This window comes from Diadema antillarum, unplaced genomic scaffold, assembly GCF_040938485.1.
Source record: "Diadema antillarum isolate AM-2024a unplaced genomic scaffold, OU_Dant_1.0 scf00000029, whole genome shotgun sequence".
Lineage (NCBI taxonomy): Eukaryota > Metazoa > Echinodermata > Echinoidea > Diadematoida > Diadematidae > Diadema > Diadema antillarum.
In genome coordinates, this window is record NW_027270918.1 from 4,341,110 (window position 1) to 4,471,616 (window position 130,507).

Below are 130,507 nucleotides of genomic sequence, written 5' to 3' on the forward strand. Positions count from 1 at the left end.
ATCGATTTATCGATAGGCAATTAGCGAGTTACTAGTATTTCTGTGAGGGAGAAAGGCTGCAAAAATAAAAACAGACAAATAAAGAAACAGACAAAAAGCCCAACAAACTCTAGTTTCCGAGCGCATAGTATACTCTACTAACCAATTAATTTGGAGAGTGTCGATTAACGGTTTCAACAAAAACACAGAAAACAAATAAAACAAAACAAAATAAAAACTCGAGTTTCGGGGAGCTTGGTAACCCGCTATATGGTACGTACAAACGCGGCTACTACACTCGTGGACCTTATACGTACAATTTCCTTCATAATACCCTATCAGTACAATGAAACAACCCGGATCGTTCGCATTCATGATCATGCATGTCTTGATATTGTGTTTACTATCTTTCCAGTATGTAGAATATCTACGCGCAATTAGCCGGAGCCACACGTATAACAACATAGCGGGATGACGACCCAGGATGACGATTGAACTCCAAATCTCGAGATTTTTCCCCCTCTTCACGCGTTTGCATGTACCGACAATATTTACGCAGCTGCCACACAGTAGTGTGATGTTGTCATTTACCCATTATTGTGATGCTCGCTTGAATGATGGAATATAAAATCTGGAGATGAGTAAAGTATTTTCGGTCAGCCGTTTACGCGGTCACCGGGAGCAAATCAGCGCACTATTTCAGAAATCAAGTGCAAGATTTGTTGGGGATACCGTCGCGATGCTGATCGCGCAAATTAGTGGGATTTTGTGTGCACATTTGCAAAAATCTCGAGATTACGATGGTCATGTAAATCTCGAGATTTGTATCCCGCTTTTTGGCATACGCGCGAACCCTAATAGTGGCTCTTGTGTTTATGGGGATATAGTTGTGTGCAAAACTTAGAACAATGTACAGTACACTGTATTTAAAAAAAAAAAAAAAAATTACGGCCTAATAGTACACCATGATATAGTCTACTGCCGATTCCACAGCAGAGTAGATTACCAAAGGAACTGTTCATACAGTTTGAACAACCACCGTGGATACTCGCTGTGATGCCATCAACGTCGTTCCCCAATGATCAACTCTTTAGACAGGTGGGCAGTGGTAGCAGCGGGCCAGATGGAATGACAGGCCTCGGGCTGGGCATGGTTTTCGCCAGGAACGTTCAGGCTGTGAAGGGGCTCAGCCGAACTTCGGAGAGGTGGAGGAAGAAACTTTTCAGGAGAAAGACAGATGGATAAAGCGACTTGTCTCTGGCGATACTTCGTGGCCGGGAATAGAAAATCGGCATGTCCGAACCTCTCCAATTTTTTTAGTGCTTTTGGTTTTGGTTTTGTTATTCTGTTGAACACATCTGCCTGTGTAATAAAGAACAAAACAGAAACATTTTCATATATAATTTTATCATTACCATGGTTCCATGAGTAGACATTTTCTTCAACTAATATACGATTCAATTGCACATCCTGTAGTTTATGTACCAGAGTAAAATGATATTCACACAATGCCTTCCATTCTGACTAATAAGAAATTCGCGGAATAAAAATAAGCGTCATATAGGCCGATATAGGCCTTACGTGTTTTCACATTCTACAAAAAAACACAAAACAAAATAAAACAAAAACACAAATACACATGCACACACACACACACACACCCAATGCGAAAAAGAACAGGTCACGTTTGTTGATATATTTATTAGAATAACATTACCTTTGTTGACTGGCTTCCAATGCGCATTCCTGTCTTTTCTCGATTTGCTCCTGAGATCTATAAAAAAATATTGATACAGTGGAATTAGAGATTCATTCTTTTTTCACGCGTAAACGTATATTGAAAGAGTAACGTCGGGTCATACAACGTATCTCATTGACTACCATGATTCATCGTAATATCCCGCGTTCCCTGTTAATGGAATCAATTGAGTTTTCACAAGTTAATTCCGAGACAAACTTGAGTTTTACTTATTCATTTATTTTTGGTGTCCTGTTCGGATCGCTTACAAAAACGTTCAATTCGAATTTTGATGACTCGAAAAAAGAAATGTATCGTGGCCTACCAATGAAAGGAAACATTTTTTTCGACACAGTTCTCCGATGGAACCGTCAAAATATAAACTGTTTAGAAGTTAGGTGGTCTGATTTCATTTTCAGAGGTCCCGAGAAACCACTAAAGTGCCACTTGAGATGTAGAGTATCCATAGCCTACTGAAAGTGTAAAAGGAAAAGACATTGGTTGCATTCATAACCGACAATCTATGAAAAATTATACACGCATTGTTCCCAGGATGAATCCCTTTTGAGAAAAAAAAAATACATCTGAAGATTTTTTTTTTCTCAGAAGGGATTCATCCGGGGAACATAATCATAGCATCCTAAAAAGTTTTAGAACCTGACATCAAGCTGTTCTCACTGACTGTGATAACAAATTATGAAATGGAAATGGAATTATGCAACCTGCAAATCATCTTATAGCTTGTCAAATTACAAAATCTATTTCATATTTCCATTTATCATAACTTTCATATTCATTCAGTACTTCAAAGAAAAGGGCACATCAAAGCAAACAGCAATTCATCATGATGGATCTATGTACAACATGTACGATCTACATAGATGGACAAAACTGACACAGTGAATGAACAACCTACAGTCTTCTACGGCATATACATGTAGAGTCTCAGTCAATTTAATAATAACAAACAGTAATTGAAGAGCTTTGAAAACAAAAGCAAACAAATCAAAATACAAATCAAAATACATATAAGACTTTAATTAAAAAAGTATATAGGATACTACGCAGAGAAAATTGAATGAAAATGATACGTAAACACACGCACATTATCATGATGCATCGGACCACTGAACCTCCGCCAAACGGCCAGCGTTAGTCGTTATGTTGCAGGTATTGTATACTTCATTTTTATGATTATGATATGACAGATTAATTACATCATAAGGATGAGCTATGTAATATGATGAAGAAACGGTTATTATAAATAGGGGCTACTCAAAGGTAGGGAAAAGAAAATGACACGACGAGGGTGCAATGCAATGCTGCCGCGCCATTGTGTTCCCCTGTTTCTGATACTACCTAGTAGTATACAGTGTAGATCATCCCCTTCCAAATCTCATGTAAACTATACTCGACAGAAATTATGATCACCCCTTCCCCCATTCTCTTCGGGCACATATTATTCACTTTTAGAATTAATAACGAATATTCCTTCATTTTTGACAAACGAATCTCCTTTTTGGAATAACGAGCCTTATTTCGTTTTCGGATCGATACACATAATCTTGAGAATACTATGGACGCTTCAGAATAAGGAAATTTATTTCATTTTCAGATCAACGAACACTCGGCACTAAGGGACCCTACTTCATTCTCGTTTGGCCGATTACCCCTTGCGAATTTCATTATTCAGAAATCTATTTTTCTGAACTTTTTACACGCATAAAACCTTGAAAATCAAGGTGAAAAAATAAAGTAATCAAGTCTTTTGTGGGTCATCCTACATACATCTTTTCTAGCAGGCACAGGATATTCTTCACGAGATAAACTTCAAGCTCTCACATCATGCACTTACGGATAAAGATGGGTCGGACTGACTAACTTCTACACTAAATACCTGTATACTCACTTTTTCACTCAGGACATCGCGAGCTGGGGTCGGTAGATCCAGGTGTCGCGTCGGTTCATTTCTACGGGATGAAGGCATCTTGTCCAGTTTCAATAATCGCGATCCCTTCGTTGTCCTCTACGCCTCATTTCGAAAGATTCTATATTCTTTTGCGAGATTTCTGGGTCGGAGACGTATGTACACCTCGTCTCGCAAAACCTAACTGTTTTAGTTGCTCTCGAGTCGGAATCCGTAGAGCTCTATACGCAGCATCACACCGAGGAAAAGAGACTATGTGCCCTCAAGTAAACAAACGGAACGACGCGACGGCTGATAGCGCAGTGCGATCACAGAACTCCACGCACACACGACGTGCATACAGGTCTGCAAATGTGCCATGAACCCCCATGATTACGCAATATTCCCTCGCCGCGCCGTCTCTCTCCCAAATTCACGGAGGTGAAAAGGTGAACCTCCCAGACCAAGCCGTGCGGTACACATCGCTCGCGTGTGCGGAAGATAACGGTTGAAAAAGCCCCAAGCCCAATGTAGTCAAATTCAAACGGTAGAGGGAGGTAAGGTCGTATCACGGGGGAAAGTGTGGGTCCCACACTTTTATCGGACGACGTATTTTTGCATTTCTCAGCCATTTCTAGACCAATTTTTGTCAAACAAACTTTGAATTCCCCATAAATTTCAATGCTCTTTCATATTTCATAAGTAGTTTCTCATTATCTTGCCAAAAAATTTCATCCCGACGTGCCATCATCAACCAAAACAGGACCTTCCCTTTAACTGAAATTGGAACCAAAAAAAAAAAAAATGCAAAATTTGATGGACATGGTTGTCAGTTTACGGTTGCCATGGCAACCAGCAATATCGGACATAGCTAAATTATATATCAAAATGGTTGTAATAAAATTTTAGGAAAAGTTACCTAATTTGATTGAAATTGGGTGAAGGGAGTAGGAGTGGCAAATGAAAATATGGTAGGGGGCACAATGTGCCCCCTTGGTCTTTATAGGGTTAAACACAGATCACCTTTCAAGAAAATTACTGAAACTCTGCAAGAAGAAGGAAGAATGATAACAAACTGAGACTGGATGTGGCAAAACGTTAGAGATGCACTAGTATCAGGGTCCAGGGGCCAAGGGGCGGGCAGCGGAACGTGTTTGAGTGCATGGGGGAGGGGTGGATCCCAGAGAGTCAAGGGGCCAACATGCCCCCCCCCCCCCCCCCCCCCCGCGGCTTCGGAAAGCCACTGGTTTGTTTCATTGTAATTTTCAGCATTTTTCCAGTTTATGTTTGAGCGGGTTTTTGTTTTGTTTGGTTATTGTTTGCGTTGTGTGTTATTTTTCTAAGAACTAAAAGGGGGCATCACAAACCAGGATAAAAGTGCGAGAAGTTCTGCGAGCGAACGTTCAGCACGCCGAGGGTGGTTTCGATAAGGAGGTTTTCGTCTCACACCACCTCGCTGGTTCCGGGGAGTTTACCCTTGTTGGTCCTTTGTAAAGTCCACCTGTACAGTCGAGTTCGAGTGGATCCCACTACGTACGCGCACATCGGAATACGTACTCGCAATATAATACATACAGCATGAGGGTACGAGCGTGCGGGCTGTTAACTGCTGCTGCATGCAGCCAGTCTTTCGCAGAGTTGAACCTGCTCCGATCCACATGATTATGCATGCATGCCTAGCGCCTAGCTGGTGTCTACCACTCACTGATGGGCGATGCGATCGCACACACATCACGTCTAATATAGCTCACAGACTGTTGAAGGAGCCAAAGTGGTTGTTTGGCAACAGCAGTTGCTCCATCTGGAAGTTCGGTAGCTTGCTAGCTTTTCATCGAGGCCTATATAGTTGTCAACTCGATACTGGAACAGCAGCGGATGCGATGCCATCCTCGCGAGCCTGACGGCAGTCGAGGTCTGTAGTCAATAGGATCGGGTCTACCCTTCAAAACAAGTACGGCAGTACCAGTGGAGTGCATGGTTGAGACAGCGGAGCCGGGGCATCAGCTAGTCACCAAGTGACCCACGTTAGGTCTTCTCTGACTTCGATTTTAGCTGTCATTTTACTTACAGATCTGCTAAGCGGTGGCTATCGACCAAAACAATAGTGTGTTGACCGTGAACCTCCCTTCTCTGGCCTGGTGTGCTGTCTCTCAAATGAATAATATTTGGCTCATTTGGGATAGGTTGGTTACTAACGTTTAATAGACAGAACTTTGAAGCCAGAGACTCCGTGAGTGGTAACGGGCCTTCGTTGAACGGACACTTGTATCATCAAGTCGGAACTTCTGCCAAATCGTCCGGAAGGCGGTATGCAGTGTAGTAATCACATCCACACTCCGCTCGTTCGGCTGGTGTCGCAATATTCCTTCTGTTTCTCACACAGCAACTGGCAGCCGTCCATGGCATTGATCTGGATATAAGCTGATGACATACAAGAGAAGTTCCGCAATAAATGATTGTTTCGTTGTGAACCTGCTTTGATGTGCATCAACTTTCTTTTTTTCTTTCTTTGTTTTTGAAGTGATACAATTTATCATTCAGTGATGGCCTTGACACATTTTCAACTGCTAGTGTCAGCGGTGCTTATGCTTTCGGTCTTCACCACAATCTCTGCCCTGTCTTGCGGCACCTGTATTCCTGAGAATTGCCCTGTTTTGTCTTGCCCTGGAGGGCTTGTAGATGATGTTTGCGGCTGCTGCAAGCAGTGCGCCAAGCAACCGGGACAATCTTGCGGTGGGAAATTCAACAAACATGGACAATGTGATAAGGGGTCCGTATGTGAACGGATTGTTGAATCTGGAGGATCCGTGCGTTCAGATGTTCCTGGAATATGCAGTGGTTTGTATTTAATTTCATCCTGTTTGGATTTCATGTAAAAAATTATATCTTTTGATGTCATGTTTCGTCAGATGTGGTCGCAGTTAGTTGCAATTCAAGACGACACTACAACCATGTTTGTAAAGGCCTAACTGTTAGTGTTAGAACTGTTTCTACTCTAGCATCTACTAGTCTAGCTAATTAATTAAAAAACTACTGAACTAGTGAATTTGGGAGTTTCATATTATCTTTTACCAGCATAAATATATATTGCTGCCGTGGAAACCAAATTTGCCAGATCCACTAAAGTAAAAGAATGTGACACTTCAATGATCAAAATTTTTCTTTTTTTAATTTTTACTTCCCCAAATGTACATACATGTACCCTGAAATGATCCCAGGTTCATACTTCCACTTCCAGTTCTTGACTGAGTCAGAATTGTATAAATCCATGTTAGCGTACTTTAAAACTGTACACTTGTTTTGCATGTTTCCATAGGTTGGAACTTACATTGTACTAACTTAGTTCATAAAGAGTGAATGCAGTGAAAGTGGTATTGCTGTATTTTGAATTTTGTTTTCTTTGTTTTCTTATGTTTGAGGGGGAGCAGTATTGCAGCTTTCATGTCCAATGAATAAAAACATTTATACATGTAGATAACACAAGGTTTTATCTGTCAGTCAAAGTGATTACTGAGAATTAGATTCCTGTTCATTGGTTTGTTTCTGATAATCCTCTTTAAACAGAGAAGTTTTGCTATCATGAAGTGGAACTTTCAGGAAGCCGAAATCTCATAATGACCCCATATCATTATGATTACTATAGAGAGACTTTAGCATCTTTTAATGTTGCTATATTAGTGACATCCATGATGTACTATGTACAATGTACAAGTTTACATACTATTACTATGATGTCAAACTTGGCTTCCTTAGAAAAAGAAAAAAAAAGTGAAAATATTGATCGAGGAAAGAGTGTACAAGGCCTTTGTAAGACCAGCTCTAGAAGGTGCCTAGCTCTGTGGAGTATGCCTACCATGTTTGGAATCCTGCTACTCAGAAAAACATCAATAAGCTACATGTATATTGTGTAGAGTCTGTACAGAGACAAGCTACTAGCTTTGTGCTGTTCAGGTATCATATCACATCAAGTGTAAGCTAGATGATCAAGACCCTTGACTGGCAGTCCCTGGAGCACTGCAGGGAGATCTCACATCTCTTCATGCTCTTTAGGATCAACAATGACCTTGCCCACTGCCCAATACTGGTAATCAAATCAAAACTTCTCCCACTACCCCCTCACCAATGCTCTCATAGGAAACAGTTACAGGTTGTCACCTGCAGAACACAATACAGGGGGGGGGGGGGGGTCATCTTTCATACCAGGGAGGGGTCTTCCCACCTCCCTGTTCATACTGAGGACCATAAAGGGTTGGAACAGCCTTCCAGAGGAAGTAGCAAGTAGTGGCTGCTTCAAACCTTGACACATTTCAATGTCAAGGGTCAGCAAATAACCAACCATCATTGGACATTTTTTGTTAGAAAAAAAAAAGTACAGTACTAGTATAAAATAGCAGTTCGGTTTGTCAATGCAGGACAGGTCAAGCTTGGTCTATATCCCTAGTGCCATGATAACCTACATTATTGATTGTGGGCATCTTTAGCAAGACAAGACAAAGTCGTGTCATCAATTTTCAGATCTACAATTGAAAAGATACATGGTGTACCACTGTGTCAGGAGATGATTGCACAGGTTAATTCATTGTCTAATAAAACTAATGAAGCTAAAAAAAAAAACTGTAGCTGTGAGATTTTCAGGGGATAATGGAATATAGAAAGAGGAGAAGGAAAGATATTGACTACCTTTGTGACCTTTTGCTGGTATTGAGGGAAAACATATTCTGTTTGAGCAATCTTGGTACTACACTATACTAGGAAATATATTTTTCTGTTTTAGCAGAAGCTCCCTATTGAATGCCACTCTGTGGGCATGAAGATGAAGTCTTTTGTTGTTTTTGCAAAATTGTTTTACCATTTGCCATTTATGGAAAATATTAGAAGAATGCTGAAACAGCAGTCAGGCTTCTACAGTTAGGTCTATCCTCCTGTTTGTGCGATCATATCTTCCTACTTACTTCAATGATAATTAATGTGCATGTACACGTAGATGAGGGAACAGAAAGGGCAAGGAGGTAGTGTCCTCACAGGGGTACATATTCATGAAATTTACCGAGAATGATGAGAGACGTACTGCTGCTCTATCGAGTGATGATCAAGCCTGATTTTGAAGGATGTATGCTCAGGGCCGCAACTACAATGTACTTCCGCAGTTTCTGTCAGAAAGGTACTAGAATGAAAGTATTCAATATTAATTAAAACAACTCAGAAAAGAACAGTTGCACAAATGATATGATGTGTCAAATTCAGGTAGGGAAGGTGTTTTTTCTGTTAAATTTCCTCTCATCCCTGTATTTCCAGTTAGAAATTTAAGCGGCAGTCATTGTGAAGATTTTTATTGCAATGTCTTCAAAGTCAGATAGTTTTTCTAGATACAATGAGAATAAAGCTGTATCTTGAATGCTTATTCATTTAAGTCACAAGTATTGAATAATGGAAAATGTGCACATAGACTAATATTTATAGTCAGGAAACATACATGTGGTAACTTGCAGTTCAAAAGATGAGATATAACATGTGGCAGTGAATCAAAAAGAAAGGAAGAGATAGCAATATGCAACGTTCCTATTCAATTACAAAGATACAAAAACCTACATGTAGGCATACACTGTATAGACCACACTTCAAGATAAAGAGTTAGTGATGTGTGCAGCTGGCCATCAGATGCATTGATTTGCAAATACTGGCCTTTCTACCATAGATTTGTTACTGGAAATATTAGCTGCTCTTTATTTGAAATTCTAAAAGCCGGGGACATTAGCAGTTAGGGCTCCGTCACAAAGCGCAGAGTCACACTTGCAAGTGTGTGATTGAATGGACTTTTGCAGACCCCAGCAGCACTCCACAGAATGGGCTGGATGATTGTAGGGGGCAAAGGGCAGGTAGCATGCTGCTGGTGTGTAAATGCTCTGGGTGTTTAGCTCTGAATCAGAGCAGGACTAATGGAGCAGGGCTATCCAGTCCTCCCCATGCCAGGAGGGCATGGTATGCAGGTACATGCAAAGGGGGAAACAATTCAAAGCCTGTGGGTACAACTGTATGCCATGTGGGCAGAGTAAATGCAGTGTGCATGGACAGTTCTGTGCTGTTTGTTAGACTGGCATGATTTATAGGAGGGAGCAGGCAATGCTACTCATCACAAAAAAATGTCTTATATTCTTATATTTTCAACTACAAATTTTTGTGAACAGGCCACCCAGTTGATTTGTGTGTAATTGATTCAGAATAACGCTAATGTACGTTTAACATTCTTGTCATTTTCAGAGGAAATAATCAATTTGATGACTGATTTGTGAATGGTATTGAGCAGTAAGTGTCTAATCACACTAATTAATCATACAGCTGTACCACATCCGTAACTCTCAATGACTGTCAAGCAATTTGTTCCGATGTTCATGGTTAGAAGAGGTCATTGTGATGTCTTTGTAAGAAAGCTTATTTTGTGATGCACTAGTATCCCTAAAATGCATTCTTATGTCAGTATTGTAACTTTTGTCATATACTATGGTGTGTTGATGCATACAAAGGCAACACAACTTCCTCAATGCTGATTTGTACATAGCTGTCTGTAAAAAATATGATGAGTGCAAAATTTGAGTTTTGTCAGGAAAACTGCTTGTGTTCGCAAAGAATATGCAGTGAAGCTATTTACAATGTATAAGTAGCTAAGATACAATCACACCTTTACACACAACATGTTTTTTTTTATGTGTGTATTTTATTAAAGCTTGACATACAAAATTGTACAGATACTCAAATGCTCAACAACATTTCATTTGGAACTTTTCAGATTGTCAACTGAATATAGAAGTCTGTTTGATAATAGCCTGTAGTGTAATTATGCTCAGCAGATAAATGAATTGTTTATACTCAGAAGTATAAAGTGCCCAAAGAAAAAAAAAGTTATAGAGGATGTGCATAAAACACTTGCCCAACCAGCACTGTATTAGCCATGATTTTTGATTGTGTATCATCTGATGACTAATTACTAGTATTACATCAATTGTGAACAGAAACACCATGCATATCATCTTCAAACTAGGACATTGCTGACTTTTTTGCTTACCAACACTTGTGAATTTGTCTCTTAAGTTCTGTTTCACACACAAAAAAATATTCACAAATTGGTTGGGTGCATTTAATTTTTGTTAAAGGCATCACTTTTCCTTCATTCCTTTTGTTTGATACATTTTGATGAAGTTAGATGGTTTTTAGACCTGAAAAAAAAAAGTCAACTAAAACTGCTATGACATTGAAGCATGCAATTTGCTTCAACAAATCATAAGTACTGTCAAAAATACATGTAGATGGTAATGGGCTTGCATAAACGAAACTTTTATGAACTACAGTGTACCCAGTTTTGTGGAAGTACAGGTGTACAGTGTACAATGTATGTGCAATAGACACACTGTATTGATGTAAATATCTGTTGCATCTATATAATCTTTCTTTTTCTTCCAATGGTACTGTATCATGAGGTGCATATTTGTTTATGGCGCACCAGTGTAGAAACAAATGAACAGTATTTACACTCTCTTCATGCAGTGCATATTAAAAAACAAACAAAAACGTATTGAATGAACATGAGTGAAATTGTCTTTCTGGTAGACATCTTTGTTTAGCATTTGTAAACATTTCTGTTTACTATGTACAGTATTGATTTCTTCTTTGCATGCACCAGGGCTTTGGGGCAAACTGTAATGTGTTTTTGAGACCTCCTCACCGCATGTAATGCAGTATGCTCAAAACATTTGATAGAATGTGAAACACACGCATGAAGAAATGCATGGCTTCAAAGACAACATGATTGCACATCATGAAGCCTGTTGTGCTCAGTTGACTTGGTGGAATCTAAAAAAACAAGTGTATACATGTGTGTGTGTGTGTATGTACTGTACCATGTATGCACACTTTCCTACTTACTAGTATTGTAGGGATGAACAATGTTTCTCCAACTGAAGCCACATGCATGTTCATTTGGCCTCGGTGATTATTTGCATGATGGGATTAGAATACTGGATCCCTTGGAACAGGTATGCACGATGTGCCTATACTCCACAGCAGGGCAAAGCAGTGTATCTGAATCCATTTCCTTTGCACGCTAATGAGATTCTTCCATGGTTATCCTACGTACGTACATCAAATGTGAGGGTTTTTGCTTGTATCGTATTGTAGGATCCTAAAATACAAGCACCTTGACTGCGCATACAATTTTTCCAAGTTCTTGTAATCTTAAGAATATGTTTTGTGTTGCGTTTTTTTTCTCCAACTGACAATCGAGCCAAGGAAAAAAAAAAAGCAAAAGCAAAGTCCCATCATGGAGCTACAGTACATGTAGCTCCATGGTCCCATCTATACTATTTTTTACGACACACACAATGTATTTTAGCATTGAGTTTCTTTAGTTTACAATGCACAACTGTACATGCATCATCTTTATTTAGTATTTGAATACGCATCACAAGTAAGCCTACCTGGTAAATAAGAAAGTCATTTGTGTCTGTACTTGTGAGCATACATTATCTAGTTGTCATGGATGAACCTACACTGTAGCCCCCAAACAAGGAATATTTTCTGGTTACAGTAAATGTATGTACATTTGTAAACTGCAGCCATGGGATGCTTGTTGATGCTGCTCTCATGGGGGAGTGAAACAAGGAAAGTAGTAATAGGAGTGCTGATATTGATTTCTGTGCGGCCCATAATTAGAGGAGTGTACTCAAGGAGTGTGACAGAGCATCTTGCTACAACAACACCTTGATTCAGAGAGAGATTTTCCAGACAGTTCAGCTAATCGATAAGATTGAGTAGGCCTTCTCTTGTTTGATTGTCCTGTCATTGAATGGATGACGGGTAAAGAAGATATGTGACACTTGAAGGTAAAGAGAGACAGGACGGGGTGGAGTGGGGGAGATTATTTCTAGCTGTTTGGTGAATCCTCAGCTGTTTTTAAATGTTATTACGTATGATATATGATTTCAAAACTCAAGAATTTAAAACCATTCTACTTGTTGACACTATACATGTATGCAATGGGATATGCTGTTAAGATATGATTTTCTTCATTAGCAAGTCTCTGATCTTAACAAGTGTGTGTGCATACATGCCACTAATTTGCTTGGGAATGACAAGTACACTGCAGCACTCTTCTGTTCCCACCTGTAGAATGTCCAGGAAATTCTTGGTTGTAGTTTGTGATCTCTGTCGATGTGACTTGTCTAATCTTAGCACATGATGCCAAATAGTGACGAGTGACAATATTCCTTGTGTTTCCCTTACAGTGTTTCAAAGCTTTAAAAATGGTATCTTTACTCAGCTCAGAGATGCATTCCAATCTGTGAATCAGATATGATTTCCGATTGACATGCAAATGAGTATGAAGTGTTATTTCACAGCACAATTGCAAATTGTAACTGCATCTGTTGTGGAAAAGGGGCTTCTGGTGGAAGAAATGTACCGGTATTCCTTTTGAAGTTCCTTTCTGTTTAATTGTCATGTAACAATAACTGTTCTCAAACTCCAACCTGATAAGTTAACTGTTTTTTTTCCCTCTTTTTCTTTAATCAGAATATGCCTTTTCGGTCATTCAAGGACCCTAATCCCTATGTAGCCTACTTCAATCCTGCTCACCTTCAAACACCTGTAACTTTTAATGGTATGGCCTTAGAGGGGGATAGGCCTGAAATTGATTTCTTTACATTTCTCAATCTAATTATTATTCAAACAAAAAGCAGAGTTAGCTTACGATCCCTTCCTTCTGAGAAGCCAAGAAAGACCAGAAAATTGCTCTCGGATGCATGGGTAAAGTGTTAAACTACTTTGCATTTAGATTTAAGTTGGTTGTGTTTCGGTGTTAGATAGGGGGGAAAAAAATCAATAGAGATTTTGTAGCATGTTTTAAGGCTGTTAATACTGTAGTTAAATTACGCCATAGCCACAGGGACATGTTCCAACTTCAGTGCAGTGTCCTTGGAAATGTGAAATACATATTGTGTGTTTCCATGTCATAAATTTGATGAACTGCTAAAAATAAAAAATAAATGCTATGCGAGAATGAGTCAAATATGTGTCGGGCAAAAATCAGGCTGAAATCTGTCCACAGATTCATATCTTTTGATCACAGCTTGTTTACTTTTGTTAAAGGCTGATCCCCAGACACAAGGGATTTTGTGCTTTGTGACTCTGATGGGCACTTCTTGCACATATCAAGGTTTTCCATGCAACATGCCACATTTTCAAATTGTGGACCACCTCTCGTGATGACCATTAAATGAATGTTGCCGTGGTAAGGTTAAATGGGAGCTGAAAGGACACATAGGATATAGATGTAACATGCAAACATACAATGTAGCTGTAAGTTCAAGCAACAGCATTAGCTTCAGAGGCAGTGGACATTTTCTGTGCTGGACTGAGTCCATATTGTAATCTTCACTAGGACTCTCATTAGGTGATCCGAGTATCCTCTCGGATCACCTTCTGTATCTGTACGGATTCTTTGTTCTTCTTCTTCTTCTTCTTTCTTTATTTCTGGACAAAAGTTGTGTATCTACGTACTCAGAAAGTACCCAGAGTATCAACTTCAAACTCATACCATATATGTATCATGTCCCAAAGACGACAAATCTATTGTATCATTGTGATTGGTCTATCGTGACGTCACTATGACGTCATTATATGAAAACACATTTTCATTCATATCTCATTAATGGAATAGAATTTTGCAATGAAATTTACGTCACATACATTTCAAATTATGCGCATTCTACTCATATTCTCAAAATTGATATTTTCTCTTAAAACGTGCGCGTACGCGCGCGTTGAAATATTTGTATGCTCAAATCGAGCTCAAATTTTTTTTGCACACGTTTCAGACCATTTGGAGCATTTTTTGAAAAATTGAAAAAATTGGACGCACGCGTACGCGCGCGCACATATTCGCACACACAGCTCATATGCAATGGAAATTTCCCGTTTTGTTAAATTTATCAGATGCCTAAAATGTCAAGGAATATTTCTACCAAGTTTCAAGTCAATCCAACTCAATATGACGTCATACGGGCCCGTCAAAGTTGAAATTCCGCGCGCGCGTCAATGGCGATATACAGTGCAACGATGCCAAAAAAACGCCAATTTTAAATCCGATTTTACTCGTCAGGATGGACGGTAACCTTCCATTTTCTTTACATATTCTGAAAGTTGATGAGTTGGATATGTTATTTCATGGGTTGGCGATGCTGGCAAAATGATTAAAAGATATCAAATTTCTTAATAAAGTAAAAAAAGTAAATTTTCAAAATGACGTCATCAAATTTCAAGTTCACTCGAGCGTATCTCACTTATCCTTTTCCAATTTACACCCAGATTTCAGTATGTTGTAGCTTATTAAATGATCTTTCATTAATATAACTACAACATTTTGATTGGAGGACGGCATCACCTCGTAAAAATGGATTGAAAGTAATATTGTCAAATTTGACCAGTTTACGTGTTATCTCTATGGGAGAGCAGTTTTTCTGGCAGTGAAAATTGACATGACTCTCTTTTTCGAGCACTAGCTCACTTATGCTTCGGTAAATTTCTCCCAGATTTTAGTATGTTGTAGCTGAGACTTTGGGCTATCGTAAGTGTGCCCTCCATTTTTTCATACGATGTCGGCATCAATTCGAAAAACTTGGTTGAAAATGGCACGAGGCTTCGATGCAGCGTCATTTTGCTTAATACACAGGGCCTATGGAGAATGAAATAGGTCATTGCGTAGCGCATCCGACTCGTAACCCTAAGGTCCCTGGTTCGAGGCTCACTCCTGCCAATATTTTTTTTTAAATTTTTTTAAACACTTTTTTTCTTCTTTTTCTTTAGTTAATCTTAATCTCCCTTTCCTTACTTTATCTTTTTCTGATTTTTTTATGCTTCTCCTTCAAATTTCTATAAAATAACATAATTTTTTCTTTATTTTTCTTCTTTCTACTAGTTTCTGTGCAATAGATGAACAACAACAATGGCTATCAATCCCATATTTTGCACATGCCTAGTACATGTCACGTACATTATTTCATAAAATAACAACTACTTGATCGGACAACATCTTGGGTATGTAAATTAGGGTCAAAGGTCATAAATGTTTCATCTTGTATCTTGGCGAATTCCTGTCCTATCTTTCCCATACTTTGCACACGTATAGACGATGTCGCAAGAATCATTTCACAAAATAACCACTTTTTCCTCAGATGCCATCTTGGGAGTGTAAAGGTGGGTCAAAGGTCATATGTATTTGTTGTTGTATCTTCGTTATCTAGTGTATACGGAATTTGGTACCAAAGATGGCAGATATGACTCCCTTTTCTAAACGAGAATTCAAACATCACACGGCCAACGTTTTTAGCAACAGACGAAACCTGTATGGTCATGCCTATTGCGATCAGGACTCGAATCATTGATGAAAAAAAAAAATCGGATCACCTTAATTTGTCAGTAATGACAAATTACAATCTCTAGTTTTGTTTTGTTTTGACTTTGTCTTTTCTCTAAACTGAAGATTTTGAGGATGACACCAGCTCCAGCTTCACCGAAACCTGTGAAATCAAGTCCTTCTCGGGCTGCAACATCGTGGCGGAGGAGTGTGGCTGCAGCTCGGAGGCGAGAGCTTGCGTCAACCCGTTCCAGTTTGCAGACCTTGCAGAGTGTCGGGCGGCCGTGAGCACCGTCAAGGGATTGCTGGCAGGTAAGCATTGTCGTTGTGGCGATGTGAAAGAGAGAGCGGCCCGCCCATCCTTGGTACCTGTGAAGCGTCGCTTTGTGCCACTGTTTAGAGAGAGGGAGAGGATGTGCGCACTTCTGCTCGTGTGAACGTTGAAGTCAGGACTTTGTGCCCCTAAACTGGCACAAAGTAGCCACAATTTGACAGATTTCAGCTTGTAAAAGTTCTTTTACACCAAGTTGTAGCTATATGCCGGATGCAAAAGAACCACACAGTTGTATTTTTGTGTTGATATCATGTGCTATAAAAGATATGCTATATACATACTGAAAGTTGGGTAGAAGACATGATAGAATTATAAGGCAATTGGACGATGGCTGAAATGCAAGCTTAAGGGAATTGTGCAAATGAGGAGGGAAAAGAGAGAGTGAAAGTAATGCAAAGATGAGAGAAGAAAGTATACCGAATGGGGCTAAGTGTGAATGGAGTCTGAAGTGAGTGTGATCGAGATGTTGGAGGAGGGAATCTTGATGGCCAAAACAAGTAGATGCCTATACGGTAATCATAGCAGGTTTTAGACTACTTCCATCAAGATCGCGTCAAGCAGTTATGTGCATGTACACACATCATTTTCACAGTCTGTGTATCAGCTGTTATTTCAACCTGTCAGTGAGCATTATCAGACTTTTTATGTCATGCTTTAGACTGGCTTGGCTGTATCTAATTTTGATGTAAGACAAAATGGAAATGCTAAGTTGAAAAGCTAACAAAAAAGAAAATGGTGTACTTGTTTACATTCCCACGTATCCCCTTTATCCAACCACAAAGCAAAAATAGATACATTCTATACTCTGATTGACCTCTCTTTTTTTTTTGGGGGGGGGGGGGGTCGAATTATAGTATATCAACATTCATATCCTTGACAATGGCCAAACGGTTCATTAATGCTGCATCCTCATTTATTTTCAGGTTGTTCGTATGAATGATGGAATACATTGACGCATTGTTTATGATTACAAAGTTGAGCAAACACAACCACAACGTTCTCGGCGTAGTCAAAGAATGCCCGTTCCACCCTTGTCACTGCGCGGGTTGGATGTAAACAGGACATGTTACAGGCACAGGGGTACGCAGTGGTGTCAGGCTTGCACCAGTTAACATTCCAAGCAGCTTTGTCCAGGGACACGACTCTTTGTTTGAGTGGCACCCGAAACGAGACGACTCTATATGTCCCATCCTGTTTTGATGGACAGTTAGATCAAACTTTCTCTTTTGTACACATCTTCTGCTTTTCTCCTCTCTCTTTTTTTCCTCCCCCCCCCCCCCTTATTTTTTACTTGTCAACAACAGAAAAGAAAGCAAGCCTACGGTACTTGCCAAAGTACTGATTGTGTGCAGTATGCACAGTGAAGTGCACAGTGCGTCTACAAGAAAGGATACCGGTGCATGGTTTCGAGGCCTATAAGTAATTTATCCTTCCCTGGTGATGTTTTGGAAAGTTTTGTAGAGCGTGGGGGCATTGAAAGAAAGGGACTTAAATCAAAGAAAGCAGAATGCCTGAATGACTGTAGTAACTGCTTTGTGCAGTGCAGATGTCTCTCTCATCTATTGAATAAAGTATGTGAACTATTTGACACAATTTGAGCAGAATTAGTAGGCCTACACAAGGAACTCTGTACTGTAACTGGTAGCAGTGAGGATTGGTCCTTGACTCTAATGCCCTTGCATTAGGCAGCTGTTGCTTAGAATGGCATGAAACTGGTAGTGCTGCAAAAGCTCTCTGAATTTAAGTGAAATATACAATGTTAGTGCCTTGATTATGCTCTTTGCTGTTATCTGTTTCTGAAGAAATTAATCTGAATAGTTGCATTTACGTAAAAATCTATGTTAGAAATGCAATTTTTGGTGTCAGAGCGTCTCCATTCAAAAGTTGATTACTTTCTTATATGCATTTTTGTGTGTGTTTACAATTCATGTGTGAAGGTTCTCTTCATCTTTGTAGGACCACCATCCGAAAATGCTATGGATATTGTGATAAACATGTTACTGAATGGACTGATATGGTTAAGTGAAAAGATTTTCATGATGAAAGACAAAGATGATAAGTGCTACTTGAGGATTGTCATCAAGAAAAGGGTGTAGCAAACGTGAGGGTATAAATATCCTATTCAGATAGGAAAACCATGCTTTTGAAAGATTTTGGGATTACTTTGCGACAAATGATTGATTTTTTAAAGCATCCACAAATTTTGGACACAATTTGCAGCAGATTGGGTGCATTTAAATCTACTAACACAAATTGAGGTACCAAACGTCGAGAAATAACAGATCTATGCAATTCTCAAGACTTTCACTGTCAAATGCCTGCACACTCTCACACAGACTACATGTCTGCTTTCATGCGATTTTGAATGAAAGCAAAACTTTCAAACAAGACAGGAAACGTGTCTTGTATGCAGAAGAACAGAAGCCTCTCATTACTTCTGCCAAGTAAAAAGTTTCTAGGTCATCTCTGTTCCCCCGTTATACTACTGGGGCTCTTCCAGGGGATAATAATAAAGCTGTTCAAAGTACCACAGGGAGCCCTGGGGAAGATATCAATATACAACCACAAATGATAGTGCTATCAGTGATTTTCCTCCTCAGGGAATTCCCTCCATAGGGACAGGCATGAACCTCAGAGGATGTATTTCTATAATATCGATAGACAGGAAATTGTGGAACAAATTTAGGTCATTATTTCATGTCATTACCAATAACCTTTAAATCAGATTGACACAAATGGAGGAGGAGCCTTTTGTTTCTGCATGAACAAACAAAAGTTACAAGCGGCAGTGCTTGCATGAAATTGTGGTCTCTAGTCAAATAAAGCAATAGAGAATGCCAGAATTGAACTCAATGAGACTGTCAATAACAGTTGTATCAAGTTATTGTTTATGGCTGCTCTTTTATAACACCCCCCCCCCCCAAAAAAAAAAAAAAAAAAAAGAACGAGGGTGGAACAAATATCAAATCCCATTTTGAGGTAAGATTCCGGCACCATATGCCGTGTGGTTGTGTTTCTAGCCCCGGCGTATTCTCTCTCCCTGTCATTCCATGTCGCCGGTGGTATCCATTATCATAGGCACATCTGCATTTTATTTTCAGAAAGGGAGGAGCAGGGCAACAATAAACTGATAAAATTGCAGGCAGAGTGGCGACCCGACCCGTTCAGGAAGGGAGAAAAAAAATGAAAAAGAAGAATTATGAAAAAAAAAAATCATGCATGAAATACATTTGATTCCGATGAACTCTGAAGTCCTGGCACTGAAGGGAAATCTCTGAGGGATCTGCCTTCATCCTTTTTTTTTCCCCCTTCGTCTCCGTGAGGGTTGAAGCAACCAGGCGTTGTCAGTCATGTTCAGATTTATAGATAATTACTACGCTGAGTGAGGTATTGATCGTGGCCACTTTTGTGACAGGCCAAGCGACATGATTCATCTCTGTGTTGCCTGTAGTAGCAGCAAAAGCTCGAGTTACTCCAGTTTTTCTCTTTTTGTCAATGATTGCACTGAAGTCTCCCTTTCAGTGTTTGATGTCGATGTAGTGAAATGATGTGGACTTATTTGGAAAGTAATCCAGGTTGTGTTTCGTCTGATTTCGTAAGCAGGCTTGCTGGGAGAGGATGGTGAATGGAACTGCTGCTACTTTTTTTTTTCTTGCCCTGTGTTGTATAGGCTTGGATCTGTCGTAACAACTGCAAATAGCAGCTGAAGGTGCAGAAATGAAGGGGGGAGGGGGCAGGATAACACTTCAACCCTCATTGTCAGCCCTGAGATCTATGTACGAGACAAAACTTATCATGAGACAGTTGTCTTCATGTACATGTGTGTCATGGTGACACATTCAATTTGATTAGCCCCGAGTGCTTGTTATGGTGTTCATAAACGAATGATGCACTCATCCATCATACGAACACACCCATTGTGAGGCAGGGCTTGAAGTTGCGCATTTTTAAAAAGTGAACATGATGCATCACCCCAAGCAATAATTTGAGTTTCTGTTTGATGATAATGACTATTCTAGAGATGAATGAATTTCTTTCATGTGCAGATATTTGATGACATTTCAAGCACAAATGTAAGCCTATTTGTTTAATATTATAAATGATACCATCATCACTTAGCTACGACATGTCCTTCAAGTTAGTCATTAGATGTCATCTTTCTGGACATAACAACAATGAAATGATCGTAACTTTCTGCATTATTGTCATATTATTGCCAATTTTTAAAATCTTGTGCTTCTCCAAGGAATGCTATCTCTCTCAGGCAAAACTTGTGCATGTGCTGATGTATCATTTGTCACATTAATCAGAATGAGATATTTCATTATTTAAGGCCAGATAGGTGTTGCTTCAGTTGGAGGAAGCACACAAGCTATTTCAGAAGCATACCAAATCTGATGAAGCAGTATGCATTTCAAAGCTCAAGTTAGTTTGGGTTCAAATTCGCAGTTGAATCCATCTTGCGGAATATAGTGAATTTGGCTCGGATCCAAGATTTCTTGAGACAGCCCCTGCTGTTCCCACCTTACCCTTAGGACACTCTTCAGGGGGGGGGGGGGGGGTAGGAAGTGGAGACTATTTTGAACAACTTACACAACAGTATGAGATTTGTGTGTTTACTTTCATGGAGTCAATGAAGAATAAGATTAAAAAGGGTATAAATGTGGATTATGAGAAATTGAAACTGTTCTGGTTTTTAGAATGTTGCAATTTTTTGTAGCACTTGGTCGCAGGCCGTGAGTTAGAACTGTTGATGGCCATCCAAAACAGCTTGCTAAATCGATTTTGAAATTTTGTGTCCTTTCTTTAAAAAAAAAAAGTGTAAACATCTAATCATATTCAGACATATTTTGATGTCTTTGTAATTGTTGATTATGAGTTCACAGCATCTCACAGCATCATCACCCAGTGAACACCCAGCTCACATATGTTTACCTCTCAGTCCTCCCATAAAGTTCTTCTTTTGACTACTAAACTGTTTTGCCCTCAAGTTACTTTCTCATCCAACTTGGTGAACAACAGGTAAAAAACAAAATTGTAGCTAAACTGGTTTAAATATATCATGCTTCATATCTTTGTGGTGTGCCCTTCCATGACATTGTACATGGTACAGAGGATTCATATCCAGGACTTCGCAGAAAACGTACTTGATTCTGCTGCATGCCTACCTGTACTTGAACAAAGGCTAATGTGTGGAGAGCACTGCATTTTCCAAGTATATAGATGCACTCAAGCAAAGTTTAGAGTCAAGGGTAGTGCAACTGTGCAGCTAGGTTGCAAATTGAAAATTTACAGAATGGATTAATGCAGAGCTGTACTAACCTCTTTCCTAAATATCAGCCAGTGAAGACGGGGCTAATCGTTGCATGATCCCCAGGTCCATATTTACACCAAACTCGACTTAGCCCAATTTTCTTACATTGCCTTCAACATCAAGGACAGTGCATGCAACCTTAGACGTGGTTCCTCGAAAAGTCAGAGCTTTCCTTGCTAGCTATTATCATGGAAAATACCTTAAACTCCAGCTGCTTTTTCCCCCTAAAGATCTAGGTTATTTCTTGTTATAATGCTCCCCTCCCCTGCTGCCTTTTTGCTCCATTCATCTTCAGTCAGTATGGCAGTTAATTGAGGATTAGGTGAAACTCTGATCCTACAGTTAGTTGATGCCAGCCAAAAAAGGGTTATGAGAGCATGCCTGAGAGGATTTACACTTAGTCTTTGAACTTGGGATATTCCCCCCCCCCCCAATTCTAGCTCAGAGAAATCTCTGTTAAAGGGCCTGAGTAGGACCTCCCAGGAGACACCAATCCCTCACCCCCCCTCTCACCCCCCTCTCTCACCCCCCTCTCTCACCCCCCTCTCTCACCCCCCTCTCTCCCCCCCTCTCTCACCCCCCTCTCTCCCAGGACTTTGACCAGTGGTAAGCCCTTAATGACGTTGCCCAATTACATGGGTAATTTAATTGACACTGTCCATATAACACCCAGGTGCAAAAGGGGAGGGTATTCCAGTATCCCATCAGTTATTTCCTTTCTCCGGCTATCGCACAAGGGCAACCAAGTGCAACATTCCAAAACAGAGAAAGTTCATTCTTTGGTAGGATGCTACTATTGTCCTCAAGTATAAGGGGGGCAATGAGGTATGAAAAGGAAGGAGATTATGGGTTGGAGGAAATTGTTTTTAGGAATTCTGTGTGTTTGTGTGTGGGTGTGTGTGTGACAGGTTGTTAACCCCTAGCTAGTAAAGAGATGCGGTTGGGGGTAAGGGAAGACAAGGCAAGGCAATCGTTTGTCTGCAATAGTGGTACCCATCACAAGAGGTCTGCATCATGTAACTTCTGAACACTGTAGATGCCATATATTTAGCAAGTCTAAATTTTTGTGATTCGGGACTTCCTGACGATTTCATGAGTGGTTAGATTCGCGATCGTGGAGTACTGTACTGAACGGAGAAATGTATACATGTGCGACACATTCATATCAGGATCAGAGTCATTATTTTTGTGTGTCTTTAATTTTACGAATAGCACATGAATCGCGAAATCCTGAAAATCAAAATCTCGCGAAATATTTGGTATTAACAGTAGTATTTGGTAATGTCACTTGAACAGGAAAGTAAGAATCTAGACACACTTAACTTCACATTCATCTAACTATATCAGTAATGACCCATGAGAACACCAAGCCATCCCCAAGCTGGAATTCAGAGTAAAGTAAACTTTCTAGCAACAAACTATGCTCCTGGTGGTCTTTTGTGCCTAATTTAACTTCCAAATATATCAGAATAGCAGGTAGGCAGAACATCAATTAAAAGCCCCACACTTTCATTGTTTTGTGCTTGAGTTGTCCCCACCCACTCCTTTTGTAGATTCTTTGTGGCGCAAACAACAGATCACAGGGTCACTTTGAAAGCGTCTGAAGTATTTGATTTGTCACCATTCCTGTCGACCAATTACAAAGCACTTAGCACGATGTCACGATGCACTTCATGGCAAACAGCCAAGAGAAGATATAAAACCTCGACAAACAACAGCTATTTCTCCATCACTCTCCCCCTCCCTTTCTTCATCTCGTGATAAGCACTGTCATCACCGCCCTGCCGTTGGATTCCAAAGACTCTCCAGGAGAGTAGAGTGGATTTAAATCAGCCCCTTCAGTATCAAAGTCTAAACTCGTCTCGCATAGTATGTCAATCAATCCCAGCGACAGTGACTGCAAAATGTCATCAACTTTAAGATCATCACTCTATCTCCATATTTTTCTTTTCAAATTCAAATTTGTATCATTCACTAGACATCTCTGTCAGGTATAGATAAAAGATGACTTGTTTAGCACAGGCTTGCACTGTTCAGTAGATGCAGTACAGCATCAGCCTCATCCTGTAGAGATGCTGTAAAAACTCATAAAGTGCTAGTATAGCATGGACGGATATCAGTGAGGTAGACAGATTTCACTGCAAGGGCATCAGTCTCTTTGAAAACTCCAAATAAGAAAGTCGAGCCAGTGCAGTTGCTATGTGGGCAGACTTACATAAATGCACCTTAACCCCTGCTGTGCCAGCCACCTGGCTCCTGGGTACTTGCCAGGGGTCGTGTCAGGTCACACCTCATTCCAGCTCAAACTTGGAAAACAAAACACATTGTTCTGTTATGTGCGTAGTCTCATGTTCAGACGTTGTAATCCAACTTTCACTTTCTGGAGAATTTACCATAATGTCTTCTAAGCATCAAACAAGAATGGCACATAAAGGTAAACGGATTTGCTCTTTTATGCGAGCTCATGCGGAAGATGGCATTGTGCAGTAAAGTGCCAATTTTATGGCCAAACCATTAGCAGGTATAGAAAAGATAGCGTAGATTCAAAATATCAGCATGTTTTTCCTTTTCGAGATTAGTATGATACAGTGCTCTGGAGGCCCTAATTTGTTCGGTAGATATGCTGTAATGATGTTAATTTGAATGTGGAGGTATGCTTTACTCCATGAGATGAGACGAGCCACACATGCAACTAAAACTGACCCTTTATGGTAACTCTACTCGAATATGGAAAAATTCACACATTTGGAAGTTTCAGTAGCACTGAAAGGAGTTCATGCACATATTGTACCTAGATGCTTTATCCTGGGTTCAGATTTGATTCTGACTGAAGTGTTGTGAATGCTAATGTGGCTAAGTCTGGCACATTTGGAACATGCAAGGCCATCAGCAGAGAAGTGATTGGGTTTAGAGTGTATTTAGGGCCAGGTTACTGTGACGTTGACAGATTTTGCAAGTGATGTTAATGTTTCATCTGCTCAAAAGTGCATCTAGGTCAACAGCAACAAAGAAGTTGTGATTTACCAGGTATATCATATTTAATGGTGAAGATACCCCCCTCTCCAATTCTGATGGCGTGTATGTGGACCAATTTGTTCCCACTGGTGATCACCCATGTTTGACTGAACTGCTGTGGTGTCTGAATCTAATCCTACGACAAAGTTCTTGGGTATGCGAGCGAGGTAGACCAACCAATCAGGCAGCATCGAACCACAACCACTAGAAGGGGGGGGGGGGGGGGGTTCTTTCTTGGTTTGCATCTGTGGTCCTATCAAACCTCTTAATCAAGATTGAGATGATCTGAATAATTGGGATCATCCATTGCAGCTTGCCATCACACCCACCTGACACCTGCTTCTCTTTAAGAACATTCAATCATCTACTATAGTAATCCTATTTTTGTAATAGCTACTCTATCCATTCTTGCTTCTGTTTTGTTTTTATGGTGGTGGTGGTTTCATCATCAGAGTTGTAATGGAATGTATAGGTTTTTACTTTAATGACACACTAGAGTAATTGCATTTTTCATCACTCTTTTTTTTTGGGGGGGGGGGGGGAGGGGGAGGGCGTTGGGTGGAAAATCCTAATTATCATCGACTTTTGATTAAAATCCTGTTAGAGAAAGCTACACTTGTAGCACCATTAACAACCCCCCCCCCCCAAAAAAAAAAAAAAAAAAAAAAAAAAAAGCCAATACAACACAACACAACAGTGCACAGTATAGAACATCATAGAAAATACAAAGGGTTGATTTTTTCCCCATGGTGGAACATAAACCAAGTAAACAATGTTACTCTTTGTGTACCATTATTTTCAGCATTATTTATCAGATAATATGTATCTTTTTTAAAATATATCCATGCTTCATGTGTGCTGGATAGGGAAACATCTATAGTGAGCGCAAGGAAGGATTTTTTTTTTTTTTTTCAGTATTGGGGTAATGTGTGATGATATTAGAATACCATAAAAAATTTCCATCACCCCCAGAAAAAACAAAAACAAACGTAACCATACCAAAATGTTTTTCTATAGTGTATGGAAATTTTTGTTGAATTCAGTGAGCTTGCTTGAGAATGGTACAAAATGTCACATTTGTGTCTTGTGTACACTGAGAAGATTAAAGCTTTTCTCTGCTCTGCTCATATTGATAAACTGAAGCTACCCTGACTTGATTTGTATTATGGCAGTAATTTATATACAAAATGTATGAAAGGAATGGAATGTTAAGCATAATTCCGGGGTTATCAACATTATTTCAAAGAAAGAAAATAAGATTTAACAGGAATGCCAGGCATAATTGAGAAGATTAACATTGTTTTGCTGGCTTAATACTTACGAGGCATGTTTCACTCTTGTGTGTGTTTGTTTGTGTATATAGTCTGTTTTTGTGCTGTGAGTTGTTTTCTGGGAGGGATTAATTTACTTACCCCAGCAAGATTGCCATGACAAAAAGGGGATTATCACATCAAGAGCTAAAAGGGGAAAGTTGATGCGTCATCCCGGAGAAGCCCCCTTTCTCTGCTCATCGATGAGTGTAAGACATAGGCTGCATCTCACACCCTGTTAGATGTCACTGCACTAAATATTGAATATGATTTATATTTAGACGCTAATATTTGTATGTCTTCGTGGAAACACACCCAGGATGTACTGCTGTTAAATGAGTTTGCTTTGCTGTGGACGATTTCTTGAAATAATGACAAGAGTATTCCAGAAAATATGATAAGTGTGAGTTTGCGTGCATTTGTGTGTGTTCTGTGCCAGGAAAACATGTGGCTTTGAGGAGTGTTATTTCCAATTCCAAACACAAATTCTGATTGTTATCTATCGTGAATGAGTTAGTGTGTCTAAATTTAAACTATATTATAGGTAGAGCTCAGGTGTTTTTTCTCTGAGGAGATGCATGCAGTTCTTCTGTTTTGTGTATTTGCATGAAAAGGAAAATCAGGAATGTGTAGATGATGTAGGTGTCAGATTATTTTAGCTGTTGTCATGACATCACATCGATATAACAGGAGTTTGCAGTGTAATACTAGCTAAGCTCATTATCTGTGAAGATGGTAGACTGATTCTACACTGGACTGCGGCCTCCCCTTTTATTTACCTGGTATTTGTTTTTATTTTCTTGCGACCTACTAACCATTCAGGCCTCCTAAGCACTGTCAAAAGTCATCTCAAGGCATGATCGGTTTGGCCTTCTGTTTTCTGTGCAGGGATTAAAAGCGGGAAAGACGGCGTAAATCCGCCACTGAATGGCAGCAACTTTTGCTCACTGTTCCTGGCAAGGCAACTTTCATTCATTCACATTCTCAACAAACAAGCTGGTAATGCTTGCTTGCACTGCGCAGGACACATCACAATGTTCAACTTCTCGTCAGTGTTAGGCTATCTGTAAACAATCACATTCTTTACCTCTCAAACTCTCAACAAAGTGTTTTTCTTTTTTTAGGTGGGGAAGAGGACTACAAAAGCATAACACTTTATTTGGTAAAGATATAAGATAGGTGAAATATGTGGTTCAATCTGTGTTGTGCAGTGTTCTTATCAAAGTGTTTTGACAACTGCAGAAGAGACAATATCTATGAAAGAAATAGGAATATCAGCAGCAACCCCATTTTTAATCTTAGTTTACAGTGTTCACTGTTTACATTTTTCCTCCACGTCTGCTCGCGGCAAGAATTAATTTGTTAGACCATGATGGATGGGAAAGGACTTCGGTGTGTCAATGAGCGCATGAAGTCACGAGATTACTGCGTGTGATAAGAAATTCAGCTGCACTTGCTTTGTGTTAGTGTGGGTGCATATGGGCAACTCCTCCTTGACAGTACAGGTGTTACGATTGTGCTCTGATTGATGATAAAGGTTGCCCTGTTGGCAGGTAAACGTAAAGAGCCAAAGGGAAGCGATCATCAACAGGACGTCTTGTTTACTTCTTGTTAACTGGATCAGCTTACAAAAATATATATTATAAATCAACAAAAACATTTGTGTTTTGCAGCTTTATTGTGGTCACTGCATTATTAACTGAAAAGTTGATTTGTGAAAATATGGTTTTTTTTTTCATAAAGAGCTTGGGCACTGTTAAAAACTTAATAATTACTTAAAACAGTTATACCTGGCTTTTCCCCTAGCCTTCTTCAAATTATGTTTTCTATTTGTGCATGATTAACACATTAATGGTAGATGACTGTTTTGTCAATGTTAGAATAGTTTGGTGCAAAGCCATTGAATCATGCCCTTTTCAGGCTTTACTGCTGTAAATATAAATTGTTACAAATGTCGCTTTACTATCACTGAGGAATCTTTGAAATGGATACATCAAAGTGATGCTGATAGACAAAAAAAAAAAATCCCTGTCAAAGAGTTTGGTGTAAATAGAAATGCTGTTTGCACCCTTCATGGAAACATGTTGAGATGATTACCGATTACACTCAGTGAGGTCATGCTTCACATGTTCTGAGCATCCTCATGTCCGGTGCCTTTAAAAGAAACAAAAGGGGGAGGGGGAGAGGTGTCTGGTTCGGGACCATACAGTACCCAACTTGAGCGGAATGCAGGAAGTGACATGCAGTCGGGCATGGGTTGTCAAGCCAGGGTTTCCTGTCAGTTTGAGTGAGGTGGGACTCCAGCTCGTCCCCAAAGACCCGCTTCCTCAGGGTTTGTGAGCTGGAGGAATGTCGTCTGGCTGAGAAACGAGACTTGGGGGCCATGTCACCCAGAGCTTGTTTTCACTGTGTGGAATCGGGTCCATCCAGTCATGCATGACTCTCCTCTCTACTTCCCCATGCTTTTTCTTCTCTTTTCTGCTTTCATTCATTTCACCATGATACCCTACAGACAGGAACTTGGGGCTGGTGCAAAAGTGAAACGATTCTTGTGATATCAATCAGCAACATATCATTTCTCAGTGCCTGGTTGATTGCATGTAAGGCAACCATGTAGGATGAAGAATGGATTGAGGCTGCCATGTTGCACCAAAGAAATGATCCGTTACACATATTAAGTACTAATCAGGTCAGGTGCACTGAAACATTTGAAAGCAAGGGAAAATAGAAATGTATGCTGGTATTCCGGCTGCAGAATGATCTTTGTGGTAGTATATTTTGCTGATCCATTAACTTTGCCCGAGCACTGGACATGGATTTCTAGAAAACTGTGTGGCATGTTCCTCATAGAGAATATAGTATCTCAGAGATGTAGTAGGCGTATTTGTAGACAGAAAGATCCGTCTGTCCGGAGGACTCTTTTATATTTTGCCATTAACGCTGTCCCCCGTAGACAGACGGAAGGTTGCAGTACCCATTGCTGTGTGGATGTTCTTAACCACTGTCTCTATGGAAAATTGGGTGAGGTACCTCACCCTTCTCGATTGCGTCTAATTCACGGCCCTAGGTCGGCAAATTTAAGCTTGTATGGTGAATTTATTTCTTTATGAATACGTTACACTCACCAGATTAATGAATAATCCAACATTTTAGGAGAATTTTCAACGTAAAACACAGCCTGTCGCGTCGTCACATTCAAACTGCAGAAACATACACTATGAATCTATTAGCCAATCACATGCGAGGTAGTTTCTACGTGTTTGTTTTACTAAAACACGTACCTCGCATGTGATTGGCTTAGCAATTGTTACAGATTCAAAATGGCGACTTACTGCTCGCGAACGGCGATGTTGCGATATCGATAAAATTTCTGCATTATAACCGAGGTTATGTGAGTATTTCGATTGCACAATGTGAGAAATTTATCCCAAATATTGCTGCATAATGTGTCATGTCATGTCATACTTGTTTGAATGTAAAAAAGCTGTCTGAAATTTGGTTTATCGTAACGTTTGATCTGTGCGCGACTGCTCCACACAGGAGCCGCAATCATTGACTTCGGTCTGTATACGGAGGGGATCCGTGAAGCCAGACGCAGTCTCCGCGGAACATTCCCCGACGGACAGATACAGACCGATCTTTCGGTCAAGCGTATTTGTTGCAAGTGACTGAGATACTACATCACTATTATCTAGCTCATACTGAGCCAGCCAAAAGTAGCAAGGAGGGTTGGGATTCCCTCACCCATTGAAGACAGACTGATTTTGCTATATAACACTCATTTCCCGTAGACACATGTCCGAGTATACTCAGGACTAGACTTCAACAGTTCAACGGGTTAAAAGTGGGAAACACATTGTGCTGTTGAAGGTCTGTCATAATCCTGTTTAGGGCAACTTGGAGCAAATGAAAATCCCAATTGAGGATAGTGCAGTACGAAAGGAAATTGTGGACAGTTTGATTCCCTGATGCTAAACTAGGAGACAGCTCATTGCAAGTGTTATCAAGAACTTTACAGTGTATGTTCAGTTGTCATATTCCATCTGCCATGAATTGGTATTTGAATAGAGATGAGGGATACAATAGATTGATTAGGCTTACTTTTAAGTGCATTGTAAGTAAGGTAACAGTGCATTGTCATGTTGGACATTTGAGGAAGCAGCACAAATACAGTGGGATTTCTGAAACCCAGACACATCAGCTTAAGAGAAAATCGCTTTGGATTGCAGGGCACATGTAATTTTGTTAAAAGTGAAAGCACTCACTTGCACAGTCACAAGCATTTCAGATTGAGAAACAGCCAGTGGAATTTGTCCCCTGACTCTTATGTACATTTTCACTCGCTGGCAAAACAGTGATTTCATTGCACCACAACTGGACTTCTTCCATCTACTGCCCAACCCGGCACTCACACTCTACCCTCTCCCTCCAAAATGTTGGAATAAACGAGGAGAAGTTCTTTGTTGAGCAAGAATTGCAGAATAAATGAAGAGCCTTTGGAGAAACAAATCTTGCATTATTCAGCAATGTCAACAGAGCTTTGTAGGCCCTGCCAGGTCCCATTGCAAGTGGACCTCTATCCCACGCCCGTCTTGATGTGATTCAACCACTGGCCATAGAACCCAAATGAAAACATGTGGCATGTGGGTATTTGCCAAGTCAACATTGCTCTATATGGGAAAAGGGGGGGGGGGGGGGAGGAGGGAATGGAATACCTAGCATTAAATCCAGGTATAGGCTATGGTAGTTGCTCTTGGTATGCGAGACGAAAAACAGGTGAGTATCTCTTACCCTCGACACTGGTCCTAAATGTCTGGCCTACCTCACTTCAAAAGGCTTTGTAGGTACAGGCCCTATTGTTTGTGGCCGATTCCGGGTATTGAAACAGGGTCCCCGAAGTAAATACTTAGAATAGGATTAGGCCTGAATCCACATTTGCAGCAGTGTAAAGTTAAAAGCGGCATGCATTCTTGTAGCACTGTGAGAAGAAGATATAAGGAGTTTTGAGGTAAGGGGATGTGGAATAATTTTCGCCCCTGTTGTGTTAGTGTTGGTGCAGACTGAGTGGGTAAATAGGGCTCATATTAGGATTCATTGATTTACTGCACAAAACAACTTTGCAACTGGCATAATACTCAATGATGCATTTTACGTTTCTGTCACAGCCATGTTAGTCTCAGGTGAAGGAACAAACTTCTCCCACAATCAAGCATGTAAGCCTACCCATGAAATTGCATGAGTTTAGGTCTTGTGATCAGCACATTGAGTTGATCGAGGCACACATCCAAACTTGAATGTGATAATTTCAAAAGATGGTTCAGATCAGCATACAAATCTTTGGTTGACAATGAGCCATTACAAATAGTATTACTCTAATTCACAGAGCATGGAATTGTCTTGAGCTTGTCAGGCTGCGTGGCGGACATTCTAGGGTGTTTAGCGTTGGACATCTGTCCTTCTTTTAAACAAAGTGATTACTAAGTGGCCAGAATAGGTTTGGACATATCTATCTTTCTATCAAGCTATCTATTTACCTCTCTGTATTTTGCTGTTAATGATGGACAGTTCACACCAGGGAGGTGGGACATCTCCCTGTTCATACCACCGTGTGAATGAGCTAATACTTTGGGACTGGTAAGACAATTTTGCATGTGATGAACCTTTCAAGCAGACTGTATATCCCGTGAGGTTTCTGGCCACTCGCGAGTAATCTAGTCTCCCTTCCTAACAGAAAGGATGAACTTGAGAAGTTCTCAAAGACTCCTTGAGGGGAGCCTATCTTATAGAGGATCCCCTTCACTGTGACAATTGTTTAGCTGAGTGGGCAGAGAAGAGATACAATTTGGAATTTTATGGTGTGAATTCCTTGTAAAAGCTTTAGGATCGAGATGAGCAATAAAAGGGGTGTGTGGGAGGGCAGTTTAGACAGTAAGACCAACAAAAGAAGTGTTTAAGACCAGTGTTGGTCCATTCATGTGTACACTTACTGTCTTGCATAGGAGTTCATTATAATATTTCTTTGAACGAAGGCTCCCTTGTTATCTCAGGAAAGATGTATTGAGAGCACATTAATCATTGATTTTCCTTCAGAGAAGCATAAAAATGAAAAAAGAAGCAGAAAACATTTGGACACAAATAAGTTTAAGGACTATGAAATTTTTGACAAGCCGTGATCTTGCTGATACTGGTGGCAGGTGTAATTTTCAGTTTCAGTGTGTTAAGATGTGCGTTTGGCAGAAGGACGTTGGCAAAGGTTTTTCATTGTATGCAAAGTAGGCCTAAGAATGTGCATGCTAGTTCTCATGGGACATTGGTGTTCTTTTGATTGAGGAGGTATAATGTGTTCTTGCTTGAACATTGTTACAAGACATTGTAGGAATATCATCATGACTGAAAAAAAAGAAGAAAAATTCAGCTATAAAGATTTGTTCATGTTGTGAGTATCCTGATATTAAAAAAGTGCCCGGGTTCAGACTTTGTGATCAATCGTAACATTTGCTATATTTGCTTTGCCATTGTGTTTTTCATTGTCGATAGTTTTGATATTGTGAATCATATTACCATCCCAACATTCAACATCTTTGGAGTTAGTCAAAAGGGAAATCGGTACAGTGCCGGGACTGTAATTTAACTTGTTTGCTCACATTTGCTTGAGCAAACGCTCCCAAAACTGCTCTTGGCCCAGATGCCCCAACTCCGTCGCGAATGTGTGTGCGCATCTAGGTGCAATATGGAAAAGAGAAATTGGGTTAGAGCAAACTTGCAGGCCGCCCGAACATGTAAGGCGAGATCTGCGCTTGTTTGCGAGTGGTCCCTAGGCTGAGGTCGGTCAGTCGTGTACTTTCATTTGCACCTGCCACAGAATGTATGAGCAGTCCACATTCTCTCCTCTCTCTTCCAGAACTGTCTTTTATGTTGAAGTCATAGCTGTATCCAGTGTGAAAGTATTTCTTTTCATGTGAAAACTATTAAGTTTAGTGTATCAGCCAGATTTGGGGTTAGGGTTGAGGGGGAAGGGTATCATGCAAGGTATGTGAGGTATTATGTGAAAGTGACAGATTTTAGGGGAGGTGGTTTTTCCTTTGTCCAGACTGACAAAAGTGAAAGTAGAGTAAATGACAGTTGTGAATGTTTGTGTGCAAAAAGGGAGAGAGAAAGGGGGGGGGGGAATGGGAGGGAAGAATGAACTAAAAGAAATAATGATGTTGCCTTGGAATGGAATAAGGTTAACCACCTCCTCGACCAAGAAAATCTGGCCATGCTGGGGATACCTGCTATCGAAGTCAATGTGTTTTCCAGTGTGTAATTTCACATCTGTAGGTTGTTGCTTTTGGAGCAGTGTATTTGCACAGGCCTTCGTTTTTTCATGCTGAATGAAGTCCAAACTCTGTCCTCTTCTGTGAAGAGCTTGTTTTTGTCCCCAGAGTGTTTATTTTGACAAGTATTTATGATCAATTGGAACTTCTGATAAAAGGAGGGTGACTGACTCCTGGGCAGTGTTGATAGGCTGAATGATGATGCTCCCTTACCCCCACTGGGTGCCACAATTTGCTGAAAGTTATGTGGGAAATGTGGCGATTGTTTATATTTCATATAGTGAAGTGGGCACTGTATGGCAATAATTTGAGCACGTGTTGAACAGAACACATCTTTTATAGTGCAAGATTGTCACTCTTAGGCATATAGACACCTTGCTCCCAGGATGCACAACACAGCAAAATATTTTAGCCCTTTATAAGCGGCACATAACTCCAGATCTGAGAGACAAAGGAGTGGAGAATACTGTAAAACACCTGCAAAGATTTCTTTGTGACAAAACTTTTTTTCAAAATGGGACATTGCAAATGATTCCTAACATGTTCAATAGCTTATTATGAGATTTCCAGACCTAACTTGTATAATGTGAATGAGCAGGCAGATATAACAAATACTGATGTAAGGTGGTTAACTTAGCCAAGTTCACAAGCTAAAAGTTGAATGTAGTCTACTCCTCGTATGAAGTGTAGTAGATGGAGTCTTGAAACCCATTGATGATCTGTATCCGTGGAAACCTGACGGGAATTTCACATCTTTTTCCATCAAATGGTATTAGTAGATTGCCCATGAGTTAGGCCTATATAAAAACTCCAGGCTGAGTCATGTTTCCTATAGATTTGTTGTCACTGCCTACAATCATTGCAATGCAGGACTTCAACTTAATTGACTGGAGACCAGTTCAGTTGCTTCAAGCATTGAGTGCATTACAATTCCCGGTCCCTTTTACCATGACCATGCAGCCACTTTGCCTTTAGTTTTAAATACCATGACACACAGATGAGAATAAATGACAGGAGGGACTTAAATAGGCCTACATTGTAAGTGGTTTTGTGATCATGTTAGAGTGAAAATAATTCTCACATCTAAAAATTGCATGAAACTGACCTTGATGTGGCCGCTATACTTCAGAAAGTTAAAAGGGGGAAAGAAAGTAGATTGTAAACCCTGTGAAATTTTCCACTACTTTTTGTTAAGTCCAGCTTTATGTCTGAGTAGATTAGTGACAGAATAATTACATGCTTTAGAATGATGTTAATTAAGCGCAATCAAAACGTTGGCCCAGAAGAGGTGTGGGTATAATAGTTCTTTATGCAACTGCCGTACTGTATTCCATAAAAAGAGGAATATTGGAAGTTTGCACAACTCTTTAACAGTTCGTTCTCACACGGTCTAAATGAGCTCAGTGTCCTTGGCACTGTACTGGCTTTATCTCTTGTGTGACCTTTAGTCACCCATGAACAATGCTGTGAAATTATTTGATTTAAAAAAAAATGACCATGAATCAATGTAAGCTGTCACAGAGGCATTTGATATTGGTGTAGATATTAAGGAGTTTTCATTACAACTTCATGTTTTTCTTTAGCAAAATCTTAAATTTAGGGATTGAAAGAGAGATGAGAGGGAGGAAAGCATTTGGAAGGAGGAGAATAAAAGTGATTTATGCGGCTGTCAGAGATGTGCTAGCAAGCACCAGCAAAGAGAGGTAAAGCCTCCTGTACATTTTATACCCCAGGAAGTAATGATGTTTACACACGCATAAAATGTCAATGAGAACAAATTCCAAAACAAATTTAAAGATGCCAATCGCAGTTCTGACCTTGCAGTAGGAAACACTGGGAATTGTCCTCGTTTTCTTTTTCTTTTTTTTAAGTCTGAGGAATATAAGGTTGTCTTGGGGATGTTGGCAGCAGTAGATGATGGAGGGGTTCCCACCAGCAGGTAACTAGACTTCTTGGTGTTGGTTTCAACACATCTTCACCCTCCCCATCCTCCTGTGCCACCCTCATAGTACCCCCCCCCCCCAATCTCTTTCTGTTCCCTTAGCCACCCTTTTACCATCCCACCCCATGCCCCTGCTGTATTTGTGCAGTGTGGTTCAAGTTTCAAAGACTGAACTGCGCCTGAACCCTGCGCCACCCTCATTCACAAGTTAGTCACCGACGATTAGTGCAGAAGAAAGAATAGAGGGAGGAGATGGGGAAGTTAAAAGAATTTTGGAAGGTTTGTAAATCTCCTACTTCAGTCCATCATTTTTGCCTTGTTTTGTGATGCCTATTGATGTTGTGAAGCCATTGTCGGCCAGAAATGACAATAAATTGGCATTCTGAAAAATGGCTTCGCTTCCTTCACCCAGCATCCACTGTTCACGGGCATTTTGCTAATCCTCGATTTCATACTGCATCTGCACAGATATTGGAGGTCAGAAGTTCAATTTCCCTTTCTTTCCGTCTTTCGTTTTCTTTTTCTTTTCTAAAGAGCAATGTCGCTTGTCACATTTGACCAAATTTAGCACTAGAACGCCCCTCTGATCCCCCTGTTTGTCAGCATGTTTGTTGTTGTGAAAACTCATCCATACGACAATGCATGGAATTTTGCCTGTGACATCAAACGTCTTGTTCTATTTTCTTACTTAGCAACCTCTGCTTTCCGAGGCCACATTTCCTGTGCCTTCGAGAAATTTGCATATCATGAGGATTATTTTGTCTTGTGTATATATGCCCTACTTGGTTATTTTCTGTGGATGTTCTTACTGGCTGTCACATCATAGTTGCTGTCCTTGCCAACTCTCCTAAGACAAAACTCAAACAGAATTTTAACTCTAAACTCTCTTTAACTTTAAACTGTAATCATTTGGACTCATCTAAAAGCTTCATTGCACAAAGCCTCTTTTTTTCTCTCTTTTTTTTATAAAGGAATAAAAGGAAACAACTAAATTTAATATTGTATAGTCTGAATTTTTTTACAAGGGAATATGTAGAAAGCAGCAGATGTTCAGTATAGTCATCCATAAGATATGTAGTGCATCAACGATCTTCTGGTTACTGCAAGACACATATTAGTTTAATATGTTCCAGTATTAGCACATCAAGTCACTAGTCAACGTGAGAGACAAGACATATTGAATGTCAAATATGTTCCCATTGTTGAAGGTGAATACTGAACGACTGTCAATAGCAGTGTTGACAGCGCTGGTTAGTAGGCCTAATTTGTGAATCTGTCCAGTAAACATGTGATTCCCCATACAGTGAGCATTTATTTAGGCCTATAGCCTACAGACATGATCTTCTTGCTGTTATTTCACAGGTAGGTCATGTCTCCCAGAATTAAAGTTCACGTTGTCTCGGTTATTTCATTGCAATTCATGTACAACTCTATGCAGTTGTTCAGTACAGGGGCACACAAAATTATACTGTAAAACGAGGAATGTGTGCACTTTAATTTCGGGAATTTCGCAAGAGCCAAGATTCGCAAAATTAAAATACACGCGAAAGTTCTTGTTAATACTACATATGTATATGCACTGAATGTTAGAGGCAACTCGCGAAAATTTCATGCCACAAAAAAGGCCGTTGGCTCCAATTCGCGAAGATTTCATGCCGCGAAAATATCATGTTTTACAGTAACTTGGCAAATTATGATGTTCATTCTTACCACTGCGCAAAATACTGGCAACAGATTAAACTTTTCCTTTAAGAACGGTATTGAAAGTGAGGAGAAGGGGGATGGTATGACAAGCATACAAATGTGCAGATATCCCCTAGCTTTGCACACCTTGAAATTATTGTCTGGGTTGTGGGAAGAAATTAAACAAAATGAGGCTGTATTCCAATGTTCAAATAGACCAAACAGAAGCACTATCTGGTAGGATGCTAACTAATATTACCTCCTCTCTGTAAATCAGTGTGACAATGGGATACGGGTACGTTTATGAGTGAGGCATGGATTTCTTTGTGAAGGCTTGGGTTTTATTGCTCTGTGGCACCAAAAATACCTGAAAGATGCTTGCATGACAGGTGGTATAGGAACAATTGTCAAATGATGCTGAGAACTCTTCTTCAACAATGCGAAGATTTTTCCTGACCTTGCTCGCGAATACAGCCTTCAAAGCAATTGAGCCTGAAATCTTATTTCTTTTCATGAGCTTATGCGATCTAACTTTGACTAAATGATAGCATTGTCCTTTTTATGGCCATTAGTGAATACAACTTGATTATACGAGGACGAGAATGCTCATGTACAATTATTTTCATTTATGTAGATTCCTTTATATGTCTTCTACAACTTACAGATTCTGGCTTAATGTCTGGGAGTGAACCAGGCCGGTCGTTACCTCGACAGAGCCCCATTGTTGGGATCACATGCCCTATAATCGCCCCGGAGCTGTCCAAATTTGTTCAGGAAGATGGAACGTTTCCTCTATCACTTCCCTTTAGCCATTGATTGATCTGTCATGGATGGCAACATGCCAGTCTCCTCCTAAACCTTGTCAACAGTGCTGCATAGCAACGTTTTCAATATTTTGTTCCACCATTTTTCCGTCTGTTCATTCTTCTTCTCTTGTGCTCTGTCTTAAAGGGTTCGTATAGTTTTGGTTGAGACCTAATTTCAGGTTTCTAGCATTTTTGGTGAGTTAATGAGAAACCTCTTATGAAATATGAAAGAGCATGTAATTCCATGAGGAATTCAACGTTTATTCAATGAAAATTGGTTTTGAAATGGCTGATATATCCACAACAGAGCGATTCTAATAAAGTGTGGGACCCACCTTTTAGTACGATCGCTTTGTTTTACTTTGTTTTTGGATGTTTCAGTCATTCCAAATCCGATTTTCATCAAATAAACTTTGAATTCCTCTTAAAATGGTATGCTCTCTACTATTTCATAAGTGTTTTCTTGGTATCTTGCAAAAAGTTAAAGGCCCAATTCTCACCTCCACCAATACTGTACCATCCCTTTAACAGTGTCCCTTGATCTCTCTTAATTCTTCCCATATTACTGGTCTTTATGATGAAAGGATTTAGAATAGACTGTTTTCATAATGGATTCAAATTCATGGATGTCTCATTCCCGGGAAAATAGAGATGAGCTTTTCCATTATCCTACTCTTCTTGACTGAAATTCAATTGTTGGAATCCATGTTGAATATATTGTCTTTTGCTATGTTGGACAAGACTCGGACAAGCTTTCAGGTTGTCAAGAACAACCTTTGTTTAAAAGGTGTGCATAATATTTGAGTATGTTTCAAAAACCACCTACTTGTGATATCCAATCCAAGGATTTCACTTTAAATTTCTCATTTGAGAACCAAAAAGGACATCAATGTCAATACATTTCTAGTCTTCCTTTGACATGTCTGCTATTCAATTTCCCAGAGTAATGTCTTTCATTGACTTGTCTTCTTTTATTACCAGGGAGCTCTGGGTGATAGACCCTCATGTAGAATGGTAATGCCTTTTAATATGATGATAAATATGCTTCCAAGGGTTGCCAAGGTTTCCACACTCTTATGTTGATTCATCCAGAAATCAGTGCCCAATACACAGGAGTATATTGAGTTTGTGCCTTGAGACTAGTTAGTGCCATGTTGTTGGTTTGGAAGGTGACAGAAGGAAAAATTCCCTTGGGCGGCAACGGAAGAAAGTGTGAAACTGCTTGTTGAGCAGGATGTGTGGGTGGAGGGGTCCTACGGTTCAAGTGGACCGGTAATTATTTTTACCCCAGACGCGATAATTCCAACATATTTTCCGTGTGTTGAGTAAACACACCCTGAAGTGATGTTCAAAGACGACACACCTATTTGGATTCCAAAAAAGGTGTTTATCACAGGCTGGCGGGATGTCACGGTAGTTGTGGACGAACAACACAAGAGAATCGTGTCACTATTTTGAGACAAGTTTGACAGTGGATTATCAGGTTGCTGGCATGTGCCATTTATATCAGCCAGTGCTATACCTCAGTCGGTGTACCTTGGACCTTGATGAAGTGTTGTTTTCTGCCACAGAGTCTGTGCATTGTAGTTAAAGGCTGGAAAGAAGTTAGGTTTGATAGGATGGTATTTTTAGATAACGTATAATGCTTCTCAAGAATGGTTTAGTCACTGTAATGCTGGAAGCTGTGTTTCTGTTTCTTCACAGGCCTCCAAAAACAATGAAAAGGAGCAAAGATTTCTTTGCAAACTTTACCTTATGTGGCAAACTAATCATTGAAAAAGTGGCATGGTTGTGTCTTCGCATTTGTGCATTAGCGTGCTCGTGCTGCAACTGGAGACATAAGTGTGCCATTATTTAAGAATGTGAACAGGGTGTATTGGTTTCTTGTGCCCCGTAGTATACTCCCCAAATGAACTGCACTGTCGGGCGAAAGGGGTCATGTCCCAGAGTTAGACTGCTGTAATGGATCCTACCGAAGCCCGGTCACATGCCCGGAGTTGGCATAGCTGGCGTGCTTCGTCCTGATGAGGTGCCGACTTGACATGCTCCTCTGTATTGTACCTTTGATTTAAAAAACAAAACAAAAACAAAAACAGATTCTGGCAGAGGTATAGAATCTTTTTGGCTGTAATAATAAAACTCAAAAAATATTTCATACATCACCCAACATCACCACCCTGTGAGACGGTTGTGCCAAATAATGAGGCGTCACATTCTAAGGAATGGTAGGCAGGTAATGTTTCACTGTATGACATGGTTTGAAGACTTCCTGAAGAGTGCTCCAAAGAATAGGCCTACTATGAAGAATATTCTGAAGAATGCAAGATGGTACCATTAACTCTGAAGTAGTTGTCAATATCAGAGGACACAATGAATGTAGCAGGCTGTGGAAATTTGCAGATACTGTGGTAAAGTTTAACTAAGTGAATTTTCCGAAAAAGTATGGAGTGAATTTTCCCTGTGTATTTGATCACTATCTGAAGTCCCATGGTGAATATTACTTGATGACAAATGTTGTACACCATGCCCAGTGAAAATATATTTAAGTTTTATAAGCCTCCAAAATTGAGCAGATACATGGGACACAAAGTTTATGAACAGCTTCCATACTTGCTGCAGCATTTGTGAGTGTAAAATGCAGAATTGATTCAAAGTACAATGAATGAATATGAGAAATGCAATCACAAAACGGGAATTGAAACTGCCAGGTGTACTGATTTCTGTCTTGATTCTTCCTCTCTCAGATATTGACAGGAATGAACTGTCAGCTGGCATGATAACTCATTCTCTGAGTGGATGCATTCCCATAATTATTTCCAGCAACATAAATCAAGTTGGACAAACACAATAGTTGCATCTGTAAAAGCGTGGTGCAGTTTATTCTATTTTTTCCTTTCTTTCTTTTCAAAGAAATCTCTGCCCTCTCAGTCCAAATCTAATCAGGCGAAATAGCTCTAGGGAGTCGTCAAACTTTAAACTCCTCATTTTCTACTTAATCAACTTCCAGCTACCAATACAGCAGGGTTTGTTTTATTTGTATTGTTGTATTTGCCATACTGGGATCTGCTGTGTTGCCCTTCAGGCAATAGTTGCATTTAGGCTCCAGTGGGTAACCTTGAAATTGTCAAACAAAATCATAGCATAAAGTAATCAGAATTGTTTTCAGGGCTTCGAAGAATGAAGGAGCAGGGTCCTTTTCAGATGTTAGCAAGATAGGGGAATGGAAGTGAAATATCCTTGAGCAAAATTTAATAGATAAACCCTCTCCCCCCTTTTTTTAGAATAGAGAACAATCTGCAAAAGCTCTTAGTCTGACTGATAAGTCTGCAAATCATTTAAATTTTGTGGTGGATATAAGGCAACCAACTGTGTCATCTTTATAAGTTTAGCAAATAACAAGTGCAGGTACTTTGTATGCTGTGTGCATGGGGGAGGGGAAATGTCTGCACCCATCATATTTTTAAGTTGACAGTAGATCGGAGCACTTTTGTATTGGGAGGAGAGCTTGCAATAATGCCAAAAATACAGTAATAAAGAAAAAAAAATCATTAAAATGCTTTGCTGGTAATTTACATTTTTGTCGAGATGTTCATTTCTAAAAGATTCATTTCATACTCAATGTAGCATTGCATTCAATTATTGGTGAATGAGAGGAGGGTGACAAAACGTGTGTGATTAGGAGATGCTAGATTTTATATTCACAGCTATTATTGTCAATTTTGTATGGCATGCCCGTGGGCAGTACCCCTTTGGATGGACTGAGTGCTTGGGGAAAATGGAGATATTGAGGGAGTGGGGGTAGCTTGCGATGGCTATGTTGTGCTCTCAAGTACTTTCAGAAGGGTCAAACTTTCAAAGTGGTTCTCTCCTCTCTTGGGAGTGTCTGCAGCACATAGTGACATGTGATACTGCAGAACAATCTTATTTTTGAGCCCGCCTGCCTTGAAAATCCCCTCCCTGTCACACCCCCTCCCCCTCCCCTTTCCCCTTCTTCACTGCAAGCAATGTCTGGTGCAAGTCCCTGGGAGATCCTGTCTGTGTTTTGTCTAGGGGAGCGGATGAGATTGCCTTAGACCCTCTTGTTCAGGATCTAATCACTTTGTGGAGGCAGCGAAAGATAGGGGGGAAAATAGAGGTAATGAGGTGTGGTTCAACTATATGCATTGTGTTGTTTGTTGCACTATTTTCCAAGCTCCTTTGGTGGTATTAATAATAATGCCAGATTGGATAAAAAGGCTACAGTAGAGAGGGGGTTGAATATTCTACACCGGGTCTGCACATTGTTGCCAGTCCCTTGAAAACACTTACCAGCATTGTCTACCTCTTGTTATTACTCGGAGTAGAGCAGATCAACCCCGCTGAAATGCATCAAGGATCTTAAGGAATTCTCCTCAATTAGGCATTTTGTCATCTCGGCGACCCCTATGTGGGTGTAGGTGTTGAGCAATTCCGACAGATTTGCAGGGCTTCAAAAGCTCCCGCTGTAATACAGTAGCATCAATTCACAGTCATTTGGTAATCCCACACAATCGGATTTGTACAGAGTTTGATAAGTGGCGACATTCCCAATGCACTCTCAAAGAAAAGAATTAACCATTCTTAAACAGTTATTTTCTTACCCCAGGCAAGTATTTAGGCTAAATTGTTGCCTCTATTAAAAAAAAAAAAAAATACAAAGACAAATAGGGTCTTCAGTTTGATGTCAGAAAAATACTTGTTTACTGGTCGAAGCCAAACCCAGTGAATCTTTGGGGTAGGGTAGGCTTGTAAATTGAATGAGGACTTGTATAAAACTGCTTTACAGTATGTGATTTTGGCAATAACATAAAGTGTCTTTTTGCCATCATTACTCTGAATCTTCCCGTGCCGTGAAGAAGCCGTTTGCTTGATTCATTGAAAGCAGAGGGCACATTCATGGCATTTCATGGAAGCTGACATTGAATATCAGGCCCACTGAATGTTGTAACTAATATTGATGGCTCCGAAAATGAAACATCGATGCATGTTTCAGATTACTCGCGTTATGCATAACGTGGTAGCCTATCGTCCCTCGTCGCTGAAGAATCTGCCAATCAAATGACTTTACATCTGTCACCACTGGCACAGCCTTCTGAAAGCTAGCGTTTTCCACCCACAACCTTTCCTCTATGTAAAGCCCAAAATAGCTGCAGCTCGGGCGATTTTTTTTTTAAAAAGCTGTCCCAGACTAAATCTAGCCGTGGAGTGGCCAAGGTCACTCGCGGCTCTTGACAGGTTAGAGACGAAGCCATGCAATGTGACAATTCAATTTCTGTCAGTCTAGTTTGTCTCCTCGAAAAGTGACGTTCGCATAGGACGGTGATGAAGACATTAGAGTTAGCAGTCGTTCCGGGCTGGTGCAACTGTTAACTGCTGCGTTGATTTACAAGTTCAGCAGTCCGTTGTCGTTAGGGTAAATCGCCAGATACAGAATTGTCAGACCCTGCGTGATCACATCACCATCTGGGAAGACAATTACTTGATTTGTTTTTATTATGCATCTCATTGGCTGTTATTTACAAACTTGAAACCTGTGAAGATCTGCGGAAGCGCTTAATAGCTAGCTTTTTTCACACAGACCCTTTGTCAGCATCCAAGCTGATGATGTATGAGATACGATCTCTATGTAGTTTTCATCCCACTTACACATTTCTTGTTTGGCCTAACCTGCAATTGTTGAGTGTCTTACATGTTGGCATCAGATATCTGAGCATATTGCACTGTTTAAGGCTAGTAGTCTCTTTCTAAACAACACGACAGCAATATTGTGAAGTCTCTTTGAGCAGGCTAATCATGAAGTAGATTGTTATGACCCAGAGGCCTCCGTACCTCTTGTCAAGAGTTGTGATGATGATTTTGATTGAGAAAGCTTGCCCTGTCCATACTGCTAATTTGGGCAATTGAACCAAACAGGTGCGCCCACATGGCAAATGCACTTTCCAGCAGTGAATGGAAGGGAATGTACTGGTTTCCACTCATCGTGCAATGTTCTTCGCATGGAATGTTCAAAGCGATAGGTGACTACGTGTCAAAAGGGACTTCACTCCTAATTTAACAGCCACTTTGATTGAATGCCTCATGCAGAATCTGAGCAAAATTGGATGACAGAGAAAAAGTTCTAACCAGAGGCATGTTAGTATGTCACAGCATTCTGTAGGCCTTTCAAAATATCCATCTTGGTCACAACACTTTTTTCATTCATATTGAGCACAAAGTGACTCATTGGGGCGAATTCACGAAGGTGGTACAAATGAAACCATGGTTTAAACCATGGACAAAAACCATGGAGCGCCAAGCGTCACGCGGAATATTTCGTTACGAAATTGGTCATTTCATTGACAAAATTACCGTTTCATTAACGAAATTATCATTTCATGGACGAAATGTTCATTTAGTTACAAAATGTTGTCATTTAGTTACAAAATGTTGTCATTTTGTTACAAAATAATCATTTCATCGACAAAATGACTGATTTTGTAACGAAATATTCCATGCGACACTTGGCACTCCATGGTTTTTGTCCATGGTTTAAACCATGGTTTCATTTGTACCACCTTCGTGAATTCGGGCCTGAATGTTTAATTCTCAATTTTTTGTAATATTGCAATTACATGACCTCAGCAGCTGGTAGAAAAGGATGGCCTAGAGACCATGTTCACATTTTTGGAATATCCTCAATTGTTGCGTGTGTTTGTTTCACTGATTGTTGTATTCAATTCTCTTCAGATCTGCATCAACCAACTGTTCAACAGGTGTCCAAGGCCCATTGTGTATCACATTAATTGATTACAATTGTCACTTAAATGTCAGTGATATGGTTTGTATTGATTGGCAGTGTACAGCAGCTGTACTGTTCAAGACCATATTTAATGAATTATTGTTGCCTTTGTAGAATTATGTTATTGTATGATTGTCTTTTTTATGACTTACTGTCACCAAATACCAAATTCTACACTGTAGACATCTATCATATGGCATGGTCACAATAGGATGATGTTATCTGAGTGAAGACTGAGGGTTTGAGTGGACAATTTCTTTTTCTTTTCTTTTTTTATGGGGGGGGGGGGGAGTAGAAATACTGCACATCGCTCTGTTGCACCTTGCAGTGCACCAAATGACAAGGAGACTTCATCAATATCGAACATGGCAAGAGGCCGCATTCAAACTAAGCATTCACTAGGTGCATTGACACAATGTGTAACTATGTGTAGTTTCACCACCCGGTATATTGCTTTCACATAGTTTGTGCAGCAAACAACAAACTTCACGAGAAGTTGCCAGGGAAACTTTCCGCGAAACTTCCTGCGTGCACGTGGGAAGTTTCTCACTTCTTGTGAAACTACATGTAAATTTGTGCAGTGTGACTGCGCGTAGCTGAAACTTCAAAATGTTTGTGATGCCATAATACATCCATTCATGTTGATTACACACAGTGTGCATTCTTTTGTACGCTGTTGCATGTTTGCATTTTTTTTTCCTGCGAGAGACAGAAAGTACAGGTAGTTTCCTGTCACCGAAACTAGGCGTAGTTTTGTCTATTGTGTAACCCTTGCTCAAACTTCTGGAAGTTATCAGGAAGCAATGTTTGTGTAGTTTTGCGTAGTGTGACCGCGCCTTATGAAAGGACCAAAAGGGCTGCTTGTGAACGTCTTAAGTAGTTTATTTTGTGCTTATCGAGGGGTCTTCATCTATATTAGAGAAGACTACAACCATGTTTGTCATATCACAATCCTCAAATAGTTAATCCAGTCATGGTCTGGAGGGGATTTTTCCACCAGGCCGAGTTCAATTCTGGGTGCACATTTGTCATTTGGAAAGTTTGATATCTATTTAAAAGCATTTTTGGGGAAGCGGAGCTTTGCTTGACTTCATACTCAACTCATGTGCCAAACCGCTTGTGTCTGTGTATATGCTCTGTGCGTGGGTATGGAGAGCTGCTTTGTTTTGTTAACAAGTCGGGAATTTGTTACATAGCTGTTTATATGAGATATCAGTTTCAATTTGTAGTCATTAAGGAGCATCTGAACTATCTGTAACTCTAAGCAAACATGATTAAAAAGTGTTTCATAAGCATGATGACAAATGCGATATACTCTTACCATCTGAAAATGGGTCAGGTCATATGCCTTTCCAGCTGTTCATATTAAAAAGATGTCTACACAAGATTTCTTAGATCATGTGTTCTATGCGAAAGGTTCCTTTTGTAACCTTATCAAAGCGTCCTTTAACCCGTTGAGGACGAGTCCCGAGTATACTCCGGCAAGCGTTTATGGGAAATGCGTGTTATAACAAAATCAAACCGTCCTCAATGGGTTAATCAATACAGAAACTTTTGAACAATAGCTTGAACAAAAGCAGTTCATCTTTCTCATGGATGATAAATGTGGAATGGGAGAAATGTAACAGATTCTAATCTATTCATTTTCACAGCCGTCTGCCACTTTGATTGAACTGCCACGTTTGTTTCCCTTGTTGTGATTGTTCACGCCCGAATGTGCAAGAATGTGCTTGATTTGTTGTTTCCACTCAGCCCAACAGAGTGACATCAATGGACTCAAATTTCATGCATATTTTCCGCACACTGGTTGCCTTCCAGTGACTGGCTCAGAAAGCTTAGCCAAGTCTCCCTCGTCTGTGCCTTTGCCTGACATACCAACTTACTTTCTGTGAAGAATATGGCCAAAAGGATTAAGTTGGCTTGAGCAAAAACAGTATGTCAAGCAATGAAAATCATGCTCAAATGCACTCTCAGTCATTTCAGAAACGTAAAGGAAGGAAAGAAAACCTTTGTGCTACCATCCTTACAGACTTCTTATGAAAACCACCCACCTTTTTCCCTCTTTGTATTTATCGGTACTGCCTGGCTTGCGATGGAAAATATGAGGCTCAATTGTTTCTGCCCTTTCAAACTTCGCCTCTACCCTGGGAATGCACTCCAGCAAATTGAAAAATGATTCAATATGATGATGCTTGGCCCAGCTGTTGCTATTGTCGTGTTGGTTATTTCCTTGACTTTCCATGAATATGCTTTATCTCTACTTCACTCCATATGCTGCAATGTGCTTTTCTCTCTTGTTCATGTTCATTGTTGAAACTGTTAGGTCCGGACAGCATAGCTGGATTTTTTTCTCTCTCTTTTTGTCTGGAGGTATTTCATTCTATCTGATTCTTGTTATCAAATTACCGTGCTAATGCAAAGAGCCTGTTTGAGATTTGTGCCAAAAGGTTGCGTGCTCAAGAGAGTTGTGACGGAAGAATGGAAGGCAAAGTTAGTGATTGGATTGTCATAGGCCAGGGTTTTGTGTTCTCTGTAATCATATTTCCCCAGCTTTGCTTAATAGAGGTTATCACATTTGACACGTGTGTATGGGCAGTAATGCAAAAATGTGTCAATCATGTTAAAATGCAGAGGTGGTATGTTGCAATGTTTCTTTTGTGTAAACTACCCACCCCACCCTCATTCCCTTGTCATCAGTCCCAACCCCATCAATTCCACCACTACCCAAGTCTTGTCAATCATATGGAAGAGTTTTAGAAAATTGATTCTGTGCGTGTGTGTGTGTGGGCATTTCATAGATGATGGTTAGATTTGCTGCTCATTGAAAAGCCAGATTATGGTGTTCGACTTTCTGTCGCATCGTTTCCATGAAGCGTTACATCTGTACATTTCAGTCTGCGGTGAACTTGTTTCTAAATCCAGTGACAGACTGCTTGATGATATTTCAGGGTGTCTGACAGCTGTTTAGGTTATTCATGTCATGATGGCATCATCTTGATTTCTTTGGGGGTTATTTGTTTTATTTGTATGTTTTTTTAGTTGTTGCTTTTTGTGTTATGTAGCTGAGGAACTAAATTTGAAGAAAAAAAAAACCTCTATGCAGGAGAAAAAAATTAATCTGCCAGGGCCTGTAATGTCGAACTCAACATTGCCTAAATTCACATCCAGAGAGTAGACAGATATCACATCCTGAGCTGTGCTCTGGATTTCTTCTGCTCACCTGTCAACTTTAATTACAGTTATGTACATTAGCTATGTGGAGAGCAATAACATGTGTTTGATGAAAGTGCTAGAAAAATCTCTTGCCTCAACCAGCTCTGACGTCTAAGTTTAAGTGAGTTTCTGAAAATGAACTTTGCAAGAAACTCAAGTTGTGTGGAAGAAAGTTAAAACTCATGAAAACCTACTCCATTGATTCGCAAGTGCACAGAATAAGAAAGTAGTGTTTCTTAATTCTTTCAAAAGATTTTAGACAAATAGTAATTAGTATATGTGTGTGTATGTGTGTGTTTGTGTATGTGTGTGTGTGTGTGTTTTATTGAGCAAGTGCCGTTTTCATATCGCAGTTTTCAGACGACAGTGGAAGGTTTCCGTCAACATTGCTGACAAAGTCACGATTGATTGATTAAAGATAAATTGATTTCCCTATAACACGCATTTCCCATTTACCCCGCCAGAGAATACTGGGGACTAGAAGTCTTCAATGGGTTAACAGTCTTTTTCATTTGCTTTGCACTTGACACACTGTGATACCCAACCTTCTTCTTGTCATAAAATTGTCTGCCAAAGGAAATTCTGTCTTTCTCGCCCCCACCAACATGCGTTTCCGAGGGGACTTGCGGTCATCAGGCTGCCAACGCTCACATGGTGTCATAGGAAGGGCAGTGGGAGGATCAGCCTCCCAGTCCTTGTCCTCCAGCAACCTTATGCCAGCGGATCATCAACATTTGGTTAACCCCTGCCACACCTGTCATAGCAATGGCGGGGTATTCTTACACTCCAGTCGGCCCCAAACCCAGGCGTCCAGAAAGTCGTTGAGACCCATGATGAGACTTTCATGTGTGTACGATGTTAGGGGGTGTCAGCTTCTTCTTCCTCTGCTTCCGTTTTCAAGCTGTGCCTACATGGCAGTATCTGTGTGTATCATGTCCCTGCTCCTTTGTTCACTCTGTAGATGTTTTATTTTTTTATCAGAGATGAAGAGATAATTTGACGTGGCACAGCCCTTTACATAATCATTTGCAATATTATAGAATAACTTGTGAATCGTAAAGCAATACACAAGTCTTCTGGACGTCTGCTCATTTGCTGCCTCTCTTCTTTTTGATTCTTCTTTTTTTAAACATCCATGTCCTGTCCTCTGTTCTTTCTTGCAAGAGAGATTCACTGGGAAAGACATTTTAAAAAAAATGCAGTTTTTGTCTTCTCTGACTCTGATAGCCGGCATCATCATCCTTCCCTCCCCCCCCCCCCTTTTCTCCCTCTTTACCTGTCCCTTCCATCAACATCATCATCTTGCCAGAAAGATTCACAGGGAGATGATGGTTTCATCTGTCGCTGTGTTGGCATGCGGGAGACGGGTGTCTGTCACCTCCGCCATCAGCTCCTCTCAGGCTCAGTACCGGTATCAGTGATGGATGGCATCGATAGATGAGGAAAGATTTCCCAAACATCTGCAGTATCCAGCAGACGGCAGTGGAAGGAGGATGGGGGGGGGGGGGGGGGGGGGGGGAGAGAAAAAAAAAAAAGATTGTGGTGTGTGGATTAAAGTGGAAGGGAGGATCAGGGATGGTGGAGGTTGGGAGAGGGGGCGGATATGAGCAGAGCACCAATGGAGAACTCTCAATGTCACGGCCATGATCATATAATCTTCCGTGTTAGGAATGCAGGGGGTAACCGTGCCGTGGCCATCAGCCAGTGAAGCTGGTGGGATGTGGCTTTTGTTGGAGTTAACCAACACTGACAGCGGGAGAAGGATTGAGGCATTCTAACGGTATTGACAAACGGAGATTGCTCCTACAGAGGATAATTGGACGCCACTGATGATGGCATCTGCACACCAGCATCAGACGGACCAACTTAAAGGAGACACACCTTTCAAACATGGTGCATTAGGAGTAAATGACAAGGTTACTGTAAAGCCATAGCCCTTGTTTGCAAAATGCTAGCTCTTTCATGGCCAGGTGACCTGAATAAACTGTGAGCATTCACAGAAATTCTAAGAGAGAAATTTAGAAAGTAACCAGCCAGCATTGCAGGACACCTAGGCAGTTTCAGTTGACAGTTAGCACATTTTTATGGCAACCATTGCAACAAGTGGTAGATTAATTGAGAGAATCCTCAAGAGTTGTAAGACACACCCATCTATCTATTGATACATTCATACGAGTTATTGCTGATGTTGTGTTTTATCTCTGGTTGCCTAGCTACTGAATGTTTTCATCAGCAGCACTTGAAGAGACCAACTCTCAAGTGCATTCATGCTCCACCCACCCATTGTCTGCATCCTTGACATGCAGTCCAAAGGTTTTGGCATCTCTGAAGGAAGACACATCTAGTGAGACATAAGTGTCTGAAAGCCTGTCACTTACGACTCTTTGCATGGATAGATAGATGGATGGATAGAAAGATAGGTAGCTGAAAGAGATGATAGAACCAATAGATGTGTAGAGGATTAGATGGATAGATTAATGTGATGGGAGTCATTTTATGGAATCATCAATAGATGGATGTATTTTTGAATGGAAGAATGGATGGCTAGATAGATAAATGACTTGATGAATGGATGGAAGGATCAATTGATCTCTTAATGGAAAGCTGATTTGATGGACAGATAGGCTGTATTATGGAGTTATCTAGAGATGGATGTATTTCTGGTTGGATGAACAGATGGTTAGATAGTGTGAATGGATGGAGAGATAAATTGATCATGTAATGGATAGAAAGTAGGATGGTTCATGGGAGATTGGTTAGGAGGAGACTATCTGACTGACTGGATTCATGAGGTGATAGTTGGAGGATGGCTCAGGGAGGGAAGGAGGTGGAAAAGAATGTTATTGTTACCAGCCTTTCCTGAGACCCATCCTCACATCTTCTTGTTTTCATCAGACAGAAGAAAAAAACAGATATCTTGCCCTATTTCGCTGTGAGATGATAAAATCTCGGTGTAGTCTTCACAAGTGTATAAAGTGATGGATGTTGGAGAAAATCTAGTACAAATCATATTTTTCTTCTTTTCTTTATGGTCAAAAGAAATAACTGCAATGTCTTCATGCTGGGATGCATCTGTCTGTCAGTATGAATGAGACTTGCCCCACCTGCATCTACATGAAACTATGTGATGTCAGTCAAGGTTTGATAAGACAAAAACTCTCTACAAAAAATATATTCAATCAGATTTTTACCCCAACTTCACTTCAGTTGACATTAAAAAAAAATAAGACACAATAGAACATGTCAATGATATAGGCTTCCAGTTACAAAAAGAAAAGTAAAGAGAAGTAAGGAAAATCTGACGTTCAATCTGATGACTGTTTACAATAGGCTAGAAACTAGACGATCAAAGAAATTCCATCGCTGTGGAGAACAGGGCCACCCAGCTCTCGACCAAGCCTCGCTAATCCCTCCAATTTTGACAGTATCACTCCCTGCTAATTATCTTGTGCTCAGAACTGGGCTGTGAGCAAATAGCTGGCAAAGCCAGGCTTGTCTGGGTTAGGAACCGCTGACCCACCCCGACAGAGTAATAGATGAGAAATCAACACTAAATCAACACCATGTTAGTGATATTAACATTCCTCTGTTTCTCTTGGAGCTGCTGTTCCGTCTGCAGCAATATTGCTCAAATTTTTGGTTAATTGATGGGAGATGTAGCTGTGTGGATTCCTGATGGGAGAGGGCAACTTGCCTCATAGGGGGGATAAGTAGTGACCCATGTTTGTTGGATTACAGAACAATTTTTTTTTTCAATGTCTTCTTGACTGCATCCAGCATGGCAGCCTGCAATCTACAAGTTCAATGACCTCAGGGCATGTCAGGCAGAGATTGACCACATTCAAGAAGAAAAAAAAAAACAGGGGTGAAAGGCTTTAAAGTCCACTTAATGACTTCCAGTGGTGGTGCATAACAAGTCCATCAAGGGGCAGGTCACTTTGACCTTTGTTGGTAGCCAGGCACCTCCGGGCGTGGAGTCGCATGTGGGTGTTATTACCCTCCCCTACATGCTGTAACTAAGCCGAAAATTGGTACGCGGTAATTTGGGGCTAGCAGTTAAATTCAAGGCTTGAGTGCATTTTGCAGCAGGATCGCACTGGACTGTGATCCGAGTTTTCATCACGTTAACAGGTTTCTGCCCCAGTAAAAATCATCGGAGCTGCCCCCAACCAGAGGAAATCTATTATCAAAAGAAACATATTCGGCCATGCCCCTAGTACGTCCCCTCTGCCTAACTTGCGCATGCAAAATCAATATTGGCAGCAGGATTCGTCCAACTAAGTTTGTTTCAGTCTGGGTCAAACCACACATTTCTACCTTGAACTTGATAACTGACTGGTTGGCAGGGGGTATTGACAGCTAACGTGTAACTTGCAACACCTAAAACCTTTCACTGGTATGTCAGGAATTTGGGCCTCTTGTAATTGACTACCTTCTCTGGCTCTCACACTTGCTTGCTAGGCCCGCTGGAGAAAGGGGGTGGGGGTGGGGGATTGGAATGGGGTTGAGGGGGGAAGAAGTAATCTTTTGATACATGGGAAGTTGGAAGAGGAAATGGAGGGAGGGGAAGGGGGAGGGGAAGAACAGGGTCAGTGAGACATGAGGAGGGGATGCAATACACCCCTACCAGGATGGCCTAATTGATTCTATACATAGTCTTTCTTTTTTTAGCAAGTACATACACACTTGCCTCTCATGTTTCAAATACATATCTCTTGCTCAGTGGCACATGTAATCATACTGAGATATCAAATGTGACATACATTGTAGTCTGTGGTTGAAGTCATGCAGGGGAAATGTAATCAATGCTGCCACAGGTATTATTAGGGGAAAGAAAGAATGACATTCCATTACCATTGCATTGTAAAGTTTACTATGAGTGATAGATGATATCATGTAGTCGTCACTTTAGCAGCCACTGATCCTGAAATGCTCATACCTGTGTGATGAGAATGTTCTTCTCTAGCTCTGTAAGTGATCCTGCGGATGTTACCGCAGACTACTCGCTAATGAGTTCTTTTCTTTGATATTAGATCACTGCTAGTGTTGTTATTGTGACCTCTGGGGAAAAGTAAATGTGAAAATTTGCACTCAAAAAATTCATATTTGCCTCTGCAGGGTTTTACCTAGAGAAATTTGTTTGCCACTGACATAGTCCAGAAAACAGAAAACATATGAGAGCAAACATTCTATAATATAGTAATAATATCAAGGAAAGTCAAGTGATTGGCATGCTTTGTACTTTCATCAGGGAGGTAGGTCTCTTCCCACCTCCCTGCTTTCATGGTACTTGGTGAAGAATGAAGAATTCATATCAACTCATTTAACTCCCAGAATTTTGACTAGTCTGTCATCTATTTCCTCATCATTACTCCTCTAGCCAGCCAGCTTGTGTTTTAAAATCACCAGGAATGAATGAATGTTTTTGGCAAGGTTATATTTAAGTACATGAAGCCAAGGTACTACTAGTGATGGGAACAGTGAGATGACTCAGTCAGTGGTGGGTTTTGCAATGAAAGGGGCAGTATGTATTGAGCATTCAATTCACTGCAGTGGGATTGGTCAATTATTGCAGAGGTGTTTGCTTGCCAGCTCAGCGGATGACCCATGAATGCATGTGAGTGGGACTAATACATTTTATTAGTGAATAAACATCATGACGTGGTGATCTGGGACTAGGTAGTGGCTTATCATAAGAGCCAGGAGGAGAAGCTTCAAGTTTAAGAGAATAGTCAACCCAAAATGCATCTGAAAATACTCATCCCCCCCAAAAAAAAAAAAAAAAAAAATAATAATAATAAAATAAAATGATAAATGAAACGAGAATGTGAGGGATAATAGAGAGAAGTTGCATAATGAAAGAGGCCAGACTGTCAAATGGTATATTAAGCATTCTGCATACATTATGTGTATGTTAGTCTCAATCACTAGAAGTTTAATTGATCATATGGTCGTAAAATAGCAAATATAGACAGAATCTGCTGACCATGTCAAACATCAATTTTAGTGCGAGTCAGATGATCATTTTGAAGAGAATACCTAACGCCTTACTTTCCTTGATTATTTCTGTGAGAGATGAAAGCAGCTTTCTTGATCTCATTTTTATTTTGCACCTGTTTTATTTAGGACTTATGTGATATGATGAATGAATGGTTGTCATTATAGGGCTTTTTACACTTGTAAATTTTTGCTTAGTCCCGTACCAACAGTGGGGCTAAGGGGGGGCCTTAGCCCCACTGTTGGTACGGGACTATCCTTAGCCCACTTTCTGTTTACACTCGTTTTTGCCAAAGTGGGCTAGCCCAACCGATAGTCCGTACTATCTGGCCCTGCAAAATAGCAGGGTTAGCACCGCAATTGCGGTGCCAACCAAGTGAGTGTAAACAGAACGAAAAAATAATCCTGGGCTAAGCGACGGAGACGAAGTCCGACCCTCACTGACCAATCAGAAACGAGGTAATCAAGTGCTGCCGGTGCATGTGTGTACGTGTACAGTACACAGCGTAATCATTAATATTCATGTGGTTTGGTAAGTCCGGGGCTAAGAAATACGAGTGTAAAAAGGTCAGTTTTCTCCTTAGCCCCGGACAAGAGATAGTACGGGACTAATTGGCGAGTGTAAAAAGCTCAAAAAATTGGTACGGGACTAACGATAGTCCTGGGTCAGAGAAAGTGCGGGGTTAAGAAACACAAGTGTAAAAAGGGCTTATGATTACTGCAAATTGAGTTGTGTGCGGACTATAAAGAAGACAATTATAGGAAAACAGAGAGGAACTAACTCAATAACACCCCCAGTTTCCCCGCGTTGGAAAACTCAAGGTAAGAATTATGAAAGCATCAACCACATGTGTGCAGCTGTGAAGGTCCAGTCCGGTGCTAGGTGATAATTCATTTGTTTTCGCTGTATTTTGCCTTTTATTTTGATCATTTTGTGCAGTGATTTAGGGAATTCTGATGAAAGAAAGTTGTAAGGTTAGGGGGAAATAATGTGATATTTCCTGTGTACATGACTAGAGAAAATGTAATAAACAACATTGATGGCCCTTATGTTGTTATATGGTTGTGAATAACCTAGTCTATACTCACAAGACACATTTTTACTGCAGTAGAGGGTGCAGAAACCTTTATCTGTCAGTGATTGGTGTCAGGCTGAGCCTCATAATCAACCAAGTTGGTATAAGGTAATAATAGGCACGGTCAGACTGGCAAAAGATCTCAAAGTTTTGCCAGTGTGACCGCAAACTTCCCGCAAAACTTCTCGATATATTTGCGGGCAGTACCTTTGAAGCGCAAGGCCATTGTCATGTACAGATGTGCATTGTTACGTTTTATAAAATGGGTTCAAGAATGTAGCCAATAGGAAGCGCTGAAATGAGACACACCTCCTTCCTTTACTTCAGTACAACTGCACTGCCTGTAATCCTATGGTAGATTGCCGATCGTCTGTGCGCGCGGCGGCTCCTTTGATGAATTGCATGCATACGCGTACGCGCTGTCAATCCTGTAAACAACTTCTAGTTCGGGCTGCCGGCCGGCCGGCCTGTCTTCCCTTGTGCATAACATATGTGGCGTACGTACGTATACTGTACTATACGTACACTTTGTACAGTACAGTAGACCAAGCGTTATGGGACCGGACGCGTACATGGAGTCACTTTGAAGAGCAAATCCAACGATTTAGCAGGTTAATTCTCACGCCGTTTTCAGAGTATGTTGTCTAGTAGGCCTATATGAGGAGTCTATATCAAGTCTTTAAGGTAAAGGGTGCATATTCTATGTAAAATAAGTAAGTTTTCATGCGGGTGTCCGGAAACCCAACCCCCCATTATACTTATACACACTGTACTGTATGTGCGGGACTTCCGCGAGTGCGACGTGCGTAAAAGTTTGGGACGAACATCTTCGGACGTCTTGACCCACAAAGGTACGTGAAAAACGCTGAAAAATGATGTTAGTTTTCGAATTTTCGACCCATTTTATAAAACAAATGATGCACAGGATTATTTCGTGGCGTTAGTGTAGGCGTAGCTCACTCTCGGGTATTTACAATGTAGTGCAACATGCACTCGGCTTCGCCTCGTGCATGTTTCACAATTGTAAATACCCTCGAGTGCACTACGCCTACACTAACGCACTCTATCCTGTGCATCATTTGTATAACAATCACTAGCCATCGGACGGCGCACTCTTGCTTGCGCGCGTACCAATGGCCCAAACTTCGTGATCTTAAACTTCTCGATCATTTGCCATTCTGACCACGCCTATCGTAAAGTATTTGGAAATGTGTTCATTATGTGTTATGTCAGTATTCTTTATTGAGTCCCCACACAGTGTAAAAAAAATTGTGTCCATAAGCTTGCAGTGTCAATTTAAGTTTTGTAAGAGGGCCTGTGACAACAGACTAGGTATGCAGTGCAAGGAGGATTGTTTTGATAGGGCGGCTGCTCCCAGAGGTGGCTGGGTGTCAGCCCCCAGGACTGGACAGGGCTGGACAGATGACCACAAACAGTGTCAGGAATGTGTACAAATAGTCTCTCCGCCTGAATGGGCATCAGATCGCCCCTGAAGGAAGGAGATAAGACCTCTCTCTGGTCCTCCTCCTCCTCTCTCCCCATCTTTCTCTTGGGGGAGAAAACTTGCTTGGAGGTGCAGCAAAAGCTGGAGTCCTGATGTGACCTTACCTGACCTCAGGCTGGGCCGGCTGAGGTCACGACCTCAGTGGGGTCACCATTGGCCACTCCAGCTTGCAGGCAGGCAAGCAAAGGACTTGTCTCTTCAGGATGCTGTGTCTTGCTGAAGAGAAACATAATGGGTTGATGCCCCCCTGTCAACTCCTCCCACCCCACTGCAGAACATGTGGTGCTGGCTGATTTCGCAACTGGAATCTTCCCCACTTGTTGTGCCTTGTGTCGTGAGAGAGAGGAAATTTATTTTATCACAAGCTGGCACCTTGCACGTTTCCAGCCTCTAATGTGCACTTGTTCCCTCGTAAATCAGAAACTCACACGCAATGGCCATTTTCCATGTAGGCCTTGACATATGCCAACACAGGGACCTACAAATTCTCTTGCTCTAGCAAGTAAAAACTTATTATTGAGTAAGTGATTCAAATAAAGGCCAATTGTCTGTTTAAAGAGAGTATGGAGCCCTTGCCTGAAGTCCATTAAGGCAGGTCGCTGAAGTATTTTGTGTAACACCTTATAATACATTCATACAGCGATTATTTCAAGGTCATTTTCTTTCCTGTATTCCTTATGTGTAATCATTTTTACTGCATGTTAATTATGCTGCATTTATTTTAAACTTCTTGTAACCAAATGCTGATACTGAATCTACTGCAAATTATTGCAGTGAGTTAGTGCCTATGTCAGGAAGTGTCCCAACATAATTTTGAACAAGATTTGGGAAAGCAAATCCGTAGAAAAGGATTTGTAGCCCTACTACTTTGTAGCTCTCAGTTTTTGCATGTATCCATTAGGTCCTATATACCAATCTGTATACAAGTTGTAGTGTTATGCAAGCTAGCACAGATCCTAGTCTGAGGCTACCCTGTATATGGGAAAACCTCACAAATAGCGAGATGACTGCTGTCTCTGCATCTGGGTTTTAAAGACTGCTTTTCAGAACCATAAGTAAACCACCTACAAAATAAGATGGAAAAGAAAAAAGTCAGGTGTGAAAAGAGCTGTGGCATAAATCGCATGTTGAGTCGCCTTGTCCTGATTCGCTGTTATGAATACGACCTGTATTCACAGATAGAGCAGTTAGGGAGATCTTTGTCGGGTGTTTCCTCAATTTGTCGCCTGACGCTGTTTACTCTTCTTCGTAACACCCATCCAATTTTGGAATGACCTTGTATTGTACAGCTTCTCAGATACAAGAGAGAAAGAGAGAGAGAGAAAGAAAGGTGAGATAATATTCCTTCTTACTGCAGGATGGGGAAAAAATAAAATGTCCTGAAGAAAGATTGGTAGCTAATGATTGGAGTTGCCCACCCCTCAAACAGCGCTCCTGGCAAGGGGCTGTCTGTGAGCCAGATGAAATAATATGGGAGGCGACAGGTAAATTTTGACTGGTCAACAAGATAGTGACAGTTTGATGGTCAAAGCAAATTCCTTTCCCTTAACCCAGTGCCTCCCCGGGCAGGTCAAGTCTAGGTTTTCTCTCTCTAGCCACTAGTGACCACTGACCTCTAGTAAATCAGATTTGAAGACATAGCGCTTGACAGGGACGTGTTGATGTCTGCCTGCATAATACTTTGACTTTGGTGCCCAGTGTGGTTGATCTATCCTCTACTTTCAATCGTGGGAATTCCAGTTGTTATTGCCAGTTTAAAGGGATAGTATATTTTGGGCTGAGATGGGATTCAGATTTTGACTTTTGATAGATAATTAGAAACCACTTATGAACTATCAAAGAGCATACAATTCCAAGAAAATTTAAAGTTTAGCTGCTGAAAATCAGTTTTGAAATGGCTGAGATATCCAAAAACAAAGCAAATTCAAAGTGGTCCTAATAAAAGGTGGGTCCCACCTTTTATTAGGACCTCTTAATTTTTGGATATCTCAGCCATTTCAGAATACTATTGAGGCTATGAATTTTTTGGTACAACATGGATACAAAGAAGAAAAACTAGAGATTGTAATTTGTCATCACTGACAAATTAAGGTGATCCGATCTTTTTTTTAATCAATGATTCAAGTCCTGATCGCAATAGGCATGACCATGCAGGTTTCATCTGTGGTCAGAGACATTGGCCGTGTGATGTTTGGATTCTCATTTAGAAAAGGGAGTCATATCTGCTATCTTTGGTACCAAATCTGTATACACTATAACGAAGATACAACAACAAGTACATATGACCTTTGACCCCACTTTGCACAACCTAGATGGCATCTGAGCAAAAAGTGGTTATTTTGTGAAATGATTCTTGTAACATGATCTTTGCGTGTGCAAAATATGGGAAAGATAAGACATGTATTCACCAAGATACAGGATGAAACATTTGTGACCTTTGACCCTAATTTACATACCCAAGATGTTGTCCGATCAAGTAGTTGTTATTTTATGAAATAATGTACGTGACATGAACTAAACATGTGCAAAATATGGGAGTGATAGGTGCTGTTTTTCTTGAGTTATTGCAAAGAAAGTTGCAGAAACATAGAAATATCTCAATACATCGAAGATAAGCTTTAATTTCAACCAAGTTTTTTAACATGATTCCGACATTGTATGAAGAAAGGAAGGCACACATTCGATAGCGCACAGTCTCAGCTACAACATATTAAAATCGAGGAGAAATTCACCGAAGGGTAAGTGAGCTAGTGCTCGATAAAGACAATCATGTCAATTTTCACATTTAAAAAAATTCCCTCCCATAGAGATACCACGTCATAACGAAGATAAAGAAAGAAGTACATATGACCTTTGACACAACTTTGCATAGACAAGATGACATCTGAGCAAGAAGTAGTTAATTTGTGAAATGATCCTTGTAACATGGTCTTTACGTGTGCAAAATATGGGAAAGGTAGGATATGTATTCACCAAGATACAGGATGAAACATTTATGACCTTTGACCCTAATTTACATACCCAAGATGGCGTCTGATCAAGTAGTTGTTATTTTATGAAATAATGTTCGTGACATGAACTAAACATGTGCAAAATATGGTGGTGATAGGGTATGTTTTTCTTGAGTTATTGCATATAAAGTTGCAAAAAGAAAGAAATATTTCAATACATCGAAGATAAACTTTAATTTCAACCAAGTTTTTTGACGTAATCCCGACATCGTATGAAAAAACGAAGGGCACACTTACGATAGCCCAAAGTCTCCGCTACAACATATCAAAATCTTGTAGAAATTCACCGAAGCATAAGTGAGCTAGTGCTCGATAAAGATAGTAATGTCAATTTTCATTTCCAGAAAAACTGCACTGCCATAGAGATTACACGTAAACTGGTCAAATTTGACAAGGTTACTTTCAATCCATTTTTACGAGGTGATGCCGTCATTAAATCAAAATTATGTTTTTATATTTATGAAAGAACATTTCATAAGCTTCAACATATTGAAATTTGGGTGAAAAATGGCAAAGGATAAGTGAGATACGCTCGAGTAAACTTGGAATTTGATGACGTCATTTTGAAAATTTACTTTTTTGACTTTATTAAGAAATTTGATATCTTTTAATCATTTTGTCAGCATAGCCAACCCATGAAATAACATGTACAACTCATCAGCTTTCAGAATATGTCAAGAAAATGGGGGGTCACCGTCCATCCTGACGAGTAAAATCCGATTTAAAATTGGCGGTTGTTTGGCATAGTTGCACTGTGTATCCCCATTGACGCACGCGCGGAATTTTGAGTTTGACGGGCCCGTATGACGTCATATTGAGTCGGATCGACTTGAAACTTGGTAGAAATATTCCTTGACATTTTGGACATCCCATCCGTGTAAAAAAACTGAAAATTTCTATTGCATACTAGCTGTGCCTGCGAATATGTGCGCGCGCGTACGCGTCCGTCCAATTTTTTCAATTTTTCAAAAAATGCTCCAAATGATCTGAAACGTGTGCAAAAAAATTTTGAGCTCGATTTGAGCATACAAATATTTCAACGCGCGCGTACGCGCGCGTTTTAAGATAAATATGAATTTTTGAGAAAATGAGTAGAACCCGCTTGACTTGAAATATATGTGACGTAATTTACATTAAAAAAATCCATTCCATTTATGAGATATGCATGAAAATGTGTTTTCATATAATGACGTCATAGTGACGTCACGGTCGACTGATCACTATGATTTTACTTGCGCTGTCGTCTTTGCGACATGATACATATATGGTATAAGTTTGACATTGATAGGCAATGCACTTTCTGAGCTAACTCTTGCACAACTTTTGCGGAGAAATAAAGAAACTAGAGATTGTAATTTGTCATCACTGACAAATTAAGGTGATCCGATTTTTTTTTTAATCAATGATTCGAGTCCTGATCGTAATAGGCATGACAATACAAGTTTCATCTGTGTTTAGAGACATTGGCCGTGTGAGGTTTGGATTCTCATTTAGAAAAGGGAGTCATATCTGCCATCTTTGGTACCAATTCTGTATACACTGAATAACGAAGATACAGCAACGAATACATATGACCTTTGACCCACCTTTACACTCCCAAGATGGCATCTGAGGAAAAAGTGGTTATTTTGTGAAATGATTCTTGCGACATCGTCTATATATTCGTGTGCAAAATATGGCAAAGATAGGACAGGTATTCACCAAGATGCAAAATGCAAAGTCTTAGGTACAACATAAAATCTGGGAGAAATTCACTGAAGGGTAAGTGAGAGCTAGTGCTCGATAAAGAAAAGCATGTCGATTTTCACATTAAAAAAAAATCCCTCCCATAGAGATAACACGTCATAACGAAAATACAGAAAGAAGTACATATGACCTTTGACCTCACTTTGCACACCCAAGATGGCGTCTGAGCAAAAAGTGGTTATTTTGTGAAATGATCCTTGTTACATGGTCTTTGTGTGTGCAAAATATGGGAAAGATAGGACATGTATTCACCAAGATACAGGATGAAACATTTATGACCTTTGACCCTAATTTACATACCCAAGATGGTGTCTGATCAAGTAGTTGTTATTTTATGAAATAATGTACGTGACATGAACTAAACATGTGCAAAATATGGGATTGATAGCCATTGTTGTTGTTCATCTATTGCACAGAAAGTAGTAGAAAGAAAGAAAAATAAAGAAAAAAATATGTTATTTTATAGAAATTTGAAGGAGAAGCATAAAAAAATCAGAAAAAGATAAAGTTAGGAAGGGAGATTAAGACTAACTAAAGAAAAAGAAGAAAAAAAGTGTTTAAAAAAATGAAAAAAAAATATTGGCAGGGGTGAGCCTCGAACCAGGGACCTTAGGATTACGAGTCGGATGCGCTATGCAATGACCTATTTCGTGCTCCATAGGCCCTGTGTATTAAGCAAAATGACGCTGCATCGAAGCCACGTGCCATTTTCAACCAAGTTTTTCGACGTGATGCCGACGTCGTATGAAAAAATGAAGGGCACGCTTACGATAGCCCAAAGTCTCAGCTACAACATACTAAAATCTGGGAAAAATTCACCGAAGCAAAAGTGAGCTAGTGCTCGAAAAAGAGAGTCATGTCAATTTTCACTGCCAGAAAAACTGCTCTCCCATAGAGATAACACGTAAACTGGTCAAATTCTACAAGGATACATTCAATCCATTTTTACGAGGCGATGACGTCATCCAATCAAAATGTTGTTTTTACATTAATGAAAGAACATTTCATAAGCTACAACATACTGAAATATGGGAGAAAATTGGCAGAGGATAAGTGAGATATGCTCGAGTAAACTTGTAATTTGATGACGTCATTTTGAAAATTTACTTTTTTTACTTTATTAAGAAATTTGATATCTTTTAATCATTTTGTCAGCATTGCCTACCCATGAAATGACATGTACAACTCATCAGCTTTCAATATATGTAAAGAAAATGGGGGGTCACCGTCCATCCTGACGAGTAAAATCGGATTTAAAATTGGCAGTTTTTTGGCATAGTTGCACTGTATATCGCCATTGACGCGCGCGCGGAATTTCAACTTTGACGGCCCCGTATGACGTCATATTGAGTCGGATTGACTTGAAACGTGGTATAAATATTTCTTGACATTTCAGACATGCGATCAAAGTGAAAAAACTGGAAATTTCAATTGCATATGAGCTGTGCGTGCGTATATGCGCGCGCGCGTACGCGTCCGTCCGATTTTTTCAATTTTTCAAAAAATGCTCCAAATGGTCTGAAACGTGTGCAAAAAAATTTTGAGCTCGATTGGAGCATACAAATATTTCAACGCGCGCGTACGCGCACGTTTTAAGAGAAAATATGAATTTTGAGAACATGAGTAGAATGCGCATAACTTTAAATATATGTGACGTAAATTTCATTGAAAAATTCTATTTCATTAATGAGATATGATTGAGAATGTGTTTTCATATAATGACGTCATAGTGACGTCACGGTCGACTGATCACAATGATACATTAGATTTGCCGTCTTTGGGACATGATGCATACATGATATAATTTTGAAATTGACAGGCAGCGGACTTTCTGAGCTAACCTCTGCACAACTTTTGAGGAGAAATAAAGAAGAAGAAGAAAAACTAGAGATTGTAATTTGTCATCACTGACAAATTAAGGTGATCCGATTTTTTTTTATCAATGATTCGAGTCCTGATCGCAATATTCATGACCATACAAGTTTCATCTGTGTTTAGAGACATTGGCCGTGTGATGTTTGCATTCTCATTTAGAAAAGGGAGTCATATCTGCCATCTTTGGTACCAAATTCTGTATACACTGAATAACGAAGATACAGCAATGAATACATATGACCTTTGACCCACCTTTGCACTCCCAAGATTGCATCTGATGAAATAGTGGTTATTTTGTGAAATGATTCTCGCGACATCGTCTATACGTGTGAAAAATATGGGAAAGATAGGACAGGTATTCACTAAGATACAAGATGAAACATTTATGACCTTTGACCCTAATTTACATACCCAAGATGTTGTCCGATCTAGTAGTTGTTATTTTATGAAATAATGTACGAGACATGAACTAAACATGTGCAAAATATGGGGGTGATAGGGCGTGTTTTTCTTGAGTTATTGCAAAGAAAGTTGCAGAAAGAAAGAAATATCTCAATACATAGAAGATAAGCTTTAATTTCAACCAATTTTTTATCGTAATCCCGACATCGTATGAAAAAACGAGGGAAATGAAACGATAGCGCAAAGTCTAAGCTACAATATATTAAAATCTGGGAGAAATTCACCGAAGGGTAAGTGAGCTAGTGCTCGATAAAGACAATCATGTCAATTTTCACATTAAAGAAAATTCCCTCCCATAGAGATAACACGTCATCACGAAGATACAAAAAGAAGAACATATGACCTTTGACCTCAATTTGCACAGACAAGATGGCATCTGAGTAAAAAGTGATTATTTTGTGAAATGATTCTTGTAACATGGTCTTTGCGTGTGCAAAATATGGGAAAGATAAGACATGTATTCACTAAGATACAGGGTGAAACACCTATGACCTTTGACCCTAATTTACATACCCAAGATGGTGTCCGATCAAGTAGTTGTTATTTTATGAAATAATTCCCGTGACATGAACTAAACATGTGCAAAATATGGAAGTGATAGAGGCCGTTCTTCTTGAGTTATTGCAAAGAAAGTTGCAGAAAGAAAGAAATATCTCAATACATCGAAGATAAGCCTGAATTTCAACCCAATTTTTTGACGTGATTTTGACATCGTATGAAAAAACAAAGGGCACACTCACGGTAGCGTAAAGTCTCAGCTACAACATATTAAAATCTGGGAGAAATTTACCGAAGCTTAAGTGAGCTAGTGCTCGATAAAGATAGTCATGTCAATTTTCATTTCCAGAAAAACTGCACTCCCATAGAGATAACACGTAAACTGGTCAAATTTGACAAGATTACTTTTAATCCATTTTTACGAGATGATACCGTAATCCAATCAGAATATTGTGATTTTATGTTTGAAAGAACATTAAATAAGCTACATCATACTGAAATCTGGGTGAAAATTGACAAAGGACTAGTGAGATACGCTCGAATGAACTTGAAATTTGATGACGTCATTTTGAAAATTTACTTTTTTTACTTTATTAAGAAATTTGATATCTTTTCATCATTTTGTCAGCATTGCCAACCCATGAAATGACATGTACAACTCATCAGCTTTCAAAATATGTATAGAAAATGGGGGGTCACCGTCCATCCTGACGAGTAAAATCGGATTTAAAATTGGCAGTTTTTTGGCATAGTTGTACTGTATATCGCCATTGACGCGCGCGCGGAATTTCAACTTTGACGGGCCCGTATGACGTCATATTGAGTTGGATTGACTTGAAACTTGGTAGAAATATTCCTTGACATTTCAGGCAGCCAATACGTGTGAAAAAACGGGAAATTTCTATTGCATATGAGCTGTGCGTGCGTATATGAACGCGCGCGTACGCGTCCGTCCAATTTTTTCATTTTTTCAAAAAATGCTTCAAATGGTCTGAAACGTGTGCAAAAAAAATTTGAGCTCGATTTGAGCATACAAATATTTCAACGCGCGCGTACGCGCACGTTTTAAGATATGGATGAATTTTGAGAATATGAGTAGAATGCGCTTGACCTGAAATATATGTGACGTAAATTTTATTGAAAAACTCCATTCCATTAATGAGATATGACTGAAAATGTGTTTTCATATAATGACGTCATAGTGACGTCAAGGTCGCCTGATCACTTTGATTTTAGTTCGATTAACGTCTTTGCGACACGATACATATATGGTATAAGTTTGATATTGATAGGCAATGCACTTTCTGAGCTAACCTCTGCACAAATTTTGTCCAGAAACACACAAAGAAAGATTCCGTACAGATACAGAAGGTGATCCGAGAGGATACTCGGATCACCTAACAAAGAATCCGTACAGATACAGAAGGTGATCCGAGAGGATACTCGGATCACCTAATAAAGAAAGAAGAATAAAGAATCAGTACAGATACAGAAGGTGATCCGAGAGGATACTCGGATCACCTAATAAAGAATATGCCTTTGTCATAGATATTTAGTAGTCTGACATATCAAAGTCATAGCGTAAAGCTACCGCATCCAGAGAAAAAGAATTTAAAAACAGAGCAGAGAACACGAAGGTGAGCACTTACATTGGGATTTCATTGCAGCTACAGCTATCATGCCAGATAAATCAAGTTGTTAGACCTTGTCTGAAGAAACGGGGTACCAGCAGGAGGAGTGTGGAAAAGGAAGAGGGTTATTAATCTGCTTGAATTGGCAGGGTTTGACAGGGATGTAAGTTTGCTCTGGTCTCTAGAGACATACAACAGACTCAACAAGAGGAGAAGGAGGAGGGGGAAGAGGAGGAGAAGGAGTAGCCTTTTCCCAAGGCCCTTACATCATTGTTAGTGCTGACAGTAATGAGCACAGAGCTATGGAGCTAATGCCAAGCTCATCTGTGCGAGGGCCTTTTGAGATCTGTGATTGCAATATTCCTGACCAGGGGAAAGCCTAACCCATGCACCACTTTGACTTATGTGTCCTTATTGCAAAATTCTCAATCATGGAAGTCAGATTTATGAAGGAACACACTAGGTAAACAAAGTTTGAGTCTTTATATACTGTAAAACCAGAAATGTTCACATGCATGAAACTTTGGCAACTTTGAGGAGCCAAGATTCGTTATGATAAAATGCATGCATAAATTCTTGTTTATACAAAGTGCATTGAATGACAGTGGCAATTCACAGAAAGTTCATGCTACAAAAAAGATTGTCGGAGCCTATTCACAAATGGTTTTGGTTTTACAGTAATACAGACATTGTGATGCGTGAAGCAGTCTGAGTAGGATTGTAGTTTTCGATGTGAGGTAGAGTAAGATTCTAGATCTTTATTAGGGATGATTTAAATGCATAATTTAACTAGAGAGGGGCCGTCAAAGGCGGCAGACCCACGCCTAAGTACAAAGTCGGGGTAAACATAATGTGCATTCGGTCATCTACCAGAATTCGGCCACTTAATTGCCAGTGTGCTTTATCACCAGCCAGTGAGTTCTACCAAAGATCGTACACTGAAGTGTACGATCTTTGGTTCTACAGTCACATCACACGCAAATCACATCATTACACATACGGTATTAACACTCATTCACGTACAGGAAAGTCCTTAAGTCTCCTCCAAAAATCCATCGAAAATCCCAAATTCCACCGTCAAAAGTGCAGAAACGGAACTTTTCCAAGCGCGCGCGAATTAAGTCCAGTTTTAAGAGTATTGTCTACGCGACGGGTCGCGGAAAAAGCGCTAAAAATCGAGAAATACGCCGTTTTCTTGCGGGATATTTTGATTATAGCAAGCCGAGAGTGTGATGATATCAAAGGTCGTATGAGTGTACGATCTTTGATGGTATCCACAAAAGCAAAAAAGAAAAACAAAATTTACGTACCCACTAGGCAATTACCCCTATGATTAGTGTCTACGGGAATTATTCAATGCAAGGGTTGAATGCAAATGTCTACTGCACCAGTATTCGGCCACCAACGAGCGCCGCAACGTCCCCGGTGCAATTTTGCACCAACAGTGTAGAGCGCGATGCATTTTCAGCGGCCTTGCACACGCATTGACATTGAGCACGCATATCGTGCAGTGTGACTGCGACCGAGCAAAATGCTCCTCCAACGAAAAAAACAATCAATGTTAATTTGAAAAATCATCAAATATCAAAGGTCGTATGAGTGTACGATCTTTGATGGTATCCACAAAAGCAAAAAAGAAAAACAAAATTTACGTACCCCCTAGGCAATTACCCCTATGATTAGTGTCTACGGGAATTATTCAATGCAAGGGTTGAATGCAAATGTCTACTGCACCAGTATTCGGCCACCAACGAGCGCCGCAACGTCCCCGGTGCAATTTTGCACCAACAGTGTAGAGCGCGATGCATTTTCAGCGGCCTTGCACACGCATTGACATTGAGCACGCATATCGTGCAGTGTGACTGCGACCGAGCAAAATGCTCCTCCAACGAAAAAAACAATCAATGTTAATTTGAAAAATCATCAAAATACGGGCCAGTTTGTGATGACGGAGAACGAACTTTCATAAATCTAGAAGGACATAGTCCCTCAAATAGGCCTAAACGTAAATTTCGGAATTCTTACGAACATTTGAGCAGCGAAGCCGGATCGTTGGGGAGTTTATGTGTTCGTATGGTAGCGGAAAATCGCAAAGTGAGAAACGGGAAATTTTCGGAATGGTCACTATACCATGGGGTCAAAACTTCAAGGTCACACAGAATTTGCAAGGGTCAACCGATTATCACCAAAATCTAATCGATTCTTTCCTGTCATTATCCAAACATTCCCTGAACATTTCGTGCAAATCCGTTTACCCGTTCTCTTGTTATCTTGTACACAAACAAACAAACAAACAAACAAACAAACAAAAAACAAACAAACAAACAAACAAACAAACAAACTAGAGAGGGGCCGTCAAAGGCGGCAGACCCACGCCTAAGTACAAAGTCGGGGTAAACATAATGTGCATTCGGTCATCTACCAGAATTCGGCCACTTAATTGCCAGTGTGCTTTATCACCAGCCAGTGAGTTCTACCAAAGATCGTACACTGAAGTGTACGATCTTTGGTTCTACAGTCACATCACACGCAAATCACATCATTACACATACGGTATTAACACTCATTCACGTACAGGAAAGTCCTTAAGTCTCCTCCAAAAATCCATCGAAAATCCCAAATTCCACCGTCAAAAGTGCAGAATCGGAACTTTTCCAAGCGCGCGCGAATTAAGTCCAGTTTTAAGAGTATTGTCTACACGACGGGTCGCGGAAAAAGCGCTAAAAATCGAGAAATACGCCGTTTTCTTACGGGATATTTTGATTATAGCAAGCCGAGAGTGTGATGATATCAAAGGTCGTATGAGTGTACGATCTTTGATGGTATCCACAAAAGCAAAAAAGAAAAACAAAATTTACGTACCCCCTAGGCAATTACCCCTATGATTAGTGTCTACGGGAATTATTCAATGCAAGGGTTGAATGCAAATGTCTACTGCACCAGTATTCGGCCACCAACGAGCGCCGCAACGTCCCCGGTGCAATTTTGCACCAACAGTGTAGAGCGCGATGCATTTTCAGCGGCCTTGCACACGCATTGACATTGAGCACGCATATCGTGCAGTGTGACTGCGACCGAGCAAAATGCTCCTCTAACGAAAAAAACAATCAATGTTAATTTGAAAAATCATCAAATATCAAAGGTCGTATGAGTGTACGATCTTTGATGGTATCCACAAAAGCAAAAAAGAAAAATAAAATTTACGTACCCCCTAGGCAATTACCCCTATGAAATAGTGTCTACGGGAATTATTCAATGCAAGGGTTGAATGCAAATGTCTACTGCACCAGTATTCGGCCACCAACGAGCGCCGCAACGTCCCCGGTGCAATTTTGCACCAACAGTGTAGAGCGCGATGCATTTTCAGCGGCCTTGCACACGCATTGACATTGAGCACGCATATCGTGCAGTGTGACTGCGACCGAGCAAAATGCTCCTCCAACGAAAAAAACAATCAATGTTAATTTGAAAAATCATCAAATATCAAAGGTCGTATGAGTGTACGATCTTTGATGGTATCCACAAAAGCAAAAAAGAAAAACAAAATTTACGTACCCCCTAGGCAATTACCCCTATGATTAGTGTCTACGGGAATTATTCAATGCAAGGGTTGAATGCAAATGTCTACTGCACCAGTATTCGGCTACCAACGAGCGCCGCAACGTCCCCGGTGCAATTTTGCACCAACAGTGTAGAGCGCGATGCATTTTCAGCGGCCTTGCACACGCATTGACATTGAGCACGCATATCGTGCAGTGTGACTGCGACCGAGCAAAATGCTCCTCTAACGAAAAAAACAATCAATGTTAATTTGAAAAATCATCAAAATACGGGCCAGTTTGTGATGACGGAGAACGAACTTTCATAAATCTAGAAGGACATAGTCCCTCAAATAGGCCTAAACGTAAATTTCGGAATTCTTACGAACATTTGAGCAGCGAAGTCGGATCGTTGGGGAGTTTATGTGTTCGTATGGTAGCGGAAAATCGCAAAGTGAGAAACGGGAAATTTTCGGAATGGTCACTATACCATGGGGTCAAAACTTCAAGGTCACACAGAATTTGCAAGGGTCAACCAATTATCACCAAAATCTAATCGATTCTTTCCTGTCATTATCCAAACATTCCCTGAACATTTCGTGCAAATCCGTTTACCCGTTCTCTTGTTATTTTGTACACAAACAAACAAACAAACAAACAAACAAACAAACATACAAACAAACAAACAAACAAACAAACAAACAAACAAAAACAAACAAACAAACAAACAAACAAACAAACAAACATACGGAACCCTTTACATAACCCCCTGCCGATTTTCATCGGCGTGGGTAACAAACAAACAAACATACGGAACCCTTTACATAACCCCCTGCCGATTTTCATCGGCGTGGGTAAAAAATTGTACTTTTCTAAGAATGTGATATGAACATGCTTACAATATCTATAAAGAAAGGCACAGACTGCACAAAGCATGCCCTGAAAGAATGATTGTGTATATGTAGAATTGTAGAGCAAGATGAATTGCGTGTTTGCTGAAATAAGAAAATGGGGAGAAGCATAATGGATGTGAAGTCTGGGGGGAAAAGCTAACTTGCAAGAAGGCAACATCAACAATGGCCTGAAAGGCAGAGAAAATGTTTGCCATGAATTATACATCAGTGCCAGTCTTGCCCACAAGGGGAGCTATTTGAGCGGATTGCTGTCAATTGTGCAACATTACAAATCGCCGCTGATCATGTAATTGAGTTGTGGCCGAACAAAGGGCCGCTCAATCGGCCACTTACACCTCGTGATTGCTCAGTTATCAGGGCCCTCTGTCGCCCCCTTTTCGGGAAGCAGAGTAAGTGGCTAGCAACCAGAGGGGCCGTTAGTCATGAGAAAATGGGCCGCATTATTCGACGTGTTATCATTTGTCACCCAAACTATGGTGGTCTTATTTTTGTCCTTTTACAAATCCCCAACGCTCTCTTTTTCTCCCCATCTTTCTTTTAAAGGTCCAGCCTAATCTAGATGGAGCTCTTTTCTGTCGAAGTCTGAAAGGCAAAAATAATAATGGTTGCCACAATTGTCCACCAACACCGTTAAATATCTGAGTTGTTCCCCTGTTCTCATGGTTGGGGTAGGTAGGGACAAGAATAGACTCTTAGTAAAAGGAAGGGTCTGAGAAACTCTTTGTATTCTACAGAACGGGGAAATAGTCACAGATGCCAGCTCACATTTTGATACTTCTTGTTGATCAGCTCATTGAAGAATGTCCACATTTGAATTGATCTCATCCTGTAGGATTGCTAATATGGATTATGGTTACCTATAATGACTAACAAATACGGAGTTTAAAACTCTACCAATTGATGTAAATGCTTCCTTTATTTGTTACTTTTATTTCATCTAAAGAGTAACAATTGTCACAGACCTCATTTCTGGCCCAAAATTACCCACTTAACAATGGACTTTAGGACAACATTAACTTGTCAGCCCCGTATAGCAATGTTCACAGCCATATGAACACTTTTTTATTGTGAGTGGTCATGAGGTTACCAGTCCAGTGCTATGTTTGTATTCATTCTATGCCATAACAAGGCTAAGACCATGTGGCTTTGATGAGATACAGTAGCAGTATAGAGTTCTGCATCCTACCAGATCATAGTCTGAATGACTTACTATGTGTGTTTAGGAATGTAAGGACTTGTTCTGGTTTGTAGCTGAGCAGCAAATTGTTACAGAACCTGGTATGGAGATGAAAACTCTTGTCATCGTGTCATCACTGTCGGACCATAAGCTCAACCTCAAGCCATTCCCCTTGTCCACAGTGCGTGTTATTTGCTTGTATAGTACCTGGCCTGGCTTTAGATGCTGTTGACTTGAAACACAGTGTGAAAATCTCCTAAGTCTTCCCAAAAGGCATGTACTGGAGGGATAGGTTCATTCCTTGTCGTGAAGTCATTGATGGCGAGCGCAGTTTGTTTTCGTCCTGCAGTTGGGACGTAATTGTCTTGCAGAAAATTTCGCCCCGCCGCTGAAAAGTCTGAAAGGTGAAATAATATTTTGGTTTCGAAAGCGTTCTGTTTTGAGGACTCCATGAGAATTTAGATACAACCAGAGCTAGTATATTGTGTCAGCCTGGCCAATTATGGTGAGGTGCAGTTTAAGGGGGGTTGGTGATACACAGATCACGTGTTTTGCAGTGGTTGTTGAATCTAATGCTTTCTCTGAACAGGGAATATATTATAGAGCCAAGCTAGCAGATTCGATGATTGCTTTGTTTCGAGCAAAATCCAGATATTTGATCAGCATCGTGGTTGATTGTGTATTTACCAGCCAGCAAACTCGGCAAATAGAAATCTGGCTCATCAGTGCTGAATGGAGTGTGAAATTGGGCCCTGTATCGCACAAAGACTTCCCATTAATTGCATGTTGAAAAATAATTGCAATTGCTGTCGGCCACTCAGAATAGTGTGTTTAGATAACTTTCTCACCTGAATCAATTCCAAGTTGTTACTTATTTGTATTTGTACATTAGTAAACTGTTGGGACGTATCTTTTTCAGGTTTATAGAAAATGGAAATACCGGTACATTTTACAAAGTAGGGAGACCATCTATCTTTTCATCATCAATTGAAGTTTGCCAACATTCATATCATGATAATTTTTTAGCATTGAGTGTATCATTTTTGTTCAACTCTGTTTGTATGGTAGTCATGTTTAACCTCAGTTTTTGTCTTTGGTACATGTAGATGCGTGATTACACACTTTGGGTCTGTGTAGATGCATAGCTGCCCAGTTGGCCATTGTAGGCAGCCCCACTAAACATACCATGCTGCTAACATTTGATTACAAATTATCTATTTTATCAGACCAGACGATACTCCAGTCCACATCTCAGTAGGAGGCAAATTATACAGAAGCCACCCTCTATCTCCTCTCTCTTCCCATCTCTCTTTCTCTTTCTCTCTCTCTCTCCAACACACACCACATTTGGCACTTCTTCAAGATTCCTTGGTTCCCTCGTGTTGATATCCTGACTGTTAAGATTGTGCTTCCAAGTTCCACAGGCTCCCGGGCAGTTTCAAAGTTCAAGTATACCGCTGGTCAGCCCTCTATTCGCCATTATACAAATGACCTCAAGCAAAGCAAGTAATTCTCTGTAGAGGAATGTTCCTGAAATGCTGATTAATACCCATTTGGAATACTCACCTGTGAAGAAAGATAATGCAGTGAACCTGAATCTAGATTCAGGATGTAGTCCGTTCGCAGTAAGACTCATTCCAAAGGTAAAAATGCACTTTTGTCATTTTTAGTCAAATTGTATGTCCGCAAGTTGTTATGATTATATCACAGGATATTACCCAAAGAGAGAGCTTTGAAAAACAGAATACTTGCATCAAACTTTTGAGTGACATAACAAGGGCATGATTTGTAGGCTTTATGAAGCAAGGAATCCTGGAACATTCTACACAAGACTTAGCACATCCATTCTTATCCTACAAGTTCAGAAACCCTCGTTACATAGCAAAATATATGTAATTCCGGAAGAGTATGAGTTATAATTTATGAGGTATAATTTGTTTACCTGGTATTGTAATAAGGCATGATAGACCAAAACCACAATGATTTTTTTTTTCCTGTAGCAATGTGAAGCTAACTAGCATCAAACTGGAGTGGGAGGCCTCTAACGTGAAGAAACTTTATTATGAAACTCTCAAGAAACTATTTACAATTTCTCTGCCAAAGCATTTGTTGCCTCCAATGCCAAGTGTACCACACTCCTAGTTATTGTTGTATCTTCAGCTGTATTGAGTTCACCAGGAGTTTGCACAGCAGTTATCTTCGTCTCTTCTAATCTTCAAATTGGCACCAGACTGGGTTACTTATCGCGTCATCGAAGATGCCGGCACGCAAATCTTATCTCCTCGGTGACTTATGCAGGCATCCAAAAGTCTAGGGCAACAACTATTTTCTTCTTTTTCCTGATATTGCTGGAATGTCTTTATGTTCAAAACAGTTGGGGAGAGCCAGCACTTGCTTTAATGCAGGTGACCTTAAGAAACTGAGAAACTGATGTAAGAGCTGTCTTGATAAATTGTCATGGCCAGGAATTCAAAGACATTAGGCAAACAGTTCATTTGGCAGTAATCTTATACCACTTTATCACACCACCAATGTTATCTGTGGGCTTCCAAGTAAGGTTGTATTTCTAAACAATCAGATAGTGGTACGATATGGATGCGTATTTATTTCATTCACGTTTGTTTGAGTTTGAACAAGTACAATATTGACATTTCATGGAATATTTCCGTGTTTGTTAGAATGACTTAAATCTGACAACAGGGGTGTCACTTGACAGAGACTTAGAGTTAAAAAAAAAAGAGGGGAAAAAGATGAGCTGTGTGCAAACAGGAGTGTACATTCAGTTGGTTATCATGGTGCCCAAAAATTTGCCCTTTAAAGAATTATACAAAGTAGCTTTTTCATTAATGTGGAACAGCTGCTGACAGTGTTTCAAAGATGAAGAAGTTGGCGCATTTGTGTTTCCACTTGGAAATAGTTCACATTGTATTGTCATGTGAAACTATAGTGTCAATGTTATTCAGAAGGTTCTGCTGTACTCAAGATACCAGCGATGGTACTAGGTGATAAACATTTGCACCCACGACAGCATCGATTGTCTTTTTATACCCCCGCCAAACGAAGTTTGAAGGGGGTATATAGGAATCAGCGGACGGTCGGTCGGGCGGTCGGGCAGTCGGGCGGTCGGTCGGGCGGTCGGGCCGTTGCAAATCTTGCGTCGGCAACTACTTCCTCAGTTTTCGACCGATTCCCATAAAACTTGGCACAGATGTGTGCCTTGGGTTGTAGATGTGCAAGACGTATTTTTTGACAGTACCCAAAAGTATGTTGCCATGGTAACGGCATATTATGGGCAAAAATGGGTACAAATCTTGCGTCGCGAACTACTTCCTCAGTTTTCAACCGATTCCCATAAAACTTGGCACAGATGTGTGCCTTGGGTTGTAGATGTGCAAGACGTATTTTTTGACAGTACCCAAAAGTACGTTGCCATGGTAACGGCATATTATGGGCAAAAATGGGTACAAATCTTGCGTCGCGAACTCCTCCCACAGTTTTTGATCAATTTTTATGAAATTAGGTACAGATGTTCATCTGAATATGTTAATGTGCAAGACACATATTTCCGCAGTGGCAAAAAGTGCGTTGCCATGGTAACGGTATGTTATTGGTAAAATATAGGGCAAAATGCTTCATGGCAAAACTGCTTCATCAGTGTTCTTCCAATTCTCATGGAATTCATATTGAATGTTTGTCTTAGGATATAGGTCAGCATGACTTATATCTTGACAGTGACAAAAAGTATGTTGCCATGGTAACAGCTCACATATTATGAGCCAAAATGATGGAAAATTTTGTGTTGGTACAGATGTGTGCCTTTGGTTGTAGATGTGCAAGACGCATTTTTCGACAGTACCCGAAAGTACGTTGCCATGGTAACGGCATATTAATGGCAGAAGATCAAGGAAAGATCTTGCGGATTTAACTACTTCCTCAGTTTTTTGACCAAAGCTTATCAAATGTTGTTTTGACCAAAGCTTATGAAATGTTGTTTGGTGGGGGTATAACCACAGCGACATTTCTAGTTGGTATGGCTTTAGACGGAATAGGTACATGCATTGATTATCTCTTCTGTCCCCTTATTCCGAATGTGCCCTATTTTCTTCCAGTGGTTTCCAATACAGTAGTGTACACTGCCTTTAAGTTCTGCCCTCTCCACTAGATCTCATTTAGACAGTCCTTCTCACCAATCAATGCACCTGCTGCATCATATCTTACCTGTTATCCCATCACAGAATACTTAAGTCCTCCTGGACTGTGTTTGAGAGAAGGAAGCTCTGAGACCAGTACCAAGACCAAGACACAGATCTTAAAGGGATAGTACAGTATTGGTGGAGATGAGAATTGGGCTTTTAACTTTTTGTGAGATACCAAGAAAACACTTATGATATAGTACAGAGCATACCATTTTAAGAGGAATTCAAAGTTTATTTGATGAAAATCGGGTTTGGAATGAATGAAACATCCAAAAACAAAGTAAAACAAAGCGATCGTAATAAAGTATGGGTCCCACACTTTATTAGAATCGCTCTTTTTTGGATATCTCAGCTATTTCAAAACGAATTTTCATCAAATAAACGTTTAATTCCTCATAGAATTACATGCTCTTTCATATTTCATATGAGGTTTCTCATTATTTCACAAAAAAATGTTAGAAACCTGAAATTAGGTCTCAACCAAAACTGTACGATCCCTTTAATACCCCTTTCAGACTGGGCAATCTTTATTAAAGCTGCACCCATTGAAATTTTCTTTTTCTGAAATCTGTCTCCATGATAGGCTCTTGTGAAATACCAATGAAACAGTAGTGTAGTTATTGGCTGAAGATTTCATCCTCGCTCCCTTTATATTCCGTCAGCATTTTATCCAGATAATTCAACATTTAGGAGACTCTAATCTGAAATGCTTTCACCTTTGAAACACAAACAAATGGTTAAGAGCTTACATTGGGCACCCTGATACTGGAGTGTCGCTTTCCCACAAAGGCTCTTGCAATCAAAATTCACTTTTCTTGCACTTCAGCCATTTTCAGCATGTTTTATGGCTGTGTAATACATGAAGTAGGTGTGAAATGGTGTCAGTCTCTGATATAGCTGTAAGAGAATTCCAGCCGAGTTCAACAGGAAACTGATGGGTAAAGTTCGTCTGAAAGGGGCCTTTGTCTGGAAAGGGATCACTAAAGGAAATATAGCTAGATGCTGCTTCTGGGCACGACAAGCTATCACTACATCAGCAAGTTTTGGCATCAGATGAACACGATAGTATCATCTCACTCCAACTAGATAAGGGTAAAAGAAATACAGGAACATTTTTTTTTCCTTTTTCTTTTGAAAGGGTGAAAGAGTATGTCCCTTACTTTGTTACTGATCTTTCAAGATGATTATCACTTCTATTGATTCAGTTCCTCAATAAATCATCTTTTCATATCATATCACAGCCAGTAGGGAGCCAGTTGTGTGCATTCCTGATGCTGAAGATGATACCATGTGCACATCTGTGTTTTGTTTGCGTGAAAAGCAAATTTAATCTATGTACTTCAGAGTTGAAGATGCCCAGATAATGAATATCACATTTGTCTGGAAAGGTGTCTCCAAACATAACCAGCTAAGTGTTTTTAATCATAAAGTAATCTCCAGGCGACCCAACCCTTCATACACAAATCTAGCAGACTTTCAATGTGATAAAACATGTGCATGCGCTGTTCAAAGGTTAGCATACAGACGCCATATTGGCTGAGCACCAAAGTATCTAGGGTCATAACCCGTAACAGAAAATCTCAGAGCCACATGAAAATCAAACATTTAGGTGGGTTGTAATCTCATCAAGAAAATGCTGATGATTCTCATCAACAAGATCATCCCAATCCTTCGCCTGGAGCTATAGAATTAGTAATCGTCAGATGGGAGGTAATGGTGCAATAAAAGCTCGTGTGACATTAACCCTTTACATCATTCGCACAGGTGAATGATCATGCATGCCCTTTAGTGCTAAGTTCATGTAATCTAGCTCACATCAGAGTGCTGCATGCTCTAGCAATTAGAACAGGATTGCTTCTATTAAAGCTTATTTCATTGTTCAGATTATATTTCATGTATGAATGAGTCCTTTGTTTAAAGCACTCTTCCCCTTTCTCTCCTGGGGACATTTACAATAGAAAAAAATACATGCTGGTAGAATGTACATTAATATCTTGTGTTTGAGAATAAATTTTGCATGAGCGGAGTAGTACTCTGCTACTTCCATTACTGGGCAGCGTATAAGGGTTAATCGATGAGTGTTCCTGAAGCAGACATTGGCAATGTATGTTTATCAGCCAGCTATCTGTAGATAAGGACATTACATGCTCTTCACTTTTTTCCCCCTTCTGTGCATTTCATGGTCCATGAGTGGGTTTGAGGTGTGTTTGCAAAAGAGGCATCAAAGCATTCAACCACTGTCCCATACAATGAGCTATTGTGTGAATGTGGGTGGTTTCAGGCTTAAACTTCTGTTGTGTGCATACATGCGCATAAATACCGTGCTTTGTGTGAAGTAACAGCACTTGCATCTACGTTTTGGCGACAGTTTTTCTACTTTCTGATGTATGCATGGTTGGTAATTTCATTTTAACTCATGTGCAGAGATGTTCTATCCATTTGAAATCTACATTATCATCAATGCCAGTCTTCTTCGTGTATCTGTGCATTTCTGTCAGTACCTTTTGAGATAAAACAGGAATTATTAAGCAAGAAGTTACCTTACTTTGGAGATATTTTAAATGTGGAACTTAGCAACCAATTATACCTTGTTCAGAATTCTGCAGTCTGATTTTAGAACAGTGTAATACCACAACTGATGAAGATGACTAGAAACGAATAATATTTATACTCCGCAGGTATTTTTATCAGTTAATAGTCATCACGTAAACAGATGCAAATGGACAGACACATGGATATGTGAGTAAATAAGCAAAATTGTGAAAAGAAAACAACACATTTGGGCATCATTCAAAATGTTGAAAACTCTGAATTATTAATTATGTTTTCTCAACCCCCATTTATGCAACTGACGCACAGATCATGATTGATAATGATAGTTTGTGCAATGCAATTTGATAGACCTCGCTTACTTTGTGAGAGAACAGTCACATTTATCAAAGGGATAGAGTGCTAAAAAAAAAATGATTTATTTTCTACAGATATCACAGTCAAAGACATTTTGAAAATGGGTAATATATTTTTTGTCTACAGCACACACATAGGCCAATTAAGGTTGGTCATCAAATTTATAGCCATGCTTGTATACATGTGTACCTGTCAAAAGAAAAATGTTGGTCATTAATCACAGTGGCTGAAATTTGCTGACTTGTACCTGAAAGCATTTTCTTACATACATTTTAGTATATTACTAGCGTAGCAAAATTCTGTTGTGTGCTGTTAGTATAACTAGCTTGGCAAAATTTCATTGTGTACTTAACCCCTTTTAGTTTGAGTGTCTGCATGCCTCTATAAACTTCAAATGACTCCCAGAGAATTTTTTTTATGAGCCATGAATTAACAGTTTGAATTATGATTACAAAAATATTTGGTCCTCCCCAGGCCGTCAGTCTGTCTGTGCAGTCGACAGTAAATATTGGCGTTGCGATAAGCAGTCCATTTGAGGAGCAATGTCATGTGTAGGCACACAGGCCCACCTCAGACCAGAGATGTATGCCCTCAACTGCCTCCTTTGACCTCTGACCTGAGGAATACTCATTCATAGACTCCAAGGGGGAAAATTGGGGGGGGGGGAGGGTTAGGTGGGCAAAGAAGAAATTGCGCGAGGAGCACATTTTGCTGAACCAACAAGTCTTTGCGCATAGCCATAATCATTGATAGCCTCGTAAAGCACATGAATTGTGGATATAAAGTACCGGAGTTAAACGTGCATTATGTGTGACAATTGTTTACTAATTTGTAATAAATTGCTCTCTTCAGCTAGGGGGATTTCTCTTGTGTTGACTTTGTTTTCTGGCACGTTTGCACAGTCTGTGATGAATGTTTGCTCTGGCAGATCGAAATGCTACGTCTGCCTCACAGGGGCAGTGGCCCCTAGGAGCTGCCAATGAATTTGCACTAGATATAGCGAGTGCTGTGTGGCTTCCAGAGCTAGGCTGGTGTCAGAATGCAAGGTGGTCCAAGCCTCCAACATTTCTTGATCTTTACATACCATCTGTCATGTGGGACTGAACTGAACTGTGTAAGAAATGCACTGGCAGGCAAATTCAAAATGTTCTTAAAAGACCTCATAAATGAGGCACTACTTGAAATATCGGTGACCCCCCCCCCCCCCCCCTCGGTTTCAAATGGTAAAGAAGTTAAGAAGTGTGCATTTTTCAGATTTCAAGTGAGCCAAAGTTATCAAGTATAGAAACAAGGTAATGTGATATTTGTGAGCATTTTAGAATAAAGCATTCAACAGAAAAACATCTATGGAGTTGTGGTATGTATGATGCATGGCCATTGGTGTATATCATGGCATCTTTCTGTTTTAACTGTCATTACTGCAAAGGGGGGGGGGGGGAGATTGAAAGATAGGAAGGATTAGCTGCTAGAGATATAATATTGTGGTATGGAGTGGATGGATGAGCAGGGAAAACTAGCGGTTCCAATCCTTTGCTCAGATGGCCCAAGAATCCATATCGATGATAGATAACCTACCAGATGTGGCATGCCGAATTCATGTTTGGTGACAGATGGCTGCCAGCGTGCCATCATCCAGCAGAGCATCCTCCTGAAAAAACTGATGGAGGGCTGGCCCTCCAGATGATGCCCCTCGCACGTGTTATGACGTGATGCCGTCACCGTGCTTGGATGGTATCGTGGCGCAGCGCCAGGCTATCAACATCGAGTCTAGCTGGCATAAGCCATTAACAGCTATTTAGATACCCGATGAGTTGCAAGAATGTCCACTAGTGATAATACTGATTGACAACAATAACTTCTTGAAGAGGGGGGGGGGGGGGGAGGAGTGGGATGGGGGTAAGGGAAGGAGTGAGATAATACACCAGTGATGGAGCCTTGTCCAAGAGTATTCCTTTATCTCCAGTGGGGGTTTCCTTTATCTGTTTATAAATGTCAGTAGTCACCTCTTCAACAAATCATGAATAGGCTTATCATGGCATTGAGTGACAGGGAATGGCTCAAGAGGTTTGACAAGGCTTGGAGTTCCACTGAAAAACCTTTGAAATAAACTTCTCTTTGTATTCTGCATTGAACGATAAACTGTCGGATTAGGAGGTGTGTTTTTCTGAAAGTGCTTTGTAATATATGCCTGTCTTTATCTGTTGACCAAGTATGAATAGAATTATTCATGCAGCAGTCATTTAGTACTATTCAGTGCCATGTGTAAGAGGGAAGAGGGTATCTCAATTGATTGGTAAAGATTTTTAAGTGGTGAAAATGTACACTTGTAAATTTTGTTTTCCTATAAAGTGTGTTCAATTAGGCTGCCTTTACTTCAAGCATTGTGCATCATTTGAATTTGAGGAAGTCCTAGCCTCAGGGGTTAAGATGGTATATTGCTCCTTAAGTTGCATAATAACGACATGTGTCATATGTCATAGGAGGAAAACAATTTGCAGCTCAATAATAATGAATGGATCAACAGTGCTTTTTTGTATGAATAAACTCAGCCACAACGTCATGAATTTCATAAAGCTGATGAGTTTGAAGTTACATGCACAGTAAACATTACAGCAAGATTGGTTTGCAAAGGATGTCAGTTTTCCTTTGAGATGAAGGTCAGAGGTGTGCTTACCATGATGCTCAGTGTCATTTTCCTACCTAGAAGTGCTTTTTCTACAGTTTATTGGCTAAAATTAGCCTTGAATGAAGTCCTTGAAATATAAAGCAGTTAGGGTATCATCTCACATAATAGCAGCACTGACAATTGACTTCACTGGGCAAAGTGTCATTTATTCTAGCAATGAGCAATGAGAAAACTTTCTGGTGTTTGACAAAGAGTAGGAAAAAAAAAGTGATGATAAAAGGTAGTATTCCTTATTGCTTTTAAAGCCCTCCCCCCCCCCCCCCCCGCCACAATGTCTACTTTCAAGGAACAATGAAGGGCATCCTTCTGTCAAAAGAGTCGTTTGGAGTCTTTAAGGTAAAGGCTCTTTCATTAAATCACATGTAAAGAATGCTGGTCTCAAGAAAGGTAGTATGTATCACTGCATCACACTTATCATACAGAGGAGATCAAGAACTTATATTAATATCTGTTCATTGCAGCTGAAAACACATAAAAAAAGGTATGGCTCACGTGGTTGACAAAACACACAATATAATGCTTGGTCACTGATTGAAGTTAAAAGTACTTAACCTTTAGTTTTGTCTTTACAAATACATGGGAAGATGGCTTCAGCATTCATTGCAAAATCACAGACCCAATTCAACTCTCATCTCCACATGACTTGGCGATTTGATATGAAATATCATAAATACATGATTTATAAGCTATTTTCTTCTTGTCTGTCAGATTCATCACAAAATAGGAATGTTTGCAAATGATTAAATAACTTTGTCCGTGTGCAAAATAACTCAAAAAGTAGCGAATGGATTTTGATGAAACTTACAGGAAAGGTTGAGAATGACACAAGTTACAAATTATTAAATTTTGGTAGTGATCCAAGAATTTTTTGGGGAATTTATGAAGGATTTTTGATATTTTGACAGGTAGGGTCAATAAACTTGGAAGTTCACGCTGCGCATTTTTGAGGTTTTCAAACGCGCACTAACGTGCGTGCTCTAAGTTTCTGCTAGGGGGAGGCGCGCCCCCCACAGCTGAAGGTTTATGACATAACAAAGGCTTCTATATTGGGAAATCGGGCAATTTTTGGGCATGTATACCTATGGGTGGAAATCACTGATCTCTATGGAAAAGCCCAAAGAGTTCCCCAGTGGTGGAGAGGAGAAAAATCTCTTTGGGAAGAGCAAGATCATCGGTGGAAAGTAACTGCTTGGCGGAGGTCTGCGCTCTCAGAGTGCTTTTCTAGTAGGCCATGGAATACAGAACTAAAATTGAATTGAACTTTAGTTTTTATTCTTAGTTGAGTATACATCCAGATGAAATTTCCAGTCATATCAGAGAGAAGCAAATACCTGCAAGAGAATGCATGAATGATACGGGCAGAGATTATGCCTGCAGTCTCTCTGAATATCAATGCAGATTTAAGCAGATATTCTCTGCGCTGCTCATTAAGCCCGAAAGAGCAAAATATTGTGCGTATCCTCTTCGCATGCGCAATTGACCTTTTGAAGTCAAATTGAAAGTGATCCCCCCTCCTGATCCCTTTGTGAAGTGCCGCTATCTTTTGTGTTGTTGATGTTGCTGTGAACTACATGTTTGCCATCTCAGATACAGGCTGCCTCATTAAAGACTGGTAATGAGGCTATCGGGACACAGAGGGAGATGAGAAAATGAGGGGGGAAAATGGGCCAGTGATAGACACGCTTTTGACACTAATCAACAGGGGGGGGGGGGGGGGAGTTAGGGTGCTTAATTAATTTAGAGGCATAACTAACTCCATCCAGCCTGATGCATTGCTCTATGTGCTAGTTTGTATAAGTGCTGTGCTTCGTGCTGGAAAGGGCACTCATTTCATTGGGTTCAGTCATGATCATAGGCAGAATAAGCTATATGCTCCAATATTGCAATATTGTAGGATTTGTTGCTATATTGTGTATTGTATAGATTTGTTGAGCGTCTGATATGGACAGCTTTTACTCCTTGTACACCCTGCCCCCCCCCTAAACCTTAACTTATTGAAGTGGTTGTATCCCCTTTAAACAAATGAACAATCTGAGACATATTTTGACAGTGGGAGAAGTTATATATCAATAGGTACTGATAGCATTCTGATATGATGCATAAATGCTGCCACCAGTGCTCAACACTGTAGTATTGTCCCCACATCTACAGATTCAGGTGAATCTTCGTAACATGTTGCCGTTGTCACAACAAATGGTCTATGAAAAGGACCTGTCTATGTACCTGGTACCCTAAATACCTGTATTCTTTGCAGTCGGCTATAGTGTGTGATGATCTAGGTACATCAACAGGTTTACGTGATATTTTGCGCCCGGGGAAGAAAAGAGACAAGTTATTATGCCACATATCATCAGCAAGACATTATATCAATGAACAGGTTGGACTGTAAAATCATTTATCTGGATTTGCAATCATTGGTAGTTAAGGCACACATCCACTAATAGATGTTACAAGCAGTAGCACAGTATGATTGCAGTCTCCGCCATTTGCACATGTATTTAGTTCTTCTGGGTCCAGACAGTACAGTAAGTCATTAATCAATTAGCGGGTAGATATCACTACTTCATACATACTGTTCCCCCTTTAAATCATGAACCATGGGAGTAGTAAACAACCACTCCATTTGTGTGGAAGTTTGCCTTTGAGGCATATGCTTTGAGAGAGCATACAAGGTTTGTTTTTCTGGTTGAGAAGTATGTTTACTGACAATTAAGAACATTAAACCGTGTATGCAAATTACTCCGGATGTTGAAAGATTGTTGTCCTACACCATACATAAATATCTGCACAAATAAACAAAGACGTTATCATTGATACCCGTCTCGGAGAAGGGCTTTTGTTTGTTTCGCCTGTTGTCTTATGACCTTTGTAAAGGTTGTGCATCTGTGCTCAGCACACCAGAAACATCGCTTCATTTTACAAAAGCCCCCCCCCCCCCCCCCCCCATGTGATAGACTATGTGCCTGTAACCAGTACAACGCATTCTTGCTAAATGTTGGATGTGGGTTTTATCTTTCTCTTGTGTTTGTTTCAGTCTTTTATCATTCATATCCTGGTTGATTCTGATTTTTGTCTGTCTTGTTTACCATTACAGTTTTCTATGAACAAAATAGACCAAATAGAGATAAGAAAAACCAGTGATAAGTGGATTGGGCATGATATCATTAGAAATGCTTGAATATTCATCTTGTCCTCTCAGGTTGTTGTGGGTTGTTGTTTTTTTCCCCAAGTCCCCAAAATCTGTTCATGATCGTAACACAGTAATGTCCTTTAAGATTTTTAAAGAATTGAATAGACCCAAGTCTTCACCAGAAATTCAGAACCAAAAGATATGAGCATTAGAAAGTATAGACAGGATCTCTAAGTTAGACTGGATTTGATAGAGCTGAACTGATTTTTTTTTTTTTAATCAAGTCAAAAAGAGTGTGAATGATAGAAAGAAAAGTATTTGTAGAAAAACAGGATGGGTGTGATTTCCAAGGCTTTGTATAAAGCTGGCAGCCTCATTCTTCAGTAAAACACAGACGACAAACACTTAAACCATATGATACATTGTCAACAACTCACCACTAATACTTGTGCAAAAAGACAACCCCCATAAAAACCGTGCAATGTTAGGATTTCATGTTCACTCCCCTCCCTGCTTTTTAATTGTTTTCATTCTCATTAAGACCCCCTTTTAGTCAGAAAATTCTCATAAGCCAAGCTCTGTCTCTCTATCATAAAGTCATCAGACATTCCGCTACTAATCATTGATTAATCCCAGTGCAAAAACACATAGGCTCCTAGATGGGTTTCGTCTAGCCAGTAACTCTTGTTTTGCTGAACATTTTGCAATGTGATTTAATCATGATGTAGAACCCTTGAGCATTGTGCTAATTTGTGGTCACCCTGCCATGGCCTGTCTTGATTACATGTATTACCATGTGGCAGTGCACTGCATGCAGGCTTTGAATATTTTCATACCCAGATAAATGCTCTATGTGTGGAAACTCAGGTAGAGATTTAAAAACAAGGAGATAATTCTAGATTCTGAACTCTTAGAGAAAAACATCCATTCTGCACCAAACAACAAAAAAGAAGCTGTGATTAAGAACCGCATCAAGATCTACAGTGCAAGCTTTGATGATGCTAGTCACACAAACTGCCACTTTGGTGTACTAGCGATAAACTTGACTGCTCTCATGTAGATGATCTTGATTTTTTTATTTTCCTTTACACAGGTAAATGAATTTGTCTTTTGTAGCCAGCTATATGACATTGTGTTCTAATCTTAAAATAGTATTGAATAATAATGCTAATGGCTCTGCCGAAGGGCAATCAAATTTGTATTTCACTTGCTTCGATGGAGCAAGCAAACGAAAAGGAAAAAATAACCAAGAGAACACAAAATCAGTGGTTTCTTGCCCTGCAGCTAAAGCTCTTCAGTACCGCACAAATGCCAAATTGAATCTTGCTCTCTGTAGTCAGAATTTCTTTGAAAGAGGGATGGTCAACACACTTGGGTCATTACCTTCAGGTTCACTACTTGTGTGCTGAGGACAATATTTTGATGGATTTACAAAAAACAGGGGATGACATCTCTTCAAATGGCCGAGCTCTAAAGCCTCGGGTTGCTGACAGTTGCTCCACGGAAGAGCACGGTGAAGTGTGGAGTTCACGAAATCTTCTCTTTGCTCCACTGCCACTGAAATCCTCTGTGGTTTCAGCTGAAGTGACCTCAGCAGGAATTCCAAATATGCAGTCGTACTCTCATCTTGCAATATTATGCCTGTTTAAAAATGCATAGGAAGAGATGACAGTGATTTAACCAAGTAACCATCATATTCGTTTGCTGTGGGTATTTTTTTTTGTCAGTATTTGCATTTTTTTTTTTTTGTAAGCAGTTCCTTGATTGCTAAGTTCAAGTTCAGGTAGAGTATCCCAGCTTGCATTCCAACTCAGACACATTTTCATCACAATGTCTGTACGTGCATCAGTCACAGCCTGTCAAAATCAGCATTCTTGATGTCAAATTAGATTTGATTATTTCTTCCATATCCTCCTTTCCTCCAGCAATTCTGCATATTTTTTTCTGTTATCTCGCTTTATTCTCAGGTGATGGGTGTGTCAAGTTTAATGCTTCAAATACTTCGTGGAGCAAATGATAGATACATGTAGCACACATCCACTCTGTTCCTCATTAATTGCATCATGAGAAATATGTTTGTCATTGGCATTGCATTGCCTGCAGATCTGCCATTTTCCTTTTTTTTTTTCAATTTGACAGAAGAATCAAGAAAGAGAAGTTTTTGACCCTGAAGAACAGACACCTGTTATTGGTCTTAAGAATTGTCAAAGAATACAGACAGTTGCACAAATCTTATTTTACATGTATGATGTATCAGACCCAATACATGTAGAAATACACACATAGCCATTCTGAGAATGCCTGATCCTGTAATGATTAGGTCAGGTTAGGTTAGGTTAGGTTAGGTTCGATTTGGTTTAATTTGGTGTGGTGTGGTTTGGTTTGGGTTGGGTTGGGTTGGTTTGGTTTGGTTTGGTTTGGTTTGGTTTGGTTTGGTTTGGTTTGGTTTGGTTTGGTTTGGTTTGGTTTGGTTTGGTTTGGTTTGGTTTGGTATGGTATGGTATGGTTTGGTTTGGGTTGGTTTGGTTTGGTTTGGTTTGGCTTGGTTTGGTGTGGTGTGGTGTGGTTTGGTTTGGTTTGGTATGGTATGGTTTGGTTTGGTTTGGTTTGGTTTGGTTTGGTTTGGTTTGGTTTGGTTTGGTTTGGAGAGAGATAACTCCATGCTGTCAATGATTTGCAGTGATAAACAGACGTAATGCACAGCCCTGTGATGATACAGTAAACATTGTATCATGACGGGTGACTTTCAGTGGGTGAGGGTTTATGTAGATACTGTTTAGTTTTGTAGAAGTCTGCTTAGAGCAGAATCAGGGCTGGTTTCTTTGATGGTTGCTGCTGAAACTTTTCACACACACACAAACACAGCACAAGATGAGTGGATGTCCTTGACTTTGCCACCAAGATGTCACTTCCCAGCTTTGGGAGACTTATGTGGCTACATGGGTCCTGTGATGAGTGATGTACCCTTCCCAAAACATGTGGCCGAGGACAAAGTTCTCATGAAGCACTTTCCCCCACTTCTTCTCCCCTAGGCAGAACAGAGAGCATGTCTGGAAAATTTAGGAAACATGATTATGTTCTGTGTGTGGGGCATGTGTGTTTGTGTGTTGTATATATGTACAATGTATGTGCCTTTCGTTAACATGCCACGATGCCATCTCGCTTTTGTCGGCATGTGGTGTTGCTTGTAAGTGTGAAATATGCTCTTGATTGATGAGAACTGTATAATAACGTAAACTTTTGAAGAATGAAAAGTGAGGAAAGAAAATGGGTTTATCGGGATGCCAACAGATTAGTATTCATATGTTGTGGTTCTTTACTCTCAACTATGTACGCATATCATTACTTCAACCAGTAATTATCTTTTACATTTGTAAGTTTTTCATGAATATTACATGTTGGGTTTCCTGTGTGATAAGAACGAAATGAGAATTTTGCATTACAGATATTGTATTACTCCATGTAATAGAAGCAGTCCGTGCAGCTTTTATGACAAGTGATATATAGGCCCTGCTCCCAACTTTATACTATCAATGGCAGTGAGCTTGTAGTATGGAAAGGAAGGAGAGAAAAAAAAATAGTGGATGAATTATGTCGACTTATGGCAGTTTTTGGTGTGACTGAAAGCCATCAAAATGCCTGGAGCCTTCTCCAAGTTTGGGTCGATGTTTGCGTGATCTCAGAACTCTGGGACTCCCTCCTCACCGTTTCCCACCAGCCTCTCACTCCAGACTAAAGGGAAGGGGTCAGACATTTAGGGAGCCTCGGCACATAGTTCACATAGTTTCAGCAGCATCCAGGGAGATCAGCAGGTAGTCATTGGTAGGCTAGCCTGGCTCCCAGGCTTCGAGGTGTGTTTTCTGTCCAATCCTTCATCCTCAGCCAGTCAATAATGCTAGACTAACACCTCTTGGAAATCAACCTCTTTGGCACAGCTGCAGGATAAATTTCATACATGCATAATCAAGGAGAATAGTCTTTACACCAGACAGATTGGTAGTTAGGAATGTCTCACACCAGAATGCTTGTCCAGAAGAAATGAAGCACACTGCCTTGAGATCTGGCTAATGATAAATATTAAAAGCCTGCCAGCGTCTGCTCCTGAAGTGGAGGGAAAGTTCGTGTGAACTCCCTTGACATGCAGCAGCCCCTGAAACATGAATGGTGTCAGGCTCCTTGGAACCTCTCTCCTGGCACCGTCGTTTTTTGTCAGTTCTCCTAGTCATCAGTGTAAAGGACACCCAATTTTTGATTTATTCCAGGAGTTCATGTCCGACTAGTACGTGTCACTGCTGATGCTGAGGTAACTAGACAGGCCGGAATTTCTTGCAACCTGTTCTGACGACGAGATTAGGCAGGAGACAGCGTGGGGATGGTTTGGAACCAGGGCTGCTGCTACAAGAAATATCGCCACTCTTCCCATTGGTTGTCAGTTGTCCATCAGCATAGTCCCTGGACTCCAGAGTGACATAAGCCAGATGCGAGTTACTGGAGTAGCTCTTTCACCTCCTCAACAACAGCCAAATCTTATTTTGGGGGACATTACAGCCCTTCAAAGCAAATGTCCAAACAATCTTCTCTATGCAGACTCACATACTTACACACACATACAAGGCTGTCTTACGATTTGTGGTTCTGCAACACAGGAAAACATATGAAATCTCATGAATGTCTGTTAGGTCACCATCCTTACCTCATTGTCAAAGATGAAAATGTTGTATATGAAAAATTTAATTTGTGCACTGCTGTGATCAGTCACATATCCATGAAGCTCACCTATTGTCATTCTTAGACTGGAGAGATGCATTACTCATCACAAAGATTTTGTGATTGTAGGGATGAGCTGCACAAAACAGAGGGGGATGATAAGATTCAGAGGTCTCTAGCAGGTCGGGCAAGATGGAGGCTGGTGTCTAAAGAAAATCACCCCTATTTACTAATCCATTGGTTTGAGATTAATACAATGTCACACCCTCCCAAGCATCATGCTTAATCTGTCTAGCCACCCCACCCCTTCTTCAAATCCAGCAACTCCCTTCTAGAGTTTTGTGATATTTCCTTTCTCTTCAATATTTGCTGATGGCTCGGACATCTTTCTGTGCCTTAACTCTGAATTTCTTTTCTTACGTTGTTCTGATTCCGACCCTCTTCTCATTCTGGTGATTTTTGGGTTTTTTTCTCAGAAAATGTCCTCATTCCCCTTCTCGCCATGAACTCCATGCACTCAATGTGAAAGCATCACAGACTTTCCAAATACGAACAGGTTGTGATCTACACTGTGCAACCTTCAGTAGAGACTCAATGTTTGACCAGAGCAGTGCTACTTGTGTGTTGTATATACTCCTGAAGTCAATTCTAGACAATTTTCCTAGTTTGAAAAACAAAAAACAAAAAGAAAATCTGAGCTTATGCACTTTGTATGGTCTTAATGCTACTTGCATCATTGACATTGACCTACTGTGAAAAAGTGAAGCAACTGAAAAAAAAAAAATGTGTATATGTTTATAGCTGAATGCTTTAAAAATGTGAATATCCTGTGAGGGGCTAAGTTGACCATACTCCATGTTCTCATAGATGGTAGTACCAGAATAAACTGGTTAATGAATGCTTAATTAGCATGGTGCTATTTGGTTATAGATGTCTTCCTTAAAAGGACAGCATAACTTTCTCACAACTTTGTTTCCTTCGGTGTCTTTTAATCCAATGAATATCAATATAAAGCTCAATCAGCAGAGTTGAAAAAATTATTAAAAGTGATCCACTGCAATGTTAAACAGTGCCATGGGGCCAGCTAATCCATCCTGTGGAAAAATTTTGTCTTTGAAACATGATAATGTTGAGGAAGGGCATGTCCTAACCTCAGATGAGAGAGTGTTTTTGCTGTCTCAGATGTGCACTGTGATAGCACTGAATTGTTTTCAGTTAGCCATTTTTGAGCGAGAGATCATAGTTTGTTTTTCAAAACATTTGACTCCACATGAAAGTATGCCGACATGCCACGGTGTAGAACCAGAATCTTCAAATACGTGTCTAGGGCATTCCTTTTCTACATGGTGGAAGCAGAGGGTTTTGGAATTTGGCATTTTTTTTTTTTTTCATTGAAAACTTCATGCCCAAAAATAGCAGTGCATGGATCACCTGTTATCTTCCTGTCATAGAATATTATATCTGTATACTACATTTAGCAAAATGCATTTAATGATTATTTTGTTCTAAATCTGTGATTTTGGTTAAATAGAAGGAAAAAAAGACTAAAACTACCTTTGAAATAATGGTTGACCTTCTGAATATTCAATGGTTGAACTCTTGTACATCTTGAGCAAACTCCTGTTCATCTCGATGCGCAAAACTGATAACATCAAAAGGAGGTGAAAAGATTGGACAGGTTTACATAAGGATGTTGCCAGGTCTGTCATTATGTGCAATGGTGTTTGCATTCCTCTTCACACGGTCATATCCGAAAAATTCCAAGTATGCCGACCAATAATGGATCCTTTCACAGATCAATGTAAATTTCATTCTTGACTGGTGGGGTGGAGCTTTGTGACTCATCCGATTATTCCAGATGCCGATATCAATATTCTCTCACAATTACTGCATCAAAATTCCAACCTTGTCTTCTTTGCTGAAATGAATGAAAAAAAAAAATGGCCTGATTAAAATTTGTATTTCATGCCCAAGTAGCAGTTGACATATATACTTAGGAGGGTGGTGACTGCAGTAGACTTTGCCGAGATTTAATGCTTCTATGCATTTTAGTCATGCACAAAACTGACAAGTGGAAAATAAAATTAAAAAGATGAAGTTCTGATCACAGAGATGTAATAAGGGGAGTTTTACAAGAACAGCTTGCTGACCTGGTAAAAGTTAATGATGCATTGGCCCTGTATCGTATTTGAGTATCATGGATCGATGGTTTCAAAAAAAGAAGAAGTAATAATCCATAGCCATCAAGGGTCAGTGTACATTGCTAATTTTGAAGATGCACTTGTGTCCGCCTAGTAGAGCAAATTTGCCTTTTTTTTTTAGGTCAAGTAAAACAAGTTTTTGGCATGATTTACCCTGTCTCTATCTTTCATTTAACTAATTGTTTGAGAGATTTGTCCTTGTATTTTTTTCAATGGTATTGCAGAATACTTGGACAAGCACAAGGGCATTCATGTTTGCCAGAGGAGCTACAATACTGTTGCCATGGACACTTTTATACCATTACCTGGTACTCTGTGAAACTGTGCCTTTAGATATACTGTGTATCATCACTTGTCAATACAAGTGTTCACTAAATTCCTTAAACTTGTTGAAGGCAGCATTACACTTTCTTGAAGCTATCAGATTTAATATCATTCCTGGTTATGAGCACACAACAGTAGCAAACTACAGTCTACACCATAGAATAAAGTCCTGTTTTTCAGGTAGCTTTTAGCATGTGTGACGAAGAAAAAGCCCATCTCGGGTTGTATTGCTGTGGAGGTCTGACCCATCTCCCCTCTCCCTGTAGCGTGTCCACCAATTCAACCCTGATCACAATACTATTTCCCCTCCCCAGTGTCCAGTCATGGCATTGACCTTCAAATGACCTCCTCCATAGCTTCTGGTGGTCACTCGGCCTGGGAGAGGGGATCAGGTTGCAAGGGAACCGATCAATATCAATTTTTGCGGCAATTTCAGACAGGAATTCCATGGCTGCATCCTAAGATGATGATCCCCTGGTGGAAAGATAGGCTGTGAGGGGATTGGAGTTATGGATTTGTATTCTAATCACCATGCTTTGCCTTTGGGGTTAATATACCATTAAAATCTGAGGGGCAAAATTCCTCAACTGGTCAATGGAGTTTCTCTTGCTTTTCTGTTGCAAGTAATATTGTCTTGTTTTTATGTGATATAAAAAGAAGTTAAATCATGCCCTCTGATATCTTGTGTCGGTCATGATCATTTTGTGTGTGTGAGCAAATATGAAAATGTATGAGCTTATTACTGTAATATAGTTCAGAGTTTGTATTCTAATATAGGCCTATAACATTATGCTGTATACATAATGTGTGTATAAGAATATATTATATTTCTATAATGATCTTTAAAAGGAGTGGTGTGCAACCATACTTTTCTTTTACATTCCGTGATGCTGAGTGCATCTACTACATCTCCCAGAAATGAAAATGCAACAAATGCTTACGCTTGACACACATCAGCCTTAAAATGTTTCCATCATTTAAAAAATAAAAATAGAAAAGGTACTGTCATAAGACGACAGTTTTGCCCATTGTTGAATGCTCGGTGAGACAGTCACTTTATTTTAATAAAAGTTTTTGAATTTGTGAGGGTTCCTGCAAAGGTGTAGATTTTGATATGTACGCGTGCACTCAAGTGTGCAAGTCATTTTGTCCAGCACATCGTGTGTGTATTTTTTTATCCTCATACAAACTGTTTGCCTTTCTCAAGAGCAGTGATAATTTTGCCATAAATCTGTACCAATGTACTGCCAGGACCTGCCATTTTCCTCAAGGTGAGATAGTTGGGCTCATAAAACCCAGAGAGTGTTTTTCTTGGCAGACTAAATAGGATGGGCAAACATTGTTTCAATGGGCGACCAAACGGCCATCATTGTGGTGCTCCAAATTGTGTTTGTTGTCTGACAATCTTCGCAGAGTCTTGTCAATATTGGCCCTCCCAGCATCCCAGAGAAAACCTTTGTCATACCTGTGAAGTCGTGGATGGGAATATTGGAGAAGCGGGAATATCAGAAATAATGATGATGATGATAATAAAAGGTGGAGTGCATAGAAGAATCTCTTTGGATGGCTATTTCATACTTCCCATTGCTATGACACTCCAGAGTTTTGCTGACGAGTGCTGAAAAGGTTAGGAATATTAAGTGAAGTGTGTGAGAGGGACAAATTTAGTAGAAGAGAACATTGTGAAACACTGGATGTATGGTAGGCTATATCAATTGTAAGTGCCATATCAGTACCTCTTACTCATACAGGTGAACGTAGTCAGTAGTTACATCAAGTGAGCATGTGGTTATCGATAGCCAGTAGTGATCCCAGCCCGTAGCGGCAAACCCCACATTACAGGGATGTGAGGATGTAGAGCTTCCAAAAAGAGTTGCTTTTTGTAAAGACCCCCTGGAGCCTCATCTCAACCAAAACTATACCACCCCTTCAAGCCTTCATTAGGCATTGATGACGTGTAGGCAAAAAGCTCCACAAACATCATCCATGCTAACTTGACATAGGCAGTCACATTGATCACACAAAGTGATTTGCCTGCAGCCATCTCCAGATATTGCAATTTTGCAATATTGCGAGTTTGAGGTAGCGAAAGGATTGATACGGATGCCTTGCTGAAGGGAAAATGAGGGTTTCTTCAAGAGGAGGGGAGGGGGGTTGTGTTTTGTCATTTTTTTTTTAACCAAAAAATAACAACGTATGGGAGTGGGAACAATAAAGTATGCAAGTATTTATGCCATATGAATATTCCCACCCATGATTGATCATGAAGATCGTTAAAAAGGATACAAGAAAAAACAAAATCTTTCACAAAGAAGACAAGTGTGGTATGGTTATAAGAATAAGTAAAGCGATAACAACATAAAAGGATGAAAACCAGAGCGGAATACATCCACCTGATCCCCGAAGCCAAGAGTCCCCCCCCCCCCCCCCCACCATCTCCATCTCCTCCTCTTTGCCTCATGATGAGGCACATCTCTCCAAGAGACGGCTTGAGTGGATGATGATCCACCCTCCTATCACCGCATTATCTCGGCAACAAGAGTGCCGGGATGAGATGACACTGATGCGGTGGGTGAGTCCGGTCCTCGGTGATGGATGAGCCTTTGTTGACGTATTACAGCAGCGCGTACTCCTCAGGAACCAATTAGCCGCCTGCATCCAGACTAGGGGGACGCAGCCAGTGCCCCAATGCTGTATATAGATCACAGACCTCTTGTCTTATGCAAGATGGGCACCACACATCCTTCTTTATAATAACTTTGCTCCACTAACCCCCCCCCCAATTCGTCTGTCTGTCTGTCTGTCTGTCTGTCTGTCTGTCTGTTTGTCTTACAGTCTCTACTTTTGGGGGCAGTTTGGTATACCTTTATCTTACAATCTCTACCTTTTTTTGGGGGGGGGGGCAGTTTGTTATATCTTTGATAAGAATCGTTGCATTTGATTAATGTGCAAATTCAGATGCATTTTCAGAGATAGAGGGTAATCTATGTGAGTGTCTTCCATCTCTACTGTGCCTAAGCTAGCCTTACAAAGCATCAGCTGGAAACTTGGGGGAGGGGGGTAATAACAGTCTAGGAAGCAGACTATATGGCCTGTATCCACCACAGGCCGAGCAAGAGGCAAGCAGCATCAGAACCATGCCCTTTTATCTTCTCGAGAAAGCATACATTATACAGTCAACGTAGCCCAAGTCAAATCTATTTGGACTGAAGAAATAGCTTCAACTTAGAGAAAATTTGACTTATGAGGGAATAAAATCAATAGAATACTAGTATAAAGAGAAAAGGACTTGAAAAGTCGATTATTCGACTTATGCGAGGTCGACTTAAGCAAGGTTGACTGTACTTATATGTAGCTATTTGCAAATATGTGCTTGTAGATATGGGAATACATGCATTATTTCACATGGAGGCATAGCACATAAGGATGAAACATAACTTTACAGAGATGGGGCTATTTATAAGTATTATTGGTCCATCTTGCTTGGATAATCTGATGCTATTCCCAATGTCTCTATGGGAATGTGGAGGGTTGTTTGTCTGTTGTTATTGGGATTCCCTGCTGAGCGTTAGATGTGAGGTCAGAGAGACTGGATACCCGCTGCCGTTCTTCCCTCTGAACTCAGGGAAGGTCAAGTTCTATTGATAGCTGACATCTCAGTATAATAGAGAGCAGAGAAAAAAGAACGAGGGATGGAAAGACAGAATGAGGGAGAAGGGGGTGAAGGAGAGAGAGAAGAGGGTGAAGGAGAGAGAGAAGAGGAGAAGAGAAGTGATGCAGGAGAGGATGCAAGCAATCAGGGGAGATGCCATCAACGGCAGCATCCCTGGTGGTGTGACTTCTTCGGTTCAAGTTCAGGGGTAGAGTTTCCCCCCTTTGTTCATCTGAGATGTGCACAAACAACAACAACAGTGTAGTCAGGTAGAGAGAGATGAAACACACACACACACACACACACACACACACACACACACACACACACACACACACACAGAAACATACCCAGATGCACAGTCTGAAGTTAAATCATGATACTGTAGAAGTGGATATGTTCGTGCGAGTAATTTTCTTGCACTGGGCGGGGGAATATTAATTTTGTGTGTTTTTAAATTCCATGGAATCACGACTTGAATAGTGGTGAAAATTTCCACACTGTATGAATTTTCACTTTTACAGTGTATGAAGTTAAGCAAAGAATCACGTAAACAAAGTCTCAGTAGATGCTATCTGTATGTTGTTATGGAACTCCTCGTGGAGAGAAAAAGAAAGAGAGGGAGACAGACAGTAAGAGAGAGAAATAATTGCTAGTGATTGATGCTAATGATGATTTCATATGCTAGGTTGATGTCTTTTTAGTTGGCTCAGTGGTCAAGATATCTCATTAGAGAACTTGATCTGTGATGCGCAGATTGAGAGAGAAAATGCAATGCCATGCATAAGACTTGTTGCTTGATACAGCATGCTGTCCGATGAGGTCTTGCATAAATGACAATTATCAGGTCAAATTGACCGAGAAAATGTCATGGCTTCTGTAAATACCGATTGGTAAATTTTGTGTCATTCTCGAAATAGACATGTCCGTGTTTGCCCTCTGAGATCTGAAGTATTACCTTTTTTTTTTAATGAAAGGTGTGTCATGTTTTGCAACTCTGATATCACATCTGTACAGTTATGTAGTGAGTACTTTTCTCAATAGGCTGGCATTGTTGTCTCTGCACTATCTAAACCTGCTGAGTTCCTTCGTTGGGATACCCAGATCAGCTTTTCAGATAGCAAGGATTGCATGGGGTAAATCAATGTCAGATGACAGCAAGCGATACACTATGTTTGTTCATCTATGATACACTTAATATTGCCATTAATCATCACAGCGTCCTCCATTTTCCTCCTCAATTATCTCTTATACCGTGAGCCAAAGTGATAGCATGCCCAACATCCCTTCCTTGTTAACCCCACACAGAGCCAACGCCGGCGGACTGCTCCCAGGCGCGGTGCGACATCGTCTTCGACATCCAGTGCCCGTCGGACAGCCTGAAGATCCAGGCGCGGCGAGTGGCTGGCGAGTGCTGTCCCCAGCCCCCAGAGTGCCAGTGCAACATGGCCGTGTGCCACAGCATCCCCTGCCCCGAGGGCTACGAGTACCACCAGCTCCGGGCAGGCAACGGACAGCCAGGATCCTGCTGTGACACATTTGAGTGCAGGCCAAACTGTGAGTCTAGTCTCGAGTCAAGACGTTCTTCATTTTATTGTTGGAAATCTCTCTTGCAAACCTTCTGTAAGTTAGCAAATACAATGTATAGTGGGCAGTTGACACACACACACACACACACACACACACACACACACATGGTCAAATTATGTATCAAATTTCAAACAACTCTTGTCCTCATTTTGATATCCTCTTAAGTCACTGATTTATCATTATGAAAGGTAATATGGATGACTGATAACGTGTCACATTTTTCATACTTTATAGTAAACAAAATAAGTTACAAAGAAATTAATGAAGCAGAGTAGTCCACCGACATGCATCTCGATATATTGAACTCTTCCAAATCGTCCTAACAAGTGACGCACAAGTCCCACCCAAGTCCCGTCGATCCCCCATCACTCGTCTCGTTACTCAGGTTCATTATTCGCCGGAGAGAGAGAGCCTCAATCCCCTTCCAACCGATCTCCTGAAATCACCCTCTGCTGTCGTTCCTCCACCGCTCCCTCCCTCCCTCCCGCCCCAAAGGATGCACTTTCCTCCCTCCCTCCCTCCCGTCTCCGGTCTCTCTACATCATTATTCCTCCTCCAGGGTTTTTGTGTCCATCCCTGTCCCCGCGACGTGTCTTTTATCATCATAATCTGTTTTCCAGGCACATCCAGTGCATCAACTTCTCTTTTTGTATTTATTTCATCAATTTTCCCCCTTCCCCTCTTTGTCTTGTTGGCTACTTTCCAACAAACTCCATCATGTTCCTGCTAACTGCACTTGTCTTGCATCAGTGTTCTATCTCTCCCTGTACAGTGTTTTTCTATTCTCGTCACGGTCCCTTATCCTCAAATGTATGACTTTGTGTACCGAAAATTTGTTACTTGATCATATAGAAAGGCAAACACATTTGTGACACATTAGCTTTGTCTGCAAAATTTGTCCTACTCTCTTTTACTTATTTGTCTAAAGTGCATTTTTTTTTGGGGGGGGGGGTGTCTGCAAAGATCATAACAGGGATAAAAAAAAGAACAGAAAGCAACTTGCAGACAAGTTATTCCTTCTTTTAACTTAACAAGTTAGCAAGCCTTAGGGATATCCTATCATATCATGTCATAGAGTGCATTGTGAAATGATATCTCTGCAATTTTCAGGTTTGTTTCATTTCTTGTGTTTTGTTTCATCCTAGATACAGACTTTATATTTGCAGGCACACCAGGGAATTCAGTTCATTTTCCACAAATGCAGCAGCATTTTCATGCTTGTTCTTCGTGGCAGATGGAGGGGATAGTTGGGATTCTTATGTATCATGATATCTATTTCTGTCAGACCACCCTTGTACAGTCAAATAGTAAGGTGGTATCAGTTCTGCCTTCCTGTATTAGCCAATTTGCAAACTGCAGTAGGTTTTGAACAAAAACCACCTAATGACTGCAATCCATCTACTGCAACTATATCCCCCCATCCATTGTGGGTTGAGATTTGCCAATTCAGTGCTGCTGAACAACTGCCAAAATACATGCCCCACATTGTCACAGTCAATTGAGAATCATCCTAACATGTTTTATTCAGTCTGTGCTTCAACTAAAATTATTTATAGAAAGAGAACAATTTTATCATAAGAAAAGAAATGAACCCCTGAGGATATTTTTTTTTTGCACACATTTTAAACTTATAAAATGTACTTCTGAAGTCGCCCAAGAACAATACATATCAAGTCTGAGCATAAAACTACCTGTACTGAATTTGACTGTCTTCTTTTTTTACACTATGAACAAACAATGTAATTGAAACATAATGATGAGTTTCATTATTCAAGACTGATGCAACAAGTTGGATTTCAAAAACTAAACTACCATACCATTGGCCAAATGAAAACTATTGATATTAATGAATGCTACCACCAACACTGGAACCATTGAATCTCTCCTGTAATGATTTGTGACGAGGGAAATATGGGAGAAGGTTATTCCGACAGATTTCATGGCGGGTTTAATTCAGTTGACTCCTCAGTCACTCGTGTTCGGGTTACTGCCCTCGCGATCGACGGACGATGTCACGTGGCAGGGGCAGCCCTGGAAATTACACATTGCTATTTTCGCCTGCCGTTGAGCCATTGATTGATTGAACCTGGGCAAATAGTCATGTTGCTCGCCCATCACCTTGGCTCTCTCCCAGTATTTGCACGCTTGGCACCCAAAATGAAGAGTTTCTGGCGGCAGGATCAATCAGAAAGGGTGTACTCCTATTTGAACATGCTTGCCTTTTAAAGGAGCCAGTCATGCAAATTCTGGTGACAAAAGGAACGTGCATTTTCTACATTATTTGCTCTCATAGCAACCAGATATAATGTGGTGCCATTCAGCAATGTGGAGGCATGTCCAAAATCAGGAGTGAGGGAACTTGAAACCAGGGCACCATTTTATGAAACTTGTCAGTCACTGACAACTGTTTTAAGCTACTAAAATCCTTGCATCTGATTGGCTGAGAGCAAATTTGATATTTAAAACACTTCATGAAATGTCCCCCCCCCCCCCATGTGAAACAACGAAAGATTCTCAGATGTAGTATTTGTTGACCAGCTTACCATTAATGAATTTTGATAACTCTTACACAAATTTATTCATGTGATTTGTATTACTTATAATTAAAAGCTAAGAAGTCTTTTCAACGCACAGTATTCATGTGCCAAGAGGTTAATATCCAAATTCTATTTCATTTTCCATTTTCTTTTGTTTGTTCATTTGCTTGCTTGTTTATCTAATAGTGAATGTGACCAACTGCCATGGCGTGGTGTGTCCAGAGACCAACGTCCAGATGTGTCCGGCGGACTCCAAGGCGGTGATGGGAGGAATGTCGACAGACGGATGCTGCATCCTACCCAGCAAGTTAGTGTCTTGGCCCCTGACAAACCCCCGTGACCACACACGAACACATACACAAAGCTAGAGCCATTTGATGCCTTGCCGCTGGATCTCCTTACGAATGTTGTTCAAAACAATGTTGTGTTTCCGAGCAGAACACCCAGTCAGACTCCATTTCGTTTGTTAGCGATGATTGTTCCATGTCGCCCTTGTACTACCCTATGGTGGAACCCTCTTGAGAGAGTCTACAAATTTTATGTATAGATGGCATTTATGTCCAGAAAATCACTCAACTTCTTCAGCTATGGGATTTATGGTTGGAAAACTTGAATTCTGTCTTAAACATCATTACATTTTCTGTTATAGCACTTCAGTGCTTTGTAAACTTAATAACCAAAATATATTGAGAGATACTCCATGATCTTGTGTTTGTCTAATCAAATTTAATGTAATATAACCTACAAACATATTTTCTCTTTTCCTTCCCCCTCCCTCTTCCCCCACACCATCCCGTCCCCATTTCCCTTTCCTTTATCTTCCCCTCCCTCTCCTCTTGACCCCGCCCCCCCCCCCATCCTAACCCCCCCCCCACCACCACCAATTCCTTGTGGTACCTCTGTAGGTGCACCTGTGCCCTGGAGCGCTGCACGATACCGCTCTGCACGGACGGCTACTCCCCGCGGAGGATCGCCAGTGGCAGCATGGAGCCAGGGTCCTGCTGCGACGTCTACGAGTGTGTCATCGGTGAGTATGCCTCCCTCTATGGCAGAGGTAGTAATCTCTCGCTTTGTGAAGATCTTATGTGTTCTTACAAAGTGAGACATTGGCCATATCGGCACTTAAACTGGGAGAACAATATGGAAGCAATTCATGATGGAAGTATTGCATCACTGGTTGCAACCCAGTGTGTGTCGGAGATTAAAACTCCTCCGGTGAAAGTACGTAGGTGGGTGAAGCCAGAGCTGCACACCAACCCATTTTTTCTACTGGTCCAACCTATCTGTAGGACCAGTAGGTACCCAATTTTTCTATTTTTTACTGGTCCATTCCTGGAAAAAGTTACTGGTCCAACTGTGATTTTTGCCGGTTAGGGACCATCGGACCAGTGCCAGTGTGCAGCGTTGGTGAAGCACACAAGAACAAGAGGATATTCAAGAAATGCTTCCATCAGGGGGGATACATTGTGACCCAAGATATGATGCGCCTGAGATTAAGTTTTATCCACCTCATTGACAGATCTTGAGGTCGATATGGAGGACGTGCTAAAGCAGAGTGCACTGGCCTTTAATCCGTAAAATGTTTGCACGGAGGCCTGTCATGGCGATGCATACTTGAATTTGCAAATATGCTGTCGGCACTATGGGAAAGAATGAGTGAAGGAAAAGATGGAATGGACTCTGCTGTTCTCTTAGCCATCTGCTATTTCTCTATGACACTCAAGACTTGATTGCAGTTCTGTGGGGGTGGGGGCATTAGTGGGTTGATTTTCTATATATTAAGCAAGTGGGATTACAACTTCAAATTCAGATGAAGAGATCACAATATTGACAAGACGGTTCTCTGTTCCACCTTCATTTATTACCATGCCTTAATTGCCACTTTTTAAGTTTTATCCCACTTTCAATCTACGTAATCTTGATATTAATGTAGGATCAAATACTGAAATATGCAATATTTGGGTTTAGGATTGCGAACACCCAATTATACTGTGCTCTCAGAGGTCTTACGACCTCTTGTAGTAAGTGTGACGTGTGGCATTGTAATTGACCTATTACAATTGATCGGTGTCAACGCACCAATGTGATCACCTCAAGTCTGGGTGTTGTTTTTGTTTACATCTCTTGTTAGGTAGTTAAATTGCGTGTATTAACCTTTTTTCTTTTTTTCTTTTTTTTTGGGTGAGGGTTGGGAAGGGGTTTTTGGATTGTGGAATTTCCACATAGCATTGTCTCATTTACATTATGAGTATTAATAGCATGTGTGTCCAGTGACTCATAATAGGTTTGCCTTCACATGGAAACTATGCTAACTGGAGTCAATAGACTCGCTGAGTGTGTGTGTAAACACACGATTGGAGATGTGTGATAAGAAAGCCACGTCCTTCCATTGCTTCAAAACCCAGCTCGCAGTCTTTCCCGTCTTCCATTTAGTGTCTGCGCTGACTTTAAAGGGAGGCATCACTTGCAGTGAAAGATTTGCATCTGCTCGTACGTAATCATACTGCTGCGAATAATTTTGAGGATGCTGTTTACAGCATGAAATGATAGTCAGAGCACCACAGGAATATGTTGTCAACACTCATGATGAAACATCCTTCAGTTTTTTCAAACAGATCAGTTTGACTAATTCTAATGATGCAGATGTGGGGGGGGGGGGGGGGGGTGGGGCATAAAGTAGAAGGATAGTGAACAACATGCATGGATGATAGGAGTAGATATAAGGTAGATACCTGAGATGGTTGATGCTATGGAAATTTCCTTGGTCATTTAGTACAGATGCACAGTCGGCTTTTAAAGGTACAGTTTGTATGTAGTGTTTGACGTTAGGGGCATATGTCAAAACGAATGATGCGACAGCAGACTTGTTTACCGTGGTAATACTTGCAAAAGGCAGCAAGAAAAGGAGCGAGTATTGTGAGTGTCCTGAAGAGGGATATCAGGGTGTTTCCTGTGCACAGAGATATGGAGTTATGACCTTTCAGCCTTGCGAACATGTAATGTCATCGAGTGTGTAGGATGCATTTATTCATATGCCTCAGGTGAACATGGTATGGGCAAAAGAAGACAAAATGTCACAGGCAGGCCAGTGGAATTCTGCTTCAATGGAGAGATTGTATTTGTCAGTTGGTGGTTTGTTTGTTTGCTTAGTGGTTTTTATGTATCCTGCTTTTAGTTACGTGTTTTGCTGTGGTGGACTAAGAATTTGTTTTTTGTTTTTTGTTGTTTTTTTTTTCCAGGAGGAATCCTATAGGACATAATGCAGTCTTTGTATCAGTGATTTGTGTGGGTGGATGGATGGATAGATAGATAGATAGATAGATAGATAGATAGATAGATAGACAGATGTGATAGGTAGATGGATAGATGCTTCACCTTTCTATAAAGTAAATTAGCTTGTAATCAAACCCCTGTAGTGATGTATGTCATAGGGAGACATAGATGAAGATACGTTTCTTGATAGCAGACATGGAACACCATGGGTGGTATGTCTTCTATGGTATCTTCAAACAGTCAGGGATAGGATGAAAGATTTGCTGTGGGTGCATTTCAGAGGACTCAAATAATGTATTCATGACAATAACTGATCCTGTAGACGTAGGAATGAGTGATTTCCTTCAAACTATAAGTCATGTGACTAAACGGCTTTAGAAATTGAACCGCTCAGTCTGTCATCTCATGATTTCTCATGATCCAGTGAAGATTTGTAGTACCGTGTTCCTTTCGTTCATTGACCTGGCATGCTTCCATCATTTAAGATAGTATGTGTATGATATACCACTGTGTTAAAGATTTTATCGTACAGGTACGTGACCTGCGATCTTTGACCGAGTTTTTCCACATTAGTCATCCTAGAACGATATGAGAGGAGTGGCATGAATTTGAGATCACAATGGGAATACTTTCAGCAATTAGATATTCATACTTACATCGTCCCAGGGGATTTAGTGACATCTATTTCATAGGGGTTTTTTTTTGCCATTTGCTACCCCATGGCCGTCCCCAGATGCAAATATTTACCCCAGTGGTTCAAAAGGATGTGAAAAACCCACACACAGATTCCACTCTGAAGAGTGCAATCTTTCCCCTCTTGCCTTGGTCTTGCAGTTGCTCATACCAAGAGTGAGCACTCATAAAGGCTCCCCGTGGATTTGTCGATTTTGCCGAGTGTCTGTTTGTATTTGAAGCAAAAGTAAATCTTGATCTGATTATTGAATCTCATTTTTTTCCCTTTCCTCTCTTTCTCTCTCTCTCCCTGTCTCTTTCTATTCAGCTGCTATTTTTATGTATTGATCAATTATGCAGTTAGCTATAAATATGCTATAGAATTCTATTTTTATTCTTGATGATTTTTTCTTTCCTGTGTTGAAATAATCTGCCAAAAGGCATTTTTGTTGCAAAATGTCAAGTGAGCGGGTCTGGCGGTGGATTGGAGCTCGTAAGGAAACAGAAATGATCTTGTATAGTGTTAAGAGAAGGGAAAAAAAGGGGGTTACTCTGTGAAAATCATATGTGTCTGTCAAATCATCTTCATTTCTGTTCTTTTCAAATGTATCTCTCCTACGTTTTCCCAGCCACCAACTTTGATCCTTTTTTTACCAGCCAAGTGATTGTGTAGTCTTCGCATGATGCAAAAATTTATCACATTCATAAGTTCAAAAGACTCCTGTTTTCTCAAGAAAGCATTCTTGTGAGAGTACTTTGAATGAGATGATACTTTTGTGATGAAGTATCTGTCCCTGGCAGAACAGCACACGGAGGGATGTTTGTTTGATTGGGTAGTCTTTGTTTGTTTGTTGTTGTTTTTTATTCCAAGGCAGGTGATTTCATGCTTGGTTTTGTGGAACACTGCTTCATTGTGGAGTTTTTGTTTCATATTCTCAACACCATCAGAAGTTAATATTTTGTCTCATCTGCGGGGAACAATAAGGAAAGCAGAACGAGGGTAATCGGTCATTGGAGTTAGTACCCTGTCATCGTATTCACCTGTGTTGCCTACCAGTAAGCCTGTCAGTAGGATGCTGGCGGAGGCGTTTGTGCCATGGAACGGTGGAAAAGATGAGATTGTGCTGAGGGATTTGTCACGTGCTAACTGGGTCAATGGGGGCAGGGCGGTGCAGAGGGTCTAGTCTGGTTGCAGAATATCCCATAAGTAAAAGGAAATCTTCACTTTTTTTGATGGCTCGCTGGTTTCTTGGTCTGTTGTGGATCTGTGAAAAGGATAGAACTAAAAAGCTGTTAGCAAAAGTGTTGATTTCGATGTCACGTTTGTCAAATGTGTGAGTGATGAGCTAGACATCTTGTATTAGATTTCTGTGAGCAGTTTGTCATTCCAAAAGGAAAAAAAGATTACTTGAACTTGATCATATATTATTATTTGCAGATGGCTTAGTAATATATTCATGAGGTGCGATAGAATTTACAAGGTGGAGTCAGTGAGTGACAAGTTGTCTGTCAGTGTTGAGTTGATGGGACATTGCATGAAGATAATGGCCAAGTCATATGACACCGTGTTGTAGCTATCAAGAAAATTTGAGTAGAAAGTTCATCTGCCAAAATTGTTACAATGTAAATAGTTTACAATCTGCAGATGGATTGTATAATCAGACAGTAGTTCCTGTTCAGTCTGAGGTAATTTGTGAAATGGCGTAATTGTGGGAGGAGCAAAAATTGATTGTTCTCTTGATGCTGCAATGCAATCAAGATGGTGCCACATTGTATTTTAGAATAATAATCAAAGGTGTAAGCAAAGATTGCAAAGACATATAACTGGAGTGATCTTTGTGTTGTAAATGTAAAGATGTTATCATACCCTTCTCTTCCTCCTCATCCTCTTCTTCCTCCTTTTCCTCAACCACCTCTCCCTCTTGCGTCCGTAGTGTCCTCCTCCTCATACTCCTCCTCTACCTCCACTATCTCCTTATTCTTTTCCTCCTCTTCCATTCATGTTCCTTCCCTCCCTCTCCATTTTTCCTCAACAACCTCCTCTTTCTTTCCACCCCCCCCCCCCCCTCCTCCTCCTCCTCCTCCTCCTCCTCCTCCTCCTCCTCCTCCTCCTCCTCCTCTACCACCCCTATTGCTTACACATTTTGTCTCTAAACAATAAAGCATGATGTTGAAAACTTTTCTCCCCTTTTTTTACTGTCCATCTGTCCAGGCATGGTGACCGATGGATGTACCCACAATGGCCACACCTATGCGGACGAGGAGGCGTGGAGCGACGGCCACTGCATGACGTGCCGCTGCGAGGCGGGCTGGGCGCACTGCATCAAGCAGCAGGACTGCAACGCTGAGGAGACCCAGCTCTGTCTCACCAGCCAGGGCATCAAGACTCCCGGGGAGCGCTGGGACGAGAACGACTGCACCATGTGCGAGTGCGTGGGCGGGAACGCCGCCTGCATGACGTCCAGCTGCGTGGTCAAGTGCCTCAACCCCCGCAAAGTGGACGGGATCTGCTGTCCAGTCTGTGACAGTAAGTGAACAAGGAGAGAGGTGCATCTTTAATGATGGTCACTTTCCCTCCTCAATAAATATCTCCTCAAAAAGTTTACACATTTGTAAATCCCAGAACAAGCCCATTAAGATTGCAGTGTTTTAAAGTATTACTGCCTTATATTTACCTTTCTTTATCTTGCCACGTTTCCTGCCCAAGCACTTGAGACAAAAAAAAGAATGAAAGGAAATGGAGATAAAATGTGGTGATGTTATAATCATAACCACCTATACCACCTTTAGTTTTGATTTCATTTATGATCTTCTGAGATTCTTGAACTGCAGTCACATTTCAATTCATGCTTTCATCCACATTTGAATGCATTTCCTTCATATGCTTTTTTTGCTTGTGCATTGCTAGTTATTTTTTCTTTTACCCCATAGTCTACCCCTCTTACTTTTATATCACAGTCTAAAACATTCACCTCTTTAATCTTATAACAACGCACACTCTTGTTGGCTGTATCAGTCACGAATATTTCAGAAAAAAGATACAACTTTGTCTTGTGTTTTTTTTTTTTCTTTTTAATTTGACTGCTTCCTCTTTCTTTTACTTTCCCCAATTACCGTCAACAGCTGTGACCAACTTTATCACCATGAATCCCGTCGGATGTCCGCCGTTCAACTGCACGCTGCACTGTTCCCATGGTTACGTTCGGGATGACAACGACTGTCACGTATGCCAGTGTCTGCCAGGTAGGGCTCAGTGTGAGGTCGTTCTGTGGGGTCATGAGATGAAGAGAGAAAGAAAAAAACAACAACAAGGCAATATGCCCCAGTTCTATCTCATGATCCACATCATCCTCTTCATTTTTTTTCCCGGATCTGTAGGTGATGATGATTCATGAGAGAAGATAGACGTGACATTCCACAAAGCAAGCAACGAAAAAAAAAAAGGCATCAAATTTGGGATAGTTACACTCAGGGAGATTTTGAATTGATTGAATTGAAAAGGTGTTTTATTGATCAATATCTATTGCAGCCCGGAGGCTGAACTACAGACATTGTTAACAAAGGACCATGAATACATTAAAAATACACACAAGATAAAGCGCAGTAATAAAAAAAAAATGATAGAATACATAGAACAACAAAGATCTGAAAAGAAGAGGAAAACAAAATGACTGTGATACTCATATCCATCCTCTTTGATTATGTTGTGTGATGAAACACTTTACTCACTCTTTTGTCCAAAGCAAGCTATGCAGTCATTTACGCTTCTTGATGAGCTCATTTAAAATAGTCATCAGTCGGATGAAGGGTGATGTGTAAGAAAAGTAGTTCAGTGTGATGGTATGATATATACATTAATACTTATGTGAACATTATGCTGTCCTTACAAGCTTTGATTTCCTTTTGTTGATGGTTAGACATCAGGGGAGCATTTCATGAAGCATTTTGTCTGACAAAGTTGTCGGACAAAATTGCTCTCAACCAATCAGACGCAAGGATTTCAGTAGCTTCTAACAGTTTGTCAGAAAAATATCCGACCAAAACGCTTCATGAAATGTCCCCCAGGAGCATGGCTTTTGTCAACAACAACAGAATTTTGTTTTTGTACTATGTACCTGTACTCCATTTAGAAATGCAAAATCCCTTACTTTAATATTACCCTGTAGGATGTTCCCAACCTAATAAGGTGTGGGTACGAGTAATGGGGGGGGGGGGGGGGATGGTAGAGTTTTGTGTTGTTGTTGTTGTGTGTTTTGAGGGGATGAGTGTCCAATGAATTTTGAGCAAAAAACTTTTTTTGTTTGTCACTTTTTCCACACACCAGAAATAGATACACCATCAGCTTCGTCGACTGCAACTGTTGCAACTCTTCCAACCACACGTGCAACAGTGACAATGGCATCTGGGAAAATGCAGCCAACAACGACGCCGTCGAGGTCAAGATCGACCACAGCACCCTGGGTGGTGGTCTGCCCGTTGATAGACTGCGCCACCACGTGCTACAATGGCTTCAAGATGGACGAGAGCGGCTGCTTCACCTGCGAATGCAGAACAGGTAATGGCTGCCAGTGATTTGGCATGCTCGTTTGCTGAGAATTGTGAGCTCGGGTAAACCACACTTGAATTTCCAGTGGTAATTATCAATTTAAGTAGTGGATTTGTTCTTACTTGTGCATACACATCAATTTTAGCTATGTCCAAGTATTATTATTGCATACATTTTGGGGGTTTTGTTTTGGATGATTTTAGCAAAGGTTAAGTGAACCTAATTTCTGTATTCCCTGATGTATCCACAAGACATTATCATTATATCATCATATTGCTTGGGGTATGAGATCTTGTAGTATAGAACTGCAGAAGTGAGGAAGAGTTGTGATGTGACAGGTCTGAAGTGTCCCATCATAGAGATCTGTCTGTTGATTTTTTGTTTATTTGTTTGTTTGTTTTTGCAGGAGAGATCTTGTTCTTACAATTTGTACTCGTAATTTGGTCTTGTTCTTGTGATTTTGCCAACACCAAACATGTCCCTTTAAACAATGATAAAGAAATATTTCCTCTATAGAGATCTGTGATTTAACTGCAACAATGACATAAACTTCTGCAGATGTCAGTGAATAATATATGCTTTCACATTCCTCCAAGAGGCATATTTGTCAATATCTACCCCCTTCCCCTTCCACTAACCCCTCCACTCCTCCCCCACAGAATCCCCAGACTGCCCAGACATGTCGGGGTGCCAGCGAGACTGCGCCTACGGCTACCGGCAGGACGAGCGTGGCTGCGACACCTGCCGATGCCAGACCTGCAAGCCCATGGACTCCTGCACCAAGTCCTGCCTCTACGGCTACCAGACCAGCCGGCACGGCTGCCTCAAGTGCAAGTGCAACAAGTGCCCGTCGCTGTCCGACTGCAAGAAGTCCTGCCCCCACGGCTTTGAGGTCAATGACCGCGGGTGCCAGATCTGCAAGTGTCAAGGTAATGGCGCAGTTATTTGCATCACCAGGGGCGGAGAGCCAAAGGGTGACATTGAATACATGTTCCAAGCAGCTTCGTATACCCAAGACACCTGCTCGTTATCTGTGTAGCATTATCTGCATGCACACTGGATCATTCTATTTGTAAAGAGCAGATCATTTCTGGAGGTGACTGTTCAGATTTTCCTTGTTTGTATCACTCTTATTTGTACCCAGAGTTTTGAATACCATCACTTTACAAATATGATTGAAGCAATGACTACATGTGCATTCATGAGAATGCTTAGTCATCTAGTGTACAATTTGAACACAATTAACATCTGAGTGAAACAGCGGCATAAATCACTGTCACAATTGTAGTCACATACAGTGACACAGTCCAGCATCAGAGCCACCTCACAAAATGAAATTTGATTCTCGCTCCCAGCTCTGTTCTTGTCTCCATGCTGCCCCAGTGCTCGCCCTGCACGTCTGCCTCTGTCAGCCTATTCACGCACGTCGTTTACGAGATGATTTACAGCCATGAGATCCATAGATGCCCATAATTCAGTTGGCTGTTGGGTCGGATAAATCGATCTCGCTTCCTACCTGTTGTGCGAAACAATAAATTTTGGGCCCCGCGTCACGCCCGACCCCATCCGCGACCTTTGACAATTGCTGTGCCAAAGTTGCACATCATACACCCATCTGCACCAGATTGAGTTTTAACCACACACTTCATTATTATGATTTGTGTCACCTCCAGTTAGGAGATATATAGGTGATATCTGTCTTTTTCCTTTCCCTTTATCCTCCTTGTGTAGACTTCAAGATGCAGTAAGATAGTAAGATAGAATTCCACAAAAACTAGCTGTTTAAAAAGGAGCTAAGAAGATGGAGAAAGTAAAAATCAAGGAGTCAAAAAGACACCCAAAACTGCGAGAAAAAATGGACATGGTATTAAACCGAGAAAACTCAGATGCAGTGTTTTAATCGATGGTCTATTGTTACATTAGGTGTTGACAGATTTAGATGTATTGATTTAAAGAGAAATGAGGGCAAGGGTATAAAGTTTAGTATTAGGGAGAGAGGTAAAGTTTCAAATGAAAGAAAAATGTGAATTAGTCACAGGTAAGGTGCCAGATGAGAGAAAAATGTGAATTAGGTCACAGGTAAGGAGCTAAATGAGAGCCCAAATATGCCAGTAACTTATAAGGAGAAGAGATAAAGAGGGGGAGAAATCAGGAAGGAACACAAGAGTGGAAAGCAAGATTAAAAGATGGTGAAATTGTAGATGGATGTGCATTTGAAAGAGAGTATGTCTTTGTGTGTGTGTCTGTCAGTCTGTCTGCCTTCTTTGTACATGTTCATGTTTATGTACAGGTGGAGTTCTATGTGTGTTTGATTGAGAGGGGGATATGACAAGCATTTGTAGTGCATATAATCATGCTGTGCTCGTCGGAAGATTTGACATTTGTTGGTGCGAAAACGGCTCCCAAGAACCACTGACACGATGATCTCTCAGAGAAAGGGGGAAATTTCAGCTGCCAGTGCTGAAGTAATTTGGCTGGCTGAGTGATTTACAGCGTGGCTGGTAGCAGCTCTCGTGTGGTTGGAGTTCACTGATACCAAGCAAATAAACGAGGCCCTCCCAGTATCTCGGTTTGGGATATGATGCTTAACCTCTTGGCACTGGGGTTGACCACAAAATCTGCAAACACGTTCTCTCCACCCCCCCCCCCTTCCTTTCTTAAACCGCAATCTGAGCCATTCCATCCACATGCCTTTCTCAGTCACAAGAAAAGAAGAGGGGTTTTTGAGTGAAGGCACAGATGTGTAATCGGAACTCCTGTTGAAGTATGTGTTAATGTCGTTGAGGCATTGACAGAAGTTTTGCTTTAGTTTGTACATTGTGCTGCATCTTTTTGGTGAGGAATTTCTTTATCCCTTAAGCACAGTGATAGTGCTATCATATTGCTAGATAGTGTGGTGAACGTAGTGTCTATTGGGCACTTTTTGTAGAGTCATCATCTCACAGGTTGGAAACCAGTGTAAATAGTATCTTATTGTAAAGAGAATATGATCCAACTTTCTTGTGGTGTTTTTATTTAGTCGTAGGTTTCATCAAGGGAATCCTCTATTATTAGTAGAATGATGTTTAGAGCACAAACATAACTTACAGTGTATATATCACGCTTTCCAATTGTCTTCGATCAGTATCATGATACGTGATGAGTGTAGTTCATTGACTTTTAGCTTATTTCACGGGATGTCGTCTTGCCTTGTTGTTACAGCCTCATCTACGGTAACAGAGACCAAGCCACCGACGGTAACCCAGGGCAGCTGTCAGTCCGTGGACAGACGGACGTACGAGGATGGGGAGAGCTGGCACGACGGCTGCCGACAGTGCTACTGCAGCAACGGTCAAGAGATGTGCGGCCTCATCACCTGCCCGGTGCCGGCCTGCAGCAAGCCGGTCATTCGCCTCGGCCACTGCTGCCCAACCTGCCCAGGTGAGCTTACCCCCTCACAGAGTCATGTCACTCTACATCTCTATTTTGGAATCATTCCAGCAAGTGGATAGTTCCAATAACCTCTTTGTCTTTAATCCACAGTCTACCTTGCTGGGGTAAGTTGAAGCTATTTCTTCAGTTCAAATAGATTCGACTTAAGCAAGGTTGACTGTATTTATGGGTGTATTAATGTATCGTCATACATATTTACTCACTTATGACGTGTGATTTAATTTGTTCCCATTTGTATGTTGATTGCCTCCTTAATTTGTAGCTTGTTCTTTGTACTGAGCTATTACCTGGCTAGATCATATTGGTGTGTGTCATGTCTTCACTGACTAGTGTATGTTTTTATTGTTTTGCTTTTTTTAATTGCCCTGAAGTGACTGGTTGTGGATGCGTTTCTTACTGTATCTGTCACACATCTGTGGTTTCAGCATTCTGTAGATGTAACAGTGAAAATGGATACTTGTTAGAAGAATTGAGAGAATAGAAACAAGGCAAATTGCCTCCAAATCTTTGCTACACAAATTCACAGAAGACTGAGAATACATGTAAGTGAACAAAGGAGGGCCATAATCATCAAATGATTTTTTTTTTTTTTTTTTTTTTTGGGGGGGGGGGGGGGGGAAATGATATGCATGCTAAGCAAGCTCATGTCAGTGAAGAATAATGAAGTGTCCGATGTAATCTTTTCATGACTACAGCTTTAATTTTTCATTGATAGCCTTACGTAGCATAGGTGTCGGTGGTTATTGATTTAAGCAATGTTGGATTGTGTTTGATTATACAGAAAGGCAGTACGAGGTGAATTAATATTCTGTTACACTGGTTCACTGTGAAATGCAGTAAGTTAAATGTTGAACTTACTCCGTCCAATCCAGATGAGCCGATGACCCAGCAGCCGGACGTGTCCACTCAGGTGTGCCATTCGGCCGGCGGTCAGTACTACGTGGAGGGGGAGAACTGGATGATTGGGTCCTGCACCTCCTGCCTCTGCCACAACGGTCAAGTGCTCTGCTCCCCAGAGGTGTGCCCACCGCTCCCCTGCCTCAACCCGGTCTTCAAGGGGTCTAAGTGCTGTGCAGAGTGCGAGGAAGGTAAGCATTTAAATTGGGGGAGAGGCTGTGTGTGGATTGTGATACCAAAAGATCTATGAATATGATCGAAGAGTGAATGACAGTGAGGTAGAAGGCAAGGACTAAGGGCTGAACCACTGGGGTTGAATGCGACAGCAGTTTTGAGTTTCTTGGTGCCAAGAACATTGATAGTAAACATTGATGTAAAGAGCTTGAGTGTCAATGGCCTAGAAAGCAATGAAACAGAGGAGCATGGAGAAATGAGAGGGATAAGTCACTTGCATTAACTCCAGCTGTGATGCTACGGTTTATTAATACAGGCTTGATGACACTCCTGTTTTGATGAAAATTTCAGACACTTGCCCCTCAACCCCACACACCATTGAATATCAAGGTTCATGGGGCTTTGTGGGATGTAAATATTATCTCTTTGTCAACCTCATTACCTTCCTTCCCCCAAAAATGGCAATGATGGTGATGGAACAATATAATATGACTTCATAACTCACATCATCTGTCACTCCTCTTCCCTTCTCCGTCTTTACCACATCCAGCCCCACCAGACCTGATGCCCCCGCCCGGCGACACCCTGGAGGAGTCCTGCATAATGCCCGGTGGAGTGACCTTCCAGTCGGGGGCTACGTGGAAAGAGGACAGCTGCACGAGCTGCCAGTGTGTGGGCGGGGCACCCCGCTGCTTCTCCCAGACGTGTCCTCCGGTGGATTGTGACAAGCCCCTCCTCAAGAAGGGCCAGTGCTGCCCCACCTGCCTAGGTATGAGGACATTGCAGCCCCCCTTCTCCCACCCAATGCTCCAAACCCAGTCCCTACCAAGTTTCCTCATGCACCCATTTGACCATGGTCTAGTAATCTTGAATTTTCAAGATGGACACACTAGAGAAACATTGACACATACAAATGTGTAATATTTACGCTCACACACACAAACACATATTACGTCTTTTCGTGGAAAATTTTGGTCCCAAGGTCCAAGTGAAAATGTGATATTTGCCCCTGTTTTATAACTGTATTTGTCTTTATCTATGATGTGTTTGCACTTTGGAATTGTTTTGATAATTTGACACCTTGCCATATGATCAAATTGATAAGTTGTTGTGCATTTTGAGGAAAATATAACCCAATAGTAAATGCAAGCTGTTGTTAGCAACTGCAGTAAATGTGTCCCCCCCCCCCCCCCCCCCCCCCCCGTCTTTGCGTGGTGCAGTGATATGAAACAAATACTGTAAACGCCATATATTTCGCGAGTCTAAATTTTCGCGAATCTGGAATTCCCAATGATTTTGCGAGTGGTTAAATTTGCGATCCTGGAGTCCTGTACTGAACGGAGAAGTGTACACACGTACGTCACATTCACATCGGATCAGAGTCAATATTTTCGCGTGTCTTTGATTTCGTGAATAGCACCTGACTCGCGAAACTCACAAAAATAAAAACCTCGCGAAATATTCGGCGTAAACAGTACCAGATATTTTTGATTTTCCCTTGCATTCATTACATTGCACAACCAAACTCTTACCACCTTTTGTTCTTTTCCATAACCTAATCTAATGGTTCATATTTTCTTTTTTGAGATTCTAACACAATTTGTTTGTTTGCATTCAGTACCTAATAATTATTTCTCCTCCCATTTATTTGTTTCTGCCCCCCCCCCCCCCCCCCACCCTCTTGTGTCAAATCAGATCCTGAAATCAGACACATCTGCATGCTGGAAGGGAATGTGTACATTGACCAGGAGAGATGGCAGTTGGATAACTGCACCACGTGTGTCTGTGAGGAAGGGGATATTGCCTGCACCTCACCGGTCTGCCCCGAGCTGGCTTGCAAACACCCAGTGTTTGATATTGGAAAGTGCTGCCCATTTTGCCCAGGTGAAAAAATAAAACAGTCAAACAAACAAAAAACCACACATACATGTACACAAACACAAGATGTTACTTTGTCATTTTTCCTCCATCATGTCTAAATGGCAGTGCAATCATCTGCAAAAGTGGGTGAAAGTATCTGACTGGAAAAATAGGAATGCTGGATATGAGTTTATCAAATTGAGTTTGGTTTGGTACTTGCATGTTATTTCTGTTCATCAGATTTGTGTGAATTTCTCTGTGTTTGTCATGAATTTACTTTTGCATGTTTTTTTAATATGCCATAATTTAAAGAAAAAACTTCGGCAGGTGTGATTATGTGTTTTTAGCTGCCTCTTCTCTTTATGCTTTGTGATATGAGCAGGTGTGCCTGTTGTAAAACGCTGCCTTGTACCACGCTGCATCGATGATGCTTACCAGTAGTCTGAAATGACATGTTTGGTTTCTTTCCCTCCTATTTGCATTTTTCTCCGTCTGAACGGGTGCAGACGAAGGATTACAGCATTCCACCAAATCACCGACCAAGGTTTCGCCCACAGATAAGAAAGGTGAGTGGCAGGTTGTCATGTTGGAATGCAGAAATAGAAAAAAAGAGACGGGGGGGGGGGGGGGGGGGGGGGGAGGGAGGGGACACACAATTTTATTCTGTCATTGCAAAACAAATGCAGCAGGTTGATTATGAAGGATTGGAGAAGCATGCCTGTGCAGTAATGTGTGACTAAAAGTTTACACATCTGCTTTACACCGTGATAGATTAGGATACCTCCTGACAGACATCTGTTGTTTTAATGTCTTTACACATGTCAATCATTTTGTTTGCTTTGGAGGATAATTACCTACTACCACTCACTGATGACAAGCGATGGTGTATGTCGGGGAGTTGGAACTGCCAGTTATTCATTCATTTCAAATTTGATTTGATTCTCGTTTATATTTTCTGCCCAAGGACTAAACATGAAGAGTATGCATTTTCAGATGATTGCAATTCAAAGCTTTCTTTGCTATGAAAACAAGTGTGTAACAAATAGATTGGGAGCAATACATTGAACTTACAGAAAACTGCTTCGTTCTCAGCCCTTCTATTATCATGTTTTTTGTTGCAATTTGTTTTTGTTTTATGATTGTTGTTTTGTTTTTGATTTGTTGGGGGCGTTTTGGTCCAGTACCCAGTAAGTAAAGTAAACATGAGATATCTGAGTGACACCTTTTGTGTGCATTCTTTTTCATATGGCCAAAGTGTCATTGCAGCTTACAATAGACTTGTTAGATGCACCTGCAGGGGATTAGTATCCAAGAAATATCTTGGCTCTAATATCAACATGCTTTAAGTGTTTCAAGCTTTCTATCATACTACTCAAGATTTCTCCATGTCCGCATATCTATTCATTCTACACTGTGTAGTCAAGAGTGGGTGTTACCTTTAAAGTATTGTTATTTATAGCAGATTTTAACACCTCTAGAGTATTCAAAGATTTTAAACACTTTTGCTAACTTACAGGGACATTGTTACAACTGGTTGAGAAATTGTCCTTCATCGACATAAATGAGCACCGATTATTCAGTGTTTACAGAAGTAGCCATGATTAAAATCATGGGCACACATATCCAACTATGTATGCCAATGATTTTTATCATGGCCTGGTAGTCTAGTGGATATGATGCCTGTCTTGCAGTCAGGAGGTCGTGGGTTCAAATTTCATGAGAGTATGCATGTCCATGATTTCAGTCGTGACTGTCACACTAAACGCTGAATAATCCGTGCATATTTACGTCAGTGAAGGGCACTTTGTCAATCAGTTGCATGAAAAACATCTTGACGCAAGAATCAGTCATAGGAATGAAGGACAGTCTTGTTCCTTTTCCACCTTGAGGGTCTTGATTAACACACTCAATCCCACTATCTTAAATATGTCACAGGTATTTGCATGTAATAGTTTGCTGGTGATAACTAGAGAATGAGATACGACATCTTACCATCCTGTGTGTATCTCTCCCATTTGCCCCACAGACTTTGAAGCCACGGAGCCTATGCCAAAGACTGAGAAGCCGAAAACACGCAAACCGCTGATGCCAAATCTCTCACTGCAAAATAAAGGTAATTTTTCTTCTTTGCTTGCAAATCCTTTTATATCTGCAAAACTAAAATGGAGAGGGGGAGGGGGGGGGGGGGGGGCAAAGAGAAACAAAGTAAGTTGCAAAATGCACCATGATACTTGGTGCTCAGACTCTCTCAAGTGTAGACAGTTTTTATGCTTCCTCCCCAAGGGTGAGAATGCATTATTTTTTTAAGGGGTCTTATGTTTACGTACCCATACATACTGTGCATCAAGTATGCTACACGAGATTTGGATGCACTGATAAGATATTGAGCAAATCCGTCAAGGCTAGAGGTCAAAGGGCACTGAACTTTTGGCTGAAAATGTCCCATTTACCCATAGCTTAAGCCAGGAAAGTCCAAAAGTAATGAAATTTGGTATTAGGGATTGAAATAGATAGAAAACCATTTGTAATGAGAAAGAAAGGTTGAAGACCAAACTCAAAGGGCTCTGAGTTTTGACATGAAATACAAGGATGCCAGTTTTCAGGCAAAAGCCTGAATTCAGGCCCTGGCATTTTCAAAGTTCAGGCTTTTTCGTGTACAAAGGAGCTTCATGTAGATGTATTTCAGGCCTTCTCTTTCATTCTAACTGGCATCCCTGGAAATATCATTTTATAGACAATAAGTTTAGCCAGGAAAGTCGTGGTGGAATTTATAAGACGGAAAGAAATAAACTGGAAATTGATTTATGTTTGTGCTGATGGGTTGAAGGTCTATCATCAAGGTCAAAGGTCAAGGTCAATGAACTTCATCCGCGCATGAACGAAGGGCAGTACTTTTGGATGGTGATCATATAAGAAGGCAGCGGTATTGTTGCAGTCAGATAGCAGGGTTTCGCCAATCAGTTTATCTATAGTAACACAAGTCCCTCTACTGAAATAGCCCTGCCATATTTTTTTTTCCATAAGTTGTTCATCTGCTAGACTATTTTGGATTAGAATGGTTTAATTAATGTATGTCTGCCGTTGATCCTGTCTCACATTGGAAACCATTTTTGCCCTTTACATGACAACATCGTCATATAGTAGGTTGTGATGAATTGGCAATGCTACAAAAAGTTTATCAACAATTTGCAAATATGGATTATTCTTTCAAGTGCTTGAAATCATAACTTCAACTCGTGGTTTTCAAAATGCACTGATTTGTGAAACTTTGAATTAAGTTATAAAAGAATTTATTTGTATATATGTATGTATATGTTATGTTTATATTCATTTATGCCTATGTTGTGACTTCTGTGTATGCTTCACTTTTAACATAGATACGAACAAGTCTGATCCACCTGAGGATTCCATGACTACCAAAGCAACTCAGCATCGCCCTCTTACAGTCTACCCAATCGTCATGGCGATCCTGGGCATCCTCCTTGCAGTGTGCATTGTCCTACTGCTCCTCCTCTTCGTCACGAAACGGCGCCACCGCCTGCTGTACCACGTCAACGTCAAGTCGGTGGACGCCAAGGGTCACGTGCCCATTGCGGGGGTGGCGGCGGCCAAGACGAAGAACATGGACGCGCGAAACAGCAAGCGCGACTCCATTCGGGACTCTGCCGTGTTCAAAGACAATTTGCCGACCAAGGCGAGCGTGAATGTGACGTTGGATAGCCAGGAGCTGAAGAGATATAGTGATATGTTTGCCGTCGGGAAGAGCATTCAGCCGGTGTGAATGCATCTCCGCGCAGACATCACCCATGGACTCGGCGTTTTCTCACTTGCTTGTCTAAAAGACCAAGAGAAACCCCGGAGAGACAATTTTCCTGTTTTGTTTTCATTTTTTTTGGTCAATCTATTATTGCCTAGATTGAACCAACCGTGTCAAGTTTTCCCTTTATTTCCCCCCTTATCTTTCTATCTCCATAAGAGTTTGGATATGTATTCATTTTCTTGTGAAAAATTGGAGGCACGCTGTGTGGGAAGGTGGCTTCCCGTAGTAGTCTCCTCATCAGCCGCATCTGTGTCCACATTGACTGCATTTTCTACACCCGTGTTGATGTGAAATCCAGATGCCTAACCCTAAAGTAGCTAGACCAGCCACATACATCCTGTCTTTGTGATCGTGATCGGGCCCCTCTGGGAGAATATTATAACTGATTTGATTCTGGCCAATATTAGATAGAAATGTCGCCGCACATCCGGAAAGTGACAAATCGTGCATCACGATGAGGGCGCCCTTCCCTCTTTGACATAAATGAAAAGCTCACTTCTGATGGCACTAAGATGCAATGGCTTATAGGTGGCTTTTCAGGTGGGGTGCAGAAATGGTCGTTTCGTCACAGTAGCTGCATGGTATCCTCCTAGCTGAGTGAGTTGATGAGAAGGCCGGTAACCAGTGGCAACCACTGCACCGACGTCATCATCATCACTTGTAAAGGAGTTCACTGTCATTTCATTCCATTTTTGAAGACTGCCAAATATGCTGTAGTTGCTTAATAGTTAAGATGGAATGGGAAATTGTATTGCCAGTGTGCCCACGAGATTTGTCATATTTTTACGAAGTAATTTTCATGATTTTCAACAAGTGATTGAATTCAAATTAGTTTAGTCTTCTTGTCAGTGCATTCTTCAGATGCATAATCGAAAACTTCCAAGATATACAGCAAATGTATAGATGTTATCCTGTGAAAAATCACTATGAAACCAGGAGAGTTACCACATTTGATTTCTGTGGCACAAAAACAACAAAATGATTTCTGTTCTTGTATGTATGTCTGGTCTTGGTTGTGTGCACAGATGTGCTAATTCTTCTGCATTGTGGTACATCCACCCTTACTTTAAATATACGATCTATGTGTGAACAGAGAGAGGAACGATGCTAGTCTTGTGCAGCGCTAAAACTCTGTTGCATCTCAATCAGCATAGAATCAACACAGTTTGTTCGCATTCAACTCCACTTCAGTTTCTTTTAACGATCTTCTATTATTCATAATGTCATCTATTAAATGTCTTAAGCAACTCAATTGTGCGTGTGCAGGAAACGTGACAGAGATAAACCCGCACACTGTTCTGTGAATGGTGTAGAGTTAATGGCTACTGGAGTGCCAAGACAAGAAACTCCCCACTCCAGCTAAGCGGAATATTTTATTATGTCAATCATGTCTTTGATTTTTTTAACAACTAATGTCTGAAATGTATCCAATTATGACTAATGTTTGTGTCTGTGTGGTTGATGTTCTTGTACAAAACGACAAGCATAACAAAAAAGAAAAAAGTACTATTGGGGTGTATGGAAAGCTGTGTGGATTCATAACAAAAAGTTCAGACTTTGCAGTATGATGGATTGTGATTGTGTGATTGTTATATTAACATGCTTCTTATGTACAAATGGACATATCAGAGCAGGTTCTGAACCAATGTGTTAATCTATTCTAATTTGGGTTTTTTTTCTCCATCTTACTTTGCACTCTTTGTCTTGAAATCATTCAGACTTTGGAGAATGAAATTTTGAATTTTTGTGACATTGCAGCGGATACTGCATCAAGTTGCTTTTGTGGTGGAAACATGCAGATGTGCTTTTGCCATAAAATGAATGTTGTGACTAATAGATAAACAAAAAGGAAAACAAAAGCAAGCGACTGCTGTGTATAGCATAAGTGTTTACTCCAGATAACGCATTTACTCCAAGTACAGTTGCACAAAGCCGTTTCATAATTTTAAACTCCTGTGACTAAGGTCCTACAGAAAGCCGGAATTAACAACTCATTGCTTTGTGTATTCCAAAGAACTATCTCCGTAACACAGTTTGACACGGTTAAAGGGAAACTAAAAAGACATTTTCAAAGAGAAGTTAGATTTCTTTCTCTCTCTTTTTCTTTTCTTTTCTTAAATTATTGCCAATTTATGTCGCATAGATTGGGACATGTTAACATGTAACATAAGAACCTTTTGTAAAGGGATGTTGTAAATATATATATAGATATAAATAAAATATATATATTACATTGGCAGGGCTGCCACATCTAGGAAAAGAAGCCGTGCTCATGTGAGCAGCGTTACTGTGTTTGACTGTCAAATGTTTCCTTGTCAAATTCCTCCCTCTGTTTTGTTTTGATTTTTTGTTTTTACTTTTTTGTACGTTTTTTTTTGTGCAAAACTTGTGCCTTTGCATTTTGTGTATATGTGAATAGATTCTTGCTCTGTTGTTTGATCACCTATAATATTTGCAAAGATGATTTTTCAAGCAAATGGCTTTTTGTGCAGGATAGAGCAGCAGGGATTGTTGGTTTTTTTTTTTTTTCTTTTTTCTAAAGTAATGAATAGATTTTCTGCTTTGACTTGAAATTGATGATGAAATATTTGGTGCCATATATATTTTTTGTTACTATCTAAAATTAGAGTGAGAGAGGGAAAGAGAGAAGAGAGAGAGAGAGTGAAAGAAAGAGTGAAAGAAAACAGGGAGAGCTCAGAACAGTGAGAGAGAGAGAAAGAGAGAGAGATGGGGATGATTATATTTCGTAACAGGGTAATGTTTATTCCCTATACAGAGTATTCCCTTGGTTTGTGCACCCATATCTATATATTTTTTTCTTTGCGTGATACACTTGTTCTGGTAGAACTTTGAATTCTGTCCCTAAATTATTCATTTTCATTCATATTTTTCTAAGAACAAGTCAAATCCCCCCCCCCCCCAAAAAAAAAAAGACACAAAGAAATTTTCAGGACTAATTTATTATAACTTAGACCGTGGATGAGTACTACTGAGCTAGGCTGAAGCTTTTGTTGTTGCTGTGTCTAGAAGAGTATTCTCTTCTTCTTTTCCTCTTTTATAAATGATCTTGGGAAGAGAACAAAGCACATTTATTATGACTTGTTGAGATGGTCAAAATTTTCATGCGACAAAGAAAGGTTATATGGTGCAACACTGCCAGTATCTTAAATATGATGCCCTTATTATTGACATGAAGATATCATGTATTTTTATTCTTTTGCCTCCTGAATCCTTTTGCTGGCAAAATATTTACTGGTAACAATTTAAGAAGAAAGAAGAAAAAAAAAAAACAGCTAAACTTACAATGAACATGGAAAGGTCTGGCATTTCTGCCTTTGTTTACTACACCCAAAATATTGATGGCCATTTTGGTATCGATAAAGTTGACGTGGGTTGCGTCTCATAAATTAAATTGCACTTGGGAGGTGCCTTTGAGGTTATAGGGCAGGAAGCTGTGGGAACTCTGTTCATAAAGGACCCTTTAGAATACCATAAAGCAATCCTAGGATGTACTGGTATTAGCTTATAATGTAAGCATACAGGAGACTTCATTCTGTTCCATACAGGCAGGCTCTTTCTGTCCAATTGTCTCTTTATTGCACTTTAATTGCAGTTTTACTAATTATGAAAGTTGCTTGACATTGCTACTTACCCCATGCAGCTAGTTCTTTCAGATGTATTGTAATGTTTAATGCAATTATCTAGAAAAGCAGTAAAAAAAAAAGAAAGAAAGTACTGAGATTGCATTCTTGTATATGTCTCATCTACTTAGGAGCATTCATGTAGAGTACAGAGGGCATGTTACTGTTCTCTGTGATCAGTGAATGATAAGTGGTGGCATATTTTGAAGTTTGTTTATCCTTCTTTGCTTTTTAAATGACCCTTATGTAGCTCCATGGCTAGCATTTCTTTTCTTTTCTTTTCTTTCCTTCTCTTCCTCCCCTTCCAATTTGAACAAAATTTTGGACAAATTTGGCAAGGTATGGAATGTTTTCCTTTTTTTATTTTACTTCAGCACAGTTTGCAGTACATGAATTGGACTGGGTAATCAATTTTTTTTTAAATTATTATTATTTTGTAAATTCACTTGACTCAACTAATGAAAGATGGAAAATTGAAGTTTGCCATTCATGAACATTCATAGATTACATGGTCCATTAATGATAAGTTTCAAATCTGTCGATATTTGTATACTGGTGCTGCAAAATTTCACCCTCTTTCTTTCTCACTGTATCTGTATCTATCTGCTGATCTATCTATCTGTCTATCTATCTATCTATCTATCTATCTATCTGTCTATCTATCTATCTATCTATCTATCTATCTGTCTATCTATCTATCTATCTATCTATCTATCTGTCTATCTATCTATCTATCTATCTATCTGTCTATCTATATCTATCTATCTATCTATCTGTCTATCTATCTATCTCTGTCTGTCTATTTATCTATCTATCTATCTATCTGTCTATTTTTCTATCTACATATCTGTCTATCTATCTGTCTGTCAATCATCTGTCTGTCTGTCTATCTACCTATCTATCCATCCATCCATCCATCTGTATATCTATCTATCTGTCTATCTATATGTCTGTCTATCTCTATCTATCTATCTGTCTGTCTATCTATCTATGTCTGTCTGTCTATCTGTCTATCTATCTATCTATCTATCTATCTGTCTGTCTGTCTATCTATGTCTGTCTGTCTGTCTGTCTATCTGTCTATCTATCTATCTATCTATCTATCTATCTATCTATATATCTATCTATCTATATCTATGTATGTCTATTTATCTACCTTTCTATCTATCCTTCTATCTATTTTTCTGTCTTAATATCTTGTTGTCTGCTTCTCTCATCTGTTTGTAAACCCACTCAGCTGATTTTGAAATCTATTACTGCTCCTCTACCATCTGGATTTGAAAGACTCCATTAAGACGTTCAACATACATACGAAGGGAGAGTGGATGCAAGCACCACTACAATATGAGAATATTTGCTCAATCCATGTCCCAATGCTTTGCTCTTTAGGACTACAGATGTTGTGTAATGATGCTTAAAGTGAAGTTTTGCCACATTATTGTAGTACAGATATTTCATGGCTACTACCAAAAACACTGATTAATTTGCTGCTGGCAAATTCATCAATCAGTTGCATTACAGATGTGATTTTTTTTTTCTTCTTCTTCTACATCTTCTTCTGCTTTTCTTGTTGACCAGAAGGTCCTTGAAAATATCATTATACCAATGTGGTGCAAGTGATTACACCTTCATTGGAATGTCAAATTCAACTTACTTCACTCATATTTGAATTCATCACTTGTGTTAAAAATGAGCTCCCCTCTAATATCTTTAATGTTAATGTTGTTTGCTTATTGTTAGTTTTGTTTCCAAAGTGATGTGCTATGTCCTGTCATGATTATCTGCCCCAGCGAGCTTGACACATCAATCTGTAATTCAGCTTCAACATCTCTTAGGCTGTGTTTATCAACTTTTCCCTGTTTCAACGGCTTTCAAAAGCTGTTTCCAAAGCCCTTTCCAAAGCCATTTCCAAAGCCCTTTAGAATCGGCTTCCAAAATAGTTGCGTTTATCAACTCTTCGCGAACACGATAACTGGCCTGTCACTGCACAGCTGCATTGCGCAATTTGACCCGAGGAGAAGAGGTCATATAAGGCGTGCATTGTTCGTAACTGCAGTACAATACTACAAAGCCGTTTCAAAACAGCTTTGCATTTATCAACTTCAAAAGGCTTTTACAAACAGGTTTCTGAAAACCTGTTTAGGAAACCTGTTTGGAAAGTCACAAATTTGCGGCTTTCGAAAAGGCTTTCCGAAAGGGCTTTCAAAACAGCTTTGCGTTTATCAACTCGTAAAAATTCCTTGAAAGCTGTTTGGAAAACCTGTTTCTGCCGAGAAAAAGAGTTGATAAACGCACCCTTAGTTTGCTCTCTCCCGTGATTATTTTTTTAAAGCTTATTTGCTGTCATATTCTGGTTAACAGAATACTGTGTATTTCATCTCCCTTCCTTGTACTGCTCGTCATGTCCATTTCTGCTGCTCCCCTGTCTCTACCCCCACCCCCGACCCCACCCTGACAGCAATGAAGTTGCTATGGCAATGTCATTCTTCATCATTGTTTGCATGAGATCGGGGATACAGTTACATTTTGGATGAGTCTTCATTCTCACTATTCATGACATCACCTGTTATCACCGTCCTGGTTTAGTGCATTGGCTTGACAGCATCCAGAGCCATCGCTATGGCAACCGTCTCCATAGTCATCATTTGCCAGACATTGTATAAGCACCATAATTACCATCCTTTTCCCTTTGCTGATAATCTTGGTCAATTTCCTTTGAGCATCCCTGCACTTTAAACTTCATCATCTTCCTGTACCAAGATCGCCATGACTACCATCACTCATGGTTTGGCCCCGCCCTTTCTCCCTCTCCAAAATATGTGTTGTGGTTTATATGCATCTTTGAGCTAAAACGACAAAAAACCTTGCATTCCTGCCACCCACCTTGTAAAATGATTTAAACCAAAGGTCTGTGTTTATGTGATCTTGTTTCTTTATTTTTTGTTTCCTTGAGTAAGAAAAAAAATGAAAATGCTCTAGTTGCCATGTTATTTTCTTGTTTTCTTTGATATATTTGTATTAGGTACTGCTTCTTTTGTTTTCTGATTAAGGCAGACACTGTCTATGCATAAATGATTCAGCAATATTAGTGTATAAAATGGGAAAATGCTTGTAATAAAATTTGCTAATTTATAAACAAGTCTTTGTCATGCAGACATGCTGTGCTTCTTTTCCAGAATTAAGTGAAAACACGTGTGTGTGCATAGGTGTGTGTGTGTGTATGTGTGTTTAGTTTGTTTGTGTAGAGTACATGTATATGTCTGTGTGTTTAAATGCTTTCATTTTTGTGTGTGTATTTGCTTCTGTGTGCATATGTTTTCAATACAATTAAAAAAAAATGAAGTTAAAACAGCATTTCCTGTTACATGTGTGTTTTGTGTAATATGCGGATGTCTTCCTACTAAAATAGTGTGCACTGAGTTGAAATGATAGTTATTTGTGCGTTGGATAGTTAGGATATAGATATGATAGCTGCTGATCGTGTGGTGATAATAGGATTGGGATAGGATAGACGTGCTCGGTGTTTCTCTTATTCGAACCATTCCACTGATGTCACATTCATTGTTATGAAATAGAATGGTATCAACATCACATCGGTCTCGCATAAGGTTAGAAAGGAAACTGTTATAAGCAAAGAGTTAAAAAGGCTCAGTTCTAGAACCCCCACCCCCACCACCAAATGGAAGATGGGACGGCAGAAAAGATGATGAAATTGACATAAATGAAAGGAATTGAACCCTGGAACATTAAAAAATATGATACAGATTCAAAATGATTGGTGTAATTATGATGATAGTGATGATCTGAAGGTGACAAAAAGGATCTTCATTAAAAAGGATTGCCGTCATTGTGTCATTATGATATAGATGTTAGGAAGAGGAGGAGCAGGAACATACCCACATGCTAACTGCAAATTATAACGAGTCCGTTTGTATGTGTGTGAGTGTGTGTGTAAACAGAAAGCACCATAATTGATATCAGCACAAACTCTCGATATGGCCACCAAACAGTTATTTACATATGACGTAGATGGCGCTATTTCCACAATGTTTGTGGTAGCCAGGGGTGGGGCCTGCTTCTTCTGTCCATACGTAATCCATCACAAAGAACAATGTTGAAGGCACTCATATACCAGTTTTTCCCCATTAATGTCGATACAAAACCATAGGGAAGACGGACAGAGTCGCCGAAGGAAGAAAATATTAACCCTCTAAAGTAAATCCTCTTTCAAATAAGAATATGCACTATACACGAGAAAATCACAACTTTATCAATTCAATTAAATAATGATTTTATTTTTTATTTCCGTAGTACTGCAGCTTGTGACTGCTTTGCACGATGTTACATTAAAGAGATGATACATACGCAAAAATTGATGAAAAGGACTCTAAAAATTGCACAGAAACATTGAAATAATACAAACATTCAATACTGGAGGGGAACTAGAGAGGAAGGGAGAGGAAAAGGAAAGAGATAGAGAAAAAATGACTGAGAGAGAAAAGAGAGAATGAAGCAGAAATACGGGTAGAAGTTAGAGAGAAATAGAAAAAAGGGAAAAAATTCGTGTGACGACAAGTAGATGTTAATAAGCGTACTTTCAACAAAATTTATACTATACACAAATTATATGAATTGTTCGAAAAGCCGTAAGTTCTCTAATTAATCGTACCATATAGGAAGGGCCTACCTAATATAATTTTCGTGCGTAAAAGATCACAGTTTTATTGAGAATATTATTTTTAAGTAGTGTATATGAAGAGCTTGCTTCCAAAAGGCGCTAAATCCATCATTTTCAATGGATTTAGCGCTTTTTGGTTGCAAGCTCTTCATATTATGATTATGTACGCCGTGAATTTCAGTATTACAGGATATCTTAAGGTGCTGCCAGTAGCAGCGACCTTCAAAGCAAATTCATTTAATTCAAGAGGAATGATACTTACACGTGGCAGAATATTGTTACGTAACGCAAGGTACTGCGCCAAAGACGGCACTATTCACTATAACAATTATATTCGGTTTATGTATTCTCTGACATATAAAATCAGAGCAGGTTTATATGAAAACACAAGCTATGGCAAGTGAGTGTCATTTTCATAAAAACAAAGAATAGAAAATCAACTAAAACTGGGACAAGAAAATAGGTTACTATTAACAATAAAACTGTATGGCAACACTTGGTAATGCATCGTAGGGATAACTTTAATTCAGCTTTATTTTCTCTATTTATATAGATGATACTTGTATTATGACTTGAGATATTACCTTGTGATATTTCATTTCTTTTTATGCGAATCATACAAGTTTTCACTAATTGATCAATAATCTGTCGACAATCATTAAGATTTGTGTATTTTGTGATATTCGTTTTTCCGGTTGTTCGTTATTCCGAAACACACAAATCCCCTAAATACCTAAGATTTAGTCATTAGGATTCGTCAGTCCGAACATTATTGTGGCGTTATTCGAAAGGTTCATTATTCCGAAAATGAAATAGGGTTCATTATTTCGAGGTATGTTAATCCGAAAATGGAATAGGGTTCGTTATTCCGAAGCTTCGTTAATCCGAAAATGAAATATCGCTCATTATTTCGAAGGTTTGTTAGTCCGAAAAATTAAATAAGGTTTGTTGATGAATGAAATGAATATTTTGTTATCAGGATCCTTTCAAATGGTATGATCAGTACAAGCATGCATGTGTGATTTCTTTTTTTTTTAATTATTGCTTTTTTTCTGCCTTTTGAGTAGCGTCATAATTGTTTCTACGTCATGCATGGCTCATCAGACGATGATTTAGGGAAAAGATGAAGAGTGGCGTATAACGGAGGAGGAGAAAACCACTTCTTTTTTCATCAATTACACAATTTAACATTATGCTTGTATTCCAGTTCGTCAATAAGTATGTGTGTCGTGTGTGTGCGTGTGTGCGTGTGTGCATAGGGTGTGTGTGTGTGCATGTTCTCATGCAATTTTCATCGCGCAATATCCTACCATTTTATCTAAAAACAACAACGTATTTTGTCACTAGATCACGTTTATTTCATTTTCGGAATTACGAACCTTATCATTTTTATTTTCAGATGAAAGAACCTTTGGAATTATACCTTGATTCGTTTTCGGATTTTTTTTTTTCGTTATTTCATTTTTGTATTAGCGAACCTTCGGAATAAAGAATCTTATTTCATTTTCGGATTAACGAACCTTGAGAATAATGAACCTTATTTCATTTTCGGATTAACGAGCCTTCAAATTAACAAACCTTATTTCATTTTCTTATTTCATGTTCGGATTAACGAACCTTCGGAATGACGCACTGTATAAGCATTTCCCACTGTTCATAAATTCATGAAGCGTGCGTGAATTCTGGAGATGATACATTCTATTCTTCTGTAATGATGTAAAGCACGAGAATTCTGACACAAATGATTGGACTATTAATCGGTATATGAATTTTTAAAAAGTTCATTGTTTTGATAGTTTGTACATGGATATAGTGTATGATCATTTCTGGAAGGGAGTAGTTTTATAAGGAGTGGAAATTCTTCGCAAATGTATATGCGTGTATCATAGGTTGGCATTCTGCGCCATGCCCAAAACAGCTTTACCACTTAACTTTGATAAGACTACTGAAGAAATGGTCCTAACGTCATATTTGAGAGGAAATCTTGAAATCCTAACGATATTACTTAATATTAACTGGGTGTAAAATCAATCTGTACGATTCGAGAATGCCCAAGGACTGAAGTTTGCGCACATTGTGGGGAAATTTATCCTCAAGTTAAGCATATTATGAATGTTAAAACTTCCCGATTAAGTGTATTGGCTAATGCGTATTTCTGCTATTCTTGGTAACATATTACAGAAATGAGCTTTATAATAATTTTCTTTATATCGTTAATATTGTTCTGCATTGATGTCACGAACTATATATAAAAGTATTTTCATCCAGTGAAAGTGGCACTGAAACTTTGAGAATTCACAACTTTTGCAGTTTTCCCCTCCAACGTCACTGATAATGTTCTACTAGTATTATCGCATTCACCCAATCCACCACAATCCATGTAGGCGATATGGAATTTTGTGATGGTTTCTGTTGTATTTCACTCTCGTTTTCGATAGCGATAAGTATGTCAACATCTCACTTTTTTAAATCTGTACATACTCTTGGTATATGAAGTTAACATGATCCTGGTCTGGAACTGGCAACAGTCGTATTCCGGATGAGACCAAAAGTTAGATTTCCGCGGCAAAGGTCTTGTGGGATGAGCGAGGCATGTGCAGTTAGTCAACGCTGAGGGCGTACTATCGAGACTCGCCGCACGGTTTCTTGTGACAAGAACTGAGTTTATGGTTATGATGTGTTATTTCATGAGAATCCCATTTTTATTAAGATTATCGTACGATTATTGTTCCTTGACTTGTTTGTTTTGATTCTGTTCTGCATTCGTGAGAACAGCTAACCGCAGCTTTTTTTGAGAGAGAGAGAAAAAAAAAAAAAGAGGGAGAGAGAATTTATATTTTAGCCTCTTAGTGGAGAATCTGCCAGATTCCAAATCTTGTGGGCAAAAAACACGGCTTGCGACGCGTGCTCAAGTTGTTTGCTACGTTTTGTGACAACATTCCATAAATCACCACTGCGCTCTGATCTGTTCTTGTACAATGGAGATACACTACAGATAGTATCATCTCAGAAGATGTGGCTCATTTTCAGTACTGAAAGAGATAACTCAACGTTCTGTAAAACATTCAAACTTCGGTTTAATTTGTTTTTACTGTAATATCTTTATGGATGAAGAGAAAATGTATCACATTCATAATCATTTCTATTAACATATCACATTTTGGGGAAACAGAATGCTGATGAAAATAATCATCTAAATATGTCATGGCAGTCATTTGAGAAATAACACTTGGACTAACTTAAAGTGAATCACAAACGATAAGTTATACGGCAAAAATAATGGCAAAGAAATTTGGGTTCGTGTATAATATGTTCTCCCTCCCCCCTCCCACTCGGTTGTGGTTTTTGAAGGACATCATCTTTTCTCCAAATGGTGGACATTTTAAGACACTTGCCTCAACCAAGAAATTGTAATGATTCTTATACATTACATTCTTATATCTGCTGCTGATTTCTAGTTGAAGCTGTTCAACCAGCAGATGTGAGTTCTATATGTGTAGTGTATAACGATCTTCTTTATCCAGTGTAGCCGGAGTCTTCAGAGTTGCCAGTTGATGGTCAGTCAGAGGACCCAAGCGTTCCCAGGTACCCACTGAGGGACACGGTGAGCAGAAACATCTTGTCCAAGGACGAAAAAGCACTCGACGGGATTCGAACTCCGGACTTCCACTTGGGAGCCAAGAGCCTATCAAACCACTGGACAGTGCCCCCCCCCCCCCCCCCCCGCCGTAAGTATTACTGCAGTAAGTAAAGAGAGCAACTCGACACCATCTTCATGTTGACTCTGACTATACCCACACAGATAGTGAGGTTAAGTAAACAAGTAGAAACGGAACTGGAATGGGATGTTATAATTTCAAGGGGGAATTTGTGCCAGATATTTATCACGTAGGCCTACATAACTTTTTAGTAAATGCAGATATACTTACTATTATAGTAGAACACATAAGTTTGAGGAAAATTATCGGACAATCTGTTCAAAAAAGTCTTACATCTTTGGTGAAATCCATGTATCACCATTGTTTGAAGGGATGGCCACAGCAGTTCCTGATATCACAAGTAGTACAAACGCGAACAGAAGAAAACTGACCAGAAATGAATTGTATAATTTATTAGTGATAAGTAGTACAACGTGATAAAGAAGATGCATTTATTTGCAAAAACCGATAAGTCCATTTAATTATTTGCCAAATGGAAATATTTGCGATTAAAGGTCAAGAAAAATAAAGAGAATAATAAGAAAATTTTTGCTTCTTTTGACCATAACTTCAAAAATGTACCTTTATATGTAGTGACCAATATATCATTTAAAAGGTTTTATTTTGTACTTTATGACAGAGACCGTACTTCAAAATCTTCGAAAATGGACTTATCGGTTTTTGTGTACAAACTCTTCATA

The 130,507-nt window shown here is 40.1% G+C and overlaps 1 protein-coding gene across 1 annotated transcript; it reads left to right on the forward strand.

The window, feature by feature from the left end:
• The first annotated feature begins 5,272 nt into the window (after window positions 1-5,272).
• LOC139739105 (cysteine-rich motor neuron 1 protein-like) lies at window positions 5,273-118,175 on the forward strand. Its single transcript, XM_071649726.1, has 16 exons — window positions 5,273-6,461; window positions 16,153-16,338; window positions 96,297-96,545; window positions 99,302-99,422; window positions 100,021-100,142; window positions 105,273-105,587; window positions 106,184-106,303; window positions 107,385-107,615; window positions 108,266-108,535; window positions 110,808-111,026; window positions 111,911-112,126; window positions 112,660-112,878; window positions 113,805-113,993; window positions 114,476-114,535; window positions 115,996-116,082; window positions 117,347-118,175. Exons 1-16 carry the CDS (start codon window positions 6,167-6,169, stop codon window positions 117,748-117,750), a joined length of 3,303 nt encoding a protein of 1,100 aa, XP_071505827.1. The 5' UTR covers window positions 5,273-6,166; the 3' UTR covers window positions 117,751-118,175.
• Window positions 118,176-130,507: the final 12,332 nt, after the last annotated feature.

What these genes read in the sequence shown, in the direction of transcription:
- LOC139739105 (XM_071649726.1), top strand. Translation starts at nt 6,167, where the DNA reads ATGGCCTTGACACATTTTCAACTGCTAGTGTCAGCGGTGCTTATGCTT. An exon ending in CTGTGCAGAGTGCGAGGAAG is followed by an intron (nt 112,127 to 112,659) that starts GTAAGCATTTAA and finishes TACCACATCCAG; the next exon opens with CCCCACCAGACCTGATGCCC. An exon ending in GTGCTGCCCCACCTGCCTAG is followed by an intron (nt 112,879 to 113,804) that starts GTATGAGGACAT and finishes GTGTCAAATCAG; the next exon opens with ATCCTGAAATCAGACACATC.